General features: G+C 33.8%; 23 protein-coding genes and 1 non-coding gene across 51 annotated transcripts in view; 11 read left to right on the top strand and 13 right to left on the bottom strand.

The window, feature by feature from the left end:
* Positions 1-5578, top strand: part of LOC107430075 (protein HLB1) — a 6253-nt gene extending 675 nt beyond the window's left edge. Inside the window, exons 2-14 of the mRNA XM_016040864.4 lie at positions 563-688; positions 909-978; positions 1417-1530; positions 1936-2019; positions 2366-2416; positions 2671-2700; positions 2895-2957; positions 3097-3162; positions 3291-3419; positions 3733-3768; positions 4584-4703; positions 4853-5038; positions 5300-5578. Coding sequence (XP_015896350.2) covers positions 563-688; positions 909-978; positions 1417-1530; positions 1936-2019; positions 2366-2416; positions 2671-2700; positions 2895-2957; positions 3097-3162; positions 3291-3419; positions 3733-3768; positions 4584-4703; positions 4853-5038; positions 5300-5410 — 1186 coding nt within the window. The 3' untranslated portion in view covers positions 5411-5578. The remainder of the gene's footprint in view (positions 1-562; positions 689-908; positions 979-1416; positions 1531-1935; positions 2020-2365; positions 2417-2670; positions 2701-2894; positions 2958-3096; positions 3163-3290; positions 3420-3732; positions 3769-4583; positions 4704-4852; positions 5039-5299) is intronic.
* LOC107430074 (metal-nicotianamine transporter YSL1) lies at positions 5300-10295 on the bottom strand. 4 transcript variants are annotated; one of them, XM_025078868.3, is made up of 9 exons: positions 10029-10295; positions 9795-9860; positions 9172-9615; positions 8775-8947; positions 8188-8282; positions 7920-8054; positions 7605-7794; positions 7375-7486; positions 5300-7205 (listed from the first exon to the last, which is right to left on the bottom strand). In XM_025078868.3, exons 3-9 carry the CDS (start codon positions 9602-9604, stop codon positions 6283-6285), a joined length of 2061 nt encoding a protein of 686 aa, XP_024934636.2. In that variant the 5' UTR covers positions 9605-9615; positions 9795-9860; positions 10029-10295; the 3' UTR covers positions 5300-6282. The 4 variants fall into 4 exon arrangements, with proteins under 4 accessions (XP_024934636.2, XP_015896349.2, XP_015896347.2 ...); XM_016040863.4 differs by having other exon boundaries at positions 9795-9857; XM_016040861.4 differs by having other exon boundaries at positions 9172-9620; positions 10029-10294.
* A 5861-nt stretch (positions 10296-16156) lies between these two features.
* On the top strand, positions 16157-17221 carry LOC107430055 (uncharacterized). The gene has a single exon (XM_016040836.4). It carries the CDS (start codon positions 16274-16276, stop codon positions 17075-17077), a length of 804 nt encoding a protein of 267 aa, XP_015896322.3. The 5' UTR covers positions 16157-16273; the 3' UTR covers positions 17078-17221.
* Positions 17222-19957: 2736 nt separating this feature from the next.
* On the top strand, positions 19958-28740 carry LOC107430085 (serine/threonine-protein kinase BLUS1). 5 transcript variants are annotated; one of them, XM_048464217.2, is made up of 21 exons: positions 19958-20280; positions 21601-21855; positions 21960-22084; positions 22184-22228; positions 22642-22723; positions 22847-22915; positions 23125-23295; positions 23374-23439; positions 24289-24357; positions 24447-24473; positions 24680-25029; positions 25920-26056; positions 26169-26263; positions 26335-26373; positions 26461-26520; positions 26954-27055; positions 27189-27240; positions 27332-27387; positions 27605-27669; positions 27753-27804; positions 28129-28740. In XM_048464217.2, exons 1-21 carry the CDS (start codon positions 20107-20109, stop codon positions 28195-28197), a joined length of 2160 nt encoding a protein of 719 aa, XP_048320174.2. In that variant the 5' UTR covers positions 19958-20106; the 3' UTR covers positions 28198-28740. The 5 variants fall into 5 exon arrangements, with proteins under 5 accessions (XP_048320174.2, XP_024935030.3, XP_015896363.3 ...); XM_025079262.3 differs by lacking the exon at positions 28129-28740 and adding an exon at positions 27951-28095 and having other exon boundaries at positions 19959-20280; positions 24447-24518; XM_016040876.4 differs by having other exon boundaries at positions 19960-20280; positions 24447-24518.
* A 419-nt stretch (positions 28741-29159) lies between these two features.
* On the top strand, positions 29160-31609 carry LOC107430082 (uncharacterized). 2 transcript variants are annotated; one of them, XM_048464218.2, is made up of 6 exons: positions 29160-29392; positions 29533-29742; positions 29836-29915; positions 30591-30666; positions 31006-31131; positions 31211-31348. In XM_048464218.2, the coding sequence occupies exons 1-6, from the start codon at positions 29234-29236 to the stop codon at positions 31223-31225; spliced, it is 666 nt and encodes a 221-aa protein (XP_048320175.2). In that variant the 5' UTR covers positions 29160-29233; the 3' UTR covers positions 31226-31348. The 2 variants fall into 2 exon arrangements, with proteins under 2 accessions (XP_048320175.2, XP_015896358.3); XM_016040872.4 differs by having other exon boundaries at positions 29161-29392; positions 31236-31609.
* Positions 31610-31831: 222 nt separating this feature from the next.
* On the top strand, positions 31832-33439 carry LOC107430080 (uncharacterized). The gene has a single exon (XM_016040870.4). The coding sequence runs from the start codon at positions 32063-32065 to the stop codon at positions 33140-33142; it is 1080 nt and encodes a 359-aa protein (XP_015896356.1). The 5' UTR covers positions 31832-32062; the 3' UTR covers positions 33143-33439.
* Positions 33214-35197, bottom strand: LOC107430081 (uncharacterized). Its single transcript, XM_016040871.4, has 3 exons — positions 34752-35197; positions 34063-34411; positions 33214-33913 (listed from the first exon to the last, which is right to left on the bottom strand). The coding sequence occupies exons 1-3, from the start codon at positions 35142-35144 to the stop codon at positions 33711-33713; spliced, it is 945 nt and encodes a 314-aa protein (XP_015896357.3). The 5' UTR covers positions 35145-35197; the 3' UTR covers positions 33214-33710.
* Positions 35198-36036: 839 nt separating this feature from the next.
* LOC107430054 (uncharacterized) lies at positions 36037-38981 on the top strand. The gene is made up of 7 exons (XM_016040835.4): positions 36037-36336; positions 36470-36616; positions 36745-36843; positions 37390-37581; positions 37799-37918; positions 38118-38189; positions 38596-38981. The coding sequence occupies exons 1-7, from the start codon at positions 36088-36090 to the stop codon at positions 38818-38820; spliced, it is 1104 nt and encodes a 367-aa protein (XP_015896321.3). The 5' UTR covers positions 36037-36087; the 3' UTR covers positions 38821-38981.
* A 692-nt stretch (positions 38982-39673) lies between these two features.
* Positions 39674-41570, bottom strand: LOC107430064 (uncharacterized). The gene is made up of 6 exons (XM_016040848.4): positions 41271-41570; positions 40956-41027; positions 40772-40850; positions 40585-40670; positions 40021-40240; positions 39674-39914 (listed from the first exon to the last, which is right to left on the bottom strand). The coding sequence occupies exons 1-6, from the start codon at positions 41501-41503 to the stop codon at positions 39888-39890; spliced, it is 717 nt and encodes a 238-aa protein (XP_015896334.3). The 5' UTR covers positions 41504-41570; the 3' UTR covers positions 39674-39887.
* A 7431-nt stretch (positions 41571-49001) lies between these two features.
* Positions 49002-53022, top strand: LOC107430089 (uncharacterized). The gene is made up of 8 exons (XM_016040882.4): positions 49002-49468; positions 50131-50275; positions 50357-50525; positions 50871-51141; positions 51668-51933; positions 52054-52269; positions 52394-52502; positions 52642-53022. Exons 1-8 carry the CDS (start codon positions 49318-49320, stop codon positions 52701-52703), a joined length of 1389 nt encoding a protein of 462 aa, XP_015896368.1. The 5' UTR covers positions 49002-49317; the 3' UTR covers positions 52704-53022.
* Positions 53023-56317: 3295 nt separating this feature from the next.
* LOC107430063 (SNW/SKI-interacting protein A) lies at positions 56318-58429 on the top strand. The gene has a single exon (XM_048464192.2). The coding sequence runs from the start codon at positions 56504-56506 to the stop codon at positions 57893-57895; it is 1392 nt and encodes a 463-aa protein (XP_048320149.2). The 5' UTR covers positions 56318-56503; the 3' UTR covers positions 57896-58429.
* Positions 58430-59424: 995 nt separating this feature from the next.
* On the top strand, positions 59425-60484 carry LOC107430084 (early nodulin-like protein 8). The gene is made up of 2 exons (XM_016040875.4): positions 59425-59808; positions 59890-60484. Exons 1-2 carry the CDS (start codon positions 59604-59606, stop codon positions 60273-60275), a joined length of 591 nt encoding a protein of 196 aa, XP_015896361.3. The 5' UTR covers positions 59425-59603; the 3' UTR covers positions 60276-60484.
* A 525-nt stretch (positions 60485-61009) lies between these two features.
* On the bottom strand, positions 61010-65353 carry LOC107430083 (N6-adenosine-methyltransferase MT-A70-like). Its single transcript, XM_016040874.4, has 7 exons — positions 63935-65353; positions 63307-63405; positions 62738-62821; positions 62288-62640; positions 61926-62142; positions 61654-61733; positions 61010-61501 (listed from the first exon to the last, which is right to left on the bottom strand). Exons 1-7 carry the CDS (start codon positions 65180-65182, stop codon positions 61219-61221), a joined length of 2364 nt encoding a protein of 787 aa, XP_015896360.3. The 5' UTR covers positions 65183-65353; the 3' UTR covers positions 61010-61218.
* Positions 65354-66060: 707 nt separating this feature from the next.
* Positions 66061-67249, bottom strand: LOC107430079 (oligopeptide transporter 7-like). The gene is made up of 2 exons (XM_060818021.1): positions 67031-67249; positions 66061-66904 (listed from the first exon to the last, which is right to left on the bottom strand). The coding sequence occupies exons 1-2, from the start codon at positions 67178-67180 to the stop codon at positions 66407-66409; spliced, it is 648 nt and encodes a 215-aa protein (XP_060674004.1). The 5' UTR covers positions 67181-67249; the 3' UTR covers positions 66061-66406.
* An 865-nt stretch (positions 67250-68114) lies between these two features.
* On the bottom strand, positions 68115-82251 carry LOC107430078 (oligopeptide transporter 7-like). Of its 10 annotated transcripts, none has more exons than XM_060818017.1 (8): positions 74266-74318; positions 74060-74125; positions 73201-73309; positions 72083-72205; positions 71397-71966; positions 70014-70269; positions 69719-69901; positions 68863-69546 (listed from the first exon to the last, which is right to left on the bottom strand). In XM_060818017.1, coding segments are annotated over exons 4-8 (1617 nt in total). In that variant the 5' UTR covers positions 72085-72205; positions 73201-73309; positions 74060-74125; positions 74266-74318; the 3' UTR covers positions 68863-68940. The 10 variants fall into 10 exon arrangements, with proteins under 10 accessions (XP_060673999.1, XP_060674000.1, XP_060674001.1 ...); XM_060818018.1 differs by having other exon boundaries at positions 74060-74157; positions 74266-74294; XM_060818016.1 differs by lacking the exons at positions 68863-69546; positions 72083-72205; positions 73201-73309 and adding exons at positions 68115-68603; positions 74917-75073 and having other exon boundaries at positions 74060-74157; positions 74266-74777.
* A 1360-nt stretch (positions 82252-83611) lies between these two features.
* Positions 83612-88326, bottom strand: LOC107430056 (oligopeptide transporter 7). Of its 2 annotated transcripts, XM_016040837.4 has the most exons (7): positions 88091-88326; positions 87392-87939; positions 87166-87263; positions 85265-85834; positions 84884-85139; positions 84597-84779; positions 83612-84282 (listed from the first exon to the last, which is right to left on the bottom strand). In XM_016040837.4, exons 1-7 carry the CDS (start codon positions 88125-88127, stop codon positions 83677-83679), a joined length of 2298 nt encoding a protein of 765 aa, XP_015896323.3. In that variant the 5' UTR covers positions 88128-88326; the 3' UTR covers positions 83612-83676. The 2 variants fall into 2 exon arrangements, with proteins under 2 accessions (XP_015896323.3, XP_024935015.3); XM_025079247.3 differs by lacking the exon at positions 88091-88326 and having other exon boundaries at positions 87166-87241; positions 87392-87531.
* Positions 88327-93282: 4956 nt separating this feature from the next.
* Positions 93283-95138, top strand: LOC107430059 (protein yippee-like At4g27745). 8 transcript variants are annotated; one of them, XM_048463862.2, is made up of 5 exons: positions 93314-93445; positions 93736-93759; positions 93982-94081; positions 94176-94295; positions 94699-95138. In XM_048463862.2, exons 4-5 carry the CDS (start codon positions 94200-94202, stop codon positions 94924-94926), a joined length of 324 nt encoding a protein of 107 aa, XP_048319819.1. In that variant the 5' UTR covers positions 93314-93445; positions 93736-93759; positions 93982-94081; positions 94176-94199; the 3' UTR covers positions 94927-95138. The 8 variants fall into 8 exon arrangements, with proteins under 8 accessions (XP_048319814.1, XP_048319816.1, XP_048319817.1 ...); XM_048463861.2 differs by having other exon boundaries at positions 93321-93445; positions 93971-94081; XM_048463859.2 differs by lacking the exon at positions 93736-93759 and having other exon boundaries at positions 93289-93445; positions 93971-94081.
* Positions 95139-96983: 1845 nt separating this feature from the next.
* Positions 96984-100579, bottom strand: LOC107430053 (serine/threonine-protein kinase WNK8). The gene is made up of 7 exons (XM_048463856.2): positions 99896-100579; positions 99309-99346; positions 98963-99190; positions 98632-98852; positions 98388-98545; positions 97902-98304; positions 96984-97779 (listed from the first exon to the last, which is right to left on the bottom strand). Exons 1-7 carry the CDS (start codon positions 99983-99985, stop codon positions 96998-97000), a joined length of 1920 nt encoding a protein of 639 aa, XP_048319813.2. The 5' UTR covers positions 99986-100579; the 3' UTR covers positions 96984-96997.
* A 1233-nt stretch (positions 100580-101812) lies between these two features.
* On the bottom strand, positions 101813-107162 carry LOC107430076 (plant UBX domain-containing protein 10). 3 transcript variants are annotated; one of them, XR_007237937.2, is made up of 5 exons: positions 106093-107162; positions 104187-104357; positions 103807-104010; positions 103219-103571; positions 101813-102502 (listed from the first exon to the last, which is right to left on the bottom strand). XR_007237937.2 is itself a non-coding variant. In XM_016040866.4 (4 exons), the coding sequence occupies exons 1-4, from the start codon at positions 106903-106905 to the stop codon at positions 103341-103343; spliced, it is 1419 nt and encodes a 472-aa protein (XP_015896352.1). In that variant the 5' UTR covers positions 106906-107162; the 3' UTR covers positions 103008-103340. The 3 variants fall into 3 exon arrangements, 1 of the variants encoding a protein (XP_015896352.1); XR_007237936.2 differs by lacking the exon at positions 101813-102502 and adding an exon at positions 102563-102780; XM_016040866.4 differs by lacking the exon at positions 101813-102502 and having other exon boundaries at positions 103008-103571.
* Positions 102017-102090, top strand: TRNAV-AAC (transfer RNA valine (anticodon AAC)). The gene has a single exon. It is a non-coding gene; the product is annotated as a tRNA-Val (tRNA).
* A 756-nt stretch (positions 107163-107918) lies between the features above and the next one.
* On the bottom strand, positions 107919-110398 carry LOC107430077 (uncharacterized). Its single transcript, XM_016040868.4, has 5 exons — positions 110153-110398; positions 109896-109968; positions 109437-109593; positions 109240-109281; positions 107919-108985 (listed from the first exon to the last, which is right to left on the bottom strand). The coding sequence occupies exons 1-5, from the start codon at positions 110230-110232 to the stop codon at positions 108108-108110; spliced, it is 1230 nt and encodes a 409-aa protein (XP_015896354.2). The 5' UTR covers positions 110233-110398; the 3' UTR covers positions 107919-108107.
* Positions 110399-112558: 2160 nt separating this feature from the next.
* On the bottom strand, positions 112559-114572 carry LOC107430072 (aluminum-activated malate transporter 10). Its single transcript, XM_060817992.1, has 6 exons — positions 114233-114572; positions 113966-114106; positions 113576-113848; positions 113380-113498; positions 113150-113293; positions 112559-113050 (listed from the first exon to the last, which is right to left on the bottom strand). Exons 1-6 carry the CDS (start codon positions 114570-114572, stop codon positions 112559-112561), a joined length of 1509 nt encoding a protein of 502 aa, XP_060673975.1.
* A 3863-nt stretch (positions 114573-118435) lies between these two features.
* Positions 118436-123529, bottom strand: LOC107430057 (transcription factor bHLH157). Its single transcript, XM_016040838.4, has 10 exons — positions 122931-123529; positions 122341-122430; positions 122093-122201; positions 121874-121915; positions 121630-121689; positions 119804-121486; positions 119522-119623; positions 119259-119420; positions 119000-119125; positions 118436-118899 (listed from the first exon to the last, which is right to left on the bottom strand). Exons 1-10 carry the CDS (start codon positions 123038-123040, stop codon positions 118708-118710), a joined length of 2676 nt encoding a protein of 891 aa, XP_015896324.3. The 5' UTR covers positions 123041-123529; the 3' UTR covers positions 118436-118707.
* Positions 123530-135116: 11587 nt separating this feature from the next.
* Positions 135117-135778, bottom strand: LOC112493303 (defensin-like protein 276). Its single transcript, XM_025078729.3, has 2 exons — positions 135563-135778; positions 135117-135468 (listed from the first exon to the last, which is right to left on the bottom strand). The coding sequence occupies exons 1-2, from the start codon at positions 135639-135641 to the stop codon at positions 135281-135283; spliced, it is 267 nt and encodes an 88-aa protein (XP_024934497.2). The 5' UTR covers positions 135642-135778; the 3' UTR covers positions 135117-135280.
* Between the last annotated feature and the right edge of the window lie 533 nt (positions 135779-136311).

Here is a 136311-nt window from a genome sequence, read left to right as displayed (position 1 = left end):
GTGTGGCATGCCATGTTCAATGCTCTTTTAAGATTTTTAAGAACGAGTTTTTTTTTTTTTTTTTTTTAATTCATTTTTTATTTATTAATTACGTCTTAAGACCATGAATTTATGATCTTTGAAAATTATCAAGAATAATTGACATGGCTGCGGTTTTGTTTCCAATAACACCTTTTCTTGAACTTGTTGCAGATCAGGGAAACTTCTTGTAGTTTAATGCAACTTGTTTTTTGCATCGGGCTTTTTTGATTTGAATGCAGTACTGCTATATTTGTGGTGATTTAAGTGTTAATATCTAGATCTTACTTATATCGCAATTACACAAAATAAGCTAAGAAAATGAGCAAATAGCTGGTCATGCTGATTCTTATCATTTGGTTTCTTTTATTCTGTAAAATGGCTGAAAACGTTGATTTATTTTAAGTCAAGATTCTAAATATTTGATGACCATTCAAGTCGATAGTAGAAGTTTGATAGAAATTGAGCCAAATTGGCTCATAAGAATTGTACAAACGCTTTTTATTTTCTCGTTTGCTGAATATTTACTTTTCCAATTTATCAGTCAAGAAACTCCAGAACAACAACACACCATCCAGAACAATGCTGCGATGGAGTTGATTAACAGTGTCACAGGTGTTGATGATGAAGGTCGATCTCGTCAGCGGGTTCTTACATTTGCCGCTAGAAGGTACAATTTAATTATTCTTCAATTTCTACTTTTCATCTTAGTTGGTAATAGTATGACACTCAAAAGGTTAAATGCTAATATGCAATTAAATTACCGTACAAAGAGCTTAGCCTAACACCTCCATCAAGGTGGGGAGCTCCTTTTACAATCTCAGCGTTTATCTTTGCAACCCTGACTGTTTGAAATTGTAATATGATTAATTCATAGTCAAATTTTGTAGATATGCTAGTGCAATCGAGAGAAACCCTGAAGATTATGATGCACTATACAATTGGGCATTGGTACTTCAGGTTTGGGTATTTCTTGTTGATTTCTCTAATTGAAACATCTGCTGAATTCAGCCATCCATTAACCGTGCTTAATTCAACTAGATTGCTTTGTGTTATAATCTTCTAACATATTGTAATACATTTATAGCCAAGATGTTTCTTTAGATCTTTTAATGCATATGGTAGTAAGAAAATGTATTTTACTTTTATATGCCGGTTGAGAGTTTTCCATTCTCTGTTTATGGCTTCCTGAATAAGATACTTTCACTAAACACAAACAGCAGTTCTCTGCTGATTAACATATTCAGTGTGAAAAGTGGGCTGCAATCAATTTATCTTTAGATGTTTCAGTTTCTTACATAACTAATTTTAATAAAAATAGGCCTATATGAAATTGTAATAAAGAACATTACATTCAAGTAAAGAAAAATTACTCTGGTCTGATCCTCTGGCATACAGGAAAGTGCTGATAATGTTGGTCCAGATTCTACTTCACCTTCTAAAGATGCTTTGCTTGAGGAAGCTTGCAAAAAGTATGATGAAGCTACCCGCCTTTGCCCGACACTTCATGATGTATGTATGCATGTTGTTGTCCGACAGAATTCTCTGAAGTGACTGTTGAATCATAGATTTTAGTAAAATATTTGCAAAGATGGTGGTGTTTACGAATTTTGTGCCCAGAAGATTAAATATATTTATGTGTTGGTATGAATGATCTTTTCCTAATGCCTTATTAACTATCAAACTAAATATGACAGTAATGCATTGACTTACCTGCCAGGCTTTCTATTATTGGCCATAGTAATGCATTGACTGGTGAATCATTGATTTTAGTAAAACATTTGCTAAGATGGTGCTGATTACAAATTTTGCGCCTAGAAGATTAAATATATTTATGTGTTTGTATGATGATCTTTTCCTAATGCCTTATTAACTATTAAACTAAATATGACAGTAATGCATTGACTTACCTGGCAGGCTTTCTATAATTGGGCCATAGCAATCTCTGATAGAGCAAAAATGCGAGGCCGCACAAAAGAGGCTGAAGAACTATGGAAGCAGGTTAGTTTGTAAACTGTCCGTACTTTAATCATGTTATGTGTTGTAAAAACAGCTATTCTTGTTGTTATAAGGTTCAGGATAAAATAGTATTCTGAATGTAGACAAAAGGTGCTTTGTTTTACATTCATTTAACACTGTTTTGAGTTGGTGAATTTATGAGCTTTAGCAGTCAGTGATGCTTAATTTCCAGTTTCTCTGCCTGGTAGACTTTATTGTTTTTACTGCTTAGGACTTTATCATATTTCTCCTCTTCAAAGTTCAAAACGATAGCCACCCTGTATCCTATTCCTTTCTTAAAATTATAGTTTGAGAATATGTACCTTTTTTCCTTTATTTGTTTTTGCAGGCTACCAGAAACTATGAGAAAGCCGTCCAGCTTAACTGGAACAGTCCCCAGGTAAGGCTAAAGAAGAGATGAATTTTGGCTTACACAAACATCTTGATATTTAACATGAAGTCTGTGTGCCAACTTCTTAGATACTGCTGTCTTCTTTTTTCTTTATTTCTTTTACTTTTGCAATTCTGCTATTTCTCTGCATTTTTATTTTATTGATTATTGTGCAGTATCTTAAACATAATAAAAGAAATGAACTTATTTTGTATTCAATTCTTCGGTACCCTAGTAGTAATTCTTTGTAAAATACCTCTCAGGCACTTAACAACTGGGGACTTGCTCTGCAAGTAAGTTAAATTACAATAGTTTTTCCTTTAAATGAACTATTTAATTTTCTTTGAATTATATTGAAGTTTTTGCCTCATTTTGAGAATTCTTTTATTGTACTTTTATTTTGTCAACTTATACAACTTTTTGGTACACGTCATCATATTTTATTTGAGGATTATATTTTAAGTTTGCATCTAATTCTGCAATTCAGGAACTGAGCGCAATTGTGCCTGCACGAGAGAAGCAAACAATTGTACGAACTGCAATTAGTAAGGTACTAAATTTTGTGGATATGTCACAGAGATTGCATGGATGTGTAGAAAAGGCCAAAAAAATTCTCAATAACATATTTTTATTTTTATTTTTTCCATTTTGTCTACATTAAAATATGTTTTTCTTTTCTTCTATTGCAGTTCCGTGCGGCTATCCAATTGCAGTTTGATTTCCATCGAGCAATCTACAACCTTGGAACTGTTCTGGTTAGTTTGTTTTAAATTAAGTATAACACTCTCTTTCCTTTATAGTGTGCAATTACTCCTACAGTAACTTATTGTACTGTGTCACTTATGTGAAGTACAAATTCTAAACGCTTCTGTTCCACTTTCAGTATGGATTAGCAGAGGACACTCTAAGAACCGGAGGATCTGGTGGTCCAAAAGATATTTCCCCTAATGAGTTGTACAGCCAATCTGCTATCTACATTGCTGCTGCTCATGCATTGAAGCCAAACTACAGTGTAAGTACCACATAATTTCTTTCTGTTTCAATTCCATTTCTTATTTTCTAGACCATATAGGTTTTTCATCAACAGTGTAGGTACTTATTTAGTACTACTTTAATGTCAATAATCTTTTGCAATTGGAAGCATAGTTTTACCCAAACTTGGACATGATCCAGTTACATTCTCTCTCTCTTTCTCCCTCTCTCTCTCTCTCTCTCTCTCTCTCTCACAGAGAAAAACCTCAATGGAAAAAGAACTGTGGTATTGTAGTTTTCTTGATTTTCTTCTTCGTTTCATCTTAATGCTTACAAATCCTGATTATTTACAGGTTTATAGCAGTGCCTTGCGGCTGGTTCGTTCCATGGTAAGTGCTTTGCTGGAAGATATTTATTAGTCCTATCGCAAGAACCTTTTTGTTCCATGGATATATATTGTAAAATAAATATATTTATATCCATATGCTTTTTTTTTTTTTTTTTTTTTTGGGTCTTTCATGAGATTGGTATCATCTATGATATATACACAAACACGAATGTTGTGATTCACCCGGACTTCCTAATACTAAACACAGATCTGTTAACATGGCTCATTATGAATATGTGTTTTTTTGGACATTATTCTAAGTCGCAATAAATGAATAAATGACCAGGGATGAATGTCTTGATAAGGGTGCATTATGTTCATGAATGATCTTGTTTTTTGGGGAGGGTGTGAATTGGGAAGTGAAGGGAAAATAAACGTGTCCTGAATACCATTTATGTAATTGCATGTGCCCTGGGAAGTATAAGTCTCTCGCATTCAATTTGTCTTTTCCTTCTTATTGACCATTACTTTTTAAGTTAGATAACTGTAATATTAGGTAAGCTCTGTGAATACAGCAATGTTTGCTGACGAGTGTACTGCTTACTGTGATCCCATCCATCAGCTCTATTAATGTACACTGCCTCGCGATCCAAAGACTTCATTGTTATGATGCTTCAGTTGTACTCTGGTTTCCCCATGAGGAAGCCTATATAAGCTTTAGTTCTTGAGTCTTTTAATCTCTCACTAAAAGAAACCATCTGTTCTTATGTTTCAAAAGTTTCTGCGGTTATGTTACCATGTGTGCTTCTGCTTCACTTTTATTGGTTTCAAACTCTTTTTTGCATTATCTCTCTGACAAAACCATATCATCTACAGCTCCCTTTACCATACCTTAAAGTTGGGTATCTTACTGCACCACCGGTGGGCAATCCAGTTGCACCTCATGGTGATTGGAAACGTTCGCAATTTGTTTTGAATCATGAGGGGCTTCAACAGGTAAAAGCATAGATTTATGCTCCATTTATATCAATCAAAGAAAATTGTCTGCACTAGGAAGCACACCATTACACCTTCTGTAATGAGCAATCATTTTTTTGCTTTTCTTCATTTATTGTGGTTAATCTTCTTTTTCTCCTTCTGACCAGATTAACAAAGTTGAGAAACAATCATTGCAAAGCCTTTCTGGTAGATCAGAAGATGCAATGAAAATTGACAAAAGAGCTGTCAAAGTTGATATCCGAGACATTATTTCTGTTTCACCATGTGCTGATCTGACTTTACCTCCCGGTGCTGGCCTCTGCATTAATACAACCCGTGGACCTGTCTTTTTTGTAAGCATAACATTTTTACATTTTGCAAATTAAGGGATGAAAAGCATTAATAATACAAATGGTGTTCTATGTCTTTAATATATTAACCTTGTATGTATATTTGGGGAATTGAATTTTTGCATCATATACATTAGAATGTTGGTTATGTTATTATTCCTTAAAATTCTATGTTTATTAGAAATGAGAGAATTGTTCTTTAATCCTTGATCTAATGTTCAATATATAAAGGTTTAATGGGAGTATCTGGTCTTTGCGCCTTAGGTTGCTGACTCTTGGGAATCCATGGATGGCTGGCTTGATGGAATCCGTTTAGTCTACACAATCTATGCACGAGGCAAGACTGATGTTCTGGCAGGTATTATAACAGGCTGATTTTGTTTTCACTTTTACCCCAATTGAATGTGTAACAAATGTTATGATTTTATTGGATGGATGTACAATATAGGTATTGAGAATTTGCTTGCGCAAATAAAATTTCTGTAAATTATAAATTTTGAGATAGAATGTTTAAAACGTTTAATATGCTTTTCTCATTATTCAGATGGTTGGTTGGTATTTCATTTCTTCAGATACTATCTATAACAATAAACTTAGGTCTTCTATAAATTCCTTAGCATACTTTTAACTGAACTAAAAGCCATAAAAGAAAATAGTTAAATATTCAAACGAAAAGATGATATTTTCCTTTGTTCTACTATAAGATGAGAACATGTACTAAGTTTATGTAAAATTGTTTATTGAGGGCGAGAAAGCAAGATGGCTTTCCCCGTAACATTTTGCCAAGAATTTCTCTGGTTTATTCTCTTTATTCTTCTTGAACATGGACGGGTTTTGTCTGCTTCAAAATCCTAGCGGTGAATATTCTTTATGATCTCCAAATCCAATGCCGCAATTCTCTTGTCACTCTCCTTGGCATCCCTCTCCTTATGATCATTATCCAGGCATGAATTCGTGTAAACCATTTTCCCAACCAACAAAATAGGAAAGAGAAAAGATAATATAAAATAAAGCAAGGGAGCATCTGGAGGTTGTGCACAAGTTAAAGCTCTTATTGTTTATTTAAATACTGGATGCGATTTCTGAAGATCTTTGTTTCTGCTACTTGTTGCTTTATGTCTCATTCACACAAAGCATGATGCTATTTGAACGTTGTGGAGACTAATTTTTGAACTATATATTACTACTGGCCATCTAGTGCTATGACCCAACCCTAGGACAATATACTTAGGAAGAAACATTTTTTTCTAGGAATCCAAAAATTTCATGCAGATGGGGGGTTTTATTTTGGCCAGAGCAAGAATTGAAGCAGGAAGGATCCATAGCCCTTCTCCACAAATTAACCCAGAAGCCACTGCAGGAACCATTAACTCGGCCTTCTTGGTATTGAGCTTGTGCCCCACAAACACAATTAGACTCCCAATGCACATATCAATTGCAAAGTACGCACCAACTAGAAATGGCGCCGCCATAACCATTGGCAGTGGTATGAATTTCCCAATCTTTGCCGGGGAAAGATCTCTCACCACGTTGGCACCCACTGCAAAACCAAAGAACCCATAACAGAGCTGTAGGCAATGGTGGGGCAGAGCGGAGAAGCCTTGGACACCCAGAATAGCCATGTTTCTATAAATCAATGCATAAGGAGCTTTAAATTCTCCATATGGATTTCCAACATCAAACGCCTTGTAGAACAGAAAGAAGCTAAGAGGAGCTGTCACACAACCTATAGCTGTGCCAATGACTTGGCTTGCAAACATTGCTCTTGGAGATGTGCAAGTGAGATGTGCCGTTTTGAAATCTTGCATCAGAATGCAGGCCACGGAAACAACAGATTTGATGAGACCACACCCTGCAAGCCCTGCCACCACACCGTTCTCTTTTCCGCTCATCGCAGCCAGCACGAAGAGGGCGACTTTTCCATAGTTGTAGGCCATATTTATGTCAGTAAGACCAGCTCCATAAGCGTTGCAGAATGCAAGAGAAGGAGCAAGAATGTAGGCAACGATGACATAATACCATTTAAGTTGAGGGAACATGATTGGGATAGCAATTATGGAAATGATGGAGAAGAAGACGTATCCAGCTATTCCAAGCCACATGGGAATGGTTTCTCTGAGGAAGATTTCATTTTGCCTCTCTTCATTGGGCTTCTCCTGGCTTTCCACAGCTGAGGATGAGGACGATACTTGGATTAGAAGCGTTTCAAAAGCAGTGTATTTTTGGTTCTCCAATTTTTTGGTAGGACTAGCAAAAGCTAATGTAGGTAATACTATATTTAGCCTAATAAGCTTAACAAAGGAAAGTCAGAGAATTAAACACTCAAAAGCTGTAATTACCGGTTTTGAGGTCCTTTTTCATCCTGTAATGGATATTAATGAGTGTGGCAACCATTATCTTGATGAAATTGTAAATACCATCACCTAAAATTAGAGATACGGATAAAAAAACCTGCAAAGAAATTAAAGAGAGTTTTAGAGTGGCCGTGGAAACATATATAAATATAGGAAAAGTGCTTAAAAAAAAATAAAAATAATAAAGAAGTTAAGGAAGAGAATTCAAGAGGGACCTTGTAACCATATAAACTCTTCATATCACTTTCTTCTAAACTCTCAGGGAACCATTCTCCTTTAAGCTGACTAAGAAGTGGCCACATTACTCCATAAGAAAGCACAGCTCCAAGAAGCAACGATACGTTTACAAGGTGCGAACAAATCATCCCTGTTCCCACAAAAACGGCACTGAAATCGAAGTAGAATCTGCAAAAAAAAATATTGCATATATTGGTCAAATTTACGGAGTACATATATAAACATGTATTTGAAAAAAAAAAAAAAATGATGGGCTAGATTTTCTTTAGAAATTGCCAAAGCATTTCAATTACGTGTTCTTCCAAGCTTGCAACCCAAACGTGGGGAACTGGGAGAATCCACATTCTTCTGTTGCACTGTAAAACCACTTGAAAAGTCCCCACAAGAAACTCACTGAAAAATACTTCATGAACCCTTTAACTTGCTTCCTGCATATGCAAATTATCATCCATTTTAAATTCTTTTTCTTCTTAGATTTCGATTCGATTCATCTTTAAATTTTATATATTAGCACAGAAATTAATATGGTCCTTAATTTTGATTTATAATGAAAGTACGTACTTAGCCATCTTGTTACCACGAGTATGGAAACCATTGATGAGAACTGCTGTTGCCAACCCACTTGGATACGTCAATTTCAGGTCTACTATCATGACCTGTACTCAACAAGCACCAAAATTAATTCCACAATTATTTAACAAATAATCCAAGATAAATTAAGGAAATTCTTTTTAAGTGGCTATTGAAATACCTGCTTCACTCATTCTGCCTTTACTCTTTATTGTTACATATATGTAGATATATATATATATATATATATATATATATATAAACTAGGATTTAATAAAAGTCCAATAATTAATACTATATATTAAAATAATTATTCACTAAAAGGAGACAAGAAATGGTCATCATAGAATATAACTAAAATTTGAGATCATTAAAGTAGTTCTTCACAGCAAGGAGAAAAGTATCGATCATCATAAAACATAAACTATAATTTGAGATACGGTGTGGCCTACTTATTTGTAGTACTCCACGTCTAGTGACTGTAGAAAATCTGTTCGGTTGAAAAGAACAGGCAGTTTATATATATTTAAAGAAATTATCAGATTTGAAAACAGAAGAATTAATTAATACAAATATACCTTTCTAAGAGGTATCAAGACAAAAAGACCAACAAAGCAGACTAGGTAAAGGAAGCCGGTCATCCAACCAAACCCAGGTTCCTTGGTACTACGTAGAGAGTTTCCCTCGTTGTGCTCCCCTGATAGCTCATATGTCTTCCTGTTCAATCCCAATAGATAAGACGCAAATCCACCTACAAACAAAAACATTAATCCAAAATATTAAAAAAATACTTTATGAATATATATTACCGCCTATGAAAGATGAAGACAAATGAATATATATGCAGTAAAAAATGTAAAAAAATAAGTTGAAAATAGAGTTTCAGCCTATTTAACATAATTTAAATATATGTTGCTGTTAAGCTCATTTTCAGTGTAGAAGAAGAAGACGAATAAAAAAGCTGAAATAGCAAACCTCCAACAGCAATGCTGTAGCAGGCAACAGAACAGGTCTGAATCATGGTGTTCTCTTGGCGAGTGAAAGGCTTTGCCACATATCCAGCCTTTTGAAGAAGCTGATTCCATGAGCGGATGAACAAAAAAGCCAGAAGAGCAGCAGAGACGTTGAGATTTGGAACAATCCCAGTTGTGAGATTTAGCTTCATGGCTATCACACTGTATATGCTTCCAATTATAATGCTTGCCAGAATTCCCCTTATTGTTATCTGTTTTGTCCATGGTTGAATTCTCTTTGAGCTCTCTGAATAATCATTTAATATGTCACCACCACCTTCTTCTTCTTCTTCTTCTTCTTCTTCTTCTTCTTTTTCTTCCTTTTCTTCCAAGTTGTCTCTCACAATCTCTTTCTTGTGATGATCTGTTGCTCCTTCCATGTTCATGGCTCTCATATTCTACTGCCCTGTACTGCATGATATAGTCCATATTATGAGTTAAAGAAACAAAAATAAAACAAAAAAACCCAATAAGGGGTCTTTGTATGTGTATATATATATATAGTTACAACTATTCATTGTCTTAGCTAACCTTAAAAAAGATAAATTTTCAATGAGATCAAATCCCATGCATGATTAAACTCACCTTGGAGTTTCTTTTTTCCTTCTCTTGAAATATCTTCTTTTGCACTTTTCTCCTCTGGATTGCCTGCTGAATTACGTATAAAAAAATAAATAAACAAAAGTGACAATTACTGCTACTTTGTGCGTTCCCTCTTTATAGTTAGAAGATAAACCAAAAAGGGTATAACTTTCCAATTTAAAGACCAACACTCCCAGAAACAAACAGATTTTGGAATTAAAAAAATTTATCAATTACCTCAATTAATATCAGTCTACTCACGAGCCAAGCAATATACAAGCTAGCTGGTGCATAAGAGTGAGATGCATTTAGACTAAAAATCCCACGTAACAGTTAAAAATATCTCTCAAGCTAATTAATCTATTTTATTTCCTACCCAAAACCCACTTTCCAAACTTACTTATAATTAAATAAGATTTCTCTTGAATGGTGGTTATATAAGAAATAAAAGAAAATTAAAACTTAGGCAAAAAGTAAAAGAAAATTAAAACTTATGCAAAAAGTGCTTGGTTGAGACTTTGAGGTATGACATTGGATTTTCAATATTTATTTTCAATTATTATAAGTTTGTCATAATAATGAAAAGCTATAGTTAAGCAAAATTTGTCTTGACTAGCTGACCTTATCACTGACTCTTTCTCTTTATTTCTCTTCCATAAGCTACAGAGCTAGCTGGTGGTTATGATAACGCTTTGAGTGGGATAGATTCTTTATCTCTCCGTTCGTCAATTTAGTTCAAATTCGAACATTTGAAATTTGTAGGGTTGCAGCATGGGTTTGTGGGTCTATTGGCCCCCATTGAGTGGAAAATGATATATACAGGGGAAAAACCCAAAAATTTAAAATACAAAATACAAGATAATCCGCCTATACTTAAATCACTTAATTGTTAGATATATATGGTTCTGATATGAAAGTAAATAGAACAGTCAAGGAGATTACATACGAGATAATTAGACTCTCTTTCACAATGCTTCAAAAATGATTATCTAAGAAGGCTAGTCCCACTCGTTGCTTAATTAACCCATTTATACGCTTTGACTTTTTTTCCTCAATCATACTCTCACTTCATCACCATTTTGAATCAGTCCTCCAGAAAAGTAAAACTATAAATATTATTTTTCAGATCCACGGTTGCTTTATTAAAACGATTGATTTAGAAACCAGACAACAAATTAATACTACCTCTTGACAAAATGACTCTCAATTAAAGTATTTCTACATAAGCTTCCCATAAATTTTGGAAGTTTATTAATTAATTGCTTAGGATATATATTTATATGTGTGAATGCTTATTTGTATTTATCATCATGACATACGTAACCAAGAAAATTAATGAAACGATAAGCACCAAATTTATGATTGCGCGATCATAAACGACATAAAGTAGTTGGAAGGAAGAAGCAAAAGGAAACAAAACAAGTTACGGATGAATTGCCAACCATATGGGAAGGTAGGGACCCTCCATATGGAAAAGTAATGGTCATCAGTTTGGCACACGCAGAAATTGACAATTCTCTGTTTTAACTTTATTTGGAACGTATATATATACATACTGTCATTTTAATCTAGGAACATTTTGGCTGTAAATCGATAACCAATCCTATAAAATGCTTATTCTCAGCGGATCTACTTGCTTTTACTCTTCATCATCATCATCCTAAACATGGCGTGTTTGACATTGAAACAAAGTTTAACTGGTTGAAAATTCGAATCCTTCTGACTTCTAGGGTTAGGAATTCATAAGTATTTGGCTCTAGCGAGCTATTTCAACATGCTTTACGTATATGTTTTTTTCTTTTCTGCTTTTCCTTCTATATTGTTTTAGGTACTCGTACTACACGATCTGGGGAAGTAGTTGTACAAATTTATACCTCCCACTAAATAAAAGCAAAGGAACTTCTTATGATGAAAAGGAATAAGGAGATAGCATCCACCACACTATCAACTTTTTTCCCATTTTGTTTTATTTTATTATTATTATTTTTTTTTCTGAAAGACTGAAAGGCACTTAAAAATAGTGGAGCCATGTTCAGAATTGGAAGGCCATGAACACCAAATGAAATATGATCATTGAAAAGTTTTTAAGTATAATATTGCCAGATATTAATTTTGTGTCAAAATTTAAAATGATCCTCACTCCACTACTAAACTTTAGTGATGTAAACTCCCAAAAGGAAGATGCAATAATAGTTTATATCTCAGATATTATATAAAAAAACGTTTTTGACTTGTGGTTGGAAATTCCAACCAAGTATATATTTATATATACACATTTTATTTGGGGAAGGCTTTATGTGATGTGAATATATACACAATTTTCACACTTTAAGCTACGAATAATTTTCATTTCTTGCTAATTAACAACTCGTGATCGATCTGATCAATTTTAATATCCATCGGGCACATCCAGTGGAATTATTTCACAAACGGAAAGTCTGAGTTTGAATTCTATGACTGATATTACATTAGTTGAAGGGCGGGCTTTGAAAATAATCATTTGACAGTGACTAGGAGACATCGTATGAAAACTTAATATTCTTTACCAAAGAATTTTTTTTTTTCTCATGCTTGGAAAGAAAAACAAAAAACAAAAAAAACAAAAAAAGAAAATATCATGATGAGAAAGAAGGAAAAACAGGTGGCAATGGGTATGTGAATTGCTCAAAATTCTGTTTAAAATTTGATTAATAATATGACCTTAGAGTTGCTTTTGATGATTAATAATGTTACTTCATCAAACTTCAAAGCTGTTGCCGTGGATAGATATCATATCATATCGGGATAGATCGGACATATAGGATTGCAAAATCAATGAAAATGAAAAATCTTTTTCAACAATCAACGACAAGAATATTTCCATGTGTTGGATTTGAGGCCAAATTTGAAGCCGCATGCCACTAGTAGTAACCTTCAGTAGTACTTCTGACTTGGGTTTTAGTATACTTTTATTTTGTGAAGAATATTTTAGGCTTTGTAACTTTTTGGACGTCTGAAAATGGCCTAGAGATTAATTGGATGCGCTGGCCATTCTGCACCACATTTGTATACTCTTTGTCCTTTTGTTCTTCTCTATTTTCCTTTTTTTTTTTTTTTGGGTGGCCTCAGATTGAAACAAGACGATGTATGTTACTTTTCTTGTCCTTCAGTCTCCCTCCCCAAATAAAACCGAAAAACAAAATAAAATAAAATAAATAAACACCTCATTGTCAACCGGGCCTAGCCTTCCAAAGTTTTGCACTCTTAATTTCTTGCTATAAATCATGATTTTCTACATTAATTAATTATAATACATATATATAGCATTCTTTAATTTTATATATCTTTTCTGCAACCAAAAGCCATAGTTTTGCAAAATACATTATCTTCAAATTAATTAAAGTTATAAAGATATATATTCAACCAGAAGACATGGCTTATGCCTAGATAGCACTTAAGATATTCGTGCCATATTTGCCAGGCCAATCACCTTTTATATTTTTCCAACCAAATTTTCCTTGGTGGAACTCAATCGCTAGCTAGATAGCATATAAACTTTGAACAACTATATTTTGCTTTTATAATTTATTGATATGGGAGTTGATTCCTATCATTTTGGTCATCAAAAGAAACGGGATAGAGCTTTTAATCATGAACATGGCAATATGTGTAAATGTAGTCAAAATGGCCAACATTAATATTCTACCATTTTCAGCTGCTATATTGATAGTTTTAAAACAGATTAATATACCTTCGTAGCTTTGAATTTGCTTGCTATCACCCATTCACCCTGCAATTTGTTATTGAATAAGCATAATAGCAAAAGCCCATTTAGTGGCCAAAACTTAAGAAGCATACATATATATATATATATATATATATATGAAAAGGAATAACTAATAGAACTAGTGCAAGACACTACATCAGACCACTTATGTTCTTAGGACTCATGAGCACTATAAAGATTCCAAGAGAGACATGGAACTTAATGACTACCAGTTGCCTTCTTTTTTGTTTTTAGATACCTCTTTCTGAACTCTACCCGGTTGGCTGGACTATAATCATAGGTCAACAATACTGTAGATTGTTATTACATCCTCACATCTAAATAGCAGGCCATTCTTTTTCAAGCTTTTTTAAATAAAGGCATCCACTTTTCCCTTATCAATTTCAGAATATCATGTGATGTGAAAGGTTTCTATTGGCTAAGAATAAATGTACTTCTTATCTATTGTTACTGAGAAATAAAATATCATCGTACTGGTTAAATTATTTATTTATTTATTCCAATGTTTATAAAAAAAAAAATTTATTTATTTATTCCAATATATATATTTTATATTATGTGAAAGGTTTCTATTGGCTAATAATAAATATGCTTTTCTAAGAAAAAAAAAATAAGTATGCTTCTTATCTATTGTTATTCAGAAATAAAATATCATCACATTGGTTAAATTATTTATTTATTCCAATAAAAATATATATATACATATATATTAGAAGTATGGAAGGAAATTCAAATTTAGAATATTACTTCAGATAACAATAGTTTTGTTAGCAAAATATGCTTTTGAAAAAATTCAGACTTAAAATCATTTTCGAATAAATTGCCACTTTATTTATTAAAATAGTATTTATCATCATTGATAAATAATTAGTTGGATCTATATGTCAACTAACAATTTAAATAGTTATAATTAAAATGTTCATTTTTAAAATTTTAAAATAAAAACTATTAGAACTAAATGTTACAATTAAAATTTATCATGTAAGATAGTGATCATCACCAATGATAAATAGTAAAATTCATTGAAAAATAATAGCTTGACAATATTATGTTTAAATGATAATGTTTATTACTTATTACATCAGGATAACTATAATTGTTAAATAAGAGATCATTACCATTATATCAAAATAAAAATGATTTGAGATGCATTTTGTGAGAGATTTATGGAAATGAACTCATAGTTTATGTCAACTTAAATATTGTTTTTATTTTTTAAAAAAATAAAACTTAGATATGCAAAGAGAATCTCATAAAATATATGTAAGAACCAATCTCACTATTAATGGTTATGAGTAGTTTATTCAACATTTTAAAAGTTAATTGTAAAAAATAAAATCTACATGCGGAAAAAGGAACTCATAAAACCGATCTAGAATCCAATATTTATTGTTATTAGTGCTTTATTCAACTTTTCAAAATTGAATTGAAAGTTTATTTCCCATAAGCCTTTTATGAAATCCTTATCATATCAAAAATTCAAAACTAATCATATACAAATCCAAATCAAGTATGGACACTAACTTATAGATATCATGTGGATTCAAATCCCACTATATGTTAGTACTAGTATTTTTTTTGATAGGAAGAAAACACTTTATACAAAAACGTTACTAATTTTTTTTTATCATATTATAATAATATTAGTTTTTTCCAAATGATATATCTACTATTAATACAATGTGTTAGGCAATATGATATAATGTATCTCTTCCTAATTTTTTATAAAAATTAATAATATATGAAAAGTGTATAACTTTGTTGTGAAAATCATTTATTCTACATTTATCAAAATTTTGATAAATAATGATGTAGCACTATATAATTAATTTTTTCTTCTATAATTATAAGATATAAAAAAAATATTAACAATTAACGTATCACCACGTCATTGTTTAGTAAAACAAGTATGGAGTTACCGTATGAAAATATATGTTAAAATTGATTTAATTAGAACCAGATGTGACCCAGGAGCCCAAATGTAAAAAGGGCGGCCCACCCACTTGTGTGTGATCTTTCGGCTTTGCCGTCATTCTCAGGTCTCCGTATTCATTCATGAATCATGAGGAAGAGTAACCTTTACTTATCATCATCATCATCATCATTATCATCACCACCATCCATTCATCCTCACCACCAACATTGCGTCTCATTGGCCATTTTCACAACTTTACACTCCATGAAAACAACATTTTTTTATTTTTATTTTTTTTAATATTTTTGATCACCATGAAAAAAACATCAATATCCAAATTAAATATTTTTTCATCTTTGTTTTTTTTTTTTTCCCAACCAAATTACTAATAAAAAAAGCTTGTCCTTATATTATTAATAATCACAAATAATTAATTCCCCAACTTTTAGTTCATGCACCTTCCAAATCCAACGAATTAGATTCTTCGCCAAACTCACACCGCGAACCACACGATAACTTGCAATTTGAGAGCCTGCCAGGTCAACCGAGTCCCCGGGCACGCGGCAAACATGCACCACTTGTTTGTTGGCGGCTTTTTTTGTCTTTTTGTCCACGTCATCCACAAAAACCGTGTGCTCTCCACCCGCTGAATCCGAATCAAAACCGAAGGCCGAGGCGCCCTCAATTTTTAGATTCATTTTTTTAAAATTTTATTATATTAAATAGAAATATCTTAACCTATTCACTCGTCTTCAGTACAAAGCTAGAAATCGTAGAGCACTAAGAAATTCCGTCAACGATATGTGTAGGTCGACGGACTATCACGGAGTTCACTTCAACTACCGTGACCGCTTAAAGATCCTATCTTTCTTTGTACGGTTCTCGGGTTTGCGCTCCAGGAAGCCCTTACCCGAATCCTTAACCCTCCTCTACCTCCCTCGCATCAATGAGAACGCCCTCGAGGTCGACGGCTCCAAGATCCGACCCGATTCGCAGGCCTTCGTTTCGCTCTACCGCTCCGTCAATGCGGAGACGAATGGCGTCGAGGAGGTTGTCTTCGGGAGCAGAGAGAGGGTCCGGGCCAGCGAAGGTATACGGTTCGAGGTGTATTTTAAGGAGGAGAAGGTGCTCAAGGGAATTTTCAGGAAAGATGAGGACGGCGAGTGGAAATTGGATTGTAAATGCGCGCTCGAGAGTGACATGGTCGGTGGTATGAGGGTTTCGGAGGCGGAGGTTTGCGTGGAGGTGGAGGGTGACGTGGCGATGAGAGAGAATGTGGCTATGGTTGTCAAGAGGAAACGGAATGGGAGGAGAGGTTTTAGTGGGCTGGAGGAGATTCCAGAGGAGAGAGAGATAGGTTATGATGATGATGATGATGAATCGGACGGATGCGATTGCTCTTATGGTTGTGGGGAGACGGAGATTGGATTTGACGGTGGGGATTTACACAAGTCCGGCTCTGACGGTGAGTTGGTAGAGCTAGAGATGGATATGGAAGGTGTAAGATGGGCCGTGGATGTGGGTATTTGGGTCATGTGTTTAGGTGTGGGCTTTTTGGTTTCCAAAGCTTCTGCCAAGACCTTGAGGCGTAAAAGATTATTGTGACGAGGGTGTTTATTTATTTATTTGATAATTGTATAAATTTCTTCGACTTTTTAAAATTTCCTTTGTAAAGACTAGACCCAATTTTGGATTTAACTCTCAAATCAAAGTTGTGTGATATTAATAGAAGCCCTAAGTTTTTGTGTACATCCATTTAGTTGCAAACTATATAAGCTGAACGCTTTTTATGTTTCTGGTGAATCTGGAGACTTTTTATTCACCCTTTAATTTTTAGGGGAAAAATAGATTTTGAAGATCAACGGACAATATGATATATATAAATTCACGCATGGTTAGCAACTTTGTATTTGTGGTTAGAAGCTCGGCATCTTTATCTTTCAACATATTATAATTTCATAAAAAAATCTGTATTTTTTCGTCAAAAAAATAAAAATAAAAATGAAAAGCTATCAATCTTCAACTTGTATGCATTTGTACCAAAAATTTCACTCTCTTTTTTATGTCAAGCTCATAAATATCTGTCTTTTCTTCCCACCTTCTAACTGTAAGTCCAGAAGATTGATTTAATTTAATATTACAATTACACCAACTTATATCAAGATTAAATATTTAATTAGCATATGCTTTACATAAATAAAATGATCGCATAAAATTGACTTAATTTATCTGATGATGATTAAAATTTTTATAAATAATCTGATTTTTGTGCCATAATTATCTCGCTTTTTTATTTTTATTTTTTTATTATTTATTATTTATTTTTATTTTTTCAATGTCATTTAGTTTTGATATTGAGGTGAGAAATGAAAAAAGATGGGGTCAACTCAATCTAGTCTAGCCTTATCCCAGTATTCATGTACATTATACTTTAGAAAATACCCAAATGTCACTTTATTTAGATGCCTGTGGAAAGTGCTTGCTTTCGTCAATCTGACCTTTCCAACTAAAATTTTTCTCTTGTATTTATCATATTTTTGCTTTAGCATATAAAACTGCATTTTATTTTATTTTATTTATATAAAAAGAACATAAATTTTCATTGACGATTGCTTTCTGCCGCTCACCTTTTATAGATTCTCTTGAATACGGCCAAAGATCACATGTTATGTTGCATGTACAAAACCAATAACTCAAAATATGCATCCACCGGGAAAAAAGATAAAAGAAATGTCATAGGCCATTTTTGTGTTACATAGGGAGGGTTTCATAGCAAAATGCTTCGAGTACGAATTGAACATTGATAACAGAATTGTACATTGATAACAGTTTCATTCTTAGTGAATAATTGATGTTTATTTTTTGAATTGTACATTGATAACAATTTAATTCTTAATGAATAATCGATATTTATTTTTTAAATAGTAAAAAGTGAAAATTTGAATATGCATATTTTGTCTAAAAAATAAAAACTTTATCATTAGATTATTTTATGGAAATATAATAAAAGTTATTGATATCAAATAAATTTATATTTATGGTTGGATAGTAAATCCTATGAATCTATCTTATCCTCAATGTATGTGAATTGGACTGGTGTAATCAAAATAATGAATTGGGGCAACTTGAACAGAAGACTCAAAGGACGCGTGCCCCTTGTCATGACAAAGGAGTTCCATCTTGGTAGACAAAAGGGACAACGAGAATCCCACATGAACATTGCTCCACAGCTGAAGGACTTGACAATTCCATACCACATTAGACAATGCAAACTGTACAAAGTTCCCATTATATGTTCCATTGGAATGGTTATAATTGCTTTTGGTAGCATAACCCAATGAAAAAATTCATCTTTCCTTGAAAGAGGCTTTTGTAAAGATACGACAGATTATTGTTGATTTTCAAACAATGTTTACATCTTCAAACAAATAGATTTTTGTTTTTGTTTGCCCAAAACTGATAGATATATCGTAATTGTGATTTCTTTTTTCCTTTATTCTTTTTTTTGGGGGGAAGAAAATACTTGTGATTGGAGCTATCCCTTGAAAACAAATAATCAATACGTACATAATTTGTCATTGTCGTAATATATATTAATGCTTTATGATATTTAGATCAGAATTGGAAATGGTTTAGTTGATGAATGAGTACCGAATAGATCTTGCTAGACTACTGCCTCATCTGTTTTTGACAAAGAAGGAGCTTCATTTTGTGGGTGAACATTTTCTATCCCGTCGTGGTGGACCAATCAATTTTTCTTCTAAGGTCAACACCTTTTTTGCGTAAAAACTTTGCTCCATGTTTAGATCTCTAACTTTTGTTAAAGTTGATATACGCTATTATTCGTCAAAGTGTTTGCGTATTATGGAGTATGATCTGCTTAACAAGGCTCTATATTTAGAGCTTGTAATTGTTTGTGTTTGGTTTTTTTAAATACTCTTTCATAATTCATTGTCAAGCTTCTAAAATATATGTAGTTTTACTTTTATCAACTGGCTTAAAATTTACCAATTGCATGAAAAAACGAATAATTTACAAATATTTAATCAGAATTAAATTCAAAAAATTAAAAGAAGTGGTATTGTTAAATTACAAAAAATGGATGTAAAATATATTTTTGAGAAGAAAAATACAAATTAGAAAATTAACAAAACAGTAATTCCCAGGGTGTTCCATTATCTGAAATTGGCAACGATTAATATTTAACGGGTAGGACAGGTAAGACAGTTCAAAATTCCAAACCCAAAAGGGTAAAATAAATATTTGACTTATTAAAAAGAAAAAAAAGAAAAAAAAGAAAATTACCGAATCCACTCCCTAGTTCCCTACTAAAAATCAAATAGCAACCAAAAGAAGTGAGGGCGGGTCCCAGCCGTACCTTATGATGGCCATCCACGTGTCAACATCCCAATACCCAAGCAGCACTCCTACACGTCAGCACCCTTCTCTCCTTGTCGCTCTCATCCCAAGCCAGAGTCCTCTTCTCTCATGGCGGTCAACGGCTCCATATAATATCATCAAAAACGCTCCGTGAAAAGGTTAACCCCCCAAACCCAACCCCAAACCCACGAACACTGTCTTGTACGGACACAACGAGAGGCTCGAGGTCTCGGTTTGGTTTGGCCGAGAGCCGTATGGGAAGGATGGGAGGCAATTCCAGGGCTTATACTGTGAACCCCAGCGACTACAAACTTCTTGAAGAGGTTGGATATGGTGCCAGCGCTACGGTTTTCAGAGCGATCTATCTTCCTTCCAATGAAGTCGTCGCTGTCAAGTGCTTGGATCTCGATCGCTGCAATAGCAATCTGGTTAGCTGCTTTCTTTTAGTATTATTATTATTATTATTATTTTGTATTTGTTTTTTCTATCTATATATATATATGTATTTTTTTTTTTTTGGGTTCATTTTTTTTAATTAGAGTTTTTTAGTTTGATTTAAAACTTTGACTTTGGCTGGATCTTGTTTTGTTTTGGAATTGTATTTTCTGGAATTCGATTCGCTTTCATTTCTTGGTGCCATTTTTGAGGTTAGAGCATGGGAAAGATCTTATGTTATTTAATTTCTGTAATGAAATTACGGAGCAATTGAGATCGCGAGGTTGAAAAAATTGTCATTTTGTTCATTGAATTGAGTAAGAGTTCACTTTGCTGATTTTGCATAGGGGCAGAGGCTCATTTATTTTGGTGTGTTTATGTCTCAGATCCTTGATTGTGTTTGTTGGTGGTGCTAGTGATTATTCAGTGAGCAAGTGTTTTTTTTTTTCCTCGGTTTCTTTCTTTATTTTATTTAATTTTTAAAGTTTTGCGCATATAAAATTAAGTTCATTTCCTCAAAATGATTAAGCTTTAGAAAGAGAACATACCGAGTTTGGAGCAAATAATCTGGATTGCTTGTTGAGATCAATTATTCTATTTGGTAATCTGTAGCACTAGGACTGCAAAGTGTTACATGGTGTTGGGATAATAACTGCAGTTTTGTACATGTTATCCGCCACATATTTATAAAATGACAAGAAGATCCTGATCAGTAGGTTTTTTCTATTTAGCTTTTTAGTTATCTTGCAGCCAATGACTAGTCATAGTCTATTGTTATTGTTGAGTAATTGTTTTCTTGTTGGATTGAACTTATGAGAATTAAGCTTGAGAACTTTTTCTGACTTTACGTTGCATTTCAAGTTTGCAATTTTCTTGTTGTAAATTTCAACTTTAACGTCCTCTAGAATGGTGAATTTGAGTTGTTCAAGTTTTCTATAATTTGCTAAAATGAGGTGTAGTTTGGGAACTTGTCATGAGGAAAATTTGATGCCTTAGTTTGTCAAGATATATAAAATATAGCTCCACAGGAGATTATGGTTCAGTAGAGCAACAGAGAGGTGATTGCTTTAATGCTCATGCTGTCAGAAAATTTCGAATAAGGATCAGTAGACACGCTTGGTCAAACTCTTTTAAGAATATTCCTAAATTGAGTGACTTACAACTGTTAGAAAGTTACTTTCTTGGTTGGTTAAGTAACTTTTTAGAAGAAACATAAGAGAAAACAAAATGTAAAATTTTATAAACAACAGCTACATGCCTACCTCAGCAATTCTTTTTTCAGCTGTGGTTCATATATTTATGCTCTTATACAGGATGACATACGAAGGGAGGCTCAAACAATGAGCTTGATTGATCATCCAAATGTCATAAGGGCATATTGTTCCTTTGTTGTTGAACGGAATCTTTGGGTGGTCATGCCATTCATGGCAGAAGGTTCTTGTTTGCACCTTATGAAGATTGCATATCCAGATGGCTTTGAGGAGGCTGCTATTGGTTCTATTCTTAAAGAAACCCTTAAGGCTTTGGATTACCTCCATCAACAAGGGCACATTCATCGGGATGTAAAGGTCAGTAGAGGAGTCTGGAATTCTCATTATTTTTGTTTTGAAACCTACACTTTTTTGGAGTTGATTTTTATTTTTATTTTTTTGATTAAACATTTGAGCTGCAGGCTGGAAACATTCTACTAGATAGTAATGGGATTGTAAAGCTTGCCGACTTCGGTGTTTCTGCTTGCATGTTTGATGCAGGTGACAGGCAGCGGTCAAGAAATACATTTGTGGGAACTCCATGCTGGTAAAATTTAACATCAAGGAATTTAAAATCGAATTTGTGTGATATGCTTATTTTTTTTTATCCATATGTTTAAGATTTCAACTTGTCTTTGCTTTTCAGGATGGCACCAGAGGTACTGCAACCAGGAAGTGGATATAATTCCAAGTGAGTTTTGTTCTAGTTATCTTCATTTTCAAACTTAAAAATAAAATATTCAATAGTTCAGGACATCTTCCCCAGTTGTATTCTATTGCAACAGCAGCACCACATGTACCATTTTGTTCGCTTAACAATAACTAACCAACACGTTCTTTGCCCATGCCATCTCGTCACTAAGGTGCTATTAAATTTGGTTCTGAGGGCAACCTGCAGAGCATATAAGTTTGTTACCCAGGTCTTCATTAGCGTCAAAGCTCTTTGTTAGTATTCATGGGCCCTCTAGTTGTTGGGTATATTATTTCCATAAATAGCCAACTTCGTGCTTTGATTTGTTGAGAAAATGTTTTTTTCTGTGATGTACATGAGTTAAAGAAAAAGGATCATCCAGTAATATTGTCTATTGCATTGTACTTGTACAGGGCTGATATATGGTCATTCGGTATTACGGCACTGGAGTTGGCTCATGGTCATGCACCTTTTTCTAAATATCCTCCAATGAAGGTATTTGCTTCTAGTATGGGTGTTCCACAAGAAGGAATATGCAAATTTGTCATGAGCTAAATAAGGCTTCATGGAAGTGCTTTATGGAAACCTCACACAGCATTCTTTTTCTTGTGCTCATAGGTTCTCCTGATGACCATACAGAATGCCCCTCCAGGACTTGATTATGATCGTGATAAAAAGTTCTCTAAGGTATTGAAATTCTTTCTTGCTAGAATGTGACATTGAGACCCTATGTGATTTGTGTAGGTATGACACAAAGAAGTCACTAAGTAGGTGCTCTAACCGTACTTAAAATGCTTAATGGCTTCAAGTATTACTTCAAGTATTACTTACTGTCTTGCTATGTACTTTCTCTGGGAGAATAATATTCTAATTAGAGGATTTCCAGTTGTGAGCAGTCTTTTAAAGAAATGGTGGCTATGTGCCTGGTGAAAGATCAAACAAAGAGGCCAACAGCAGAAAAACTATTAAAACACTCCTTTTTCAAGCATGCAAAACCTCCAGAGCTTTCTGTGAAGAAATTGTTTGCCGACTTGCCACCGCTTTGGAATCGTGTGAAAGCCCTTCAGGTTGGCTGTCATACTGTTGTGAATGGATTTGTTGTTATGTAGCTCTCTTTCTAAACTAGTTTGGATTAAACCTTGCAGATTAAAGATGCGGCACAACTAGCTCTGAAGAAAATGCCTTCTGCAGAACAAGAGGCATTGTCACAGGTCTAACACCTTTCTTGAGGCCGTTAATTGGCTGAAATTTTATCTTCCATCAACAGTCGTATCTTTTGATTCTTTTCATCATTTTGTATTTCTTAGGGAACCTTTTCAGTGGAATCATTGTTTTAGTTACTGAACAGATGCATAAAGCTTCTAAATAAGCTACTAGGTAGGGACAACTTGGATTTACCCTTTTGAGGCTTGCATATTACCCCTCTTGCTTGTTTTGTATCGTAATCATTTATTAGAACTCCAACAAATTTGCAGTTTAGTGACATTGCCTTCATTAAAGAACCATTTACCCTGCCCTCTTTCAGATGGTTGATTCCTGACAGTAACTTAATGATAGTTCCTTTCTCAAAGTTGGTCCATACAATGTTATCCACTCAAAATTTTAAGACATAAGAAAGAGTCTAATTTTCACCCATATATTATAAGACAGGTCAATTGTAGAGAATTATCGGAAAAACTACACTAATAAAGTTGATCAATTCAAGACCATATTAGGGTCTGCTTTTATGGAATGATCTACCATGGTTGCTGTCAGAAACATGTTCCTGTCTGTTGCACTCTTGAGCATTAAGTAAATCTAGCATCGAGTTGCTAGTTAATCTAACTGGACAAAGCAACTTCACTGGGAACAATTATCTGATTATTTTGTGAAATTGCTTGGTTCTGATTCTTTAAAAAGACATGAGTTTAATAATTTATTGAATTACTTTCTTTTAAAGAAAAAATAATAAATAACTTGAAAACAAGTTACATTTGGAGATCAGGAACACATTAGCTTTGTTTTCCTTTTAGGCGCCATAATTATTTTTTCATTTACGGTTGTTCTGTTGCCCTGGTCAGAGTGAATACCAGCGAGGAGTTAGTGCCTGGAACTTTGACGTTGAGGATTTGAAAGCTCAAGCATCACTGGTATGCTACATCTTATTGTTTGTGAATCATCAATATATTTCATTCAGAGGTTGTGATTTTAGTAACAAACTTCTTTCATTTAATGGTAGGTGCGAGACGACGATGATTTGTCAGAGGTGAGGGAAGAAGATGAAAAATTAAAATCATTTGTGATTGATAAGGTTATTATCTTGATTTTAACTAATGATATTTCTATATTTTCAAGCTCAGTACAAGTAAACTAATTTTCTTTTGTTTATTGCCATTCCTTTTTTGTGATTCCTTTTGGAATTCTAATCCTTGATGATCTGGCAACTAATGATGGTTTATTTATCACTGGCAGTACCCATCTCATGGTCAATCCAATTTGGAGAAATTCAACTCAAACAGTGAACCACCTTTGGATGATGGCGGAGGGAAAATAAGTAGTGATATAGTACAGCCAGCTGAATACTTGAACAAAAAGGGGAAGGGTCTGGGATGTGATATACCAGAATCTGCTTGCCAAGAGAGAACTGGCTGGAAGAAAAATGGATCAGCCACTGAGGCAACAGCATCTACATCTGAAAAGGATGTGGTATTGCCCAAGGCCAGAACTCAAAGTGTGAAAAGTCGCCAAGCTGTGAGTGGCCCACTCATGCCTGGTGCTGTGCTTAGTCATTCATTGTCCGAAAGGGCACGAATCTCTGAAAGGTCTGTTATGGGTTGTTATTTATTTTGTCTTATAAGCAATAGTTTATACTTGCTCTAAGGGGGATGCAGTGCATTTTCTAATCAAAAGTGCTTTTTCTTCACAATTTCATTGCATAAATATGTGTGGTATTCCATCACAAAAAAAAGAAAAAAAGAGAAGTATGGTGGGACAGATTATAGTTCTGTAACGTAATTAAATTTCCCAATTTAGGAGACAAATTATGCTGATGGATTGATATCATGTTCTTTAATTACTACTATAGTGGCAAGATTTGAATTTAGTTCTCAAAAAACAAATTTTAACTATTTCTTACGAAAAAGGATAGTAATATTATTTAGTTTAAGCATCATCACATTTTGGGGCTATCGAATCTATATGTCCTTGTCTTTCACCAAGTTAGTTAAGAGCTTTGTTAAGCATTGTTTTAAGCATACTTTTTGTTATGTAGTTTGTCCATGCAATATTGTTTATGGTTTTCTTTGATTCTTTTGGTTCTGGTTTTGGTTGTGGATTTATGGTTTATTCTATATCTTCCATAAGGTTTTATTGTTTTCTTTTTTTGTTTTTGTTTTGTTTTGTTTTATTGTTCCCTTCCCCACCCCGCAAAAACCCAAAAATTAAAATGTTATCTACTGTATGGTATTATTTTTTACACTGTAAAGTTTGTTATACTTGATGCAAATTTTTACCTCTTTGTTGATGAAGTTAGAGGTGATAAAGTTCTGGTTATTTTTTCTCTATGAAAATAGATGGTAAATCTATTCTGTTGAATTTTGGATGCTATCAAGTCACAAATGAAACCAAATCAATAGCCTGTGGGCCATAAGCAAGCTATTGAGCCTCTTTCTTTCTATCTGGTAATGGCTGATGATTGTTTGCTGATTGTTAGGAAAGAGAATGATAATCAACCTAAGAATGAGATTGCTCATCGTGAGGTACGGCGAACACCGAGCTTTAGTGGTCCTCTGATGCTTCCAACACGAGCTTCAGCAAACAGTTTATCAGCTCCAATAAAGTCTTCTGGAGGTAATGAAGATATTCAATTTGCTTTAAAGATCATATCCAATGTTACTTCGTGACCATGTCTCTAAGGAGTGGGTTTTAAAGATTGTATTACTAAGTACTCCTCCTCTAATAGGATTTAGAGATTCTTTGGATGACAAGTCAAAGTCCAATCTTGTGCAAATTAAAGGAAGATTCTCTGTAACATCGGAAAATTTGGATCTTGTAAAGGTAAGTCTTTAGTTTTGATGGTGTGTTTATTTATTATATCACTGTCACTAACTTAAAAAAAATTGCCTTAGGATATTCCATTAAGTACCGTTCCACGTCGATCTTCACAGGTAGGTGGGCACATTTGATTAGATGTTTTATGAGTGGCTATGTGTTGCTATTCGGTTCTCACTTGATTTTCTGTTTATTAAATTTAGGGATCACCTCTGAGAAAGTCTGCTAGTGTTGGTGAATGGATATTTGACTCCAAGCAAGCGGTTTGTATGCAAACCTCTTGCTCTCAATATTTTGATAAGATATTATAATTTCACCTTTAAAATATTTTGATAAGAGTACTCAAATTGCAACCATGAAAATTCCAAATTGCTGCATTGACATGCAACACTAGCGTGCAAATATACACACACACAGTATTGCGTGCAACACTAGTATTGCAACACTAGCGTGCAAATATGCAAACCTCTTGCTCTCAATATTTTGATAAGATATTATAATTTCACCTTTAAAATATTTTGATAAGAGTACTCAAATTGCAACCATGAAAATTCCAAATTGCTGCATTGACATGCAACACTAGCGTGCAAATATACACACACACAGTATTGGATGCACGATATTCCACAATAGCTAAGTGTAACTTTATGATCTTTTCGAAGGCCATATACATCTAACAATATTCTAATTTTTCAGCCTCTCAATCAGCCACCCAAGGAGTTTAATAACAGCACAGTACCTGCATCGGTTCTCATGCCTCACCTTCAGAATCTTTTTCAGCAGACTTCAATTCAACAGGTATGTGGAAACATAGGGCAACCAGGATGATGTTTTCTTTTAACCTTTAGAAGGTTAGTTAATCCTCAAGAACTTAAAGTCATAGAACTGGAGTGGAGAATGTCATTTGACAATGTTTTTCATGTAATTCCAGGATCTCATTATGAATATGTTAAGCAGTTTGCAACTGGCTGAGGTTGCAGATGGTGAGTGGAAGATCTTTCATTTAATGATACTTCAGATAATTGTTTTTAAAGGATTTATTACACAAATGAAACATGTTCAATTCTGTTTCAGCTTCTCAAAATGGGAAGTTGCCTCCACTACCTCGCAGTCCAGAGAACAATGGAAGTGTAAGCATTTTGTATTTTTGTGCTGAAATACTTTATATTTTGATAAAAATCTTTAAACTCCTTCCTTTTGATGCCATATTTTTTCTATCCGATTTCCTGAGATTTTTTTTTTCATTCATACTCACTTCTATGATTACCACACCCAATTGGACTGAATAATGAAAAATAATTAGTTCAATATTCTTCACCCATGTTCTTTAATAAGTTCAATCAACAGGTCGAAACAGCAGCTTCTGAGAGGGAGCGCCTACTGCTCATCAAGATCTCAGAGCTTCAGGCTAGGTCGGTTATCAATAATCTAACATGAATATACCTATGATGCCTCTCTTTTGTGCATATGAAAGTCTGATTTTGTCTCTCTGCAGGATGAACAATTTGACTGATGAACTGACTGCTGAAAAGTTGAAATTCATACAAGTGAGTAACTCTTAAAGACAGTTTTCATTATGTGCTAGTTTTTATCTACATTATTTCTCCTTTTTAGTTATGCCTAATATTGTATATTTCTAAAAGATAGACAACTAAATTTTGTTTTGATTGGTCCAAATGTATTGTTGACCTAGTGTTTCTGACTGGTACACATTAGAGCTGAAGTGGAAGGCTTTTGCCACCTTGGCATTCTCCATTTGTTATCTTTTAGCTTGTCAAGAAAGGGAAAGGGAGATGGGTTGTATTTCATACGTCTCATTGATTATTTCATTCTTTTGCGTTTTTCTTACTAAGTTGATCATTTCAATACAGTTGCAGCAGCAGCTGATTTCGTTATCAAGTCGGGAAGAAAACGGGGATAGAGGAGAAGGGGATGCCTGAAAACTGAAATATGTGTAGTCAGTGTAAAGTGAAATTGCCATGTACGTCTGGAGAGAGCTGTAAATCATGCAGAAAGTATTTTCCAACATTCTTTATCATCGGTGCTGAAAATGCAGACTCTGTATGGCTGTTGGCCGAAGTGAACGTACAAGAAAGTGTGGGAATAATGTTTCTGGGGGCTCTTCCGCCAATATGCTTAATAAATTTCCTACAAGAGCGGAGCTACTTCAGATGGGGAATAAGCAGAAATTTACAAGTCCATCAGTATATTATTTTTTCTCTCCATTTATCTCTCATTGAAATCCAAGTTAGTTTCTTGTTTTTTTTTGGGTTTTTCCTTCTGGTAGTGTTGTAACACCAAAGCTGGCGGTTAGAAGTTGTTTGTTGTAGTAGTAGCCATGAGAAGGGGAAAAAAGAAAAGAAAGGGGCTAGTTATAGGTGGTATTTGTTTAATCATTTAGTTTCATATTAATTTATAATGTTCGAACGCAGACTTCCAACTTTTATTTTTGTCAGAAAGGAAATTTCTCTGAGCTTTGTATATTTTGGCGGTAGAGTGTAGTGCTATTTCTTATTTATTTTAAAAATTTGGTGTTTTTCACGTCTATAATTCTCCAAATTATATGTATCGTTCTTTTATTTTATTTTTTTAGAAATGTAAATTTACGTTGCCCAATTTTTTTTACGTTGTACATATTCTTAATAATTATTATCCTCAATTCATGCATGATCCTAGTTATTATAAAATTTGAACCGAGATTTGTTAGAATAATGTATATAAATATTGCTAAAACAATATTTACTGAGACAAATTATCTCATTAATCGTTGCATAATTTAAACGAAATTGTATAAACGCTTCAGTAAGTTCATGCTACATTTATCCAAAAAACGTAAACGATAAAGTCAAAATAATCTTCATAGGATTCGAGAGTGTATATATATATATATATGTAATATCATCAAAATATAAATAGCGATCACCTCCCAAATTGTAAGCCGCAGTGGGCAGTGGGCGGTGCCCATACTTTGAAGCGATGATCAGGTTGACAACTCTATCCTGCACCTCAATCCGATCATCTTCGGCTCTCAGACCACCTTCACCTTCATCTACATCTACTCATGCTCTGTTCGGCAACCATAGGTACAGGCTCAAGCCCTCATTTCTCCAAAACCTCGAACCATACCACTACCAGGTTTATACTCCATAACATACCATATTCCCCCAACTCCTCTATATTCCAAATTGGCTGGTTTATCCATGTCTTTGATTTGAAAGCCTGAACTCCTTCTCCCCTATATGCTGCTTTTTTTTTTTTTTTTTTTTTTTTTGTAGAGAAAAATCAGGGATGTGACTTTTAGAGTAGCAGGACTGTCTGATGACGCGCCTTTCGCCGTTGCGATCGGCGCTTCCATGCTCACTTCGTTGCTGTTTCCCGTCACCGGTGCTCCCGACGATGATTCCGGTGATTCTGCTATTGATTCTACCGATTCCAGGTTTGCGGTTATGGGCATCATCAGCTTCATTCCTTACTTCAATTGGCTGGTACTAAACAATAACAATAACAAATTGTTTTTCCAAAATTTCCTTACTTTTTAGTCGCTGTGGAAAAACTATTGACTTTTTGTTTGTAAATAGAGTTGGGTTTTTGCGTGGCTTGATACTGGGAAGAGGCGTTATGCAGTTTATTCCCTCGTTTACTTGGCTCCCTACCTCAGGTTTCTTTCTCATTTCCCATTCGACGACGAAAATTCAGAACTGACTCTTTCTTTTCTTCTTCTTCTTCTTGAAGTTGCAATTATTGTTTTGGATTTCTAGATTGGGGTTTGTTGCGCATTTCGTTTAAGTGTCCATGATCGTTGAGCAATTGTTGATTGGTGGTCCTGCTGAATACTTGCTCGTTTTCGTACTGTAATCTTCATTTGGTCAAAAATTATTCTTAATTTCACAGCTCAACTCTTGCTTTAGCTTTGTCATGCTCTACAATTTGCTTGCCTGTGTTTTGGTCATACTGTTATTTTATGATGGTTTTCTCGTCATTCTCCTTTACTCTTTATTCTCTGCGCCTTTGTGCAGCTTTCTTCAATTGCTCACTTTACTTCCTACCTGGTTACCAATTAATGTGAAAAGTTCTTTGAATATTTTTCTTTCTAATTGCTTGAGCTCTCTTCTTTAAAACTTACATATTTAGTCTCAAGTTTGGAACTAGTTTTTAGGAAAATGAGCGATGGGATGCTTCCTTGGTTTTTTCCCCCTTTATGCCGATTTTGCGCACTTTGTAGAAAACAAACATATAGTACAGCTTCGGTGGCATTTGCTGTTAATGTAAGAATGTTGTTTGAGTGTATTTGAGTATACAAAAGTAGTTACACGGCTTTCCTATGATTGGATAGGTCAAATTTGTCATTGTCACCTGAGGAGAGCTGGTTGCCTATTGCTAGCATTCTATTCTGCATTATTCATGTTCAGGTACAAATGTTTTCCATTATAATTCTTTCCACCTTCAAGCCTGTGAAGTTTTTTGTAATATTCTATGGTTTCACTGATAAAACGACTTCAAGCGAAGCAAATGTGTTTATAAACAGACTATTAAGTAGAGGTAATGGCAAACTTAACATGTAAGGATATGCTACTATAGGTATATGGAGAAACCAAAAGTCAATGAACAATGGTTTTTGGCTAGCTGTTATTTTTTATGGCAAACTCCAGACCATGGATTTTGGAGTCATGCTATAGAAGTTTGGACCATTTAATGATTAGTCTATGCATGTAATCTTATAGTTATGGCCAAATCTTTCTTATCTGCAGCTGGAAGCAAGCATCAAGAATGGAGATCTTCAGGGATTTCAATTGTTTAGCGAGGCCTTAAAACGGGACTTACCAAAGCGCAGAAAGAAAGACCGCTTCAATGTTCACCAAGGAAAATCTGAGAAGGTAATATTGCTTGATGTTCATGTTAAGTTTTTAAAGCACTTTTTAAGTTCAGTATCCTTGCTTGACGAAACTTTCTTAGCTTGTTTCATTTTAATATCTACTAGGAGACCAAAAGCGATGACTTGAATCTGCCATCTGGTGATGACCAATCAAGGAACAAAATTCGAGGTTGGGAAGTTCCCAAAAAGTCTCATGACAATGAACGCTTGGACGACGAACGAAATGAAGACGAGAGAAGGAAACACTAAAAAGCATAGATTTTCCATGGCAGGAATATTTAAGTCCACACCTGAGCTCTTGTATTCCGAGTTAAGTATAACATCTTTTACTTCGTAGTCTTCTATTATCAAGAAGACCATGAGAGAGAGATGGTTGCCGTGCAACAAATGTATATTGATATGATGATGGTGCAGCACATGTTCAGAAGCAGATTTCATATTTTTCGAATGAATTTAATACAAACTAGTCTTTGTAGCAATGATGATTTTCTCTTTTGTATGGATAAGTTTATCCCGTTTGGCAAAGATGATTGACTGCAGCAAAATCATTAACTTGGACAAAGTCATGCTCATATAAGTTATAATTTTTCTCATTTCATGATAACTTTGGTCGAGACAAAATACCAATTTATAAAATGGATAATAATATAAATTCAATAAGAAATTTTTGTTTTCAAATTTTCTTTTATTCTTTTAGCATGAATACACTTATTTAGTAGTAGAAAGAAAACCCAGGGGACTGGTTTCTAGGCCATCAGATGAGCCAAATGGAGTATGAATTTGAATTTGGGCCTTAGCGCTTGCTTCAGGAGTTCACAACGCACGTGCACACGTGGCAATGAGAGACTCTTGGCAGCTTTTGACATGGTTCTTTAAATGCCCACCCATTTTCTTTTCTTTTCTACTGTAACAGAGTCAGAGAGCTTACTGTCATGGCCGCTCTTACTCTCGCCAATATAACCTTCACAGCCACAAAACCCTCTTCTCTCATTTCCTTCAAACCCACAAAACCCTCTTCACCATTCCTCATACCCTCCAAATCTTCACCTTTTCTCATCCCCAAACCCTTCTCTTTCAAACCTACCAAGCCTTCCATCAAAGCCTCCAACAACCCGTCCGATCTCTTACCCTTTGACAACAATACCAACCCTCTCTCCATCTTTACGTCTTCCACGGAAACCCTGAAGTCCCGCCTCCGAAATGGCCAAACCCTTTACGGCCTCTTCCTCCTCAGCTTCTCTCCAACACTCGCGGAGATCGCCGGTCTCGCCGGCTACGATTTCGTTGTTGTCGACATGGAACACGGTCCCGGCGGAATCACCGACGCTCTCCACTGCATTCGCGCTCTCGCCGCTACCCAAACTCCGGCGATCCTCCGTTTGCCGGAGACTTGCCCTACTTGGGCCAAGAAAGCCCTCGATCTCGGCCCCGATGGAATCATGTTCCCGATGATCGAATCCCCCAAAATGGCGAAAAAGGCGGTGTCGTATTGCCGTTTTCCGCCGGCCGGAGTGCGTGGATCGGCGCACACAGTGGTTAGGGCTTCGAATTATGGAATCGATGAAGGGTATTTGAGTAATTACGAGGACGAGTTGGTGATTATGTGTCAGGTGGAGTCGGAGGAAGGGGTTGAGAAGGCTGAAGAGATAGCGGCCGTCGATGGGGTTGACTGTATTCAAATGGGGCCGTTGGATCTGAGCGCCAGTTTGGGTTACCTGTGGGACCCTGGGAACAAGAAGGTGAGGGAGATGATGAGGGTGGCCGAGAAAGCAGTTTTGGGAAGCAAGCCTGGGGACGGTGGGGCCTACTTGGCTGGTTTCGCAATGCCGCACGATGGGCCGGAGAATCTGAAGGCGCGTGGATATCACATGGTTTCCGGTGCCGTTGATGTTGGGCTGTTTAGAAGTGCGGCTGTGGAGGATGTGAAGAGGTTCAAGATGAGTCTGATTGACGACTCTGATGATGAGCAACAGCACGACAAAGATGCTGACGAGAAATACTGGAGCGAATGAGGGCCATTGAATTTTGTCTATGTTAGTTTTGATTTTTGGGTTCTGTAAATGAAAATGTGGTGGTTTTGCAATTTCTTTTTTTTTTTTTTTTTTTTTTTTTTTTGGGTCAATTTCTTAGAATCTGAGTAAAGTTCACTTTGATTAGGCGCATAGGCTCATTTGTTTTTGGTGTTTTTTATGTGTCTCAGATCCTCCATTGTTGTTGGTAGTATAAGAGAATTATCAAAAACAACATAGTAATAATGCTTTTGGACATTAAATAAAACATTCTGAGAGATGACTTTAGTCTGTTTTCAAGTAATTGTCTACCATGGTTGCTGTGTCAACAACGTGTTTTATTCTATCCGAGACCCCCCAAAAGCAGTAACTTCTCTCCAATTTTCAGGAGTCTTCACCCAATTACCAACAGGGGAAGGGAAGATCAAAAGTCATTGTTCAGTTTTCACTAGCTGAAAATCTTCATACTAAAAAGAATACTGGTATAATCTACTCAAAAAAATGCCAAACTAAGACAGCACCATTGTATTCGGTATAAATGTACCATTCAATTCAGTATAAATATAACATTTTACCTGGTTTTGGAACTTGAAATTGATCTTTTGATAGGAAAAGGACTTAAAAACCCCATCTTAAAACAATAATCCAGACCAACAGCAGCAGAAACAAAAACAAAGAGACTCTGAGATACAGAAATTGCACCATCAAAAGCATGTGATAACAAGCTTTCCGCATTTAGTTCCAAAGGTTGTCCACCACCCAACATGCCAAGACCTGCATTACCATTTCATCTTTCGTATCAAGCCTAAAACATCCAATAATTATCCACAACCACAAACTATTTTTCCATTTGAATTTCTTATTGTTAAAGATATGTGCTTGAAAATGTTCTATCATGTATATATATATATATATATGCATACCTTTGACAAAGCCAAAAGCTGCAGATGTCCCAGTCTTAAGCTGAACATTGTCCAAGTCTCTCCGAATTGCGTATCGAAAGGTAACTCCAAATAATGCACAGCTTGCAAAGGTAATTGCTACAGGGAGTAATAGCTCTGAAATGGTAGACACCTGGGAGAAGGAAATAGGTAATCCTGCTAGAGTTCCAACAATGGCAGAGACAGAAGCTGCTTTTATTGATTCCCATCTCTCTTCTTCCTTGTTAACCTCATCCTCATTTTTAATTCCATCCTCATTCTGTGAGAGGAAGCTTTCAGCTTCTTCAACCATGACTCTTGCCTCTAAGATCTCCTTCTGGCATTTTTCAATCTAAAATGTCCACAATTTTCAATTTACACCTTCAGCAATTAAGAATGCATAAAATAGTCATTCAGAATACAGCAACATGTAATTTGTTCCAGCACAACCATTTGCCCAAGTTTCCGTTTCTGAATAAGGGAGTGAAACAGCAATCCTTTCCAATCTTCTAAATTTCCATTACCACATTTAACACAAAAACATATAAATTGACCAAATTCTTATCACTCCACAATCCTAAAATTCGCCTATATTAAGTTAATTTCCCAGATAAACCTAAATTAAGTTCATATCCCAGATAAATAAAACCATCAAAATCATGCAAAATAGCAGAAAATAATCAGTAAGAGACCTCGGAAGCTCTACTTTCAAGCTGGGTGATGTATTCCCTCATTTGCTTTGCCTCAAATTCTTGTTTTTCAATCTCGGCGAGCTCTGTTTTAGCAATCTCTACCCTCTTTGTCGCCTTCTCCAACCCATCAAGCAAGACCTTGTTCTCTTCTCTATTCAGTAGCTCTTCTACTTGTCCATCCACATAACCAGACAGTAGATCCTTCAAATTATTACTGCTCTGCTCTGAGCCTCCATTGCTGCTGCATTTCACCGTGAGAATTCGAGGAGATGAGGAACAAGGTCGGTGGAATATTGTATAGCGTGTTGTTGATGTGAAGAACTTCCTTGGGATTAGATTGTTGGAGTCCGGAGTGGGAAGCAAAGTGGGTTTGATTGTGGTACTGAGAGGCATGGCTTTGTATGGAGCTCTGGTTTTGGTGGGAGGGGGGGGGGGGGGAAAGAGGGGGGTGGTTTGGTTTCTTATGCTCTTCCTGCAAAATATTATTTCAACTTTGGATTTGGATAATAACGAAATGCATGGTTCAGAAGCTGATAAAAGCATCTGGTAAAGTTTTACGCTTTGAGCATTTTTTTATGCAGCTATTTTTATTTTTCTCTTAAAAGAAAATTATATTATTAGAAAATTTTATTTTACTCTTTTATTCTTCTTTATATTTATAAAATTTATGCAATTTAAAATTTATATATTTTATTTGTATTTCAATTATATTATACACAATCTTAAAAGTTTTAGATATTTATTATTTTTTGACCATTTAAAAAACATCCATAGTTCATTTATTTAGTTAAGATTGTCTTTTACACTTCAACAATGTAGAAAAATATTCCTCGAACTCGAAAAGGAGCAAAGAAACCATATAAAATAAGTTTGATATATATATATATATAAATAGGAAATAGTGAGAGATTTCAATTGCTTAAATTGCCTCAAAGTTAATCTCCACAAGCTTTTTAAACTTTATATTATTTCCATTAATATGTAGTTAAACAAAAAGGATGTTAAAATATATGAGCTACTCATCAAAATTTAATTGCTAATAGTCTCAAAATGGTTATGGGGTAAAAATTGTTTTTATTAAATAGTCCTTTTATTTTCACAATAAAGGTATAAAATCAGAATTAAAAACAAAAATTATGAAAAAAAAAATGGTATATATTTTCTTTTGGCCCCAAAAAAAGGAGAAAATAATATTGTATATATATATATATATATATATATTTTTTTTTTTTTAGTAAATAAACATCTAAATTGTTTTTGTAAAACCCAAGCAACTTTCCAACCAAAAGCGAATAAATAAGAGAGGAAGGTAAAGGGCTTTAGAGTCCAGCTAGGCATGCTCGCATTGCTAAGCACCAGAGGGTTTGGATTTGGGTTTAAGAAGACTTTCCAGTCCCATCTCCGCCTCTCTCTCTATTGGCCTTCCATGGCTTTCTCTGCTTCCTCTCCAGCTTCTCCTCAACCACCAAAGCGCGTGGGAACACATAACGGAAGCTTCCACTGTGATGAAGCTCTTGGGTGCTTCATGATTCGTCTAACTGACAAGTTTTCCAACGCCGAGATTGTTCGGACCCGTGACCCCCAGGTTTGAAACCAGCACTAAATATAGTGAAAGATCAGATTTTGAAAGCTCTTTCGTTGTTAATTTGTTTTTTTGTTTTTCTTTTTTTTGGGGAAGAAACATAAAAAAGGTTTGAAATTTTGTTAATTGGTTCTAGGTTTTGGAGGGTCTTGATGCTGTTCTTGATGTTGGGGGTGTTTATGATCCAAGCAGAGACCGGTATGATCATCACCAAAAAGGTTTTGATGAGGTTTTTGGTCATGGTTTTTCCACCAAACTAAGTAGTGCTGGTCTTGTTTACAAGGTGAATTTATATTCAAAATATCCCGGCTTTGCGATTAAATTTGCTTCCTTAATTGTTTTTTAATTTTAAATAGTGTGCTCTGGACTTTGGAAATGCCTGATTTTCCTTGCACTATTTCTACTTACTAGCATTTTGGAAAGGAGATAATAGCTAAGGAGCTTCAAGTTGATGAAGGGCACCCCGACGTGCATCGATTATATTTGGCTGTCTACAAGAGCTTTATGGAGGTTACTAAATTCTCTTTATTTTCCCAATTATTCTCTTTTTTCTTTTTTTTTTTTTAAAAGAAAAAAAAAAAAGAATTTTCGTTTCAGAAATGAACTTTTACATTATTATATCCTTCTATTGTTAAGAATGGGTGGATCATAGTCATATTATAGCACCAAATCAAATCCATTGATGATAAATAGAAAAAAGGAAAAGGATCGGAAACTAGTTCTTCAAAATGTAGAATTAGGAGGGTATAGGATGAGTATGTGGTTTAGAATATCCTTTTCTTTCCAAAATTTAACCCAGGTTATCAATTCCAAATAGGTGAAATTAGGATGTAAAGTCTCATGTTCTTTCTTCTACTTCATCCAACACTTAGTTCGCATTCTAAACATAGAGTAGTTTGTTTTAAATGCGTATAACTTTGTGCCTGTCCTTGTAGGATATCGAGTCCTCTTCTTTCTATAAACAGGCATTATGTTCTACCACTTATTAATGTTGGAAAAATGAATGGTATCTTCATTAAGTGAGAAATTTATATAATGCTGTTTTACATGTACCAGGCAATTGATGCAATTGATAATGGAATCAATCAGTATGATACAGATCAGCCTCCAAGATATGTCAATAATACACATTTATCATCAAGAGTTGGAAGACTAAACTTAGACTGGATAGATCCTGACCAGTCACCTGAAAAGGAGAATGAGGCTTTTCAACAAGCAATGGCATTGGCCGGTAGTGAGTTTTTAAATGTGAGGTTTTGTTGTGACAAAGAAATATCCTTGAAAATTATATTTTACTTGTGTTAACTAATTGATAAAGCTGTATCATAGATTAGCCTAAAATAGTTTTACTTTATATCTGAACATATAACATTTATCATACAGGTTGAAGGTTGAGATGGATGTGATTGGTTATGCTTATTTATTTATTTTGTGACATACTAATGATAATGATATCAATTTTCAGAGTCTTCGATTTCATTCAAAATCATGGTTACCAGCATGGTCTATTGTATTGGAGTGTCTATCAGCAAGATGGGATATTGATCCTAGTGGTGAAATCATGGTCTTGACTAAATTTTGCCCAGTAAGTATCTAATGCCCGTATCTCTCTCATCAATGGGTTTTATTTTCTGCTCTGCATCTGAATTTTTCTTTCCATTGTGGTTTACATTTAAGGGTCTAAAACTTTCCTAACTAATGCTTGATAATTTTCTATTGATATTTTTCCATTATACATGGCAATGGGAAACAAATGAATGATAATGTGATTTGATGTTTTTCAGTGGAAGCTTCACCTATTTGAGCTTGAGGAGGAGATGAAAATTGACCCTTTAATCAAATATGTTCTTTATCAGGTACTTTTATCTAATCTCTTCTGTTTTACCATGTATATATAGATTCTTTGACTTTCTACATATGTAAATATATATATATATATATTGAACTTAAGTTCTCTGTGTTGTGGAAAGTATTTGTTAAAAGAAATAATAAATAGAACTTCAGTTCCGTTACATGAAGGGAAAAACTTGTGGCCGTCGAGTTGAGTAATAACCAGGAAGCAATAATTTTGTAAGACTTTAGATACCTTATTAATAATAATTTTGAGATATTAGCTACCTTGGTAATATATTGTATTTTGCTGTTGACAAGTGCCTAGTTTTCAATTTCTGTTTTGCTTATTTTAGTACTAATGCCTTAGCCATATTTCATCCTATATATATTTTACACCTATAATACCCTATAACCATACTCCAACATCAGGATGAGAGGAGCAAACAATGGCGAGTGCAGGCAGTTGCAGTATCTCCTGATCGATTCGAGAATCGAAAATCTCTACCATCTCAATGGAGAGGACTTAGAGATGAACAACTCTCGAAAGAGGCAGGAATCCCTGGCTGTGTTTTTGTCCACAGTAGTGGGTTCATCGGTGGAAATCAAAGTCACGAGGGGGCTCTGGCCATGGCAAGAGCTAGCTTGAAGTTTTGAGGAAGAAGATTTATTCAGACAGTTTAAATTTTGAAGAATTTATTCAGACGGTTTAAATTTTTAAGAATTCTTTATTTCTCTTTCATCCCATTTTCTGTGTCTTGATAGCAATTTGACATTCATAGTGTACTTTTATTTAGCAATTTGACATTCAAAGTGTACTTTATTTGTTGTCACGGCTTAAGACAAACTAGTTTTATTACAACCAAATGTAACACTTGAGTCGATCTGGACTTGATCTAATTGAAGGTAAATAACCAGGAACAGAACCAGCATCAATTTATTTCCATGGCTTTCCTACCCCTTCAATGTGACCTCTGCCAATAACCCATTTGCTCCTAATGAATCACCTTCTTCATTTTCTTGGGCATGCTACTACTGTCTCTGGCTTACCAGCAACAACCTATATCCTCTAATTAGAAGGAAAAACAAATACTCATCCATGTTCAATTATCTATTCCCTTCGCCACTTTAAGAAGATCAAAAATTTTCATTTGCAATTAGAGATAGAAGTTGACTAACAAGTTGCTAGCTATATAACATCAACATGGGATGTATTCAGCACTTTTTACTTTGACTATAAATAAATACAAATACATTCCCCGTGAACTTCCAAAATATTTGGATTGAGAGAATTTTCTGGTTCTTTAATTAATTATGCATGCTCATCATCCAACGTTCCATGTAATTTGAAGGATTTCCCACATACAAACTAATAAAAAAAACAGCATTCTATTTTCTCTTGTTACTGATCTGGACCATTTGGTCAATGAATGCAGCTGAGATGTCATTGTGGATGAGTGTTACGACATTTTAAGGTTTGCAATCTAGTTTAGATTGGCCAAGTGTCCGATTCAATTTAATCTCACATATTTGAAAGGGCCTAAAAATCCGTACAGAAAAGAGAAAACTTCACAAACTTGAACCTAAATGTCTGAGGAGAATGAGAGGCATTATTTACAAATATCCAACAGCAAGTCAAAAGCCAGCAGCTTGACAAGGATGCTTCAAAACCCTTCTACCGTATCTGGCTGCTGCTTCTGTGTACAATTTCACCAGTGCCTCAATTAAGAACCTCTATCTTGGTTATTGTCCTATATTAGAAATCCAAAATCAGCAATAAATTACAATAATTATGCAACCTCCTTTACGAAGGACTAAAATGCACCCTACCCGTGTCTATAATTTAAGATTACTTACCCCATAACAATGATCATTTGAATCTGCATGTGGAAGAGGATCCTCAGGCTTGGACTGTGTTTCGGGATCATTGTTTAATAGTTTCGATATCAGATCTTCGTTGATTCTAATGCTCGCCATTTTCGTATCAGGGAAGACATAAGGTTTGTATGTCAACTTTGGTCCACGTTTCAGATACCTTTCCATGCAAGAGTTTGAACCATGTGTCATTGCTCCACAGCTGTAGAAGAGGTCAAAAGTTGTGTAACTATTCTGTAATGGATGCAATTAACAATGTAGGAAAAGAAAATATAGCCTTTATTTGGTTAGGATGTTGGTAAATGCTACTCAATCCAACAGGAAGCTAAATTACAACTTATCGTTGTTACCAGGATTTTACATTACCATTTTAAACAAAATGAGAAATCCAAGATCAGTAATGATGCACTAACAAAAATCGAACTCTAACCAATTTTTTGTGCACTTATGTTGTGCAAAACGCCAATAGATTTGATATATTAGCTTGAATCCTTGAAGCAAATGAACTTTACTAAAAGGTTCGGTAATTAGAGAGCATCTACTTACTTTTCACAAGCACCTTTCCTGTATTTTATTGATGATACTGCAAAATTTGGATTTCCCTCCCACCACTTCCGTTGATGTTGTGAAGTCTGATATGCAAAATGTGAACAAAATGTGGGTCAGTATTCATAAGCTTTAATAGTGCATCTCCACCCAGTCTCAACAACCAAATTAAAGGAAATCAACTTACCGGTCTCAAAGGACGCAGATACCAAGGTACAACTGATGGAGGAGGATAATCTTCTCCATGGGAAAACCTGCAGGGCAATCTGACACCCAGCAGAAAAATCATAAAAAGACCTTCCCATAAACCTCAAAAAATAGTGAGCCAATAATATGAACCGAATGATGGTGTGAGGTAAGTGAGCTATTACCTCAGCTTAACATCTGCAAAGTCCATTTGCTTGCTCTCATGAAGCTTGGCATCACCTACCCTCAAACCATGACTGAAATGATGGTAATGTAAATAAGCACACATAATTTCCTTTTTTTTAATTCAAAATAGCACATGAACTAATGAAGTAGAAAAATCACCCAGCCGGTAGTATCCATGCACTTAGAAATTGAGATCTAACACAGAAAATCAATTGCACAATCATTAAAGCATTTGGGAACTTCATTCTAAGCAGTTAAAAGGGGCAATTTGGCAGAGTACACTATTACAATTAACCTCAAAACCAAGAACATACATGCAGGCTTCTTCTTCTCTGAACTTGACGAGCAACGCCTCTAAAAATGTCCAATCTACTGTATATGTGTCAGGTTTATCTTGTTTGGCAGAATTCAAAATCTTCTCCAATATATCATATACATTATCATCATGAGGAGTTGAGACTGGTCCTCCACTATCTCTCAAGTTTCTACGTTTTCTAAGTATCTCCATTAGTTCCGTCACCATTCTTTCCTGCGCTTCTGAATGCATCTTCTTCTTCTTCTTCTTCTTTGTCACCTATACTCGAAACCCTAAACGAAATTTCAACTACAGCAGCATATATATATATATATATATAAGTCCTAATAATAATTTGAGCATTCCATTTCAACTCTATACGGTTTCATTATTAATTTATATTTTTATCTCTATTTAAAATTATTATTAAGTATATTTATAAACTTAATCTATTTAAGTAATCTCTTTATACAGTCTCATTCTTCCTCTAAGATAATACATTATATCTCCATTTAAATTATATTTAATTATAAACTAAAATTGCAAATATAACAATTATTCACAAATTAGTTCAAAGTAAGATGTATTTAATTTTTTTTTTAATTTTTTTATTTTATGATGATTACTTTAGTTTGGATTTTTTTTTTCCTATCACTTACCAACAGCCAAATGGGAAAACACTCTTATATTTGATCATGATATATTAAAATTCATTTTTTATTTGATAGTTTATGTCATGACCCGTTCAAAATTCCTCTCCGGAACCCTAGACAAGCCCTGATCCCAGGGAAATACCACCGAACCTTCCAACGGAAAATCCGGCAGCACTTCCCCTAAGGATAGGACTTACCAAAAATTATCTGCACTGAAAATACACTTCTATACTCATCCCCTTATTCCTCCCGCAAAACTACAAATTGATTCCACAATTCACAGCACTTCACAACAATAGCGGTAAACCAGTGCATAAATAAAACATAAGTGTCCAAACAGTATACAGAGCTTTATGAAGTGCTAATCAACAGAAATACAACAAAGATGAAAGAAATAATACAACTGAAATGAATGAGTACAAAGGTACTTCTCGAAACACGATAGCAGTGGAAAACTGGTTCGCTCCGGAAGAACGTCTACCACCCCTTGCACCTAAGGGAACGAAACTTAAAAACGTGAGATGCTAATCATCTCAATGAGTGACCCTAACTACTGAACACTTTTAATAATAATACTATAACGAATAAGGAAATTGAATTAATATCAACAATTAATAAATAAATAATAACAGTTGGAAATGATAATTTTTCCTCAAAACTCTCACCAATCACTCCGTTGGAAATGTTCCCTTTTTAAAACGATTTCACAAAACCCGATATTCGTACTTCCCGAAAACCAAGGGATCAAACATTTGATAATCAATAAATAAATAAATAAATACCCCAATATATAATTAAAATGTAATAAATTATAATAAATAATTTTTGAACACCTTTGGGGTTTGAAACTTTATTTGAAAATTACACTTGACGCACCACACCATATACCGGTGATGCCCTCCGATACTCAGCGTCTTGAGCACCGACTGGCGGGGAGATTAAAGAGAGAAACTTGCAAACGGCATTTCGGCATCCCGACAGTACCGCTGTTGAAACCATCATCCCGGCCAAGGAGGGGGGCGGCTGTGGCCAATAACAAACTTGCCTGCCCACGGTCCAATGGCAACTCACGGGAGAAATAATAATACTTGCGCGCTGAACCACATATACATATACCAGAACACCAATACTGTATGAATGCGTCTAAAATAATTATTAAACCAACTGTACCGTTTTCCAAAATTACCGTGGGAAATATACCAAAATTTCTTACTTACCATCCCACATATTTTTATTTAACAAATCGGTACGAAAACATCGATAACAAATAAACCATAATTTTCTCATAATACGAGGTTCAACAATTAAAATACCGCGGGCATATTTATACAATTTAAACAAATATTTTTATAAAATATTTAACCCAATTATGCCCGAAAATAATACTTAAAACCTCGTATGATTATTACCGAAATATACTTTGCTCATGCATAATAAATAAATTAAATCACAATAAAACCATAATTAAATCGCACCACATGAGCATAATTTAAATACCAATTAAACATAATTAATTGCCCAAAATATTTTTGAAGGTGGGTCACTCATCTTAAGCGCGTAAATCAGCTAAGATCCTCCGCAGGATCAACTCCACTACTCGTACGCGCACCTAAAACATCTACAGTATACCAACCAAATATATTAATATTTTAATCGAATAATTCCCAAATGGGTACTCGGGGAGCGAACACAACGAAAACTAAAAGTTACGAGTTATATACCGAATCGAAGCTTGAGTGATGAGGGTCACGGATTCGGTCTTACTTTCTGGTGATCGGACCCGAGGTGGCTGCAATCTCGCCGGAAAGCTTTCGGGTTTTGACTCCTTAATTCTCCCAAACCGTCGTGAATTGGCGGAAAAGGATGCCGGATTCGGGTTCAGGAAGTAGAACACAGTGGACAAGGACCGGCGGTGCGACTGGGTACTCGCCGGAACAGTAACTTCCGGCGAGCCGCCGCGGTCACCGGCGGTGGCGCATACGGTGGCCGTTGGCTGAGATTTTTTGCAGATTTGTAGATCGAGGGGAGAGGAATCCAACGGGACCGGCGGTGAGGCAAAAGGAGGCAGGACGGCGGAGAAATCGGGGTTTGAAGAATTTCGGCCCCTCGCAGAAAAAGCTCCGATCCCGGCGCGTCGGAGGTCCGGTGGCCGTGAAATTTGGTGGGTAGGCCGGAATTGAGGAGGTGGTGAGGGGTCGCTGGCGCGTGTGGCCTAAAAATGGCCCGAAACAGGGCAAACGGCGGTGGAGGGAAAAATCGCCTCCTCGATCCGGGCGCGTCCGGGGACCAACGACCATGAAATTTCAGGGTTTGGCCAGAAATGGGGAGAGGCGTCCGTCTGGCTGGTGCGTGTAACGTGAATCGGCCGAAAAATTTGAAGATTCTGGCGGCCGGTTGGTTTCTCTCTCTCTCCTCTCTCTCTTTCTCTCTCTTCCCCGAGATTTTTGTCAAATAAAAGCCACCGTTGTGATACTGTTCATTCAACGTGGACCAATCAGGTGCTGACATGTGGCGTTACTGTGCACTTAAGCCAGATATAATAAATATTACGGTATCCGGCGAACTTCAAACGTCCATAACTTTTTAACTAAATGTCCGATTTAAGCGTGCCGCTAGTCTATGAACTCGTATCGACGAGTACTTTACAACCATACAAGAGTCAAAACAAAATTACACCACAACAAAAAGTCAACTCCCGGCACCTTTTGGACTGTTTGCACCTCAACTTGTTTTGCCCGTAACTTTCATACCATAGCTCCGTTTTCGACGTGCTACTAGTCTATGAACTTGGGGCATCATGCACTTCGCCATGGTATCCTGGTCAACTAGAAATTCCAACTGGGACAAAAAGTCAACTTTTGACCCGCTCGATCAACGGTCAACCTCAGTCAATGTGCACGGATTCCGGTGCGATTTGGGACGGGGTGTTACAGTTTAAAACTGAACATTTTTTTAATTGTTAAGAAGCATTCATATGACCCTTCTTAATATGTTTGGCATTTATCTATCGAACATTATATGTATACATATATTAAGTACCGTACAATATGAAATATACCAATTTTTTTTTTTTTAATCATTAATGGTTTATATCTAATTGAATGTAAACTATATACAAGATGGAAAAAGATATAGAAGATGGAAGTGTTGGATTAGAATGTGTTGTTGAAAATTTGAAGAGAAGTTTATAACCGAATAATAATAAGTTATAATTTTAAAGATGTTCAAAAGTACACAGCTAAACAACTTTAACATGTTAAGAAGCTTATAACTGAATATCTTTAGTTGTATAAATTTTACTATTGAACCATTGAAAAATATATTCTTAAAAGAGTTTGGAATTGTTGGATTGAACAAATTTAATATGTTTAGAAATATACAAATAAACACACTTTATACCCATTAAAAAATGACAAAAACCCAATCGCTAGCTAAATAACACTTTATACCATTAAAAAATGACAAAAAATAAAAAAAATAAAGAGGATGAAAGCCAACCCTAATTCAAAATAAGAAAGGAAAAAAGAAGAGTAACCTAATAAAATTAATTTTTATAGGACTGTATATAGTCAATTTAGAACTGTAAAAATAATTTTTATTTATAAAAAATATATAATTTTGAGATGGTATGAATTATGGATATTTTAGGTATTAATAATATTGTATTAGGGATTTTTATATTTTTTATATATTTAAATAGTAGTGTATAAATGGAACTATATAGACTCATTTTGGAATTGTGAAAAGAACACTTTTTATAATTTCTAACAATCAAAATTCATGACCTATAACCAAAAAAAACACAAATGGCCAACCTGTTACAACCTAATAATATAAAATTAAGATTACACGAATATCCCCTCCAGTTTTACTTAGGGGTGTATTTAATTTAGATTTTAATATATTTAAAATGAATTATAGACTTTGAAAGATTTGATAGATTATTATAGAATTTCATAGATTTCATAAAAAATTAATAAGAATATAATGAAATTTTTGAGATCAAGGTTGAATTTCATATTGATAATTTTTTTCATAATTTTACTTTTAAAATCCTTTCAAATCCATTATTTTTTAAAATATTTTAAAATCAATTACTTTTTGAATACTTATATGTTTTAAAAGAATTCTACAAAACTCTAATTAAATATACCTAAATTTTAATAGATTTTTATTTAAATTGAATATCATTGGATATGTATGAACTCTTTTAAATTCTAAATCGTATACCTTTAAACTTTTAAATATTTTTAAAATTTTTCAAATTCTAAATTGAATACACTCCTTTAATTTTGTCCGGTATCACTTATTTATATCCATAGACTACAACATTTTTATTGATTATAAAAAAAATATCAACAATAATAATAATAATAATAATAATAAATATGCTTACCAAAAAACCAACAAAAAAAAAAAAGGGAATTGAGTTTTGTATTTTCAGTTGCAGTTAAGTTTTGTGTTCTTTCGTTTATAAATTTGATGGATTTGTTTTTTTTTTATTTTTTGCAATTTTCTTTTAGTTTCTTCGTGAAGACAAAAAGTGCTTAACAAGGTTAAAAAAAAAAAAAAAGATAATATTAAAAAAAAAATTAATAAGACAAAAAATGAATTGGTGTTCAACAAAATGTTATAATAAAATCTTCTGGAAGTCATAATCTGATGGGCTTTTATACGTTAATTGCCACTAGCCTACCAATTCCATTTTCATGCATGCAATTTTTCATACAATGTTTTTTTTTTTTTTTTTGTTAATAACATGTGAAGTTGGTCAAATTTCATGTCATACATCAGTTTATAACATGTTGAGGTGGTCAAATTTAGGCCCTCTACATCTTTTGATAATGATACCCTTAATGACAATTTCTGCTACCATTGCGTGGAGACAATCATTACACTGAGATTATTCATCGAAAACAAAAAGAAAAAAAATCATTACACGGGGATTAATGTCCAATTACCTATAATTTTGTGATAAATACATGTAAATTCCCCTATATATTATATGTAATCAATGGTGAGGCCGGCATCCATCATAGCGAAGTTGCTCTTATGACCATGATTTCTCAAAACATTCTTTTCACATTTATCTTTTTCATTATCAAATAAATTAGTGTCTATCTTACCAAAAAAAAACACAAAATAGATTAGTTTCTATGATGGTCTCAATGCAAGTAAAATTTCCTAATCCTGGGTTACAATTTTTGGACCATTTTCGACTTTACTCAGAAGAAGGGGAATGATAGGGAAATGGATGATTCCATTCCTTTGGTGCATATGCAAATTAAACTTGCGTACCAACTTTATTCCACTTGCAATTTATTTGACTTCATTTGACATATCTCAAATTTACAAATTAAATTCTTACTAAAAACAAAAATTTATAAATTAAGAGACGGCTTCTTTTCTTCTTCTTTAATTTATAGATTACATCAAATTTAGAACCTCAAATTGCAATTGAAGTTGACCGTTTGTATGTGCGGTTAGGAAAGCATTTCTCGCATTATTTGAAAATTTTCAACTAGAACTCAAACGTTCAACAAATGCCTTTCATTCATAAAACGTACAAAACAAGAAATTTTATTTGAAAACGAAATTACACGCTCAGTTTGAATCAACTAAAGGAGTAGAGAATTTGAGGTAAAGTATTATCCCACCCTCCCATTAGCTGTTTTGGCAACCCAATCAACTGCTTTATTCTTCTCTCTTGAAACATAGTTTACCTCCTAGTAATATAGTTCATTTAAAAGATCGCGAGTATCCTCATCAAATTTATTTATTAGTAATACCATATTATTTGGTATTCGATTTCCCAAAAAACACAAAAAAAAAGAAAAAGAAAAAGAAAAAATGATAAACATTAGTGAATATAATAACATTATTATTAGTGCTTAAACTTTATCCCATATTTGATCATGGAAATTTAAAAGCTAGTTGAATATGGGAAAAAATAATTGAGTATTTAAGTGTCATCTACAGGGATGACAATCCGTGTCGACATGTCATGTTCATATCAACTTGTTTATTAATCATGTTGAAATTATTCAATCCAAACATAACTTGTGTTAGAAATCTTCAACTTAAACATAACCTGTAACCTAACTCGATCTGTGTAACTCATTTAGTAATTGGTCAATTTGGATCAATACGCCATATTTATATGAAATTGATCAATTTATATGAAATTGATCCCTTTATATGAAATTAACCCATTTATACAAAATTTATCCAATTAAATAAATTAAATTATTTATATTAATTATTTCATATAAAATAAAAATAATTTAATCATTAATTAATTTTAAATTAAAATTATATGTAAAATCATATAATTATAGTTATAAGGTTACGCTATATAATATATGATATAATAATATAACAATCTCATATAATAGTTAAATATATATATATACATAATAAATTTAATACTATTTTTTTAAAAATAATATAAAATACTATATTAATAATTATGTTTTTAATTTTCTACATTTTTAATACTTTTATCATATTAATTTTTTTTTATGTCCATAAATCTATATATATTGAACATATTATATTTAAGTAAAAAAATATTATTTTGATATTTATTATTATTTATTTATTTAATTAAAAAATTAAAATATAACTTTAAATAAGTTTGTAATTTAGTAATAAAAAAGTATTAATTAAAATTTTATTAATGATAAATTTAATATATTAAAGTTATAATTTAAATGAAATATAATCGTATCAGATTAGATTGATATATTTAGTTAAACGGATTAATTTAAATCAATTTCGAATTAAACAGATCAATTCAAAATTAATACATTTAATAAATAGATTAATTTGAATTAATTTTAAATTAAACGAATTCAATCAAAATTGATACGTTTAATAATCATATTAAATATATTAATCCAAATTTATTTCAAATATAATTATAATAAATCTAAATTCATCAATTTCATGATGTTTTTAAATTGTCTTTTATAACTTAAATGGTCACTTTAGTTAAGAGGAAATAGAAAAGTAAAAAAAATAATAATAGAAGGAAAATATATATTTTTTGGATTTAAGCAAAATGGAAAATTACCAAATCGGACCAAAAAGAGAGTCAGGAAAGAATGAGATTCACCCGAGAGTGTGAGACCAAACCCACTCGTAAGATATTGATGAGTGAAAGCATGGAAATTGGAATCCCCGGGAAACGATGAACCAAACGCCTCAAAAGAGTCTTGGTATTTCCTGTCCTTTTTGATTCACAAATCCCACCACCCCACTGACTTCATGACCAACCAGATAATGATCAAAATTCCTATTTAACACCCCACACGCTTTAGCCTTTTATCTTCACCTTCCTCTTCTTCTTCTCCTCGCATTCTCTCTCTCTCTGTTTTTCTCTCTGGGTCTGTCTGTTCTTGCAGATCGAGAATGGAGGTCCTCTACTTTCTCATTTTCGGGGCTTTATCCGTGGTGGTGGCAGCGTTGGAGCTCAGCAAAACGAGCAAAGATCGTATTAACACCACCTCTGCTTTCAATGCCTTCAAGAACAACTATCTCCTTGTTTACTCTCTCATGATGGGTAGGCTTAGATCTGACCATTTTTCATCTTTTTCTCATCTGGGTTTTCATTGTTTTTGGTAGATTTGTTGTAATGTGGGTGTTCATGTTTTTCTAATTGTTGTGGGTTTGATTCAATGTTATTACTGTTCTTATATGCTTAATACATTAGTTGACGATAAATGCTGTTTATCTAATTGGATCTTCCGTTAAATTCTTTTGCAATTGTCTTTGCTCTTCTCCTTTTTTCTGTGATTGCATTCCGCAGCCTAGAAATGGAAGGAATTGAATAGAAAAAGAAAGGAGTCTAAAGCTTGAGCTGGTTTGATGTTAATCAAGTTGTTCAAACCTAGTTAAACCTGATAATTCTCTTTGACTCGGCTAAGACTTTGTCTTATCTATGTCTGGCAATTCTAAACAAATTTGAAGCTACTGGATGGGGGGGTTAAACCATTTCTAATTGCTTTATTACTGATTCTGCTATTTGGATTCTCTAGAGAATGTTTTTACTTCTGCTTTTTGTTTTATTGAACTTTGATGTATATATTCTGCTATAAAGTGTTGTAATGCAACAATCTAATAATAAACATCATGCTAGGAGAACGAGATGGCTATGATGCCATCATGATGTAATATGAAATATGTCATCTTTCTGGGATCTGATTGAATTGATTGCGGCAATAGCCGGGGATTGGTTGCAGGGTCCATATGTTTACTACCTATACAGTACATATGGCTATAGTAAAGGGGAGATTGGACAGCTCTTTATTGCTGGGTTTGGATCATCTATGCTTTTCGGAACGATTGTTGGATCTTTAGCTGACAAACAGTAAGGTCTTGTGCTGATTTGTTTTAGTTCCTTTCAATTGATTAAATTACTGATTCTTGGTGGATCACATATAAATTTCAGGGGTCGGAAGAGGGCATGTGTTACTTACTGCATTACTTATATTTTAAGCTGCATCACTAAACATTCCCCACAATACAAAGTTTTAATGTTGGGACGTGTTTTGGGAGGCATTGCCACCTCTCTTCTCTTTTCAGCCTTTGAGTCCTGGCTTGTTGCAGAACACAATAAGGTGCATTACTGCTTTGTAATGAACTACAATTCTGAGAAACACAATTGTCATATTGTTAACATTTTAATCAATTTCTCTTCTCAATTCTGGTATGTCATGAAGATCTGAACAGTTTGCAAGTCTTGACTATTATGCATTCTATACATTTTAGTTTTAGGCCATTGATGTGTCAATGAGTCGAAGTCCTACATATATGTCACTTTCTAATTATTTTGTTAAAAAACAATTTCATTCCATTAGATTGCTTTTTCAATGTTCTCTTGGATGGGTTTCTAAAGGTTTTGATCAAATTTCTCTTTCATATGGTGTTGGATTTTTAACCTTTTGATGACCTTAATTTTGTAGAGGGGTTTTGATCAACAATGGCTTTCAATAACATTCTCTAAGGCCATATTTCTTGGCAATGGCCTAATTGCCATTGTATCTGGGTTGTTTGGGAATCTACTGGTAGATACATTGGGATTTGGTCCGGTGGCTCCATTTGATGCTGCAGCATGCTTTTTGGCAATTGGCATGGCTATAATATTGGGGTCATGGGGTGAAAATTATGGAGATCCATCCGATAACAAGAGCCTGCTTATGCAGTTCAAAGGTGCTGCTGTGGCTATTGCTTCTGGTAAATCCGTAATCTTATTCTTTCTTGATTCTTACTTGATTTCATTAAAGGTTAAGTTCACTAAGAAAATATTGGTAGAAATTCATTCTATATGTATCAAATTGCAGTGCAGATCTTGCAAAAGAGTAGACTTAATATGTGAGATAACTGTAAACAGAGATATGTGGGGATGATGCCACAGCCCTAAAATGTGCAAAAACCTTATTCTTGGGTCCTTTCTCTGTATGCATAGAGATTTGAATTCACTTTTCTTGGACATGTTGTTGGGGTTTGCTCCATGCGTTTCTCATGCTCAAAGTTGTTTTGTTTCTTTCAAATAAATAGATCACCGAACGATAGAAATATAGAGGATAAATACTAGCAACAGGCTGACTCTCTTCCATATGAACCATTGTGTGTGTATATGTGTATAATTTTTTTTTTCTTTTTCTTTTTCCCTTTATGTTCTTTTCTACTTTTCTTCTTTTGTCTTTTGTTGCTGATATTCACCAAAAGCTCTTGAACATATTGTTCCATGTGTGTGCAGATGAGAAAATTGCATTACTGGGTGCAATACAATCTCTATTTGAGGGTTCGATGTACACTTTTGTTTTCCTGTGGACTCCTGCTCTGAGCCCAAATGATGAGGAAATTCCACATGGTTTCATTTTTGCGACATTCATGTTGGCCTCAATGCTGGGAAGCTCTATCGCATCTCGATTGTTGGCCCACTCATCCCCAAGAGTTGAGAGCTACATGCAGATTGTATTTATGATCTCTGCGGCGACCCTCCTGCTCCCAATTATAACAAATGTATGTCTTAGATTTTAATCCACAAATCTTCTTCACATACATGTGTTTGCATCTTTCTTGTAAGGGCTGTTTACCTTGAAGATGTTACTAAGTTTTATTAATGCCTACAAAATTTTGCAGTTCTTGATACCACCTTCCAATGTGAAAGGTGGGAGCATCTCATTTTCAGGGACCATTCAGCTTGCTGGATTCTGCACTTTTGAGGCATGTGTGGGAATATTCTGGCCTTCTATCATGAAGATGAGGTCCCAATACATTCCTGAAGAGGCTAGAAGCACCATAATGAACTTCTTTCGTATTCCTCTCAACATCTTTGTTTGTGTTGTGCTGTACAATGTGAGTAAACACCACTATATTGTGTATTAATTAGGACATTTTATCATTCCAGCCTGTAATGCAATTGTGGGAACTCCTATTTATGGCTTTAAAAAGTTGGCTTTCTTCTGTTCCTCCTTTGAAGGTTAATGCATTTCCCATCACGGTCATGTTTGGTATGTGCTCGATTTTCCTCTTTATGGCTGCTGTGTTGCAGAGGCGTCTCATGGTGATTTCAGAGAACCAAAAACCAAGTAAGTTACTGCAATATCAGTGCTAAATGTTACAAAAGAAAAAAGAAGATGAATAGAATTCCTTTCTCGCCACTCTAATATGTACTTTTTGGGTTTGAAGCTGTGATCATTGGTTATTAATACATATAATTCATCGCAGAACAACAAGACTGGACAGCATTGGATACAGACCAAGAAGCCCAGCCACTAAATGACAGTTGATGTGAAGAAGGAGAAGAAGCTTCAGAATTTTTGAAATTTTAAATCGGAAACAACCTAGTCATTATTGATTGCCAAAGCTGCATTCTGTTTGCTGTTTGCCAATTGTGGATGGATATGCCAAGGGATTTTAAAGGGAAATCAGTTTGTGGCCATAGCATAAAGAAATACTAAAAGTAGGAAATGATATATTTTGTTTAGGCAATGGCTTGTGCAATCTCTGATGTCTGAGTATATCTTGTCATATGGATTATGTTTAGCGAATTTGTTTCAACCTTCTATATATAAAAAGCATGATATAAGATAGTCTTTTGATATTTCATTCCCTGTCTTTTTCCCTTCCAAATTTTCCTTCCTTCTAGTGTTCTAATTCCAGAACCGTGTTAGCAAATGCGAATGTTCCTCACCTTCTTTCTATTTATTTTCTTTGTTAGGCTATTGGAAAATGATTAGACGGTGGCATTGGATGGAAGTCTTGGGAGCTCAAATTAGGGCTTCGAAATTTATCTATGACCTAATCCAGATTTGCAATTATTATTTTTTGATAAATAGATTTGTTATTATTATTATTTATTTTTTTATTTTTAAGGCATCTACCTAAAGAAGAATAAGATATGGGAAAATTTATAGTAACTTGTTCTGTAAAATGTGAACCGAAATGTCACGGGCACTTGAAGACGTGGCAATCTAAAATATTAAAATAAAAAGAAAAAGCAGTAAACTTAAAGCAATTCTCCCCAAAAAAAAAAAAAAAAAAAAAAAAAAAAAAACATAATTAAAGATTTTTTAGGACGTGGCATTGGCAATCTAAAATATCAAAACAGAATCTAAGGTCCTGTGGTAATAAAATTTTAAAAAAAAAAAAAAATGGGGAATTTTTGCAAGTGTGCTTCTCAAATTTTCAGATTTTTTATAAATTGCATCCTAAATTTCATATTTATGATTTATGCTTTTCAAATTTACAGCTTTTTTGGACCAATATCTCTTAAGCATAGTTTCATCCATTTTATAGCATTAAATGTCACGTGAATGATACATGCCCCATAAAGATAAAGGTATTTTTGAAAGATCAAATCACTTGGTTTTGTTGCAGTGCTCAAGAAGGTATTACCGTAATAATTTCAAAATTTGGAGGGTATCAGTGCAAAATTATTTAAATCTAAGGATATTAATGAAAAAATAATGAAAATCCAGGAGGGCATTAGTGCATTTCTACTGCTGTTATGGTAACAAGTGACTTAATCTTCTATAAATACCCTTGTTCTGATGGAGCATATGTCTTTTACATGCTATTTAATGACACAAAATGGATAAAATCAAGCTTGGAGGCATTTGTGTAAAAAACTATGAATTTAGAAGCATAGATGGTGAATATGAAATTCAGAATGTAATTTGCAAAAAATTTAAAAATTTGAAGGTACCACTGCAAAAAATCTAAATTAAAAAATTAAAAAAAAATTTAAGATCCTATTCTTTCCTCTCAATAATAATATTTTTTTTTTTGTAAAATTTATAATTGAATAATATAATAAGAATTTACCCAAACATTTAAAAAATTTCCAAAAAGTTACTCAATATATTATATATTTATTTTTGTCATGTCTTTGTGAATTTTTTTTTTCTTACAAGGTAATCAATTAGCAATTATATTTTGGATTACCTATTACATTAATTTACTTTTAATTATAAATTATATAAAGAAATATTATTTGTTATCATTAATAAATAATTGTTAGTAAAATTTATATTACCATTAAAAAATTTATTCTTAAAGCTTTAATATAAAAAAACAAAATTAAATAGTTCCAATTAAAATTTACTGTCTAAACTAATAATAATCATAATTAACGACAAATATAACTCTATAAAAAATTTAGCATTAATTAATACGGAATGAGAAAACTTTTAAGTTAATAGTGATGAAGTTGCATGACTTCAATTTAAAAAGTTTTTTTTTTCTAAATAATATTAAAAATATCAAATAAATCTACTAAAATATATATAAATATAGTATATCAATATTTAATTTATTTATATTTATTTCTTTAAAAATTCATTTATCTAAAATTTAATTATATTTATTTACTAATCAACAAAATATAAACATATATCACTTGGTATAATTTTGATATCGGTTTAATTGGTATCTTTAATATTACCCTTATTGTTTTCCGAAACTTTTCTTATTTTCTTGCCGAGTGTATTATCGAATTTTTTTCTATTTAAAAACCGCAGGATAATCCTTTTCTTTGTGACTACAATGTCGAAGCGCAGGTTAATGATTTTATTAATGCTGATGTGACACAACTTTCTCTCCTCTATTTAAAGAGGGCTTATTGGTTTTGTTGGTTCTCCAATTTGCATTTTAATTTTTGATATATTTTTTTTTTATCATTTTGGTTTATATATATATATATATTATGTACTTTAGTTTTTAAATTATTTTACAATATAAATTTTTAGCAATTTTAAGGAATAAAGACTAATGATTGTTGCACCAAATATAGTATACATCTCATAATTGTTAAACGTGCATATAAAATAATTTAAAAATTAAAGTGCATTAAAATTGAAATTTAAATATAAAAAAATGCTAAAAAAAAAAGAAAGAAGAAGTTTAAAGACTAAAATGCAATTATAAGTATAAAGGGGGAAAAAAATTGAAATAAAAGGGACTGGGATTTGAACTCGGAATAGTGTTTTCCAAGACATCTAATTCATCCTCTGAATGGTATGTAACTACAACTTTTCGCCTAAATTTGGTTGCTTTCTTAATTGAATTTGTGTTTCATGTTAAGGGATAGATGTAATTTTCTTCTCTGGACTTTCTGCAACAACAACTTTTAGCCTAAATCTGGCTGCTTTATTTTATTTATTTGATTTGGAAAAAAAAAATTGTGTTTCTTGTTACGCAAGTTATATAATATTTTGTGGTTGGTTGGATGGATTTTGCAGTGGCGCCGTTCAAGTCTAGGCAAGGACCTCAGACATATCCCCCACTATTTGTCAATTGTACCTTTTTTTAATATTGGATAAAATTCTCAAGACTCAACCTGTAAGCTAGTTTATTTGTTTTCTACTTCAAAACCTCATACTAGGGGGACATAAGAGGAAGCTCTCACAGGAGAGGAGTGGTTATAAGGTAGCTGAAATTGGAGTTTGATCTTGATTGTATTTATGAGTTTTTTTTTTTTTTTTTTTTTTTTTTGTTTCCTCCCCCCAAACCAATTTCAAAATTCAAAAAAAAAAAAAAAAACAAAACAAAACAAAACAAAACAAATTTTAGTGTCACCTGAGTTGCACGTGACCTATATATGATTATATATTTAACAGCATCTGTTACATGTTAACTGATTTTTTGGCAAATTATAGATTTTTTAAAGTATCGGATATTAAAAATAATAGTAATAAAAAATAAAAATTCAACATACCCTAAACGAGAAAAAGTAAATATAGAAAGCGCTAAGATGTAATGTACCTAGGAAATTATATCCTAATATAAATGGGTAAATAAAACAAGGAAGACTGAATTCGTTTTCGTATCAAACAAGGAAACCAGCGCGTTGTTTATATATATATATATATATATATAATTATAATTTGCTGAGCCTTGTGTTTGTGTGTCGTCTCTTTCACTCTCGAGCAACATCTTCCGTTCCTTCTATCTACGGTTAGTATACTTTGTGTTTCTTAATTTTCGTTAAGATATTAGGATTTGGGTGTGTTGGGTTTGGTTTTGTTTTCTTTGATTTCATTTTTCCTGTTTTTCTGCTAATTAAATAGTATCGTATAAATATATATTCATGGAGATGCGTTTGAAAGATTGTAGAGACAGGTTTTCTATCCCTCCCTACCGAAGGCGTTGGGGCTTTGTTCCTCGGACAATACAAGATTTTGGCGATGGGGGTTCGTTTCCCGAGATTCTCATATTGCAATACCCTCTTGATATGGGCAGGGAGCTTAGACAACAACAATGCTCCAACGTTGTTAAGCATCCAAACAACAATAATATTGTCAATTCCCAATATGCAGATATTGTGCCCAAAATTTTGAAAGTTGATAATCACAACCATGTTGTTTATGATGGTGATTTTGAACAAGAAGATTATGAAATCCAAATCCAAGAAACAACAAAGGAAACAAAAGTTGCTCTTGAAAGGACTATGAGTATGAGATCCAATATTCTGAATTATCCGAAATACCCATCGAACTCCAAGTTCATCAAGTATAAACCATCATCATCATCATCATCATCAGGTGCCATTAATGCCAAAGAGAGGATTGTCGAGGTGGTAGATGTGTCTGTAGCAGACCCTGTTGAGCCTCCTAAATTCAAGCACAAGAAACTTCCATACCCTTCTTCCTCTGCCTCATCACCACCTGTTCCTGTTCTTCATTCCCCTCCTAGGACTCTGACTGTAGAAGATCAAGAGAATTGGAAAATTCCACCATGTATTTCCAACTGGAAGAACCCAAAGGGCTACGCTATTCCACTCCACAAACGCTGTCTTGTGGCTAATTATGATGATGTTCAGATTAATGATAATTTCGCAAAACTTTCGGAGGCTCTGTATGTCTCTGAGCACAAAGCCAGAGAGGCAGTTGCCTTGAGGTCTAAACTTGACGAGGAAATAAGTATGAAAGAGAAGGAGAGAAAAGAGCAGGAGCTAAGGCTGTTAGCTATGAAAGCCAGAAGTAGTAGTAATGGCTACCACTCCCAAAGTCAGGGAAGGGAAGAAGAGAAATTGCAGCGTGATAAAATCCGCGAGGAGCGAAGACAAGAGAGGAAAAGGGAGAGGAGATTGGAGGCCAAAGATGTAGCAATGAGAAAGAGAAGTAAAAATACAAAGGAAAGTGATAGGGATATGAATGAAAAGGTTGCTCTCGGTATGGCTTATAGTGGAGAAGGAAGAGGAGGGGAGATTATGTATGACCAAAGACTGTTCAACCAAGAAAAAGGAATTGAGTCTGGTTTTGCAAATGATGATGATATCTATAATTTGTATGAAAGGGGATTGTTTGGTGCTCAGCCTACAATGTCTTCCCTCTACAGGCCAAAGAAGAAGGGATTATTTGAAGATGCTGTTGGTCCAAGAGATGGACCAGTTAAGTTTCAGAAAGCTGATGATCTATTTGGACTAGATCAGTTCATGAAAGAAGTCGACAAGGGTATGAAAGGAGCAGCTGATTTTTAACTTCTTGTTGCTGAACATTAATTACAAGTTTTTTTATTAGGCTACCATTTTTTTTTTTTTTTTCGGGTAATGTTGAACACAGTGATGCATGTAAAATCTGCATTAGATTCATATTTTTCTAGTCTCTAAATAGAGTTGCTTCCATTTTAGTGCGAATAAGAAATTTATAGTTTTTACTATCACATTGTCAGTAGAGTTTGCAGAAACCAAAAAACATGTAAGCTGGCATTAAAGGGATGTTTTGTTTGTTAATTTGTTTTTGATCTTTCCCCACATTCTGGTTTTATTCTCACTGTTTCTATTAGCCTTGCAATTCTTCAGTAACTCAGATGATTAGATCAAATGCTTATGAAAGGATAAAGCAAGCTCTAGATAGCTATCTCTTCCTACACTATATAGACAAATCATAAATCTTAGTCATCCATGTCCCGAGTAACAGATTGCTCAGAATTTTTACTTTTTCTATTTTTTTTTTTTTTCCTCGTCCTGTTGAGAGGGGATTCACCTTTTAATACCTAGCTTTTGATTTGATTGAATTTACAGTTTTTGTAATTTTCAACTCTGAACCAATTATAATGTTCAAGGCCTTCATTTTGGAAATATTAAGGGCATGTTATGTTAAACTTCCACATTATTTTATTTAGTCACCTCAAGAAGACTACAAAGGGATAAATAAACAAATCATTTTTTTTTTTTTTGGCTGAAATAAACAAATCAAACTTATGATAGAGAAAAAAGAGAGTAAATTTTACTGAAAATTGCATTTTGACTAAATTTAAGCTAGAAAATTTAACAAAACTGATAATAAGGTATCATAATATACAATTCAGAATTGCATGTTGTTTTCAAACTTTTAATATAAAATAAAATAATAATAATAATAAAGGGGGGTTGATAGAAATAATAAAGCGGCTTCCTTAACATCCAAATACCCGAGAACCTTGAATTAAATTTTATTGTGTATTCGTTTTCAACCAATCAACACCTTTAAAGACTCTTCATCATTCAAGTTTCCAGCATTATTTATTTATTTATTTATTTTTGCTTGAAAAGTTTCCAGCATTATTTTTGTCTGCAAGAACCATATTAATTAGATACACCGTGACAATTAACTAAAAAAATTCAAAAAGAAAAAAAATGAAAATCTCACTTGTAGAAAGTTGCTAAATTTTTCTATAGAAATATTATAAAGCTGAGTGGCCATGTGCAAGGAAACAAGCTCCACATGGTGATGAGACTTCATAAAATTTAAATTTATCTGCTAATTATATTTGATAGATCAAAGGAAGAAAATCCCCATTCTCTTCTTTCTACTTTATTCCAAGGTTCCAACCTTGCATTACCCAACTGGCCCATGTGCCATTGTTAGCCATATGATTGATTTATCTTGCAATCCTAAACCCATCTAAAATAAGTTAATACCCATAAGAGATCTCTACCATCCACTTTGTTAGATATTTGGACTTTTCACTGAACATGGTTCGACTTTGACTGTCTTTAAGGATTTATCAATCTTACATTTGTTTCATAACTGGTCAATCCCTCACTCCAAAAGAGGGGTATTCAGGTAAATTAGCCATCATATTGTACCTTTTTCTTCCACCAATCAGTCTGAAGATCCTCAACCCCCCATAAGATTTGTCTCAATAGTGTTCCCAAGTCTCTTGAACAAAAACTCCTGAATTTGAGAAAGAAAAAAGAGTGAAAAATGAAGTTAAAGATGGCCAGTCTTAGAAGTCCTAAAAACAGCTTCTGTTTGGCTTTTCTGTTCCTTGCCTTTGTTCAAACTCAAGTCCTCTGCTACCAATACAAAGTTGGAGATTTAGATTCTTGGGGAATACCCAGTTCTGCCAATCCTCAAGTGTACGCCAAGTGGTCTAAATACCACACTTTCAGGATCGGAGATTCTCTCTGTAAGCATTTTCTGTCTTCTTTTTCTTTTTGCTTCTTCATCTGGCTTTTGTACTTCGCTTATTTTGTTTTTTCCTGTGTAGTGTTCTTATACCCACCAAGCCAAGATTCAGTGATTCAAGTCACAGCACAATCCTATAACAGCTGCAACCTCAAAGATCCAATCTTGTACATGAACAATGGAAACTCTCTGTTTAATATAACTTCAGAGGGCCAATTTTTCTTCACCAGTGGAGAGTCAGGCCATTGCGAAAAGAAGCAGAAGTTATACATTACTGTTGGGAATGCTAGCGCTGCATATTCTCCTTCATATGGTCCCAGTGCAATGCCAGAAACCTCACCTTCTTATCCAACTGTTTTCGGCACAATCCCAGCACCACCTTCCTATTCACCATCACTCAATTTCCCAGTTTTCATGGCTTCTGCTATTGGATTTATGGTATGTGCATTACTTGGCGGCATCATGTAAAAAAGAACATAAATATTCAGAACCCAATTGAGAAATTATTTTTTTTCCTTTCCTCATTTTGAATATTGATTTTTTCCCCTTCCATTCTTGAATTCTAAAAAGTATAATTGGTTTACATGGAGATTTCTGGATTTGTATTATTTTTCAGCAATTATATGTAACAAAGTGTTCAATATCTTAATCAATATTGTCAAGTTTTTGGTTTTGCATATCTTTTTCATCCCGCAAGTTTTCTACTGAAGCATCTAGAATTTCAAAGAAAGAAACCAAAAACTGTAAATCGAAAAATAAAGTCCCTCCTTTTTTGCTCTTTTTTAAGAAAAGAAAACACCATTTTCCAAGTAAAAGAACAACGACAGCTAAAACAAAGCACGCCCGAGAATTATGGCAATTTGACTAGCTCTTTCACTGGTATTAAATTATGAATCCTGCTGTCCGTTATGTGTGACTTGGCAGACTCTGGTTGGACAGCTGCCTCATCTCACTGTAACTGAGTTGGGAAAAGGAAGATTTCCCTTAAAATATTCGTATGCCAGTTGGATATGCAAGTTGCTCCCGACACTGCAGTCCCTGTGGGGCACTTATTTTTGCTTATCGCCATCACAGATTCAAAATAAAATGCCCAAAATCAAGTCGGCAAAAGTTCAGATCAGAACATGCTAAAATGGATAAAGAGAATTATATAGAAAAGCGGGAACTGAAATAGCTAAAGCGACAAGTGACACAAATCAACAGCAGCAAAAGAACCAGCTAGCATCTTAAACATGGCAAAAGATAAAATTTTACATGCTTAATCAATACTCATGTATAATACACAGATAGCCCGACTTTGGCCCCTTGAAACTGTACCCCTTTTTTCTTTTTTTCTTTTTTTTTAGTTCCATTGAAATTAAATACACAAATGGGACAAAAATGATGATGATAGAACCTCTTTCAAACTAAATTAGTTAACCATATCAACATCTGAAGGCATCGGCTTGTCTTCAGAGGCAGCATAGGCTGCACCTAGAGCTGCCGAATCTGTGAATTGGGTAGCCGAGGATTTTGGTTCTGTTACTGAAAATGGACTCCTGATCGGAGCAGCACCGGCGTCTACTTCCATAGCAGAAGCCCTGGGAGGGGATGCAGGCTGCACCTCCACATCTGGGTAAGCAGCCTTGAACCTTGCCCTCAGGCCTTCGTCAACCAGTCGTACTCCTTGCAATTGGTTCCCCAGTGACATCCACCTGATGATAGACAGTCGACAAGCAATCATGAATGCCATGCTCAATATAGGAACCTCAAGTGATGCCCAATTTGAGACATTAGAAAGGTGAACAAGAAAAACAATGTAAAGATATTTGATATAAGAATAATAACCATGGGTTAAGAAGATTACCCTGCATGAGTGTTGTGCATTCGAGCAAACAATTCCAGCTTCCTTGTCCGGGGACTAATTCTCTCTAGCATAGGATACATCTGTAGGAATACATGCATCAATTCAAACTGTGTCTGGTAAACCAGAATTGACATTCTTTTTACACATAATTAGATAACCATCGAGCAGAATTGAAAAATTCTTTCGTGAGCTCCTCATACATGAAAAGGGAAAGTTTACACCTATCATTTTGCTTTAGAAATTATAGATTATATGATGTATATTCCGCTAACCTCATCTGGCTTACGACTTGTCTCTCTGACCTCAGCAACTATGACATCAGTATCAATATTCCTGTTTACTTCTGGATTCCCCTTTATTCCAACGAGGCAATGCTCCTTACTATGATTCAGCCAATGGCCTGTCCTCCCTGTTCTGATTATCCGCTGAAGTTGATTAGTTTTCACCCATATAATCTCTTCAACACGCTTGTACCCCCAAAGTTCTAAACTGCAAGAAGCACAGTGATACTTAAGCTAAAACTAAAGAAGACTCACATGAAGTATTGTTAAAGCATCTTGAAGTGACTTATAGTGAAGAATACAATATAGTTTATGATTATTATATTCAACAAATGACCAAGAACAGTACATACCATTCACGTCCAAGCTCCATTGCTCGTCCAGTGACCCAAAGAAAAATCAGACCATCAGTCTGCAGTGCAGGTACATTAAGATTGCGCATTTCATCATCAGCCATTGTCCCATATGGCAATTCCATATGAATATCCCATGGTGGATCTGCCATTATGACTCCAAACTGCCCTAAAATGTCCATTCTAAATGTACGGATATCACAATTAATCCATTGTGGTTCACCAAGTTCCACTTCTGAACAATATTCAGCACGCTGAGGCTTCAGTGATTTGGGAGGTCCAAGAGCTGCAGCCCCCATCATGGGTGATACATCTGGTGTTGGATCGAGCTCATAATGAACATACTTGCAAGTCTATAAAAAGAGACAAGCTTAGTACCCCATGTTAAAATGGTAATTTGACATGTCACTCATAAAGCCAAATAAAATAACCATAAAGTGAAAAACACACCTTCATATGACGGCATGTATCCAGAAAAGAACAATCCCCTAAATTGATATCAGTATGCGGAGCAACGATTCGCCGAAAATGAACCTGAAACGAAGTTCTAATCAGAAAGTTTGTGATTCAGATTACATACTCATATCAAGAGGCGACCAAATAGGAAAATTATGAAAAGATAGATGGGAAACAGCTCAAAACAACATTAAAAGACATAATTAAACTTGAAGATTAAATTACCATTTCTCAAAAAGTAAAGACAAATTCATGATAGCATTATTGTGAGCGAGGCTGCTATCCCAATAAAAAAAATAAAATAGAATAATCCCAAGATGTCTTCAAATCAAGAATTTTTTTCAAATCCACATTGTTTCATAAGCATGTAATGAATCTCAATGAATATAACATTTATATGTGATGCCTCTTCTAATTTAAATACATAGACAAATAGATATAATAAATATGAGCAGGTGTAATCATGATCACAACATAATTCAGAAAATAAGAATTCCAAATGCATATATCTTTCGAACTTCTAAACAAAGCTAGTAGCCAGACGTAATGTATTTATTACTGACCTTCTCACACGCCATAAACGAACCAGATTGTCGTCGGCAATCTTCTTTCGTTAGGGACGAGCAGTAGTGTTTCAATTGGGAACCACCTTTAGTTTTAAACTGAAACCAAAAATAAAACCAAAGCAATAGCATTATCATTATAGTTGGTTATTAACATTAAATGGGAGCTGATGCAAGAGAGGGCCAAAGATATTGTATAGACATTAAAGCATACGAATACCAATACATGTAAAAGCAAACGCAACAGAAAAGCAAATCCCAACACCCTTTGAATTGGAAAAAAACTGAAAGCTTCATAACTTTTTACTTCCAATACATGGAGATCAAGGGATAACCGGTTTCTATACAAAAACTCAAAATACAAAACGGTAGACAAAAACTCTATATTTTCAAATTTTCAAACAAAACTCTGAAGTACTAATGTTTTCTTGATTATAAAGGAGAGAAGACTATATTCAATACTATAATTACTTGGATAAGGCAGCTTATAAACTGTAAAATTTTCACATAGCATTTTTCAATTTACCTGGACGATCAAAAGCAGCAAGAACCAGTTCAACCAATTATTAAGATAGCAATACAAATTAATACATCTATAACTAAACTGAAAGGCCTTATAATCACAAACCTTTGCAGCCACAGCAGTTTCCTTTGCAGTGGGCCGGTGGATGAGGTCCAACAGCTCCTCACCAGTTTTTGATTTTTGCATTTCTCTAAAAGACTTCTTATTCAACAATGCCTCAAGATCCTTCATATCATCCTCCTCAGTGCTCATTTTCATTGCATTGCCTCCTATTCCCGAATTTGGTCCCATTGGAGGTCTATGCAATGGAGGAACACCTATCCCCCTAGGCATCCCCATCATGCTCATAGCTCCTCCTCTAGGCCCACCCCTCGGACCCATCAACGCACCTGGCGGCGGTCCACTCCCTGGAAACATCGGCGGCAACCCGGACATGTGGGGGTCGTTAGGTCCCATCCATATGTCCGGCATTGCCCTTGGAACTGGCACTGACATTCCAAACACTCCACCATTGATATCAACTCCACTAGTTACTACTTGCTGCTGATTCTGATTTTGATTCTGATTGGCATTCCAATCAGCAAAACTTATACTTGAATCCTGCTGCTGAAACTGCGCGCTGCTTTCAGGCAATTCCTTTAGCAGCTGAGTCCTATCAATTGCCAAAACCATAACCCGAGACTTTCCACTCACCACAAACTCCTCCAATTCCACGCCACGGTTATCCTCCGCCATTGACCTCAGCGCCATCTCCACCGCCAATATAGCCCCCGACTCGCCTCCTACCTCACGCAAAGCCGCCTTCTCAGCCGGCGTTGCGGTCTGGTCGTTCTCGAGCTTCCTCAACACCGTCGATGAATCAATTGGCGAAAATGGTACCCTTTCCAGCAGGCAAACCGCCACCATTGACCGAACCACCGATAACGGGCTTCCACTCTCATCAATGGGGCTGAATTGTTCGGCATCCGGTTGACGAACTGGGTTGTTTGAATCAGAAATCGGTTTTGCATTCTGGGCCTTGGGATCGGTGGGTCTGGGTTCAGCAAAAGGTTGTTGCTTGGTTGTTTGGGTTTCAGGGGTTAAAGCGCGGCTTGGTTCAAGGGTTTTTCTAGGGTTGGGTTTAGGCTGAGGAAGAGGAGGAGTGGGAGCGAAAGGCCGGTTGTTGAAGGAAGAGACAACTTGGAGGGAGAGATCGATGGAGGAGACTATGTTGGGGACCAGCTGGGCTTGGAGAGATGCGAGGAGCTCAAGCTGAGCGGTTCGCTGAGACTGAGCGCGAGATTGGAGTTGTTGACGCAAATCCTTGATCGTAGATATCGCCGTTTCTTTGTTACCGTCCGATTGGGTTTCCATTACTGGGTTTTCCTCTGTTTTTTTTCCCAAGATTTCTCTTTCTCACTTCTTCTTCTTCTTCTTCTTCTTCTTTTCTAATGGTTTTTTTTTTTAGTTTCAGTTGCATTGGAGGCTGAAAGGAAAGAAACGCACCGTTTGGACCTAAACCCTCCCTCTGCGAGCCTCTGTCTATGATAAAAGAGGGAATTTCTAATTTTGTATTGTTATCGAGTAAACGTGTACTTTTATTTTTATTTTATTTTTTTTCTTGGGTAGAAAGCATACGTTGGTAATACTATTTTGTTTGAGTTTTATTGAATTAAAAATTTTGGTAGGAATCAGTATTTTAATTTTAAAGCATTATTTTGTTAGGAATTTGTTTTGTTAATTTGGAAAATAATTAAAATTGTTTTCTTCTTTTTAGAATAAATTATTTTCTATTGATATGTGTATTTCTTCTTTCTAGAACTTATTCAAAAGTTTTAATTTTTTTTTTCCACATCACAAAATCTCATAATATTCTAGTTAAAAATTACATAAATTAAACTCTTTTTTATTGGAAAAACCCGTTCGGACTGAAAATTTGCTTCCCTTGTAGGTGCCCAAATGAAACATTGACATATAAATTTTTTTCTTAAAAACATTGCCCACTTCTTCTTTATTTATTTAAACCATATATTTTCAATCAATATCATATTTTTTATATACACATGCCCAAAAAAAAAGAAAAAAAAGAAAAAAAAACACTTTTAGAAAATAAAATTTTGATTACTATATGATAAATAATAATAACCGAGTAGAAACAAAGCATTTGACACTACTTCTATTAGCTAAACTGCAAAACCTTTTCATTCAAAGCCAAAAAAAAAAAAAAAAAAATGCTATAACATGAGAACCGCATTTACAAGTAATACTCTTTCGAAGCCAAAAGTTCTGTCATTAATGTTTTTCGATTTGTAAGGCATACATTTTTCTTGAGTTTACACAAAAATTGATTAATATTAATTTGGTCCATCGCCAATGTTTTGAATATTCTCGCAATTAATACAAAAAGGAAAAAGTATATATATGTTGTCTGTATGTATGTATATATACAAACCGTCAAAACTACCATATTTCTGATCCAATATACATATCTTCAATGGTGAACAGGGCAACCTTCAACTGCAGCCCCTTTGGCAGTGGGACGAGAAGCTAAGGGACACCCATCAAGCTCATTTCCCCACCAATGGAGACCAACACCTTCTAAGCCCAAACCAAAATACAATAGCACCGCCATGAAGGCAAGGCCAGCATCAAGAGCACCAGAAAGTACATAATTATGTCGCCCCACCAATCCGGCCAATACCTATAAACCACAAATCCTGACAGGAATCCCACAATGATCCAAGTGGATATGTTAACCGCAGTGGCCGGAGGCATTGCTGCTATGGTTGCAATCAGCACCGGCATGTTAACAAGTCTAATCCAATCTTGTTTTGGGAATGCCTTGGAGGCTACCCATACGAGGACCGGAGCTATAGCTCCCATTAAGAAGAACCAATTGATGGCGGAATAAGTCCCCGAGTCCCCGAAGATCCTTCGAGGACCCATCAAACCCCATATGACCGATCCATTATAAAACACAGTGTCAGTGGGACATGTCCATATGGATGATGGATCCTCACATAAGTCAGGAATGGTTTCCATCAGCCACCATGCAGTTCCCAAGTAGACAATGGTAGCTATGAGAGTTCCAAAAATCTAATTAATCACAAAAAAATTAGTTAATTAATTATAAGCTCATCAAATTAAGCTTAATTTGCTGAACGATATCTCTATGATATATATAAATGTAGAGGAACGTCCTTATGGAATTGAGATTAATACCTGTGCCATGAACATCGTTGTGGGAGGGATTTTCATATAGTGACCGAGCTTGAAGTCGTGCAAGAAAGTGATGGCCTGTACCGTGCTAATAGATCCATAAACCCTGAACAACATATTGGCAACAGGATATCCTGGGTATATATATCCCATAATGTACTGGGTTATGATGGTTTAGTGTGGTGCCTGTCCATTAATGCATTACAAAATGATTAAACAGAATCAAAGTCTAGTTAAACAATGGAGAGTACACACACACACACACACACATATATATATAATAATAATATGATTTTGTGAAATATTGAATGAAAAAAATGAGAAGAAACTCTTTTACTTGATTCGTAATGGCATTGATGATTCCTATTGGAAGTGTGAAGAAAAAACCAATAGCACAGGCTAATAGAATACCCCACCAAGGCAACTGAAGCTGATCATTGAATTTCTGACAAGCAAATATGGAAGCTGCAATGCTAGGCACAAGAATGACCATAAACCACCAGTCAGGCACTTGTTTGTACCCTCTCATTAGTTTTGTGTGTATGTCTATTGTTTTCTCCTGAAAAGTTGATCTGCTTTGCTCCCATACTTCTCTGTATTTAATTTGCAACCAAAAAAAAAATAAAAAAATCTTCATGGTCATCCTTATATGATAATATGTATATTTATTCAAGAATTCTCAAGAATTCTCTAATAAGGAATCTCTTAATACATTAATGAGACATATTTAAGTACTAAGCTCCTATTACAAATAACAATTATTAATACAACTAGAAGATAAACACTTGTTATATAAATATGTTAAATTTAATTAAATTACGATCTTTCATAAAAAAAAACTAACTACAGATGTAAATATATATATAAACATTTGTCACATAAACATACCATATTTAGTTGAATCAGAATCCCTCGTAAAAAAACCGATTACATGTGAATGCATATAACTAGTTTTTTTTTTTTTTTTGTCAAAGCTTGGTAGTTGATAATAAAGTTATAAGATGGTACCTTCCATGGAAGAGAGCAACGTGTACAACTAGGGCAGCAAGAGAAGCAAATCCAGCACCATTAGTAATTGCATAGAATACGCCGAGATAAAGTGGCCATTCTTTCTCGTAGGCAACCATGTCAATGTGGAAATTGGAATCAATGATGACTGGAATGTTATACTTCTGGCCGTTTGATTTGAATAGATTGCGGGAAAATATTGGAAAGGTTTTGGCTTTGTAGATGTTCAACCAAAAAAATATGGGTGTTGTAACAAACATGAAAAAGAAATATCCCGGCAACATTGGCAGTGGCAGACCATGGACTCACAAGTGGGCTTCCGAGGTAGGAGGAGATTGTGGACCAGTCGAGCCCAATAGTACCAATTCCAAGTCCATATAGACCCGACCCAAGTTGTTGGGCCAGAATTGATTTGGGGAATATCCAGCATATCCAAGGGAGGGAGGTTAGCATTTGGAAGAGATAGCCAGGGAATGCATAGTAAGCAAAGCTGCAGATGAAGGCAATCAGAAAGAACTGAGTGCGTGTCAACTCTCCTCTTTGCCTTTTTTCCTTCTCGTGAAGAGCCCTGTTAATTGCAAATTAATTATTTCTCTCATTCAAAACTTCTTCTGAAATAAAATACTGAAAAATTTCTTAGTTTTTATTTATTTATTTATTTTATTTTATGGAACTTTCATCTTAATATGGATTTGGTCAGTTTAGGAGCGAAAACTTTGTTTCTCTTGAAATCAAAATGAAATTTGGTGGAGTTTGAGATGTTTTGTATTGGCGTTTGTGCATTTGAATGCATCTCAAGCTTTGTTACGTACATGTGATGCCTAGTGTTATAGCAAGTATCGTCGCCTTTATAGTAGTCAGTTTTTGAGTTCCATAAGAGCTGGTTAGTAGCATTATTTACATCTTCAGTGGTGAACAGGGCAACCTTCAACCACAACCCCTTTGGCAGTGGGACAAGAAGCCAAGGGACACCCGTCAAGCTCATTTCCCCACCAATGGAGACCAACACCTTCCAAGCCCAAACCAAAATACAATAGCACCGCCATGAAGGCAAGGCCAGCATCAAGAGCACCAGAAAGTACATAATTATGTCGCCGCCACCAATCCGGCTTATACCTATACACCACAAACCCTGACAGGAATCCCACAATGATCCAAGTGGACATGTTAACCGCGGTGGCCGGAGGCATTGCTGCCATGGTTGCGATCAGCACCGGCATGTTGACAAGTCTAATCCAATCTTGTTTTGGGAATACCTTGGATGCTAACCATACAGGGACGGGAGCTATAGCGCCTATTAAGAAGAACCAATTGATGGCAGAATAAGTCCCCAAGTCCCCGAAGATCCTTTGAGGACCGATTAAACCCCATATGACTGATCCATTATAAAACACAGTGTCAGTGGGACATGTCCATATGGATGATGGATCCTCACATAAGTCAGGAATGGTTTCCATCAGCCACCATGCAGTTCCCAAGTAGACAATGGTAGCTATGAGAGTTCCAAACATCTAATTAATCACAAAAAAATTAGTTAATTAATTATAAGCTCATCAAATTAAGCTTAATTTGCTGAACGATATCTCTATGATATATGTATATATATATATATATATATGTATATGTATGTACGTATGTATATAATGTAGAGGAATATTCTTGTGCGAATTGAGATCAATATACCTGTGCCATGAACATGGTTCTGGGAGGGATTTTCATATAATGACCGAGCTTGAAGTCGTGCAAGAAAGTGATGGCTTGTACAGTGCTAATAGATCCATAAACCCTGAACAACATATTGGCAACAGGATATCCTGGGTATATATACCCTATGATGTACTGGGTTATGGTGGTTAAGGGTGGTGCCTGTACATCAATGCAATACAAAATGATAAAACAGAAACAAAGTCTATTTAACATATAAAATAACATGATTTTGTACAATATTGAATGCAAAAATGAGAAGAAACTGTTTTACTTGATTTGTAATGGCAGTAATGATTCCCATTGGAAGGGTGAAGAAAAAGCCAATAGCACAGGCTAATAGAAGACCCCACCAAGGCAACTGAAGCTGATCATTGAATTTCTGACAAGCAAATAAGGAAGCTGCAATGCTGGGCAAAAGAATGACCAAAAACCACCACTCAGGCACTTGTTTGTACCTTCTCATTAGTTTTGTGTGTATGTCTATTGTTTTCTCCTGAAAACTTGATCTGCTTTGCTCCCTTAATTCTCTGTATTTATTTTGTACAAAAAAGAAAAAAAAAAATCTTCACCATCATCCTTATGTAATAATAGGGGAGGGTTCCCATACAAGAATTTTTAATAAATGATCCCCACCTTTTAATTTATCTAATCTAATGGTATTGATTTGTTCTTCTTAAAACCCTTCAAAATTCTATGCTCGTAACCTAACATTTGTTTTTTTAAGTGAAGCAAATGATATTTATTTGCCATGCACTAATCACATTTCTCTCTCCTCATTTATTTATTTATTTATTTTCTATTCAAAGAAAACATAATCTACTTGGTCAATGGGTGAGTGTTTGTTTTCTTTTTTAAATGCTAAATGGACTGTATTAATCTCTATAATTTAATTTTGCAAGTAAATTGTCATAAATTTACATTTTAAAATATTATACGTATAGACAGAGAGAACCAAACCCAAAACAAAAAATAAAATAAAATGCAGATAAATGATCAATATATGGAGCTAGTACTCTTAATTCAAGGTGATATTTCCTAACAATATCTAATTGAAAAAAATTGAAATTGTTTAAGATTTGAGGAAGTTTACCAAGAAAGATTTTTTTTAAGAAAGAGGGGTTAAACGAGCCAGAAAGCATTCATAGATTTGTTTTGCATATGGAAAAAAAAAAAAAAAAAAACGAGGAGAGAGAAATGTGTTTTAAAGAATTAATTTGTGCATAGTGAATAAGTGTCATTTATGTTTACTTAGAATAAAAAATGTTTGGATATAAGTATAAGAATTTTCAGGGCTTTATGGAGAATAAATCTACTCTCTATTAGATCAAATAAATTTAAAAGTGAAGATCTTTTGTTAAAAAGATTTATTAAAAACTTTTTATATAAGAAACGCACCCTATATATATATACATATATATTCAAGAATTATCTAATAACCTATTTTTTACTATATTAATGAAGTATATTTAAGAGGTAAATCCTTATTATAAGTAACAACTGTTGATGTATCCAATAGATAAACATTTGTCATATAAACATACTATATATAAAAGAATCAAGATTTCAAAAAAAAAAAAAAAAACTAGGTGAATACACACAGATAGTTTTTTTATGTCAAAGCTTGGTGGTTGATAATAAAGTGATAAGATAGTACCTTCCATGGAAGAGAGCAACATGTACAATTAGGGCAGCAAGAGAAGCAAATCCAGCACCATTAGTAATTACATAGGATACACTGAGATAAAGTGGCCCTTCTTTCTCGTAGGCAACCATGTCAATGTGGAAATTGGAATCAATGATGGCTGGAATATTATACGTTTGGCCGTTTGACTTGAATAGATTGCGGGAAAATATTGGAAAGGTTTTGGCTTTGTAGATGTTCAACCAATAAAATATGGGTGTCAGAATAAACATGAAAATGAAATATCCAGCGGCAATGTTGGCGGTGGCAAACCATGGACTAACAAGTGGGCTTCCAATGTATGAAGAGACGGTGGACCAGTCGAGACCAATAGCACCAATTCCAAGCCCATATAAACCCGACCCAAGTTGTTGGGCCAGTATGGATTTGGGGAATATCCAGCATATCCAAGAGAAGGAGGTTAGCACTTGGAAGAGATAACCAGGGAATACATAGTAAGCAAAGCTGCAGATGAAGGCAATCAGAAAGAACTGAGTGCGTGTCAACCCTCCTCTGCGCCTTTTTTCCTTCTCATGAAGAGCCCTGTTGATTGCAAATTAAATTACTTCTCTCATTTAAATTTCTTCTGAAATTAAATACTGAAAAATTTCATAGTTTTTTTTTTTTATTTTTTGTTTATTTTATTTTATGGAACTTACATCTTAATATGGATTTGGTCAGTGTAGGAGCCAAAACTTAGTTCCTCTTGAAAACAAAATGAAATTTGGTGAAGTTGTGAGATGTTTGTATTGGCTTTTGTGCATTTGAATGCATTTTAAGCTCTGTTATAGGTGAAGCCTACCGTTAGAAAAGTGTCGTCACCTTTATGAGGATCAATATTAATATTAAACATAAAGTGGATGAATTATACTTTATAGTCATTTATAATATAAAAATAAAATATGTAGGATCATTAGATTTCCCATGCTTTACCAATAAGGATAATGCAAACAAAAATATTACAGTTTCTAAAAAATAAAAACAAAAACAAAAACATTAAAACTGGTCAATATAATAATATGCAAGTTTTAAAAAGAAGATGAAAGACAGTTGAGATGCTGCATGAATAATAAAATCAACTAATTTATTGGCCTTTTTGTCAGCCATTTGCTTCTTATTTAATTTAATTTAATTTTTTGTTTTCATTATTTGATTTTATGTCTAACCAATAAAGACAGCAACATTTGATCCATTTGATTGCGTTTTGGTAGCAACAGCATCTATAAAATCATAATTCATATGTGGGATATGTATTTATTTATTTATTTATTTATTTCTGTTTTTGGCTTTAAATGTGGAAAATATCTACTCAATTTTTATAAGAAGGTCTGAAAGTGCTAGATGTCACGGCTCGTGCTTTCAGGGATTGGGATTTTCTTTCCCTTTACTCTGTCCACAACCAATAAAAATTGGACACTTATTACTTTAAAAAAATAAAAATAAAAAGGGGGAAATGGACACCTCTTAGAAAATTCCAGTTATTCTATCTGCTACCTATCTCTCTCATTTTCCAGACAGCGCCACTTTGTCCATGCCATCCACTACAAGCAACAAGCTTTGATTCTTCTAAACAAAGATTTTTTTTTCATTTGACTTTTTTTCCTATGCCCCTATTTTCTCCCTAGAACTGATTAATTGCTACTTCTTTTTCCTTCTTTTCGCTAAGTCAGAGATATTTTATTTGAAGGATTTTTTTTTTTTCTAATATTAAAGACTTAAAATGCCTCCAACATTACAAATATACAAAACAGTATTTTAGCGAGAAATTGATGTCTACCTCTTCCTCCACCATGTTATCGAAGGTATTCAAAAAAGATGGAATTAACCAGCTCTTATGGAACTCAAAAACTGATTAAATGCATGACCCAACGAGGATGTTCAAGATACTACATCATAGATGAAAGATGGTAGGTTAGAAATCTAAAGCAGTGGTAATTATATTTTTTCAGTCACGTTTAAAAAAAAAAAATATCTTAGCAGATTAAAAAAAAAAAATGGAAGAAGTTTTAATGACTGTCTAAGAGAACAATGTATAAAATTTACTCAAAAAATAAATAAAAAAAATTAAAAAGAGAGAGAACAATAGAAGAAAAAAAAGCATTGGATCCGTACAAAAATTGAGAAGAGTCAAGAACCTTGCTGTATATATGACTTGGACAATAAAATATCTACCTTACTTCTTGGGGTAGAACTCTTGTCTCTCACAAATCTATGGAATCCATATAGGATCCGCATACGTGGATTTCATCCATTTGCGAGAGAAAAAGAGTTGAACTAGTATCCGAAATTTGCTGTTCGAGTGCTGGAATTTTAAATTACGTTTTTATTTTTTATTGGGACAGATTCTGGTCTGTATTTCAGGACTCATTTTTAAATGCAACCTCAAAAGTACTCTTCTTCTTCCACTAAATCTTATCTTTTTTAGCAGTAACATTTATCAGGTTTAAATTTGTGAAGCCGAAAACATTTATACCAACCAGCCAAATACTGTTTGTCAGGTTTTCAACGGTCCAAACCTAATTCTTAGAAACTCACTTCACTCACTCTGAATCACTTGCTAAAAAGTTGAAATTATAAATATATATATATATATATAAAATATAAATCGTGTGTATATATATATAACATAAATATACCTGAACAATGAAACCTGAACCAAATTAGATGGCCACCACATTGCCGCTGGTTCCACCAAGAACCTCCTGAAAAAACCAGCCCATCCAAAACCCATCACCTAAAAATTTAACCATTTAATCAATCCAAACCCATCAACCAAAACAAATAAAAAAAATATTATACATATATTTTTAAGTTGAAACAATTTAAAAGAAGCAAACCTAACCTGGGTTGTTACGATAACAACCAAGGACACGAAAAAACCGATGTTGTTCTTGTAGAAAACCTTAACCACGGTCACAAGATGAATAGCGTAGACCATGCCAGCTCCGGAGTTTGCAAAGATGGTGATCAGAACGTGTTCTTTTACATTGAAAGGACCGGGATTCATGGTAAATTCCAATCTTGTCCCTTGGAAAAACACTCGGTCTGTGAGTTTGGAAGCCATGAGCTGGCCGAGTGGAACCACTGCTATCTGGGCCGAGATGGCCGTGATTAAGAGTGGCTCAGTTCGGTACCAGAAGAACTGATTGAGGAAGGAGAGGAGGGTGCACGATAAGATTCCGAGGACCCACATTCGAAAGGTTAAGACTGGGAGGGAGGGATCGTCTGTGGTGGGTACAGTAAGAGCCACTTGTTCCACCGGCGACTGAGATACTGATTCAGATTTTGATGGTGGTGATGAAGTTGATGACCGATAGGTACAATAGTCTTCATCTTTCTTACAATCCTTAGATACTGAACCCAGAAAAACAAAAAATAAAACACATATACCAAAATGGAGATTCATGTAAACATACATACATACATATATATATATATATATATATAAAGAAAGAAAATCCAACTAATTATTATAGGGAAGAAGAAGCTTTACAGAGAGGGATTCTGATTTGATGGTTAGGCTCTTCTTCCATGGTAGCTCTTTCTCTCTCCTCTACCTTTTTTATTTTTATTTTTATGTTTTGGTGAAAACTGTCTCCTCTACTACTACTTTTTCTGTGTGGGATTTTTTGTTTGTGTGGTGTATATATGGAGATCACTAGTCGCTTTCAATATGATTATACCGTCGCACTATTACTCGAGGCGAATTATTCAAAATTTTACATAGATGATGGTATTTCTTTGTATTTGTCGTATAAAGGGGGTGGGGTAGGGGTGGCCCGGGTGGGGAAACTATATTTTTGGAAATTATTGAAGAATCCTTCTTTATTTTATTTTTGTTGCAGTACTACCCCTTTTTATTTTGAATTTGTACAATCAACTGAAATGTAATTGACTAGCTAGGATAATAATATCAGATTCGCATTATCACTTTTTGGTTTTTTTATTTTTATTTTTTTTTTGGTTGTTTTGATTTTAACAAATGAAATCCAATTGAAGAATGGATATGACAAAACCCATTCCATTTGTCGCTTTTGGTTAAAAAATAATGATAACACAAAACTAGATGACCCAAAGGAAAAAATAATTATTGACCAAATTAATTTAATTTGGATTAGAACTATTAGTAAACATAAATAAATAAATAAATAAAATAAAAGAAACTAAAAACAAAAAAACAAACTATAACATGAGGACTACTCTTACAAGTATAAAATTTTTGTCATCGATGTTTTTCCATTTGTAAGACATACATTTTTTTTGTTGAGTTTCCACAAAAATTGGTTAATATCAATTTGATTCATCACCAATTTTTGGACAATTCCCGCAAGCAACTGAAAAAGGAGGAGAAGGGATCCAATACAGAGATCTTCAGTGATGAACAGGGCAACGTTCAACTGCAACCCCTTTGGCAGTGGGACAGGAAGCCAAGGGACACCCATCAAGCTCATTTCCCCACCATTTGAGACCAACACCTTCTAAGCCCAAACCAAAATACAATAGCACCGCCATGAAGGCAAGGCCAGCATCAAGAGCACCAGAAAGTACATAATTATGCCGCCGCCACAACTCCGGCTTATACCTATAAACCACAAATCCTGACAGGAATCCCACAATGATCCAAGTGGACACGTTAACCGCAGTGGCCGGAGGCATTGGTGTTGTGGCTGCGAGCAGCAGCGGCATGTTGACAAGTCTAATCCAATCTTGTCTTGGAAATGCCTTGCAGGCTACCCATACAAGAACTGTAGCTATAGCACCTCCTAAGAAGAACCAATTGATGGCAGAATAAGTCCCCAAGTCCCCAAAGATCCTTCGAGGACCTATCAAACCCCATATGACTGATCCATTATAAAACACACTGTCAGTGGGACATGTCCATATGGATGATGGATCCTCACATAAGTCAGGAATGGTTTCCATCAGCCACCATGCAGTTCCCAAGTAGACAATGGTAGCTATGAATGTTCCTACAATCTATTTCAATAATAAACAAATTAATTAATTAATTAATTATAAACTCATCAAATTCAGCTTAATTTGCCGAACAATATGTCTATGATATATGTATATATATAAATGTAGAGGAATATTCTAATGGGAATTGAGATCAATATACCTGTGCCATGAACATGGTTCTGGGAGGGATTTTCATATAGTGACCAAGCTTTAAGTCTTGCAGGAAAGTGATGGCCTGTAATGTGCTAATAGATCCATAAACCTTGAACATCATATTGGCGACAGGATATCCTGGGTATATATACCCTATAATGTACTGGGTTACGAAGGTTAAGCCTGGTGACTGTCCATTAATGCAACACAAAATGATGAAACAGAATCAAGGTCTAGTTTAGCGAAAGTGAATATACATATAATAACATGATTTTGTAAAATATTGAACGAGAAAATGACAAGAAACTCCTTTACTTGATTTGTAATGGCAGTGATGATTCCCATTGGAAGTGTGAAGAAAAAGCCAACGGCACAGGCTAATAGAAGACCCCACCAAGGCAACTGAAGCTGATCATTGAATTTCTGACAAGCAAATATGGTTGCTGCAATGCTAGACACAAGAATGACCAAAAACCACCACTCAGGCACTTGTTTGTACCTTCTCATTAGTTTTGTGTGTATGTCCATTGTTTTCTCCTGAAAACTTGATCTGCTTTGCTCCCGTATTTCTCTGTTTTTAATTTGCACCAAAAACATCTTCTGGGTCATCCCTATATGATAATATACATATAGCTAATCTCTACTATATTAATGAGGCATATTTAAGTGGTAAGTCTCTATTATAAATAAGAATTGTTAATGTATCCAACAAATAAACATTTACCACATAAAGATATCCGATTTAACTGAACGAGGATCTCTCATAAAAAATTTATATAAATAAATAAATATATATATATATATATATATTTTTTTTGGTGTCAAATCTTGGTAGTTGATAATAAAGTTATAAGATAGTACCTTCCATGGAAGAGAGCAACATGTACAATTAGGGCAGCAAGAGAAGCAAATCCAACACCATTAGTAATTACATAGAATACGCTGAGATAAAGTGGCCCTTCTTTCTCGTAGGCAACCATGTCAATGTGGAAATTGGAATCAACGATGGCCTGAATGTTATACTTCTGGCCGTTTGATTTGAACAGATCGCGGGAAAATATCGGGAAACTTTTGGCTTTGTAGATGTTCAACCAATAAAATATGGGTGTTACAACAAACATGAAAATGAAATATCCAGCGGCAACGTTGGCAGTCGCAAACCATGGACTCACAAGTGGGCTTCCATAGTAGGAAGAGATGGTGGACCAGTCGAGCCCAATACTACCAATTCCAAGCCCATGTAAACCCGACCCGAGTTGTTGGGCCAGTATGGATTTGGGGAAAATCCAGCATATCCAAGAGAGGGAGGTTAGCATTTGGAAGAGATAGCCAGGGAATACATAATAGGCAAAGCTGCAGATGAAAGCAATCAGAAAGAACTGGGTGCGTGTCAATCCCCCTTTGGGCCTTTTTTCCTTCTCATGAAGAGCCCTGTTAATGGAAAATTAAATTATTTCTCTCATGTAAATTTCTTCTGAAATTAAATACTGAAAAATTATATATATATATATATATATATTTTTGTTTATTTTATTTTATGGAACTTACATCATAGTATGGGTTTGGTGAGTGGAGGAGCCAAAACTTCGTTCCTTTTGAAAACAAAATGAAATTTGGCGAAGTTTGAGATGTTTTGTATTGGCTTTTGTGCATTTTGAATGCATCTTAAGCTTTGTTACAGTTGAAGCCTACGGTTACAGCAAGTGTGGTCACCTTTACAATGGTCAATAATAACTTTGAACATAAACCTTATGATTTTATAATCATGTGCAATATTAAAATAAAATATGTAGCGTTATAAAATAATTATTAAATATCTAATTATTAGTGGCTTATTGTACTACATCATTTATCTTTACTGTTATTTATATTAAGTAAAAGAGTTTTTTATCGAGCTTCACCATTAAGAACAATGCGAACAAAAACATTGGGTTTCGAGAAAAACATTAACATTAACATTAACTTTTCGTTTTTTTTCTTTGACAATACACAAATATTAACATTGGTTAATATAATAATATGCAAGTAGCAAAGTGGGTCATAATATTTTTACGGCATTTAAAAAGAAAATATAAGATAGACGAGATGCTGTATGAATAATAAAATCAATTAATTTTATTCCCCAAAAAAAAAAAAATCAAATCAAATAATATGCCCCTTGAGGGAAGTTGCGTTGGCAAATGCCATTCCCACATACTGCCTTACTGCCTTGGCCCAGCTGTTGGCATGCTCACCAATAAAAAAATAATAATAATAAAATAAAATCAATTAATTTATTGGCATTTTTGACAGCACGTTCGATCTCATTGTTCACGTTTTGGCAGGCAACAGTTTCTACGTACCAAATTATAATTCATATGTGGTTCTATAATCTCGAACACATATTCTCTTAAATCTATAATCTCTTATTTATAGATTTAAAATTTAAATGGCTTGTTAACTAAGCCAGGCTTTGAATGTTAAATATCCACTCAAGTTTTATAAAGAACGTGCTCTATGTCACACACATGATTGGGTGGATTTAAAATAAAATCAATCTCATGCCCTATTTCAGTATATATATATATATATATATATATTTTAAAAGCTGTATTTCAGCACTCATTTTTAAATACAACCACAAAGTATACCTACCAGTCAAAACAAAAGTGTGTTTACTTATGTTTTCTAAGTGTTTTTCTTTTTTTTTTGAGGATTTGGTTATTTATTATTGTTGATGATAATTATTATTTTATAAATAAATTTTTAATTAGAATATTTTTTTTTCTTTTAAAATTTTTAAAATAATTTTTTTAATAATAATTATCAATGATAACAAATAATATTTTTTATATTTTAATGGTCCAAAATTAATTTTTAAAACTCCTTCACTCACTAAGAGAGTGTGTTTGTCGGTGTTTCTATGTTAATGGTCCAAAACTTATTTTTTATCTCTACCTTAGCAGATAAAATAAAGAAAATAAACAATGGAAGAAGTTCAATGAAAAGAACATCGCATTATGTATTCAAGCTATGTAATTCTAGGAGAAAAGAGGACATCATTTGACAGAGTAAAAAAAAAAAAAAAAAAAAACTTCTAGCAAAAAAAGAAACACACACACGCAAAACAAAATTTTTCACATTTATGAGACAGGGCCCAACAAAAATTGTCATTAATGAGACAGGGCCCAACAAAAATTGTCATTTAAAAAATAAAAAGAAAAGTTTTAGTTGAAACATCAAAATATATTAAAATATTTTCATCCTCCTTTAAAACTTCAATCATTAAGTTCAGCGACCGCCAGTGACCCACTGTGTATGGCTACCCAGGGGCCAGGGAAGTACAGTAGACCTACCGCACTGCTGCCACTTTGTCTTTTTCTTTTTGGTTTTTGATAAAATAAATTTTATATTCTTTTACTTTTAATTAATTAATTCATTTTTTTACTTGAAAGATCTTTTTTTTTGGGTAGTTTTTGCAGCATTTGCTGCGGGGCAGGGAAGGGGCAGAAGCATGGACTTGGCCAAAACGGCTACAACTGCACCCCTACTTGAAAGATCGCTCACCATCTAAAAGGGATATCAACAGTATCAGAAAGTTGGATTTGGATTCTAAAGGACATATACCGAATATATATACCAATTAGAAAACATCAACTATTGATTTTTATATATATATATATATATAGAAGCAACGTTTAATTTTTCTTTTTCAAAGTAAAAACCAACATAATGGGAAAGTCGAAGGTACGGCAGACCCTATTGCATCATGCCATCAATTTATTTTAATGGTTGCCGCAGAAACAAAAAAAAAAGATTACATATATATAAAATTTAAAAAAGCAAAAGAAAAAATATATTTTAAATAATTAAAACATATAAAACTATGTAAAATTTAAATGGAACTGTAAAAATCATCTCTCAAGTAAATATCAGATCTGGACTAAGTGGACTAAGTTATCAAGTGAAGTTGGCTTTGGTACGCTGCTCGTACCCATAACAAAAGGATGGTGAGTTTAAGATCAAAGTATAAAAAGAAAATTGTTGCTAAGAAAAAATAAAAATAAATAAATAAACTGGACAAGAGTAGGTTGTTTGGAAACGAAGTGAGTTAAGGTCACGGGAAGGAGTGCTGGAATTTTAAATAATGTATTAATGTGTTCGTTTTTTATTGGTAGGAGTAGATTGAGTTGAATTATTATTTATTTTAAAATTTTAAATTTATTAAAAATGAATTTTTATTTTATTTATATTTTTCTGTAATATTTCCTTTTTACATGTAGAGCGAATTTTTTTTTGGATTTATATATCTATATATATATATATATATATATTTTTTATTTTTTATTTTTTGAAAATAGAGTTATTTAGTTTGAACTAAAAACTTTTTAAATTTCTAATTCTGAATTCCCACTTGTTTCGAATTTTTCTTTTAACAGACTGAAAGGAGACCTAAGATTCTGGTCCGTTCCTCTTCCCTATATCTTATCTTCTATAGGACCATTTTTGTTTTTTTCAATAAATGGCAGCACCATTTTTTTTTTTTTTAAATTTTTGAAGCTAAAACCATTTATAACAATCAAGTTACCAACCAGTCAAAACACCACGAGTGTGCATTGTCAATGTTTTTTTTTTTTTTTAATGGTCCAAAACTAAATTTTAGTAGCTCCTCCACTCACTCTGAATCACTTGCTAAAAACTTGAAATCGTATATATATAAATACCTGAACAGTGAAACCTGAACCAAATTAGACGGCCACCACATTGCCGCTGGTTCCACCAAGAACCTCCTGAAAATCCCAGCCCACCCAAAACCAATCACCTAAAAAATTAACCATTAATTTAAGTCCAAACCCATCGAAATAAAAATTTAAATTATATATTGTTCTTTCAAACGAAAAGAACCAAAAGAAAAGCAAATAAATTACCGAATTAACTAACCTGGGTTGTTATAATAACAATAAAGGAGACCAAAAGACCAATGTTTTTCTTGTAAAAAACCTTAACCACCGTCACAATATGAATGGCATAGACCATGCCAGCTCCGGAGTTTGCAAAGATGGTGATGAGGACATGCTCTTTTACATTGAAAGGACCAGGATTCATCGTAAATTCCAACCTTGTCCCTTTGAAAAACATTCGGTCTGTAAGTTTGGAAGCCATGAGCTGGCCCAGTGGAACCACCGCTATCTGGGCCGAGATGGCCGTGATTAAGAGTGGCTCAGTTCGGTACCAGAAGAACTGGTTGAGGAAGGAGAGGAGGGTGCACGATAAAATTCCAAGGACCCACATTCGAAAGGTTAAGACTGGGAGGGAGGGATCGTCTGTGGTGGGAACAGTAAGAGCCACTTGTTCCACCGGAGACTGATCTTCCGAGTCGGATTTTGATGGTGGTGATGAAGTTGACTGCTTGGTAAAGTAGTCTTCATCTTTCTTATCCTTAGATACTGAACCCATAAAACCAAAAAGTAAAACACAGAAACCAAAATGGAGATTCATGTAAACATACACACATATATATATATATACATAAAGAAAGAAAATCCAACTAATTAATATAGGGAATAAGAAGCTTACAGAGAGGGATTCTGATTTGGTGGTTAGGTTCTTCTTCCATGGTATCGCTCTATCTCTCTCTCTCTCTCTCTCTCCCCCCTACTTTTTTTCTTTCTTTGTTTTTTTTGGGTAAAAATTCTCTCCACCACTACAACTTTTTGTGCGTGGGATTTTTGTAGTGTATACGGTGGTCGCTTTAAATATGATATGATTATAATTTTGCATATACTTTTTGTGCTTGGGATTTTTGTAGTGTATACGGTGGTCGCTTTCAATATGAATATAATTTTACATATAGATGATAATTCTACTTTGTATTGAAAAAATCAAAAAATAAAAAATAACACTATATTTTTGGAAATTATAGAAGAATCCTTCTCTATTTTATTTTTGTTGCAATATTATCCCTTTCTATTTTAAATTTGTACAATCAACTAAAATGTAATTGACTAGCTAGGACAATTATATTAGGTTCTCATTAAGAATACGTACTAAAGAAAAAAGAAAATTACTTTTTAGTTTTTATTTTTTGGTTGTTTTGATTTTTTAACAATGAAATCAAACCGGAAGATTGGATATGATAAAAAGCCATTCCAATGGTCCCTTTTGCTTAAAAAATACAGGTAACATAAAACTTTATGACCAAAACAAAAAATTTGTTAACCAAATTATTTAATTTTGATTAGAATTATTCTTTCTTTTGTTTTTTTTTTTTAAATATATTTGAACTATTCTTTCTTTGCCACAGATCCTGTGCTTGTTTATTTGTTTTGCACCAATTATTGTCCACCAACGATATTATAACTTATGATTCTTTATAAATTATATTTTTTATATTAAAAAAAAGAGATATTTTGTATGACATAATACTTTAACATTACAAACAAAAAAATAATAATAATAAAAAGAAGAAGAAAAGAAATATAATATCATGATTTACCAAAAATCTGACACGGGGTTTAAACTTTTTCACTCATGGCCAAAACGATAACATCAAATAATATATATATATGTTTCCTCATGAATGAGCTTTATAAGCCGAAAAGGTAAGGAACAGCTTATGAAAAAATCAAAGAGCTGGCCACACAGCCTGTCTCAAGATTTACAATGTCAGCAAAATCAGAAGGAAGAAGCTCAGGCCCAAGGACCCCATATACAGAGCTAAAAGAGCTCCAATTACACAAGATATGGAGCAGAATTAGCAGACTCAGATTATCTACTAGATGCTGAAAGGAACAGTTCATAAAAATTTGCTTGAATTGCATACCAGTGCTGAATAAAATAAAATTCAAACCGAATAATTTCCTATAAATTGCAAGTCATACATTAATTTCCTTGACATCATACCCAAATTCCAGTTAACATAATCTTGATGTCCACCAATTTTTACGGATTGATAAATGTTAAAGTTATCAGAATATTCACCAAATGTATTAATCAAATAATATGATAAAATCTAATTGATTTATTTTTTTAATTTATTTATCAGTTTTTTTTTATTATAAATTATATAAATATATTAATTAATAATATTTTTAATATAAATTATTTTAATAAAAAAATTTGATAAAAAATATTTTGGTAAATATAGACAAATCCATATGTGTCAATTGTAAACAGGGCAACCTTCAATGACAACACCTTTGGCAGTGGGACAAGAAGCCAAAGGACATCCATCAAGGTTATTACCCCACCAATTAAGACTAACATCTTCCAAACCCAATGCAAAATACAATAACACCCCCATGAAAGCAAGTCCAGCATCAAGAGCACCAGATAGTAAATAATTATGTCTCCTCCACCAATCTGGCCTATATCTATAAGCCACAAATCCAGACAGAAATCCAACAATGATCCAAGTCGTGTAGTTTACAGCGGTGGCAGGGGGCATCATTCCAGTGGCTCCTATCAAAACCGGCATGTTGATGAGCCTAATCCACTCTTGCTCTGGGAATGCCTTGGCTGCTAACCATACTAGCACTGGAGCAATTGCTCCTCCTAGGAAGAACCAGTTGATGGCTTCATATGTCCCCAAGTCTCCGAAGATTCTTCGAGGTCCAATTAAACCCCATATTACTGATGCATCATAGAATACTGTATCACCTGGACATGTCCATACTGATGATAAATCTTCACATATGTCTGGGATGGTTTCTATCAGCCACCATGCGGTTCCCAAGTACACAATCGCAGCTATGAAGGTTCCCACAATCTAAGTTTAACCAAAATAAAATAAAAAAAAATTAATTAACCTCAAAGTAAGCTTTTGTTCAATTAATTAATTTGTTGTTTTGCCCCATTTGTAAACTTTTTTAATTAATGTTTTTGAAGTTGATAAAAGAAAAAGAGATCCAAAATACACAAGTTGTGTCATCTTTCAATTTTTATCCCTTTTAATCCAGAAAAAAAAAAAAAAAATTGTAGAGGGCTTTGATGCACAGGTGAAAGTTTCGAAAGGGTTGTTTTGTAATTTTCCCTTATTAGAATGGTTAACCAGAGGAAATACATACTGGAATGAAAACCGACCTGTGCCATGAACATTGTCCTGGGAGGGATTTTCATGTAGTGACCAAGCTTGAAGTCTTGCAAGAAAGTAACGGCTTGGTTCATGCTAATATAACCATACACTTTGAAGCACATGTTGGCAACTGGATATCCTGGGTATATATACCCTATTATATACTCTGTGATTATGTTTAGCCCTGGTGTCTGTGATTCATCAATTATAATGGAATAGGTATAGTCATCAATTATGCAGCATCACAGAAATTAAGCTTGAAACAATACTGAAGGCACAGAGAGAAGGAGCTCACCTGGTTTGTAATGGCGGTGATGATTCCAATGGGAAGAGTGAAGAAAATGGCAATTCCACAAGCCAATAAAACACCCCACCAAGGCAATTGAAGCTGATCATTGTAATACTGGCAAGCAAAGATAGTTGCTGCAATGTTGGCTATAAGAATTACTATAAACCACCATTCCGGTACCTGTTTGTACCTCCTCATTAGTCTTGTGTGTATATCCATTGTTTTCTCTTGAAAACTCAATCTGCTTTGATCCCATATTTCTCTGCATTTTTTCACCAAAATCAACATTAGAGCTACAATTAGCTGGTTAATGCATCTTCTTTAGGTCAACAACATATTTTTTGGGGGGACATATTTTGGTTGCTATATATATATATATATATATACCTTCCATGGAAGAGTGCAACATGTACAATTGTGGCAGTGAGTGCTGCAAAGCCAACACCATAAGTCAGTGCAAAGAAAACGCTGAGGTAAAGTGGTCCTTCTTTCTCATAGGCAGAAATGTCCAGATGGAAATTGGAATCAATGATGGCAGTGATATTGTATTCTTGGCCGTTGGATTTGAAAAGTTCGTCGGAATATATTGGGAAGGTTCTGGCTTTGTAGACGTTGAACCAATAAAACAAGGGTGTTAAAATATACATGACGATAAAAAATCCCGCAGCAACGTTGGCTGTGGCAAACCATGGGCTTGCAAGTGGGCTTCCAAGGTAGGAAGAGATGGTGGACCAGTCAAGCCCTAAAGCACCAATCCCAAGCCCATACAGACCCGACCCTAGTTGTTGGGCCAGGACAGATTTGGGAAAGATCCAGCATATCCAAGAGAGAGAGGTTAGCATTTGACAGAGATAGCCAGGGAAGACATAGTAAGCAAAGCTGCATATGAAGGCAATCAGGAAGAACTGGGTACGTGTCAAACCCCCTTTGGGCCGTTTTTCTTTCTCGTGGAGAGCCCTGTTAATTGCAAATATATAAACATTTTCATTAAAAAAAATATTGATTTTGGATGCGATCCAGTAAAATTTTTCTATATATATATATATAACAGTTTAATATTAAATAATATATTAACATATCAAATAACTATGTTGTTTGAGATTCAACATTTAAATTATGATGCATATTTTATTCATATATATTTTGAACTTGAAAACATAATTATATATCTATGTATGTATATATAAACGAGCATGAATCATCAAATGAAATTGATTATTGCAACCAATTTATTTGGTTATTTATTTCATGTATATATATATATATATATATATATGTAATTTTATTACTTAAATTATACCATTCTAGTTGACATTCCAACAATTATTAAATTTTACTATTACAGTCTAGGCATGTTAATAAATATACAAAGACATTAATTAGTACGCACGTTGAAAGCTTCGTTGGGATTATATTATGAGCTGTTTGCACCAATGAATAATTTATTTATTTATTTTATTTTTTCCAATCCACCATTGACTTATAAGGCTTTATAACTTCGCAAATTTAGTCTTAATTTTTTTTATTCATAATAATTCCTTATAAGTTTCACAAAAGGTTAAATACAGTTAGATATCATTTAGTTTCAAAACGTAGCAATTTGAACCTTAATTTTAAAATACACCAAATTAAGCTCTCTATTTTTTATTTAATAGACGTTGATTCAATTATCATCAAATTCTTCAATAACAACCAACAAAATATTATGTTTAAGATGCTTCACATAACTAAATAAAGTATAAAACATTCAATTCAATTTGTAAAATTCGCACCTCATACTCCATAATTGCATTAATGATTAAAAAAACCATAACTAAGAGACTCGATGTGCACTAAATCAAAAATAAATGACTCAATAGAAAGGGTTTAAAACCAAGATCTAAATTGCAATATTTTAAAACTATAACTTACTAAAATTTTTCGTTTTTTCTCACTAGTAGCTCTAACTAATTTTTTTAAATCAGTCTTTTACATTCAAAAAAAAAAAGCGGAACAGTTGTATTTAAGGTTGCGTTATTATTTATAAAGTTTGGCCCAAAAAAACAAACCCATGAGGCATTAGTCCAAAAAAGAACATGAATCATAGTTTGTATTTTTCCTATGAGCCAATAAATATTAGAACGTGTCATATCGATAACAATATTATTGCAATGACCTAAAGCTATGGAAAACCGTACCTCTCTTTAACTTTCATACACAACCACCAAACCTCAACTCACCTAGCATTTTTAGCATCAATTATTTTCTTATACGCATTATCGTACCAACCAGTCAAACACATTAATTACCTGAACAATGAAACCTGAACCAAATTTGCCGGCCACCACATCGCCGCCGGTTCGACCAAGTACCTTCGGAAAATCCCTGCCCATCCAAAGCCCAAAACCTACATTAAAACAAATCGAGCCCCATCCATCAATAACATGTCCTTAATTCTTTAATTAACGAAAAGTATTTGATAGAAATTAAAAACATAAAAGAAAAAGAAAAAGAAATAAAGCAGCAATTGATTACCTGAGTTGTAATAACAACAAGGAAGGAGACAAAAAAGGTGAGATGTTGCTTATAAAAAACCTTAACCACCGTCACAATATGAATGGCATACACCGTCCCTGCTCCGGAGTTGGCAAAAATGGTGATGAGCACGTGCTCTTTGACGTTGAATGGACCTGGGTTTAAACAGAATTCCCACCTTGTCCCTTTGAAGAAGGCTCTGTTTGTGATCTTGGAAGCCATAAGCTGCCCCAGTGGAACCACGGCTATCTGGGCCGAGATGGATGTGATGGAGAGCGGCTCTTTGCGGTACCAGAAGAACTGGTTCAGGAACGAGAGGAGGACGCACGATAAGATACCTAGAACCCACATTCGGAACGTTAAGACAGGGAGGGTGGGATCGTCTGTGGTTGGTACCGTCAGAGCTACTTGTTCCACCGGCGAGTTCTCTTCCGGGTCAACCTCCTCAACCTCTGGTTTATTAGATTTTGATAATAGCTTGGCTTCCTGTGATGAAGATGAAGATGGTTTGCTGCTGATGTCTCTACCTCTCGCATCATCCTTGGATACTGAATTATTACCCACAACAACACAGAAATTAATCAAAAAATTAAAAAGGACATTTATATATCATGTGTGTTTATATGCATAAAACAGAGAAAAAACAGAACATATTTTGATCAAGTTTCTTCAAAAGTATATAGTAAGAGGCTTCATTACATAGAGGGGATGTGATTTCATGAGTGGATTCTTCCATTGGAGTAATAAGCTCCCACTAAATTAATTTTTGGTGGGGTTTGAATTTAAAAGATAAATATGGCAACAAGATATATTAGTTTTGCATGGAGTATATATATGTATATATACATATACGCCGGGGAATTACTTAGAATTAGAATGTGGGTAGATAGGGAAGGCTTCGTTGTGGAATGATAGGTAAAATTAGATCTTAAAAAATTTGGTTGGATGTAGGGGATATTAATTGTTGACAAAATTATTAGGTGGAGTAGTGTTGCTGCTGAAATTGGGATGGAGGAAAAATTAAAGGTGGTGAGTACGATTGCCATTTACCGTTCAATTTCAATTTTACCTCTGTCTTCCTCTACTGTGTTTTAACTCTAGCCTTTTGGCGACAAGATCTTCAAAGTTAATTTGCTCTTTTTCTTTTTTTTTTTCCGAATTTTTTTTTCTTTTTTTTTAAAGAACCATTCTTGCAAAAATTATCTTTCAGTTTGTAGTGGACAATACATGAAAAATATAGTGTAGATGATATTTTAATTTAATAAATATAAAATTAAAAATCTAATTGAGAATGTAAAAATTTTAAATTCTTAATATATTTCTCGTCATAAATTGAGAGATAATTTTAAAAGATTAAAATGTATATTTATATAATTTTTTATTCTTTTTTTTAGAAGAAAATATTATATTTAACTGTTATGTTAGGTTAGTTATGTTATTTTCAATTATCATGTGCAATATAAATTCTATGACTTATATAATCTTGTTCATGCACAATGTTATACACAATAACTGAAAGTATATGAGTTTTATATAAAATATTTTTACATATTTAACAAATGAGTGATTTGTTACATCATATCATCCATATAATATTTGCATGTAAAAGTTTTTCTTAAGTTTTTCTTGTAGTAGGGTCCAATCACATTCAAACATACATGTCCCTTTACCTTGTTGAATCTATTATTTTACTACTTTAGTACTCCTAGATCGATTCTGTCTTTTTATAATTCAATTGTGACATTTTTTTTTAATCATTTTGCTTTTGTCTGTTTGGTAATTAAAATCTAGAATTAGCATTATTGCTGCTTGTTTAAGGTACAAAGGTTTTCTTTTTGATTGTAAAACTAGTTAAAAGATTATTTCATTCTCAAATACAATAAACAAGATGAAGTACATTTATTTAAAAAATTAGAATATCAGAAATGTTGATTAAAAGATAAACTATGTTAGTTACAAAATAACTAACTTCCGAAAATGATCACCAAAACTAAGCTATATATCACCCAAAAAAAAAAAAAAAAAAGGAAGAAGAAGAAAAAAACTAGTTTAGAAATCCTTAAAAAAAGAATTTCAAAGAGGTTCACCCACTTGCCCTCCATATTCCAATATTTTGGTAGCGGATGAGTTGGAGCCACGTTGCATACCCCATTGCCAGGTTTGTCTTCCGTATGAACCTAGGGTTTCCCATGTACTTGGGCAGGTATGCATATCAAATTCGAATCCATGCATATGTACAAAATTATCAGAAAATTTACCTCAAGGCAACACTGCATTAAATGTCATCCATTTGTAAACTTTTCTACATTTCACACACAAACACTTTTCAGCCTGTCCTTATGGGACATATAACAAAATCACTATTTTCTTAACCAAAAATTCATAATATTTTATCCATAATTATTGTTAGTTGAATGCCAGGAAAACAAAACTACGTAAATAATATGAATATGCATAAATCATTTTTATTTATTTAAAAATATAGAAAAAAAATTATAAATTCAATATGTACATGTATAATACGTTTTAAATTTAAAAATATGGGACATAAAATATGAGTATAAATTACATATCAAAATTAGTTTTATATATATATATATATGCGATTGAAGAAGTTTTTGAATAAGAAAATAGAAAAGATAAGAATGAGAAATGCAAATACTTTTATTATTGATCTGAGGTTCTCAATGGATTTAGTACAAGTTCATTCGCTCTATTTTTAGAGCTTGATAAAAGCTAAATAAATCTAATTCTAGAAACAACTATATAAAAATTGTATTAGTTGACTCTATTATTCTTAAAAAGTTACAGTGCTACCTTTATGATAGTAGGCATTTACTCCTCCTTTTTTGCTTGACTTTGTAGCTTGATTATTGGCATTAATCTTTTGATTTGTTTCCCTTAACATGCCCCCTCAACTGGAGTGGAAATGAAAGGAACACCCAACTTGCTTTTGAGAAAGAAATAAAGGAAATACATAGTCATCATAAACATATTTTGCCAAATTGCTTGCTTTTTTTTGTTCGGCGTCTAAAACTCTCTTTTAAGGAGTTAGAATTTGCAACCTTGTAGAAAATCCAACAAAAATCAATTAGCACACTGGTATAGGTTATAAATTCTTGATGATTTTTAGGATTAAAATAACATTCTTGAAACGTATTTCGAGTTAATAATTACTTTTTTTTTTTTTTTTGTGGCTTGAACAAAAACACATGGCCACAATTTTTCTTTCTTTCTTTTTTTTTAGTGGATGACTGTCTTCTTTTATAATTCTTCCTTCTTTCTTTCTTTTTTAATTACCAATAAGATAGCAAGAACTAAGCACTGTTCTCAAATAAGACAAACCACATCTCAAAAGAATGAAATAAAATAGACAACATTGTGGGGCATCCTTATTTGATCTTAGTTACTAAGTTTTCATAATGTATCTTGCTATATATATATATATATATAGCATTAGTTTTTATGATCAATGATCATATAGAGGATCAATAGAGGTCGTAAATCATCTAGAAACTTATCAAAATACTTAAGAGCAACAATGTACTAAAACAAACAAATAAGCATAAAAAAAAAAATATATATATATATATAACCAAATTAATAAAAAATTGTGCAAAAATAAGATTATTTTATAAAGAAACTAATCAAAGCTAAAGCAATGGATTGAACCAGCTTCGGTACCATAAAGAAGTTTTAGAATAGGAAAATAGAAGAGACAAGAATGAGAAATGCGAACACTTCTATCGTTGATTTAAGATTCTCAATATATTCAGTACAAGTTCATATGCTATATTTATAGAGTTTGACAAAAGATAAATAAATTTAATCATAGAAAAAATTATAGGAATGACCATATAAAATTGTATTAATTGACTCTGCTATTCTTGGAAACTTACACTGATAACTCTATGATAGCAGGTATTTACTCCTCCTTTCTTTCTTGAATTTGTAGCTTGATTATTGGCATTAATTTCCTACTTATTTCCTTAACAATAATAAAAATATAACTATCAGTAACATAATAATAATGCAATATACTAAAAACATTAAAAAAAATAGTTAAAAGAATAAAAGAATCAAATTAAAAAATCATTTTCATACACATTTTTTTAATGCTTCTGTAAAAGAGAAAAAATAAATAATTTTTTTTCCCAAAAATATGTATTTTGTCACTTATATAAACACAACAATATATCTAATGCATTTAAAATTTTTCCTTTCAAAAAAAATGTATTTTTCCATACATTTAAAATTGATATTTTTTTTTAAATATGTACGTACACATATTATACATGTATTATTTGTAAATTTACCAATTAGGTCCCCGATACCCCCCCCCCCCCCCCCCCCAAAAAAAAAAAAAAAAAATACTTCAGGTGCTTTACATAAGTTTCGAATGGTGATGACTGAAAATTTTTCTATAGAATATTCCCGCCTATTTATTTTTTTTTTTAAAAGTCAATTCACAAACATGAAAGCATGTAAATTACCAAATCCCTTTAACGTCTATTTATGATCTTTAATAACTAAAAATCTAAAGTTGATTTATGGCCAAAAAAAAGAAAAAAAGAAAAGAAAAATCTAAAGTTGATTGGTGGGTGTATTAGGATTGCTACCTAAAGTAAGAAAAACAATAATAATAATAATATGCAAGCGACAAAGCTTTTAGGGGCCAACTGCCTTTCTTCTTATGGGGACATAAATATAATCATCAATGCCAAATCAATTATATGTTATAGCAGAAAAAAAACAAAAAAGAAAAAAAAAAAAAAAGCAATTATGTATTAATATTTAATTTTATAAAAGCTGACCGAATGCGACCTGAGAAAAAGGCAACAGGACAACAGCAATGATATCCATGGACCCCCATGATCTGTTGGCTCGGTCACATAAAAAAAAGCCCACTTTATATATTCAGCCCAAAATTGCTGGAATTTGGGCTGTGGACGTCATTGACTAACAACAAAAAAGCAGCATTTTTATTTTGGATATTCATAGTATTGTGGCCTTGAAATATGAAATAAAATTAAAAAACATAAAATAATCAAAAAAATAAATTTATCCTTTTTTTTTTCTTTTTTTTTGTTTTGTCTGAGGACTTAAATACACTTAACTACTTATTGTAATATATATACCAATATCCTCATGATTCAATAGAATACAATGCAAATAAGTTTGAATGGAATATAAACAAGCAATATATCCTAACTAATTTATATTATATCTTTATTTTATACACTGTGTTGCGATAAAAAAAACTGATTGTACATGTATATTATTATATTATTTAAGAAGATTCATTTACTAAAAAAAATATTTAAATTATCATAAAAATCACAATGAAAATGTTTCTCAAAATACATGAATTTGGATTTTGTGGGGCAAAAACAAATAAAATTGAAGTGAAGGAGGAGGTGTATCCGAATCAGAATTCAATAAATTGTATTTTGATTTTTGGATAAATTTGATATTGGAAGCTCATGACATGTGCGGAAGATGACAGGGAAAACCACGTAATATGCAAAAGAAGCTTTCTCTGTAATTTAGGGCTCTCTCTCTCTCTCTCTCTCTCTCAATGACTCTTATCTATCTATATGTGACTGTGTCCTGAAGATAGTGGTGGGCTTCACTTCCTTCTTCTTCCTTTTGACCGACTTCTATTTTGGCAGCTTTGCATTCCGCCGTTTAGTACTACTTTTTTTTTTTAACAAAAATAAAAGAAATCTTTTTTATTTCTTTTATATTAAAATATAATATATGAAAGAAATTTTTTTTTTTTTAAAAGAAAGATGAAAAAAATGGTAAACTTTGTAATTTAAGCAGCCATGTGATGTCAATTTTCCTGACACCTTCAAGGCAACTTGTCGTCATCTTTTTCCCATTCATTGCAGAAAAAAAAAAAAAAAAAAAAAACCATCAAACTCCGACACAAACTTAAACCCTCTTGGTCCACTTCATACAACCCTACAACTCTCTCTCTCTCTCTCTCTCTCTCTCTCTCTCTTCTTCGAAGCCTTCTTCTTTATGAACCCACCATGCCGCACTCTCCAGGTATATATATATATTTATTCATCTAAAATACATATATATATTTACCAAAAAAAAAAAAAATATATATATATATATATATGCATCTATATCTATGTGCTTGTGTTCAATTCTTGGTAAATTGTTGAGATAAATTACATTTTCTGCAATTACTGATCTGGGCAGATGTCGGTTCACTGTATAATTCACAATTATGGAGAAAAAATTTCATCTTTTTTATTATTATTATTATTATTTTTTTGGGTTTCTAAATATGGGATTTTGATAGTGTTTGCTAATGTTGAATTTGACAGCTGGATCATCAAGTGTTTCCTTGGGTAAAACCGTTTTCAATTACTTGATTTTGCTTATTTTGTTGTCTCTGATATTTTTCTGAGTCTTCTTCCATTAGGATGTTTCTGGTTCATCGCCACATTTTTTTTTTTTTTTGGATAGCAATAATGTCCTTTTCAGTTTGCCTTTAATATATCTGTTTCATTGTAATTAGTCTTAATTTGCTGGCATTATTAGTCTAACCGACAATCTTAGTGCTTGCATAGTCTGATCCTTCACGTTATCGCTGCCTAGTTCCCCAACAGATATTGGATATAAGATAGTTGATTGTCAATATCTTTTCTTTGCAGTCTGTTGGTGAAGAAGGTGAGCTTCTTATTGATCCTACTCTTGAATATAAGTTGTATTACTTTTCTATTTTCTCAATTCTGGCAAATATTGAATTAGTTTTTTGCAAAAGGGTCTCGATTTTGGATATTCATCGATGGCGGATTTGGTAATTGGGCCGAGATTGTACAGTTGCTGTAATTGCCGGAACCATGTCGCCCTTCACGACGATGTCATCTCTAAAGCTTTTCAGGTGTGGAACTTGATGATGATTTTCCTTTTGAGTAAAGCTTTTGTGATGAATTATGCTGTAAAAATTTGATTATTAGGATATCATGCGGAGCTCAATGTTTAGACTATAAACTACAAGAATATAAGAGGAATCTGTCATTTAGTAATGAAGAGAAGTGAGAATTTCTGACCACTTAACATTGGAAAGGAGGAATGAAATGTTAAATAATGCTGCACTTTATAATTTGTAATGTATTTGTATTGATTAATATGCTGTTGGTGTTGAGACCGAATTGAGCCATATTTATTTGATTATTGTGCATTTTGGATGATCTTGCTTTGGCGAATATTAATGACCAGACTTGAAAGCATTATTACAAGATCCTTTATTTGATAGTGATTTTATTGTTTACTTGAATCTGTAGGGAAGAAATGGCAGAGCCTTTCTTTTCTCTCATGCAATGAACGTTATGGTGGGGCCGAAAGAGGACAGGCACCTCATGACTGGTCTCCACACTGTTGCTGATGTCTACTGTTCTGACTGCCATGAAGTTCTTGGTTGGAAGTATGAACGAGCCTATGAGGAAACGCAGAAGTACAAGGAAGGGAAGTTCATACTTGAGAAGTCAAAAATAGTCAAGGAAGACTGGTAGCACAAATGGAGGTTCCTAGTTTATCTATCCAGTTGTCAGTGAAAGTGTAAGGATGCTTCAATGAGTTCATCTCTTGTCCAGAAAATTTCATCAATTGAAAATATCCAAAATTTTATTGTTTCTCATTGTGCATTCTTCTTGTGTATTTTGTGTTGATATCATATTTGGGATTGTTTGTTCTGTTCTGTTAATAAAATTGTGAATTTCTTACATTAAGTTTTTGTTCAAAGCGTGATTGGAACTTCAAACCTCTTTGTGCAAATATAGACCCTGAAACTGTTTTGCTTATAAGAATGTGCTTGCAACTGAGTAGGGTAATCAGGTACTTATGACTGTTGTACTCAATGATCAAATCCATAACCATGGCAATTCTCTTTAGTTTGTGCCTCTGTACAAGGTGGATTTACTTTAAAATGCTAAGGACTTGTCTCATGATAAATGTGATTATCCAAATCGAATGTTCAATGATCATGTCATTAGCCAAGCAGCAGAGCTGCAATACATGTAAAATTGTGCATAATTGGCAACACAGCAGATTCTAGAAGATTTTACTATTAAAACGACTAAGAAGTTAGCTGCGTATGAATTTGTAGTAAACTATAGTTGAAACATGCTGAATATCCCATTCTGTTGCTAAGTGTGTCACTAGCTACTGACAGTGCGGTAAGTGTTGTGCTGAGTAACTTGAGAAATCAACTTTGTTCCATTCGGAAGGTTAGTCTAGGAATATCCTACAGAAGTTTACAAGGTAATGAAGAATGTGCGAGTGAAATGTTATTCATGCAACCAAAGAGGTTATGCTGTGACTCTAAAAGACTAGCAGGATCTGAAGATTCCACCATGTATTTCAAACTAGAAGAACTCACTGAACGAACTTCTAGGGGTAGATGGGAGGGCCTTTTGAGATGTTTAGATCAATGTTAATTCTGCGAAGCTTTCTGAGGATTTTTATGTTGTAGAGAAGAAGTTGTTGTGCTGTGAGATCCATAGTTCAGGAGATGCTTGCGAAAGAAAAGAGCAGGAACTATGCATTTTTACATAGAACTGGGGCAGCAACTTCAGCTGCTGTTCCAATACCTTATGAGGAAAGCAAATGGATCTCATAAGGTACATTGGATGCTACTTGTATGACGGGGTACATGAAAAAGGGTTGACCTGAAAGAGAAGAGGAAGCAGTTGCAGCAGGAGAAAGTCCGTTAGGAGCGAGACCAATACATGGAAAAGGAGAGGAGTGTCGGAAGCCAAAGATGGGAAAATGAGAGAGAGATATAACTAACAGAAGAAAGGAAATGGTTGTATATAACTAACAGAAGAAAGGAAATGGTTGTTCTTGTTATCGCAGAGTTCAACCAGGAGAAAGTGCATGAGCACTGGTTTTGCAGCTGATGATGCATAAAATGTGTATGAAATATATATATATTTTGAACTCTCTAACTAGAGTTAAAATTTTAAGATACATTTTGCCAGTAAACCGACATTACCTTTTCATTAGAGAAGGAATTATGCAAGCTTACAGCTGATTAATACTGTCTTAATTGTGATTTACAGCTATGGCAAAGTCCAGTTCTAGATATCAAAGAGCAATAAACCCTGATCCGCCCTTCTGTTGGATTGGCTAATTGGAGTAGAACATACTATGGAAAACACTCAAATAGTATTCTTAAGCTCGTTATCCTGCAGCTCATATGGAAATAAGGCAGAAATAAAACTGATTTTATAGCAAAAATAAATTATAACAAGGTTCGCATACTATTATAATCGCATCAAAAAATAACAAGAGAATGTAAGTTTTGCTGAAATTTTAAGGATGCATTGCCAGCCCACACTGGAAGCACAAATTACAGCTTAAAAATCATTGCTTATGCAACTTGAAAAACCAAATACATTCAACAATGTAAAGAAATTGTGTTTCCCTTGACCAAAGTCAGCTCAAATATCACTACCTATGCAATTGTAAAACTAACTACTTTCATCAATTAATTTCAAGAAAATGTTGTATCCATTGAAAAGGCAAATTCAATCATCAAAGCCAAATGTATTTCTTTTTTTAAAAAAAAAAAAAAAAAGGTAATCAAACAACAGCTATTTTCTTCCTTGTTATCCACTTCTTCTTCACGCTTTCTATTGCTTCTTCCCTCATCCTCAAGAGTTCGCAAAAGCACCGGTGATACTGCAAATCAATTGCATCAAGTTCCAGCTTTAGCTCATCAATCTCATTTTTGGCTGCTAAAGATAAGGAACAGATACTAGGCAAGCTAATCTCTTTTGGTATACCACAATTCAAATATGCAAGGGCAGATTTCTCTTGGGATTCACTCATCATGATAGACTCACCAAAATCAGCTTCATAAGTTTTCCCCTTAAATTCCGAGTCACAACTGTACCCATCTGAGCCCTTATCACATTCATACAAAATATAATCATCAGAGTTAGCCTTGACATCACTAGCATCTGAGGTGACTATGATGACACCAAACTCAGCTGATATATCTGAACTTACTGAACCATGGTTCTCTTGATCTTCAATATCCAAGTGTGCATGAACAGAAGGATGTACATCAATGGCTTTAGAAGAAGCCTGAACTGTTCTTGAATTCCAAGAACACTTTAATGAAGATTCATCATTTAGAGATACAAGAGAATCCCCGCAAGAATTCATTACTTCATTTGAAGAAGTAGTTTCAAAAGAAGGTTTCCAGCTTGGCACAAGCTTCATAATCAAGTTATCAATCAACTCAGCTATGACAGTCACATCTTCATTTGAAAGATCAAGTTGCTCAACCATCTCTCCAGCAATTGAGATGGTCGTATCAGAATCCAGATAGAAAGCAAAATGGATATTCCTTACCCGACCTGTTAAAAAAACACAACACAGGAATAATATATATTTGGTTTGATATCAGAGAGAGAGAGAGAGAGAGAGAGAGAGAGAGAGAGAGAGAGAGAGAGGTCCTTCACATTACAAATTTACTTACCAACAGAATCGGCAATTCGCAAAGTTAATGAAATAGTATTATCCCCATTTTTCTGTCCTCGTAACCTGAATTCATTATTTTCAGTGAATTTTTGGAGCTCTAGACTTGAAGGAGTAGAAATTTCATTGACGCTTTTACTACTAGAGCCAGCAGAAAGCTTTCTGCAGTTAGAGTCAATGTCCATTGGTCGACATTCAGGCTGATGAGAGTTAACTAACTTGGGCATAAAATTCAGTTTGTGTGAAGGGTCACCATTACGTTCCTTCAGATTTTCAGTTGCAAGGAATGGATCTTTCAAGAGCTCCACAGCATGTAATCTCATAGGAGCTGGAACTAGACACTTCTCTATGAACTGCTTTACTTGGGGATCATCCACTTTGTTGAGTGAACATGGTTTTATACCCTGTAATATTATTAGTTAGAATCTGCAATGACAATTAAGAACTGAGGATGGCAAGATTCAAAACTTGGTAACTAGTAACTTACAGAGGTAACCTTCTTGTATATTTGTGCAGGATTTCTGCATTCACTATAGGGGTATTCACAAGTGACCATTTCTAAAATGCACATACCAAAAGAATATATATCTACAAGTTCATTGTATTCCTCATCATAAAGCTCTGGAGCCATGAATTCAGGAGTGCCTGTGCAAAACAAAGAAGGATTACAAATGCTAATTAAAATGAGTAAAACAAAAAATTAACACCTTCAGGAGAATGAAAAGTATTACCAATGACACTTCGAGCTGTTGGCTGCTGCATAACTATTGCCAGTCCAAGATCCCCAATTTTAACTTCTCCATTATTTCCATTGACAAATATATTGTCACATTTCAGATCTCTATGAATGATAGGAGGATCATGACAGTGCAGATACTGTAATCCACGAAGAATCTGCCTTGCCCAGTTCTTGATGGCCTTCATATCAACATTCTTATGCTTCTTACGGTACCTACATCACAATGTAACAATAGATATGAATGAAAAAGGAAGACAAGGTAGATAAGGACAATAAGAAGAAGAAGAAGAAGAAGAAGAAGAAGAAAGGTCACAGAAACTCACTGCCTCAAACTCCCAGAGGTGAATAACTCTGTTATCATGTTAATGTTCTTGTTTTTATCATCCACCCATGAGTTATAGAACTTTATTATATTTTCATGTTTCAATGACTTCAGCAGATGAACCTCAGAATACAATCTTTCCAGCTGTTCCGGTGATTGCAACACATCCTCAATGCTCACCTGATTCCAAGCTACTTCTATTCCATCTACTTCATCAAAAGCCTTATATCTACAGATGGTAATAACAAACGAAAACTAAGATAACGAATTGCAGTGAAGATTGTTTGGAAGCAGACAAAGCAGTCTATAATTTAAAATTCATGAAAATCAAGGTCTAAGATCCATACACAGTCTTGAATGCTCCCCTCCCCATGACTTCGTCATACTAAAATCACAAACACAAAAGTAATAAGAATGACACCAATAAAATAGTAAAGCAATCAACTCAATAGCAAATATAATAGAGAACATATTTTCAATGGCATAAATCAGGAAAATTAAAATCAAAATAATGAATCTGTGGAAGTTCAATTCGATACAATTATCTGAAGGAAAAAGAAAGTAACTTTCCAACAAAGATAAACATAATCTCGTTAAAAATATTTTATCAAAAGCTCAACTTTACTTTTATTCATAAATAGCCATTCTTGTATAATTTACAAGAAATACCCCAAAGAAAATAATAATAATAATAATAATAATAATAAAAACCAGAAACTTGGCTCAGGCTCAGCAAAGTCTTAATGGTGGCAATTGGGTAGCCAACCAGCCACATTCTCTCATTCATTATTTCAAAACAAAAACGATTTATACCACAAGCAATTGAAAGTAATTTATTTCGCTTGGCAAATGATATCTCCACAACCAGACAAAAAATAATATATAATTGAAATTCAAAAAATGGGGAAAACTACACGCAATTCAGAATTCATACCCGCAAATATCGTCCCGTTGGATCTTTCTCCACAACTAGACCATCCTCAGAATCAGATTTCCCACGCATTAAACCTGTACAGGAATTCATAGCGAAATCGACGCGAAAATCCCCCACCAGAAACGACAATTTTTCCGACGGAGAGAAAAAATTAACCCAAAAAAATTAAAAAAATTAAAAAAAATTACGGGAAACCGCTATTAAAGGAGTTTGATTCTGGCACCAACAGGGAAAAGAAAACGACGGGAAAGAAGCTGTTCGGAAAATGCCTCACAAGCCACTGAATAGGAATCGAATGCCGATCGAAATCGGAACCGGCACCCGATAAGCAACATCTCGGCCGACTCAAGTTCGATGTCGGAATTTCGAGATGCAACAAGATTCAACATTCTAAAACCTATCCCAGACTCAGCCATGGCTCAATCCGCATCTTTTTAAAAGCTAATCGAAAAACAAACCCTATATCAACGGCGCAATTAGGGGCTCATGAACAGACAAAAACAAAGGAAAATATAAACCCTAATAAAAACACGCACACACACACAGATATAGAGATAGAGAAAGAGAGGGAGGTTGATTATAAGAATGAGGAAAGGGGTTTAATTTTCGATTTGGAGGCTAAATTGGATTCGGTTTCGGAGCCCAAAAAAAAAAAAAAAATAGAGAGAGAGAGAGAGACCGAATAGGAATCAACAACTCATCTTCATTATCATCTTCAACGGCATTACACCTCTTCCCGCCCGCTCACACATTAGCGCGTGTCCTTCACGTCACACGTGCCACTTGCAATTACAGTATTAATTTTGCGCCTGCATTTCGTCGCAGGCTTTGTATTATTATTATTATTTTTCTTTTTCTATCGGCAAAGTTTTGATTTTCATTTTTATTAATTTCAATGTGGATCTAACAATTTTTTTTATTTTTTACTAGTTTCATACTGGATTTTCTATTTTTTTTTAATATGGATTAAAATAAATAAATAAAAACTTATAGTCAGCGTAAAAGACTTACAAAAAAAAAAAAAGTCTAATAAAAGCAATTAACTATACTATAAAGATTAACAATGCAGGACTGAGATTGAAATTAAAGATTTTAATTGAAAATTTTAAAATAATTGAAATTGAAAGTATAACCGAAGACTTCAATTTTAATTTTTTAATTTTTGGACACAAAATTGCAATGGCATAAAAAAGTGAATTAAGTGATATTATAAAGTGAAGAGTCGAATTAAAAATCCATTTATGATGTAAGCGCCTTGAGGCAGACAAACCAATAAAGCCTCCTGTTTAGGCGCTAATCCAATCATATTAATTAATTATTATATAGCAAATTAAAAAAATAAAAATATTCGTTCAAAAGGAAATAATTAATAATGGAGTGCAAATGATGCGCGTGAAAGATGTTCGGTTGATCACGCGGTGCCCGTTTATTGGGTCCCACGTTCATTCATTCCCCACACTTGACTTTTGTGGGGGCGAAGAGCGATCATCAGATCATTTGAGCCCTCAACTCTACCTGAGCTCCATTGCTTTTTTGGGTCTTATGTTTATTCTTTATTTTCGAAAAAAATGACATCCATCCTTTCATAATTCATTCACCAAAGATTTTATTTTCATAATTCATATCTTTCTCTTTGGCCTTTTTGGTTTATAAAAACCCCAAATTTCAGCCCAAAAAAAAAAATAATAATAATAATAATGTGTCCACGAATGTGGCATATATCAGGCAGAAATTTGTGGTTGCCCAGTTAAAAGAATAAGATCGGGAGAGGAAGAAAGAGAGAGTAATTTTATCTTTTTTGTCCTTTTATTTTCCAAAGATCAATTTTATTATTATTTTTTTTTAAAACCACATTTCCACATTATATTTTTTTAATGGTGAAAAAAAGAAATCACATGGATTTACAAAATTTAGAAATGGAAGTTGCCAACCAAAGGGATATTATTCATTATTATAATAAAGTAGATACAAAAGAACAAGGAACTTCAGTACAAAGACAAATAACAAAGTCAACAAACAAACACAAAACCAGAATCAATGGAGAGCTTTGCTAAACATAGGGTTTAGTTGTTATTCAGTTCAAATTGAGAAATAAGGACCAATAGAAAACACATCCACCATGGTGTCGTGGTGTAGTTGGTTATCACGTCAGTCTAACACACTGAAGGCCTCCGAATCGAGTCCGGGCGACGCCATATATTTCAATGTTCTTTTTTAATTTCTAATTTTTTTATTTTTTCCAACTAGCGCTCATCCATAAAACTTCATTTTCTATGTAATTATCTGAGGCAATGATTCTTAATTCACCACAACCAAATCAAGAGGACGTACGTGGGGGGTTTTGCTTCATTTTAGGTAGTGATAAAGATTTATTTTAACGAATTACAAAGAAGTAACTGAGGACGTGATAGGATTAGAGATCCACAAGTTATGCAATATATGAAAAGAAAGTACTTGGAATTACTAGTATGCCACCTTGTTCGTCAATTCGAAGGGGCAATGACGAATAACTTTCATATCTAGCAAACAACCAATTTCGAAAAAGTAAAATGCCGCTCTTGGGTATCCAAGCTTCCCACATGGTTAGCATTTTCTAATATATAAATACTGGGGAACAAAAATAAAAATAATAATAAATAAAATAAAAAATAAAAATAAAAAGAGAGAAAAAGGGGAAAAAGAAAGTCATCTATATATATATATATATTGATATGCACAGCACAGCTAAGAATAATTACTAATATGTGCATATGTACATAAACAAAGATCCGAAGGTTCTTAAGGTCCCGCTTATTAGGTGGAATTTCACATACGCCAGGGCCTTAGATAGCAAGTTCGGTTCCTTTTCTCTGTTTCAATTCTTTTCTAATAATAGATAAACCACCCTATATGATAGCCAGTAGCCACTTCAATTATCATGCTTTATTCAAAATAATAATAATGATGATGATGATGATGCTAACAATAATAAAAAGCAAGCTCATCTTTTTTTATGCTTCTAATCATAGGCAGAGCTTTTATCAATGGTGAACATGATTTCAGTTAGAAATCACTCTCCCTATTTTCTTATTAATGAAAAATCCATAAACGAATCAAAATAGGAAGAAAAATCTGAAGAGGAAGCAATTTCTGGTAGTTCTTTAAGATAATCAAGAATCAATGACAAATTGTAATATCTTCATAGAACTATTAGTCTACATATTTGCAAAATCAGTATTATTATTCCAGTGCCATTTTCCACTCTAGGGGCCCACTCTTTTCAAAGAATTCGCACAAAGGGAAACTAAAGCATCCAAATAAAAGTGACAGGGAAATTATATTACCTCATCATATTGCCCTAATTGAGTCAAAATAGGAAAGATATGCGACAGAGAATATCCCTACCTGGAGGTCTCATCATCATCTTAACTATTTTCAATGGCAGTACTCTCTGCAATAAAAGATCTCAAGAGTTCAGCTCCACAAAAAGACTGGCTTGAGGATGCAATCCTGCTTCTTTCAAGGATAAAGAAACCTTTTCAGGCCCATAAACTGTCCGAGGGAAGTTAGAGACAAGGCTGTAATTCTCCGCATTTAAGCACCCCAAAGAATCAACGTAATCATAGAGTGACTGGATTGTTGCTGTACTGTAAAATCTCCTTTCCTTGCGTTCTCCAGTTGGAAACCTTACCAAAACCTGTTTTTGAATATAAATTCACAGATTCAGATTAGATTTCACCTTATAAAAAGGAACTAACTTATGCAAACCAATTATAGAAGCAGCAGAGAGTAATCAAGCTTTGGTAGTTAAACTAGTTCAATTTCCAGGATATGAAAAAAGGTGACCATGCTCCAGTAGAACATTTAATTAGATATTGCATTACATTATCAGAACATCTGAAAGTTCCAGATATATGAGAAAAAGGGCTTACTTGCGTAACGTTAGGTCCTTTTTCAGGTTCGGCACCAAGTGAAAGGGCTTTTTCTTGGCGTATCCTAGCTAGTGCAGCCTCCTTCTCTGCAGCTTCACGTGCTGCTCTTTCACGAGCCTCTTCTTCCTCCTTGCGCTTCCTCGCTGCTTCAGCAGCTTCTCTTTCCAGGCGTTCTTGCTCTTCTTTCCTTTGGCGTTCCCTAGCCTGAGCAACAAATAAAACTTTTAGGCAACGGGAATATAACAGCAACAAATATATTTCTGGAATACAGGGCTTCATCAGTCACAAGAAAAGGGCAGGCAGCACCCAAACTGACACTTCGCAATGAGAAATTACATAAACCCAAGAAAAAAACAATAATGTTAAGAAAAGCAGCATACTTGATCAGCTTCAAGCGCAGCTCTGTAAGCAGCATCCTGCTCCTCCCTTAACAGCATATTGTTTCTCCTTTCTTCTGCATCAAGCCTAGCAGCAACAAGAACAGGAGCACTTTCTTCAAGCACTCTCTGCAGTACTGTAAGCATTTCTTCAGGAGATTTTGGTCCTTCAACCTGCAAAGCATGTGAAAGATACATACGTAAGTAGAAATTATATCAAAAAGTCAACATACACTTACTAGTTAACAAAAAGTACTAGAAAGATACAAGAAATGGATCAAAAGAATTCCATATTAACTGTATCACTTTTAAATATGACTTCTTATTGCTAAGGAGTAAAACTAAAATGCTCATAAAAGCTATGAGCATGTATGATTCAACTCATTAAGTAATTCACTCAAATTGAAATAGCCCAATTAGAATCAACTTAAAATAAAAAATCTAACCCTAGCACCTCTTACTTAATAGGATCCAGCCAAAGGCAATTCATTGTCAGCTCTACACTAAAACACCATTCAGTGACAGTTGTCCAAGGAGTGAATAATTTTCACAAAAAGCAGCAATACTGTGCAAGAGAACTCCAACATGCAGAGGCCACCACAGGTAGATAGAACTATACTATCAACCGCAAAAAGAAATCCTTCATTTTATATTCTGCATCAACATTACATAGGTACCAAAAAATAGTTCACTTGTTTTAATTAATAAAGTCAAGCCGTATCAATTTATCTTTTGAGAGATTATTGCTTGCCAAGCAAGTTAAATTGAATCTGGAAATGGGTTTGAAGGCAAGACGTTGACAATGGAATAATGAGATTTTTTACTGGAGTTAAGGTCAACTAGTTTCTCCATCTGTTTCTTCCATCTTTTATCTTGTTCTCTCTTCAATTTAAGTGTGCTCTACTGGCATCCCACAACATAGGACAACAGCTTCTACAACCCTATTCTACCAATTTCTCATCACGCAAACAACATTACCACTACCAACTCGGTATGAGTGGGTTCCTCATACTAATTCCAAGGATCTGGACTGTACCATTGAACTTACACATTATGCAATGCATGTGTGACATCTAAATCATATAATTCTACAAAAAAGTTCAATTTTAACATAACTTTTTTATAGTGACTAGTGTTCATACTTGCCCAATGAGTCTATAATTCCTTCAAAAGTGGCACCATATAAAGTTTTTACTAAACTTGACAGATGAGGTTCAAAAGCCATTTGGAGAGATAAAGATTTGAAAAAAAAAAAAATACAGAGAATGGTAATATTTGAAGAAAAAGAATAAAATGGTGGGACAAAACATGGAAAAACTAGAAATGCAAAGAACAGAATGAGCAGCAATACATTGTATGTGAATTTTCAGAATCCACAGCATAGTCTTATGAAAGAGAACGAAACAAACTCCAAAATCAGAACATAAAAATACTAGGACTCTATCAAACTTCTGAAATCTCATAAATTCATCAATTCAGGACATAAACAGCTGGTTCTAAAAATAGCTGACCCACCCCAATTCAACAATTCTAACAAATATGTTTAGCATACAATATCCAAATATTGTAAATATACTCCGCCCCAACATAAATGGGAGTGCAAAGTAGACAAACTGCAGGTGACATTGATCTTACAACTAACAATACAAAGTGACATACTGAAAAACAATTAAAGAGAAGCACTGTGCATTTTGTTCCTCGTATCAGACCAGGAGAACCAAAAGAGTTAAACAATTCCATATATAAATATAACCTCCCTAAAGAGAAAAATAAATAAATAAATAAAGGAAAAAGTTGCACCAAACTTTAAATTCATGGCATTAGAATTTAATACAAGTCCCAACATTGATGTGAGAAAAATTCTGTACAAGTACAAGCACCAGATATTATATGAACGCTGAATCGATACCTGCTGAAGCAACGCAATCCTCTGATTCGTGGCTGCCATAACCACAGCGCAGAAAGGAAACCGCGAAGCCTTCAAGCTATTACTCATCTTGAATCCCTCACTAGCCCTAATACTCCCTCCCCAAGAAACAAAATTCTCATTCACAAACTCCGCCAAAGCCTCCGTACACAAAGTCCTCTCGCAGAACAAAGGCGTGTCGGGATGATCCGGCGAGTGCAAGTAAACAAACAACAGCTTAAACGTATTCCTCGACCTTTGCAAAGCATCCATAAACCCTTCGCTCACAAAATTCGGCCTCGTAGTTCCGTAATCTCTCTCAAACCTCGACACAAACTCCATAGCCTCCGATGCCGCTGCCGACACCGACACCAACATCGGGGTCGACGACTCGCCGTCCCGACCCAATCCCGAGCCCAATCCAAACATCCCTAGCGAGTACGAAAGCACACCACCAGCGGCCCACAAACCGAGTCCAATTGCGCCAGAGATTAACCCTAAACTACCAGAAATAACCGAAACTGGCAAAGTGACGAGTTTCCAGGCCAAACCAGGACTAGCAGGAGGGTTATAAACCGGTTCCATTTGCTGCGAGACTTGCGATCCTAACACGGACCGTCCGGCAGCGCCACCTTCGCCGGTAGATGAAGTTCCGGCAACGGTGTTATCCGGCGGATTGGAATTAGAGCCTGTGAAGGAGGAGATCGCGAGCTCAAGGTCCCAGCCATGGGCGGCGAGGATCTCGGTGCACAAGTCGGGATCTTCTAAGCCGGTGATCGCTTGGAAATACGCTAACTTGTCGGCAACATCAACCATATCTGTACGGAAATGGTTGCCAAGAATAGCGGTTTCCTTAAGATTAGGTTTTTGTTCGAATCAAGAACCAAGGGAAAAAAAAAAAAAACCGAAAGCGAAACAAAGGAAAATGAGAACGAAACGAAACGAGAGACAAAGAAGACAAAAATAAAACGACGCAATTAAACAGAAAGGTTCTTGAATATTCCTTCTCTCTCTCTCTCTCTCCCTCTCCCTCTCCCTCTCTCTCTCTGTGGAACGACTGGGGTTTATGGCACCGGAAGGTTGGGGAGATGACCATATAAATGTTTTTATGGGGTGGGATACCGGAAAAAGCCCAGATTATTTAGGAAATTAACGAGAATGCCATTGAAATATCAAGAAACACGCCCTCGAAAATGATTAATTATGTCCTTATCTATACAAATATCCACCTGACGCGGCCACGTCACCAAACAAAACAGCCTAACCGTCTAAATAACCACTCAAATTCCACAACGCGCAGAGAAAACTACGACAAGTCGTCTTTTGTTGGTGAACGAAAACGATAGCCTGTTGTTTTATTTATTAACAGAGGCAAATCGATAAGTTTATCCATCTTATCATTTGGAAATTTTCCTTCTGCGGTTTTCTTGTAAGCAAACTAATGATTTCTCAATTCTGAATTTTTGATAACCTGATGGAATTGAAGAAAGAAATGGGCATCCAAGTGGGCATTCGGAAATGGGAAATTGCCCACTTTGAATTTGATTCTTCTATATCCAATTCCAATAATAGTGGCTTGTACAAAACAAACTCAAAACCATGGCATTTTGGACTAATGCTGTTTCAAAAATTCATCATTTATACTCGGTAGTCAATAAACAAGCACTTTCATCTTTTCTTTCCTTTATGTTGTCTTTCTAGAGATTTCTGAGGATGATCTTAGTTTTATAAAACACCAGTAAAACTGCAAGAATTTTATATCCCTTAACAAAGTGACAGACTTCATTAGTGGTTCTGAAACATCCCTTGTGAAATTGTGAGGGTTTGGATGATGGATAAAATGGCTTGTATATTGGTATCTCAACAGATACGAATGATCATGATTGGTGAGAAAAAAAGATTTACAAGCATATTCACGAGTCCTGTTCATTCCACAACCTTGACTCTTTTGCTCTGCCTTTCCAAAACAAAGAAGCATAGTATCATTCATTTTCAAACAAAAGATGATTATCGTTCAGTTACATCTCCTCAATCAAAACGTTTCCCTTCATTTCGGCTTTTCTCTTCACTTTCCCACACCTTGAAATGCTTTCAAAATCCATACCCGAACTTTTCTCTGCCCTTATAATGGCTGCTAGAGAAGACCAAGCTTCACCAGGTTGCTCATGGACCCAACACATAATGAAGTAAATCTTCCTCTCTGCATGTTTTAGCTTACTTTTAATTTCCTTCCTTCTTGGTTTTACCGATTTCTCCGATTTCAAGTCCCTCTCACCAGCTTGAACCAGCCTCTGCAAATCGGAAAGCAAGCACAATAAAGCAGGACTTCCTAGTGTAAGTATGCTTACAACATCGTCGACAAGACCCAATCCAAATTGCAAACCGCCCATATGTCTGTAAGCTGGAGAGCAGGTTTGCTCCAAGCAGTAAGAAAGAGCTTCTAAAACTGTCTCTGGCTGCCCACCTTGACCCAACACAGAGGAAACACCTAAGACTACCATGGCTGATCCTAAAGCATCCGATTGCCAATCGCCATTGTAGAGACGAAGTGTGAAACAATAGCTATATACAATATCAACCAGATGAACAGCTAAAAATGGTGATGGCTCTGTGGAGATTAGCTTGCTAACAGGAGGCAGTGGGGATTCGGGGCCAGGAGGAATCTCACTTGCTTGGTTGCTTTCTCTATCATTTTGCGGTAATATTGATGCTTCCTGTTCAGCTAGTGGTTGAACAAGTTGAGTTCCTTCCTTGCTGAGAGATATTGTTTTGGCAGCAGGCCTCAACCACCATGCATCCCAAGGCTCAATCATTTTGCTTAGTTCTCCAGATGCAACAGCTCTTTTGAATCGTTTCCTTTCTTCAACGGATAAATCATCAAAACTGACTTGAACTCCTGCAGGGATGAACCAAAAAAAAAAAAAAAAAAATCATATGAAATCAAAGCACTAGCATATAATCCACAGAATACTAGATTCATATTAAGTAGCAGTTAAAATCCAAAACTCAATAAATTTCAATCCAAGGTGTCAAAATCAGATTGCTTCGACATAGATTGTAGGAAAAGAAAGATGGGAAAGCAATCAAAGTTAGAAAGTGGATATATATATATATATATATATATATATGAAAGAATAGGCAGCAAAATACCAGACAAAACCTTCTGAATGGTCTCCTCAGACAGAGTTGAATCTGCCAAAACATAAAAGAAGATATCATTTTCAAAATTACACAAGCATGAAACTGTCCCATGTTATAATGCATAACAAGTACAATCTCAAGGAATCCTCAAAGACAGGTTCTTGATTGAAAGAATTCCTCCATGACAACATCAAAAGTTAATATACCTTCCTCCTCGTCCATATCATCTGTTTCTTCTTCTGAATGAAATCTTCTTAGAATATCCAACATTTTTTGTTTAGTCTCATCCTTAGGCTCCAACTGCTGAAGCTCCTCAACAACATTGTCCCTCATAAAAGATTCAGTGCAGCGAATACTATGAGACTGTCACGATAATACAAACATGTAATGATCATATATAAAAGCGTTGCAATAACAATTCTTGATACTCCAAAAAAAAAAATTAAAATAAAAATAAATAAAAAAAGGGAAAATGATAAACCTAACAACGGTGGCTAGTAACCAGATATAAAGCATTGCTATTAGTTTCTCACATGAACATTGAAAATGACAAACCTAAAAATGGTGGCTAATCAACATCTTTAAATAGAAATAAAACGGATTGAAATTGAAACCAAAGAACAATTTCAAACTGACGTACATGTGAATATTACTTTTTTGCTTACCTTGTAGCAGTGCAGGGAACAGTACCGTGAATTGCACCGAGGGCAAGTATATTGCGAAAATTGCTTTTGACAACTGAATTTCCACCGAAAAAAAAAATTGCCATTGATCAGAATCTAAACAAATTATTAAATTATGAGAAGAAAAAAAATTACAAATTTCCCGCAAGTTTACATTTTTAAAATAGAATTAGCAAAAAGAGAGAGAGAGAGAGAGAGAGAGAGAGAGAGAGAGATAACGATTTGGGGGAAGAGCATACACATGGCAGATAATCCGGGAAGGAGGGTTGAATTGGGAGGAAGAAGAAGGCTGTTGAGAGGTAACAATATCATCCGCCATATCCAAAAGATAGAACGGGTATGAAAAGCCCTAGCTATCAACTTTAATGGGGTTTTGTTTCGGGAGTTAACTGTAACAGTGAACATAACCAGAGCCTTCCGAAGAACAATGGCGGCGTAGTGGGATTATTTTTCTCCACCTATCAAACGACGCCGTTTACATAGAGCAGGGCTTTATACACATATATATATATATATATATATATAATATATGTATGTATATATACTTATGTATTTTAAAAAAAAAGGCTGAATCTCTCAAGTTTGACTCCTCTGCGATGTTTGACTCGGGTCCCAAAACTAAAGCAATTTTTTCACAAATGCTGATGCGAGCAAAGGTACTCGAAAACTTTAAGTATGATTAATTATTACACATTACCTTAAAGATTGAAATTGAATATATATATTTTTGGCCATTCAAAAATGGCTTGGAATTTGCCTCCTCTTGATCAACACTGGAGGATATGAACTATTCCTGTGATGGTTGTTTCTTGCTTTTCTTGTAGAATCAAAGTGTTTATCATAAAAAACAAAAACAAAAACAAAAATAAAAAAAGAAAAAAAAATGATGATGACGATGATTCTATTAGATTGTTCCATATCACTATATATCTCATAATTATTATAGCAAATAGAATAAAAGATTCATTATAATAAATAGTGATTTGGCAATGAATCTAATTATGGTTGCAAACGTCATGGATTTTGATAAAGACAAAAAATGTTAATTTAGGTTTTAGGCATACATAAAAATCATGATGATCAGGAGCTGTTAGTGCATTATTTTTCATTTTGTAGATGTAATCAGGCACATTTCCATCATAGGATTTACATATGAATGATGGCAGCAACACTAGATCTAGATTTCATGCAAAGATCCTTTTAATCTTCTTCCACCAAGTTATATTCATGTATGGTTTAGACCGTTATAATTTTTGCAAGTAGTGAGCAATCTTGGAGTATCTAAATAATTTGAGATTTTCGGAAAGTAGAAATACAAAATTTATAAATTTTTTTTAAAATGATTTAAACGTTAATATGAATTATTCTGTAGATTCATTCTATATAGATCTTTTCACAAATATATATGGATTCACATGTGAGAGATAAAAAATAAGTCTATTGAATAATTTCTCCCATAAAACACAGTTTTTTTTAGTCTTCCAATTCTTTCTCATGTCCGTGCAATATAAAGTAGACCTTAAAAACCAAATTAATTTGCGTTTCTCTTGCCAACCAATGGATGATAGAGGTAGTGCCCAAATACAATACGCAGTTTTAATATTTGATCATTCATATAGTGGTTCTATAGTATTAGGAAATTGGTCATTGAAGCACTCAGGTTTCCTAGGGACAATTTCTACCCCACAAAAACAAAGATAATCCTTTTGTTTGCACCTAAAAATTAGACCATCTATGGGAATGAACAATCACCTAAATATCCTAACTTGTTCAAAATCATCATTTTTTTCCTAGTGGGTCTTTGATCATCATCCTTTATATCTCTCATTTTTTCTTTCTAGGATAAGAAAATTAGGATGAATGGCTTTCTAGATTCATGATTCTGTGCTCTGCCATTTAGATACTTCAATGATTTCAATACCCCATTATTTACCCAAAAAACCAAAAAAATAAAATTTGATTTCAATACCCCATTGCCCTCCTCCTCATCAAAGCTAATAGTTATTCCACCAATAAACTTGATTGTCATATATCAAAATTAAAAGTGATATGTGAGACTTTTGAGCTTGATAGAAAACTTGTTTCATTATCATAAATCAAAATTAAAAGTAATATGTGAAAGACGCTTGAAATTGATAGAAATTTATTTCAGACAATTAACGTTGCTAATTATTTCATTTAAATTCCATTAAATATTTAAGTTCAAGTCTTGTTTGTATAACATAACAGATTGAATTTCACCATTTATCAGCCTTGGAAAATTATGTTTTGCACATGAATGGCTTGAGATATTCGTTCATTTCAAGAGTGTAAAACGTAAGAAGCTTGAAAAATCCACTAAACATTTTTTGATACAAGAGAGATGGGAAAAGGTTTCATATATTGCCTGAAGCAATATGCTAGCACATTGGAATTGATTGATGATACAGAGCAAAATGCAAAAAGATTAAGGCTCTGATCAAACTCAGAAGTATAAGAGCTTTTAAGTAACTGTGCCTGTAATCCTGGCAATTGTAATGTTCATGGGTTTTCTACAAATTTTTACAGCAATTTCATGCTTTGTTTTTACCCCTCCTTTGACAGTGAGACACTGACAAGAAAGTAAATTATATAGTTCTAAAACGTTTTTGAAGGGTCCTCATGGTTTAAACTTTTTGAAGGGTCTTCAATGTTTCCTCTTCTTTATGTTGATCTGGTACAATTTTGTTAGTATGCTGGTTTTCTTCTGTCTTATCAGTAGCCACAGGCTTGAATGCAGCTAAATCTGCTAGCTCTTCAACCGCCTCAACAACCCCTTCAATCCGCGAAGCAATTTCAATTAGTAAAGAAGCTAAAGTTACTATTGGAACTATGTCCATGAGAGAGACTGAGTCTGCTCTTGTGGAGGTTGGCTCTGTGTTCTTATTTTGGGTATTTCCAGCTTCTGGCAATGACTGTGGAAAGGACGAAGTAGGAAAAGATTTTAAGTCATTTCGGAACTCTTGTACTGCACTGTTCATTTCTCCAACTAGAAGATCAATGGTGGATGATTTCTTCATTGTCTTGACAACATTTGCAAGCTCTTTCATAACACTTGAACAATTGGAGCTTAGTTTCAAAGAATTGTTGCTGATACGCTTCTTCAGGTGCTCAGGAGCCTGTAGTTCGTTTGGAAGCTTCCATTAGTATTGCATTTCGACGTAGATAACAATTGATTAGTGAGTAACAAGAACATAAGGTTAAGATTTTTTGGTCACCTGATTTTCAGAATCTAAGCAACTATTGAGAGCCTCAATGCAATAAGCACAACTGCGCAATGACGTGCCAATTTTGAGGTATTGCCTCCATGGATGTCTAAAGTTGAAGCGGCCATGAGGAGGCTCCCACCTAGCGAAATTGGCCTACATGGAACAATGCCAAGAATGAATCTAATTTACAGATTTGGAACCATTCTGGGGAACCATAGTAACTTAGTCCTGTTACATACCATAGATTCTTCTGATGCCTTTGAACTTAGCACGCATTTATATCCTAACACATCTTTATTGGATTCTTTGTTGCCATCTGTAGAGCCTCCATTGCTGTTAAAGTACTGAGCCACGCAACCTAAAACAGTACATAATCAGTTTACAAGATTGTCACAGACTTAGACTTTATATTTGTATTTTTAGAAAAGTATTTACCATCTAATGAAGTGGCAAGTTTGTCCATGTTACGAGTCATCATTGTGTAAAGCTCTTGGCCTGCCCAAATGGGGCAAATAATCATGCTTATGAGAATGCACAAAGAAGTCCCAATGATGATGGTGGATAATCTTTGATGTGCCATATCAAATAACTTATCAACCCGGTAACCCGATACTGAAACCAAGCTGAATGTGAGGATGAAGATCATAGTACCATAATCGAACCGGGATTTTATGGACGGAATAAATCTAGAGAATGTTGCTGCAGAACCTGGACGGGCAAAAAAATAACTATCACTGAGTTTCAGTTTATCCAGGCTAAAGGTATATAACAAAAAAAAAAAAAAAAAAAACAAAAAAAACCATTGCCAGGACAAATTTTACGTACCTAAAACAAATACTGAAACTCCAACAACGTAGGGCCCAATTTGTTCTCCTGATTCATTAGCAACCCAATGGACACCAATAGCAAGAAAACCAGCAAGAAAAGTTCCACACACTCTGTTCAAACATTTATAAAGTGTTGCACCTGCAATATTACATAAGATGGAATTTTAAGCGTCAAACCACTTTTACATTGTGATAAACTAGATTATATTTACACAAGCAAGAAACACTGTAGGCAAATCGCCAACACGATTCTCAATATACTCACCAACATTATTTTCGAACACTACCACAACTGTCATGACTGCCCACATGGCGTTTCCTCCAACACCTTCATAGAGAGGGTTCATATAATAAACGAGTGAGACAACAGTGAGTGCTGCCCCAACCTTCAAACAATGGATAACTTTTCTGGGGTCACTGTGGCCTAAGTCCCAACTCTTCTTCAAAAACTTCCAGATTTTCAGAACCAGCCCAGCAATCAGACCCTTTAGACCACGCAAAACTCTCCTGGAAAACCCTGCCTCAGGAGCCAAAGCATTGGATGAACCATCTTCTACCTTTATCCTCCACTCCAATCCCCTGGCTACTTCCTTCTCATGAACCATTTTATCAATGATAAAAAGTGATTGCCAAGTTTGAAAGGAATACAGTAAACAGTTATTAGACTCGTTGGAAAAAAAAAAAAAAGAAGTTTCCAAGGAGCCAAAGATGTCATCCAAAGTGGGAATGGTTAAGCTTGGGTGACAATGCTGAGTGACTTTTGAAGTATATATAAAAAATGGGAATTTGATACCTCATAGTGGTTCAAATAAATAAATGTTTTGTTAGGTTATGCATGTAGAGACACTTCCACCTTTTACTTAGTAGACTAGAAGGAGAGAAAATTTCTTATTCATTTAGTTATTTTTTTAATTTTAGTTAGGTAAGATTGGGAGTGTAGGTCAGAAATGTGTTTATAAATGTGTTTTCCATCCAGTAATCAACATTATATTTAGTCCTACAATATTTCCTTCCAGAAAAAATTTGCCATCATTATCAAATTTATTAAAAATTCTGGAGTATAAGGTCAATCTTTTAAAGCTGATTTTGGCAATGCAAATCAAAGGGAACTTGATGCTTGCCATGTATAAGACACCTAAACATGTCAAATAAATATAAGGCTCTAAAGCCTTATTTCTTTTTGTCATTGCTTATTGACCACCTTTACAATCACCTTTGCCATGCCCATTTGATTTTCAAACAGCAAACTTGGCTTGAATATTTACAAATTATCTATTTTGTGGACAACAGATGTCAACATTTCAACTTTCATTTATTGACAAATCTGCAACAGGAAGAGAGAGAGAGAGAGAATTCCTACTTTCTACTAACGACCCAAAACCAAACTTTGAGGAACAGCTGACATAATGCTTCCCAAAATCTTTTTTCTTTTTTTTTTCTTTTTTTTTTTTTTTAAAAAAAAAGTGTGAAAAAAGTGAAGCATGGGCGCACTATAACTCAAGGCTCTCACTAACATGCATTTTGCCAATTTCCAAGTGTAAAAATGATTATATCTTTTTAATTGTAAGTGGAACTTTGATCACAATCCTCTCTAATCTGTTTCCCCATGGATAAGATAATTAGGAAATAGCACCAATAGAACATAGCAAACTGGTTTTTGAGCCACTGTTTCAAATTTATCTGTGCATGGACTTTCAAATTCACTACTGAATAGTTGTCTCATTTTTTATTTTAAAAACCGCCTCCCATATATATTATTCTCCATCTTCCAAAGTTAAGTGCCGAATGCTCCCTCAATGAAATCCAAAGCTGTAAAGAAATTCTGTATTTTAGTGATATGCTTTGATGATTCCAATTGCTTACTTAGTTCATTAATCACCAATACAAGTTGCTACTAAAGAAAGAGAAACAGAATAGCTAATCTCAAGCCCTTTTAGAGAGGCAATATTAAACCTTAAAAACCAAACTCTAGTGGGTTTTGAAACTTTCAACCAAAAGTGGAGAACCCAATACGGGGTTTTAGAAATTTTAATATATCATTTTGCAAAAAAGTAAAACAGGACCAATTAGGTAATGAATAGGACCATCTAAATGTTTATTTGCTAATATCATTTGAATGGGAAGACCACTTATCTCCTTAATTTGCAAAACTTTACACAGCTGCATGCACTGATTTGAAAGGCAGATTCAACTATCAAAAAGCAGTCTCTACAGTGTACACCACATTCCTTAATAAATTTCATTTTGTCCTTTTTATGGAGCTATGTTCTTCGTCTCAAAAAGGTTTGACGTTCTCTATGGCCCTTCATCTTACCATCAGATAGACCCAATAGCATGTCATGTTGAATTGTTTTATATCATATTTTTGTGAAATTTAATCCTTCTTAAATGATTTATCAAGAAATCATGGTGAGATAAATGAATTAAAACTTATTCGTTAAATTTTCATGTAATTTATTATCCAACTTATTAATATATTGAAAACATATACAAATTTAAAAATTTAAATTTAATTTAGTTTAATTTAGTTTTAAAATGATAAAATAATTTTTTTAAAGAAATTTTACAAAATAAACCTATTTGTTTCATATTTAAAAAAAAAAAACAAATTAAGAAAAAATAAATCGATACATATTTAAATAATAAACTAAATAATTTTTAAAATTATTGTATTTCCATAATTATAAATACCATTTTTAAAAGGTCTAATGAATTTATTATGTTTTATTGTAAACATCTGTTAATTTATTTATCTAATTAAATTTTATTAATGTAATAAAAATCAATCTAAAACCATAAATTACCATAAGATTTAGTGTAGTATGTGAGATGCATGTTATGCAAATACGATGGATTTCAAAAATTTATACTACAAGAACTATGTTTATTAACATACAAGATAATTTTAAAAGTTACATGCCCTTTTGCTGTTGTTTTACTAACTAGAATATTGTCCCTTACATGGTTCTCTAAATTTTGAATAGCCTGCTGCTAAAATTAGTTTTCATGAGAGAACAAATTAAAAAGAATAATTTCAAGTAGGAGTTTTGAATAGTTATCTATATATAAAAAGTATTAATAAAAATTTCTATTACACTTTCTTACAACAGAAAGTTTCTTTTTATATTATATTAATAATTTGCTAGCATCTTAAATTATTCTTTCTGCATTCCTTTCTGAATGGAAAATTCAGAGGTTTAGCGATGTTGTATGTATATATTTCTCCTTCATTTTTTTAATATTGTTTTTATTCTGTCTTGTGCCAGAAATATATAAATATATATATATATATATATATATATATATATATTAAACTTTTAATCTGGGACTAGATCACAAATCTTTCAATCCCTTGTATATAGAACCCCAAAATAAAAAAAATAAAAAAAATAGATAAATGACCTTGCATGCGCTTCAATTTGTTTAATTTTGAAAATAAAGTTTGTACCTAAATCACTAATGTGTCAAAACGATTTTAGTGCATGATGACCAATATACGTTTGGTATTAGATATTACACCATGAAGCTTTCTGTTTATAACGTACAACAATTTTTTTAACGAAAAGATAATATACTTATGTTAATATCAATTTTTTTATACCACACCACAAAGTTTCTTTCTACGTCCAATACGAAATGAGCAACGGATATGATGTGTGAAAACGATCGTAGTGCATGATGACCAAAATATGTTTGGTATTGATATTACACACCATGAAGCTTAATTTCTGTCTATAACTTAACACAGTTTTTTAACGAACGAACAAATAATATACTTATGTTAATATCAATTTTTTATACTAAACTACAAAGTTTATTTATTTTTTTTATACATCCAGTACGCAATGAGCAACGGAATCTGAAAGCGATACATACATTTACAAATACAATACAAACAAAAGAAAATTATATATTCATATAACCAAAGTTTACTTATAAAAAGGCTATAATAGTATCTAACTGCAGTGCTAATGACGACGGTTGTGATACGGTGATTAATAATTCGATGGGAAACAAAAAAGAAAAGATTGTTATCCATCCCAAATGACGAATCATTGTAGAGAGCTGTTTATCTATCCAACTCAGTCGTAAATTTTTTCAGCTGGAGTTTAATAACAAAGTTTTATTATTTAAATTATTTTCTTAATGAGTATTAACATTGTTTTTATATGGTTTCTCTTCTAGTATGTGTAAGTTTGTTTGTGTGAGCAAGAGAGGGAGAGAGAGGCAAAAATTCGATCATCATGAGTTATTCTATCAATATATAAAACAACAACATATGTAGAAAAACCCATGAAACAAATCAGATGTTAGCCTATTACTTACTGGTTTTTATCACAATCAGAATATTAACAAGTTATGGCAGGAGCAACCAATAGGGGGAACAAAAAGGAGTAATACAAACATAGAGGAAGAAAAAAAAAAAAAAAAAACAAAAAAGACCCCAAAAAGAAACAAAAAACCAAAAGATAAAAAGTAGTTCGCATCCTATTGAGAAGAAACTAAAAGAGGATCAAAATGACCACCTGCCTTGTTTTTTGAAAGTATGTCCTACACTACAAGCAGTATGCACAATTTCATTCTTCACTTTCCAAAAGTTAGTAAATATGGTAATGGAGAACTATTTTTCTTCCCTCTTTGTTTCTAGTTCTTCCATCTCAAAATACCCATCATGGCAGGCACTCCAAGGTGAATGCTCAAGGTATATTATCCCCTCGAACCCTCCTCGTTCATGCACTGTCAGCGGAGTGTTCCTGTCAAGCTGATAGGAGGTGGTAAGGCTGGTTTCTGGTAACTATCCATTAAATGGAGTCCACCATCTATAGCATTACTTGGCTGATTATTAGTTGAATCAATACCACTGGTTGTTGTTTGCTGTAGAAGCCGGACAAGTGACCAAAATATATCTATCCTCGTTACATGTCTGTTTGCCTGTAACAACAATAAGAAACCAATTATGCTTGTTCTTTTACAAAGGAAAAAGTGCGATTATGAATCAATCTAAATGTACATATCTTAATTCGAGGCTTACCTCGACAATAAAGCGTGCCCATATCTTATTCTCTCTAACTTCCATCCTTCCCTTCAAGATATTTAGGCCAAAGCCCCTGATTATGTCTGCTATCTCAAGAAAGAAGCCCTGTTCCTCACAAAGCATCTGTAACATTAAATTACAATGGATTAAGGGAGACATTCAAAAAATTAGCCAGGCAGCAGAATTGTAGGAAAACATTTTTTTTATTTTTTTATTTTTTTATTTTTGGTCTTTTCACTTTTGGCCTTTCACATACCTCAATAAGCATTTGGCCTGGGGGGTTGAGGTCCTCAACTATAATTGGACAAACCATTGTTTGACCACCAACTTCAAATGCCCACGTGACTCCGCCACCACCACCACTACCACAGGCAGTGCCTTGATCTTTGAGAACCACACCGTTCTCCTGGCTAATCAGCTACAAGTTTCATGCAAGTTTATTGTTGCATTAGTGAAAAATTGAAAATATAAAATGGTTTACTAAAAGTCTGCAAACAATTAACCAGAGAAAATCAATACCTTTGGTTCATCGGCTTGTTTAAGCTTATCTGCATTTTTGGTGACACTTTGCAAGAAAAGCATGTATTTGATGGTGCGATCCAACAGAGAATCGATGCTACACTGTTTCACCAACAAACCATAGAGATGTCAGAATTTTATCAAGTAAGGGATGTTAGTATCAATCACAAGCATCAAATGTTGCAATTAGTATTAAAATATAGCAAAAGGTTTTACATGGGAAATGGTTTCAGAACTCCAACGTTATTTGCTTCTCTTAATGCAAAAACTAAAAGAAAGTACCTTGCCCCCGTTAGGGATGATCCCTCTCAACTCTTTGATGCGGTCTTGGATCTGCTGACGATCCTTGGGCCTTGGTCGAGTACTCTCACCAGGCCTTGCCCTTTTCCTGGTGGTCTTTGTCTGTTCCTCAGGCTTCTGTGTTTTTGATAGAACAGCACTTCCTGCAGTGATGCTGTAGCTATCATCAATCCACAAACCAACCTGTGATTTCGGGATAACTTCTTTCTTGGCAACAAGATTGTTCAACTTGTCCAGGTTATAATTCATCGAACTAATGCTCCCGCTAGAGCCAGTAAACCTTGCCAACTGAGCTTCATTGCAGTTCAGAGTTGAACTTTCTATTCTTCGTCTTTTAGTGGAGGATGATTGATCCTCCAGGTTGGAATTAGTTGCAGAACAAGAAGTACTTGCAGCAGCCAATAGTTTTTCAAGTTCTAATTCTGAGAATAGTCCTTTTTTGGAGCTGGACATAGATCTAGCATCCAACTCTGAGATGCATTTGGACAGAGTGGAACTAGATGAGTTACCACCGCTCGATATTGGCATCATAGTATCTTCCCAACACTTCCCAACTTGACCACACCCAATACCTGGTCTCAAACTATCAAAAAGATCTCTTTCAACACACTGAACAATACCAGATTTCTCTTGTCCTCCAGCATTGAAAGTATTGGCGATGGAACCATGCACAAAATTAGCTGGATGTTCAATTGGAACATCAGCGAAAACATCACCTCCAACAAGACTACATGATGCTGAAGTAGTTTCAATAAGTTGTGAGAAATCATCACTCAATGCTTTTGCCATTGCATTGATACTTTGATCTGGTAAGGAAGTAAACAACTGGGAAAGATCATCAGTCAGGTAAAAATTAAAAAGATCTGTTGTTAAATCAGTGGGCTTAAATTCTTCAGCCAACTCTTTGGGAAACCTGTGTAGACTACTTTCTTTTTCCGGAATCTCACCTCCAGCTGCATAAATTGAGGACATAGGTTGTTGGTTGTCCATCAGGTTTCCAGAGTTGCCATTAAAATGCTTTTCTAAGTCAGTCAATTCTCCTGCACCGTATAAAGAAGCAAAGGTTGGGTTGCTCTGAATATTATGTCCTTTATTTCTGCAAGATTCAAGGGAATTTCCCCTTGAAAGAACTGCATCTGCAGAACCTTGACCCCTCGATTCAGATGCAAACTGGGGGTTGATTGAAGTCAAAACAGAATGCTCACATGACAATGCACTAATGCAAGGGGCTTTATCTGCAAAGTCATTTTTCACAGGAGTGGTAGATCGTTGAAACACCTGGTCGAACCGAGTAGAAGGCTTATCAGATAACAAGATATGACTTCCCATTCCAGCATTTTGCAAATGGCCATCAACATTAGACGCATCTGTGTGTGAAAATGGCATGCTTCCATTGTGAATATCAGATATGCAAGGGGAGAACTGACTAAACTTCATTGCAGTAAAATTGTTTTCGCTCGGCTCTTTGGAGTTGTCAATAGAGACGGGAGTGACATCCTCACTATTCAAGTTCCCAGAAATTAAGGATGCAAATAACCCATTTAGATCGTAACTTTCGCTTTTTTCTGATGAATGCACATTCTCTGATGGGATAAGCACATCAGGATTTTGCATATCCTGAAATAACCTTTTTGTTTGATCCAAAATTTCCGACCTCTCCAATATCTGCAGCAGCAATAACAATAATAGTGAACATAAATGTTGGAAATTTAGAATGATATACGTTACATATTTATTTTCACAATGTTAAATATCATATGCGGAACATGATCTGCTTTGAAAATAAGAATATTAGGCTATTTCCGTACCTTCTCGGTGGATCCAAACTCTACGACTCCATAAGGTTCAACAGGGATTACTGCAATTGTCTGCAAATTCAATTTAACTGTTAGTAAGTATGGTTTGTGATGGTTTATGACTATATTAAGAAAATTACTATACAGATTTAGAAGAGTTAAAACTTATGAAAAGATGTATCACAAAATAATAAAGTGAAAAGTCCATGTTGATACAAATTATGGTAGTCATTGCTTCTTTAAGAAAAAGTAGTACCTTTATCCCAGAGGAAAATTGACAGTGAAACTCTGGATCACCCTGTAGAAGGAAGATAAAATTTTCAAATAAGTGAACACAACTAAGATTCCTCTTTAAAGTGAAGCAATTTAGTACTAAAAAAGAATTTTGTGGGAAAAAAAACTTAAAGCAATTCAACAAGAACTACGTGATTTCAACAAATTAAGGTAATAAAAAACCCTGAAGAAAAGAATTTACCTGGAATACATCTTGACTTGCAATAGATCTGAAGGAATTCCATTCTCCATCACTATCATCCGAACACATCCACTGGTGCTTCCCATTGAAAGCAGTTTGGCCAACAATTCTATACCAGAAGTTAAAAAAAAGATCAGCCCCATCATATTTATTATCATACCTGACTTTCGAATTAAAGTATTCAGTTTATATGACACAGTGAGAAAAAGCAATTCATGAAAGAAAAACCAATGCAATGGTAGGCATACCCTTCTCCAAGAATGTGGACTTGTAAAAGCATACTGTCAATCACTGCCTTCACTTGCTCCTCATAGTAGGCATCTTCCATGGTCAACAACCTAATAGCCAAAACCTTTCTATTAGACCCAATTAATTTCCAACAAGAAACCATTATGAACTAACTTATTTCCAAATGCTCAATTAAACTTTAACAAAAAGCTCGATCCCCATGTAGGAAAAATAAAATTTTTAAAAAAAGTAAAATTTACCAGGCACTTCAGGTGGTTGATATATAAGACTTGAAAAACAGAGAAATAGAGGTTTTTTTTTTCCAAATGTTAATCACAAAATCATCATTAGAATGCTTAAAGTGCCAATAGGAAGAGTCACTTTTAGCCATTTTGAAGCATTTTTAGTCACTCAGATTTTTTGGAAGGAAAAAAATTTGAAGACGAATACAATTTTTAGTCTCAAAGACGAACAAGATTCAGAAGAAGACCTGGAAATGGTTGCTTGGGGGAAAAAACACAAGTTAGAGAGGAACCAAAAACCAACAAAGCAAATAAACAAATACAAAGCGCGTGCAAAGAGGAAATGATAAAATAACGGAAAAACTTACATGGAATTTCTTTGATCAAAGCGCCAGAGAACCCCATAAGACCAACCATTACTGACACAGAGACTCTTTAGCATTTTCTTGAGCACCGAACTTTTCTCTGTTTCACCCATTTTCACCAACCAAATCCAACGCCAACTCCAACTCAAACTATCCCAAAAAATAATAATAATAAACAAAAAACAAAAAGAAAAAACTCACTGCTCCAACTCCATTAAAAATGATTCTTGCCTGAGTCAACCAGCTTAACAAAACTCGGTCACCAAAATGCCTAAACCAAAAGAACCCAACTCTCTTTTTCTGTAATTTTTCTATTCCCAAAAAGAAAACCACAACCACCAGAAGAAGAAGAAGCAGTTTCTTTTTAAGCTTTAAAGCTTTTTATGAACAACACAGAAGGTGACGGTTGGAAGACTCTGAACAACAACAAAAGCTGGGTTTTTATAAAACAGAGTGTTATGGTTGTAAGAAATTAGAAACAGAAAGTGGTCGGTGAGAGAGAGAGAGAGTGAGTGAGTGTAAGGATTAAAAGTAAGGTTTTATATATACATGTATATATAAAAATACAAAGTGGTTTGAGCTTTGTCTCTGCTACCGTTTTCTCTTCACTTCCTTCCATAGATATAGATCATATTATTGTCTTATAAGAAAATTTTCAATTCTTGCCCCCCACTTTTACATAAATACAATTAGTACCCACTTTGGAGAACAAAGGAAAAAAAAAAAAAACTTAAAATCTTTAGTTGAAAAATCATTGCTCATCACCTTTTAAGTCGAATATAATATTTTTATATTCATTAAAAAAAAAAAGTTTGTTATTTTAGTATTATTCATTTTTATATAACAATTTTATTTAAATTACTAGATTTGGTTAACTTCAAAAAGTGTAAAAATGTTTGAATTTCTAAATCTAGAAAGATGAAATTTTATTTTTTTTAAAACTAAAACGATTATTAGTTGAAATATTGGTCAAATTTTATATGGACATAAAAAATGAAAATTTTATTGTTATGAAATCTTAAAAAAAAAAAAAAAAAAAGAATGTACTGTAAATAAAAAATAATAATAATAATAATAAAAATGTGATAATGATAGATTAGACTTCGAAGTTGGAGGGGAACACTGAGATCTTAAGCATTCACTGTGTTAATATCTTTGTCTTGGACTTCCTTGCGACTGTCTGGACCCATTTGGCTTTGTTTGCTTACTTCTTTTTTATCTCCCACCAATTTTCAGTTTATTTACCGCCTATACCCGGTCATCATAATATAGTTGATTTTCTCGTTACCTGTTAACCATAATATCGTCACACATTAAAATCTCGGGGAATCAAAATGCTGCAAGAAGAGAATGACACATATATGGTTTTAAATTGCACAATTATTGTGGTTGTAATTGGAACTTAATTATGGAATATATGTTGTGATTTTATGATGATAGAATATGTAAATTAAAACAAAAAAATGATGATAGATTATGGGTTCGTTTTAAAATTATGTATAGTGAATCTAATAGTACAAATTACTAGAAAAAAACAAAGAGTATTTTATGTGCTTCATTCAATTTTTACGTAAAGTTTATCAAAATTTGTATGTTTATGTTTTTGGCTTTTGTTTTTCTTAAATAGTTTAGCAAATCCAATTGCAATGTTAATTTATTTTTCTCTCCCAAAAATTTCAAGTGAAGATTTAAAGTTTGAATCCCTCTCTCAAGATGTATATAATCCAATTAAAATGTATATATGCTAGCTAGTTCAAGCATAAACTTTAGGAATTTTAACATTTTTATAATATTATGTATTTAATAAACTATTTAAATAATTAAATTATTATATTTTGTGTATAAAACAATGGAATTGGATTTAGATTTTCCGCAATTGATTATTTCATATATATCTAGTATAATTAATTCATTATAATAATACATTTACAACCCTTGAATGTTACACGAAGTTTTTTAGTCTAAGCAAACCAATCATCTCACAACAAAATAATAAAGATTAAATTGATAAATGCATAAATATCTACATATTTAATAAGAGAAACAAAAAGATTTTGTCCGTGGTGTTAATTGCGAATCCTATATCCAGATACTCACTCATCATGGAATATAAATGACAATGATTGTGACTTTATTAATTATACAACGGAATATCTTACGTAAATTAATATTAATTAATATATAAATTTGTAAATACAAATTGCAACCCCAAAAAAAAAAAAAAAAATAGCATACAACAACAGAACCATTGAAAACATATTATAACTAACGTTTTCATTAGCTATAAGAAGAAATGGTAATTTAACCAAATTAAGTTACAGAACACATGGAAAAACAAAAGCAACACACAATTCAAGAAATTTTATGTCAATTTTATATATTTATATATATATATATATATATATAATGTAAAAACTTTAGGGAAGCAAAAATAATGAAGAAAACAAAATTTTCATTAAAAAAAAAAAAAAAAGGAAAGACATGCAAAATCTCACGAGAAGGTCAGCATCAAAGGATGGAAAAAAGCACAAAAGCTCATGTCCCTTTCAGAACATTAAGCAGCCCGCCCACATTATATATCATGCAATATCACCTTCCTCATTATTACTATACACATACACACACACACACACACACACACACATATATATATATATATATATATATGTATGTATGTATGTATGTATGTATGTATATATAATTAGTAAATTTCAATGCTAATTTGCGCTGCAGTCCATGGTTTAAGCCTAGCCAACCTCAATCAACCACAAAGCTCGAGTCTTTTGGATTACTAGGCTAAGCGCAAGTTAGCAACTTTGCTTAATATATAGTATATTTATATTTTATATTTTGTATAAACTATGTAACGGGCGGTGAGACTTTTTGGTCAAAATTTCTATTTCATATTTCAAATTCCCTTTTCCTTTTCGGCTTTGCAATACTGAATAAAAACTACAACTTCTCTTTATATTCTCAACTCTCTAAGTTATTATAATTATGTCCTCTAAAACAAACAAAAAAAATAATGTATATGTTGAATAAAATTTATTTTTTTGAACCTCAGATATGTTTAATAAAATTGAAAAATCCAAACAAACAAAATAAGATACTAAGATTTATGCCGTGTTAGTTAATTATTTAACTATTATTGTTATTAAATCAGGGTGTTTGTTTTATATTAATGAATGATTAGCATTTTTAGGAAAGAGTGGTGCGCGGGGGCTTAAGAAAGAATGTTCGCCGGCCGGGACCCAAAAAGATTTCGAGCAGAGAATATTCCGGGGGAAGAGGAGTGTGGTGGGGGACTGAGATGTCTATTGTGGGTCCCACTCCTCGGGAACTGAAAACATAATAATATAAGAAAGAAAAAAAAAAAAAAAGCCTAAGCTTTGGTGGTGCGGTCCCCACCTTGGAGTTTGTGGGACCCTTGTGGGGTTCACAGGGATCATTTTCTGGTCCCACCTCCTCCTGCCGAAGAATATATAAAATTGGATTTTGCCATTCTTTCTTCTTCGTTCCGACCAAGACAAAAAATTATGTTTAAAGATTTTTAATTGGCTGCTTAATATTATCCTTTAAACTCCCAAAAAATTAAATTGGGATTTCTTAATTATCATCGACACGGCATTCGATCGGACGGTTGATGTTCTATTTTTATCATCAGAAGAAGTTAAAAGTGGGTGAGGCCCACTATTTATTTCGTGGGGCGTATTTGGGATTATATGTTTTCTGATCTCACCGATGACGAAACCTTGATAGTTTGATAGTTTCTATTTACGTACCGGACAGTCTTGTCACCCTATGATAATAATAAACACCATATTTATATCCTTCCAATATTACGTAAGTCTATATATACAAATACTCAAACATGCAATTTCATGGCATCATCAATGGCAGCTTGTATATATATATATATATATATATATGCTCCAAGAACTCCACCCTCAAATTCATAAACATGCATATATATATATATATATGAATGGATATGATAATATTTTGTTGGTTCATTTATTAATGTATTTTAGGCTAATTAAATTTGTTAATTGTTAATATATATACTGATAATGTGATGTTATATCAATTAGTAATTTTATTTAGTACATTAAGTACTTGGTGATACTAACTAGTACTTATTCTACAGTTGTGTTTGTTTTTTATCTTCATTGAATTAATTATAAACACAGTATTTCATGCAACATAATTTTGTGCTAAACTATGGACAACATAAGTTGTCACATTGGTAGTGCGATTATAGACAATTTATGTGAAAATTATGTAGCAAAATAAAGTTATATACACTGCTGGTGAACATTTGAACAGGACTACACTTGACCTTTTCTTACTTACATACACGCCATTTTTAATGTGATATATATAAGCACCTGGACATTTATATAATTATTATTATTTATTTTTTTCAGCTCCCCCAATCCTTCAAGCTAGCTGATATATAGCTAAAGCAAGTGCTGCATTCTCTCTCTCTCTCTCTCTCTCTCTCTTTTGTTGTTTATTGTGTAGTGTTCGATATATGTAGGGACAGTAGGGTATCCAAGGCCCAAGCTCTAAAAGCTGAGGAGACATGCATTATTCTTCATGATACAATGAAAGGAATGTTGTAGTGCATATCATATATCATATATGTTTTACCCAAAAAAAATAAAAAAAATCATATATCATGTATGGATCCCCATATCTCTTTCTTCCTATAGTATGAGAATCTTGACCTTTGCTGTACCACATAACAACATCCAAATCCCCCTCCTTTTTCCTTTTTTCATTTTAATTTTGTTTCTTCTCCTTTCCGTAAAATTTGGATTTTCTACACAAACACAGCTTACTGTTCTACTTCAAAATTGCATGACGTGCATTTTCACGCTCCATTTTCCATATAGCCTCCCACCCAATCCCTACCTTCCATTTGAAACCCTGCCTTCAATGAAATCAAAATAGCTAGCCAAGGACCACTTTTTCCTTTTCTTTTTTTTTTTTTCATATAAAGAAAATTTTGATGGGTAATTATTAAGTTGAATTTATTTTTTATTTTTATTTTTATCTCAGCAAAACAAAGAGGGCATGCACGATTGAGGGTCCATCCCAAATGGTTTTTTCTTTTTTTATTAGAAAAAAAAATGAATTGATGGGATAATTAATTATTAAATTATTTTTTTATTTTTTTTAAAAGCCCCAAAACAAAGAAGGCATGCATGATTGAGGGGTCCTATCAAATGGGTATGTTTTTTCCTTGAACATATTCATTTTGTTGTTCATTTGGTAGTCAGCATTGTTAATTATAAGGTCTCTCTGCCTTTAAAACTATCCTTAAGAGCAGCAAATTTTGGGACTCTTTTTTTTTTGTGGGTGGGTTTGTCAGAGGAAGAGGGTGAAAAACAGTCCCACATCTGATTGTAAAGACGCAAAGTTACTCCATTTTTTCTTACCATCAGATCCATTCATCTTTAGCTAATAAAGGCCATGATTTTGTCTCCTTTAGACAGCACACGCTTCATCATAGCCGTTGAGAAATAAGTCAACGGCATCAAAAACTTTTGCTTATACACTTTTTTTTTTTTTTTTTTTTGCCCTTTTAGGAATTAAGACTTATTAATTATCTTTGTTTTCATTGTCCTTATTATTTTTCTTTATCCTTTTCAAATGCCTACTTTTTTGTCATTTGAAAGAATTACAGATAAAGCTCTAGCCGCTTAACTAAGAATCAAGAGTTGAATTTGGTGGGAATGTGAATATATTGAGTACCGAAAAAGGGTCCCTACAAAATGATGATTGAATGACCAATTGATATCTTACTTATAAGTGTTTAATTATTATGTCATTTTCGAATTTAACATTAAATAAGCCTTTACTTTTTTGTCAAAACATGCTTTGCCGTATGAAAAAAATAAATAAAATGAAGGAGTGCCAATTTAAGGGTACAGGACAAAAACTATGATTTCTAGTTAATTATATTATGTTCTCTTACAACAAAACAGTGGCACATGTTTTTCAATTCATAACTTTGTATGTTTTGACTTCCATCAATAAAGTATAAGGCCAATTCAATTCATAAATTTGGACCTTATTAACTAGTTTTGACATTAATAATAATATTAAAGCATTAACTTCATAATTAAGTCTAATCACTTTTATTTGTTCAAAAAGAAAATAAACTTTTAAAATACCTTCTTTTGAACTTTAAAACTCAAGAAAATTTGATAAAAATGACTTACAACAAAGATTTTGGAAAATTACTAAGATTTTAAGAAATTATAAATATTTTAGAAAATTCGGAACTCAAACTTTTTTAAGTATTTTTTATTGAGCTTTAAACCAGTTTCAAAAATATTTTATAAAAATAATTTAAAACAAAGATTTAGGAAAATTATAAGCATTTTGGGAAAGTTTTGACAATACTAAAAGTCATTAACTTCAAAAGTCTAATTCCCTTTATTTGTTCAATAAAACTTTTAAAATACTTATACTTTATTCTAAACTTTAAATTTCTCCATTTCAAGAATATTTGATAAAAGTAGTTTGGAACAAAAATTTTGGGAAAGTTCTTTTGGTCCGAATTAATTAAGCATTTAAGCTTTAAACCAAGGTAGGAAGTAATTTTCGGTATAAGATATTGAGGAATTTGGATTTAGCTACACAATCAAACTAAGCTCTACACATGAAAAATTACGAACTGTCCTAGAAGGTTAAAGTAGTATGATTATTAATTATATATATGTTACTTTGTTTATATATGTATATGTTACTTTGTTTATACTATACAAGTTTCTTATTCGATGAGAAAAAAAAATGTTGTGCATTATAAATTCTATATGGTGGATTTCATTTATATAATTTTGGATTTTTTAGTTTGATAAAGCATAGATTTTTTGCCACCCTAAATGGTAGCAAAAAGTTGTTAATACCATGTTAGAAAAAGTGATGGACAAAACCTCCTTGCATGCTACATTTTTCTAAGCTCAAATTTTCCTTTGATGCAGAGAATAAAGTATAATTTGAAAATTGTAAGTTTGACCACTGCATATTTAAAAGCAGCACCTAGTAAAAGAATGTTTAATTTACACAAGCTATCATTTTATGTTTGTATCATTAATTTAGTCATGCCAGATTCGGTTCTATAAAAATGCTTAACCTTTTCAATATTTAATGCGATTCTTTTGAACAGTCATCATTGAAAATAATCCCATGTTTCTTTAATTAGATTTTCTCGAAAGATTTGTATAAGTATAATTGAGAAAAAGAACAACCAAATTAAGAATTTCTTGTGGAAATTCGGTTCCAATGGCAAAACATTTGAGTTTTCAAAGATTACAAATGATAGATTTTGTATTTATATAATATTTAAACTTCTTAGTGGGATAAGAATTGCATTTCGTCATATCTAATTTCCAAGCAATTTTGATAGTGCTTTGTCACTTTCAAAGTTACCATATGAAAATGACTCTCAAAAAAAATAAAGTAGAAAAAGAAAAATTAAAATCTTGCCTCTCTAGGTTGTTCAACCTTGTTTCTGGTTCGAAAGTGTCATTTTGGTCCAAGGAAAAGGAAATAGGGTTTTGTCGTGGTTGAATTAAATTTTGTCTCTGGATTTCTCTCTTGAGAGCAAAGCTAGCTTATAATAAAGGAATCTCACTCTTCTAGAAAGCTGACAAAGCAATATAGAGCTCCCACATAAGCTTTATACTGTCCAATAAAGTTCAGCATGAATGCTAAATAAAATTGACCTCTCTAGCTAGAGCTAGCTCCCAAATTACCATAAGAATGTGAGCAAGATGATTACACATGGACTTGGGTTTCTCGGAATAGCGAAGGCTTTTTTTACATTCCCTTTTATACTGTTTGTACTGTTACCTATGTTATATGGAAATTTTGAAAATCAACCTTTTTCGGTGTTTTAATTATAACATATTATTGATGTAAAAACAAAATATAAATTTCATAGAGTGGGGATAGATCAAAAACCTTATAATTTAAGTTTTCTAGTCAACTTAGTTTCATAAAATCCTATCTCATAAAATCCTATCTTCTTCAATCATAACATTATTAGGATGTATTTTGTATTGGAATTCATAAATGACAATGCATATATATATATATATATATATTTGAAACTTATTATTGTCATGCAAATTTATGAGAAAAGCCAGTAAATGGTACCAGCTAGTGAGACCAAAAAGAAATGCAATATGATTTTTCTGTTCTGGTAGGAAGAATGCATTATGATTACTATATGTGGCTAATGTGTTCACATAACTTCCAACCAACCACCAAGAACCACATTAATTCAAAGGCAATAAAACTACACATATTGATGGGCATTGAGTGCCCCATATGTACTGCCATTTGAAACCCATCAACTTTTGTGATCACCAAAAATCGGCTTTTACCAAATCTCTCAACCTGTTCATATTTGCTTGGAATATTTATTATGGGGTAGTCAGATTCGAACTGAAAATTTTATGAGTTTTTAAATTCTAATATCATGTTGAACTATCAATGTAAGTACCAAAATGTTTGATCCATTAGTAAATTGTCCATATATAAAGCTTTGTTTGGGGTTTAACTTTTGATATTGCTTAATTTCTACTTCTGCAAAAAAAGATTTTTGAAAAAAGAAATTTCACTGTCTTATTTAGTTTAAAAATCTTTGAAGGTCTAAAGTTCTTTACAGAAAATAATTCTAACGTTTTTAGGAAACGTTTTTAAATCTCATAAGCCAAAAGCAACATTTCAGAATTCATACCAAGCATAATCTAAAATTTTTTTATTTGAAATTTTACCAAATCTCAAAACCTGCATTCATACTTGTGCTCTGCATAAATCGTTGACACTTTAGAGCAGATTAGCTAAAATAAGGTAGACAAGAGCTAGTGAATTAGGAGGCCATGACATGACAGCTCACTCATTAGGGCTAAGAACTCAGTCACAATTTCTCATAACATACCCAAAAACAAAGAACACAAACTGACCATTTTTTCCTTTTCCCTTTTTCTTTTTTCACTTATTAGGCACTATGCTTTGTTTTCCATTATCAATTATCTTTTTGTTCCTAATGAAGTTTAAAAAAAAAATGATTTCCTATAAAAATCATGAAAAACTATATTATGATCTAATCCGTTGATGTTGTTTTCTAAAAAGTGAATTAGACTATATACTTACTCAATTAGAACAATTTTTTTAATATAATTAATCTTGTATAATATTTCTTCTTATACATTATTTCATCTACTATTTTTTGGTCAATAACATTTTGTGTACAATGGATTGACAAAGACAAGTGGAACATTTCAGAATATGGGTCAATTTTTTATTTTTTGGGTTATATATATATTTCATGGTGTGCAAAAATAATCATGTTACCAAAAAGAAGAAAAGCAAAAGTAAAAAAGAAACGAAATAGGAAAAAGCTGAGCAAAATGCACAGTAATAGAGCAGCATGTATGTTAGTAAAAACCCCAAGGATGAAGAGAAAGAAAAGAAGTAGAAGAGGCACATAGGCATTTATTAAGAAAAGCAAGAGTTTAAAAGAATCAATGAAGCACTAATGATGTAATCATGAAATTGGTGATGTATGGTGATGAAGAGGGAGGTGGTGGCGGTGGTGGTGGTGGTGGTGGTCTCCTCTGCGATCAGGCCCACCTACGACGTACAGGTTGTCTAAGCATATGGACCCCACAAACCCCACTTTTGGATTGGAAACAAACAAAAACCTCCATATAAGAGCCCCTCTTTCTCCTGGTTTAATCTTTCTCTTCCTTTTTCCATACCCAAACCAAACACGATGCATCCCACAATCATTTTCACTCTTCCCCCCAAAGCCTTTATTTTCTCACCAGAGAATGTCTACTCTCTCTCCTACATCCACCTGTCCTAGTTCTACCTACCTACTCAACTCTCTTCCCCTCCCTATAAATTCTCTCCCCAAAACCAACAAGTTTTTTCTCTTTTTTTTTTTTTTTTAAAATAAAAACGAGTTTTTATTTCTTTGGTGTCTTGATAGTAATAATAATCATTGTTTTCTCCAACAATTACTTGGACTGATGTTATTTAAAAAAATAAAATAAAATACTCAAAGTAAGTTTATGTTTTAAGTACATCAGTTTGGGATAATATTATGGGATTTTGATTCTATTTGGTTGGTTCAAATCCTCCATTCTCAAAACAAAAACACATAAAAAAAAAATTGAATTGTTTATAACTCAATTATTTAAAAAAAAAAAAATTACTTAGTTGAGGGTTTTCTTGCAACATAAGGAAAAAAAAAATCATTGTAAAATGAAACATATTACTAAATATCATGGGGCGATGCTACGTATATTAAATTTAGTAATTGAAATTTTGATAGCTAGTAATATGGCAATTTCGTAGTTAATGTTTATTAAATTAATAATACCCTATTTATAATCATAGAAGGCAAAATCAATAAAATAATGCCCTTTTTTTTTTTTTAATCCAAAACAATATTGAATTATTAGATATCAACATTTCATCAAAAAATTACTTTTATTTTACTGTTTTCATTGGGTCAATTATCCTTTTACAATTTGTGAGGTTTGGAAAAAAATTTAGAAAAAAATAATAAGAAGAACATGATGAAAGAAAGAGAATTACAGGTGTAAAATGGACATTGGAGGTGAGGAGGATACATTCATTTTCACTTTGCACTTGGCAAAACAACTGGATACTAAAATTTTGATTAAAAAAATATGGTAATTCTGAAATTATTTATATATTTTAATGTTTGGAGGGAGTTTAATAAATGTTCGTGGATAATTTCTGAAACTTAGAAAAAAATTTAAAAAATAAAATAAAATAAAAAAAGAAAGAGAAATTACAGGTGGGCATTGGAAGTGTAGAGAGGAGAGTGGGGAGGCAAGCCTGGAGGTGGCATAGAAGTGAGAAAGAAACGAGGAAGGTTGCGTCAGTTTCAATTAATTTGTCGACAGGACCATAAATGGACCATTTCATTTTCAATTTTGGTTCGTAAACTTTAGCGGACGGGAATTATACCAAAAAACCCCCGCGATATTTTTTCTGGTTAGGGCCGACACGTGGCAGAGCAGTGATATAGAAGGACGTGTCGATCAGACGGCGGTTATTTTATATGGGTTTTGTGCCGGTGATAAGGGGGGCAAATTCGCGGACGGTTCAGATGCTTTTTGGGGTATTCAGTCAGTCTCAGAGTGTCTGAGTTTGAGTTGGGTTTTGATTTGGGAATGGCGAGGGGCTCGACTCCACCCACACCCTCGACTCTTGTGTAAACTGTGTTTTTCTGGTTGTGGGGACCATCATTGAGTGTTGGTGGTCCCACTCTCGTCTCGGCATCTCGGCATGTAACTGACTGCCACGTCATTCATAATGCTGGGTGGAATGATGACCGTGTCAGGTATGATGATGGTTTCTCACGTCATCACTCTTCAGCTTTCACCCCCTCTCTCTCTCTCTCTCTCTCTATATTTTTGTCCTTTTATTGGGTCTTACACGTTTCTCTGTTTGGAACGTGTGAATCTGCCCTATCGTGATTTCTGATTGGGCTTAAGCAATTTGGGATCCGAGACTTCATCCATCAAGCGTCCATAGTTAAGTATTTGGGCTTTAAAGCCCAACCAGAAGAATTAACATTGTTGGGCTTAAAGGCTTCGGCATGATACACCCCTTTTCACTTTGCCCTTGGCATAAAAAGTTTGTGCGTGTATATATGTATATATTTTGGTAGCTCATTTCACTTTGCACTTATAATGATAATTAGGTTTCTGATTTGACAAAATTCCCCCCAAAAAAAAAAAAAAAAAAAAAAAAAAAACAAAACAAAACTATAATACCAAATGAAAACCATTTCATATGGTTTATAAAATTCAGCCCATTTAAATGAACATTCTTTTCCTTCTTCTGTCATTAGAAATGACTTTTGTCATTCATATATGCAACATAAAACATAAATCTGAAAAAGCTTACTATTTAGTAACAGTGCTTTTAAAGGTAGTGCAACTAAATAGATGGAACCATGTTCAAATTCTTAACATTTATCCATCAGGCAGGCTCACCCATTTTATTTTAATCCATAGTTTTGAACAGAATTGCACAAGCATGTATGAATGGTTCCCAAAAAAATTAAAAAAAAAAAAGAAAAAAAAAGGAGAAGATAAACTTAAAAAATTTACGACTAATAATCGATGCATGTATACAGCAATAAACGATGGAGAATCTAAATAAAGATTGAACGGCCAACTTTCTTATTTGCCTGAAAAGATAACTTTGTTTGTATTAAACAAGGTCATTTTTAAGGCATTTAACTTTATTACAAAGTAAATATATGTAGCTAATTGGATTTAGCAGAACTAAATACAACAGCAACGATTCCCAATACATTTCGCAGCATTAGGATCCAGCCCCAGGGCTGCACAAGGATGGCTACAATCCTCTGCTGTTTTGCATTCACAGGAAAAATGGCAGCCATCCATCACATTCTTTGTGGATACGTTGTTATCCAAATCTGAGTCATCCTCAAAGTTGCACAGATCGGTTTCTGCGTCAAACAACAACAGTGAAAATACCCATTTACATCTCTAATTTTTTGTATTTTGCTTATGGAAAAAGAGAGAGAGAGAGAGAGAGAATACCAGAGGGGTCTCCATTGGCATAATGGAAAACGAGCAGAACCAAAAGGGCCGCAAATAAAAGAGGCTTAGAGGATGACATTGTTTGGTATATCTTGTAGCTTCCAAGACCAGTGGTTTGTGGTAAATTAAGCAGAGTTTGCTGTTAAGTTATATGGAGATTGACAAAGCCAAAATCTGTGTGCTTGTGCTGTGTACTTTTTTGCTGTTGTGTAATTGTTTTCTACCATTTGGATGCAGCCTGATAGATGCTTTTACCTTGATATCATAACTGAAAATTACTTAGCATCAAATTTGGTAAAATCTTTAATGAAATATGAGAAAGTTATTTTCAGAAAAAAAAAAAAAAAAGAGTCATGATGTGGGCCTTATGTGGATAGTTCATTAACATGCAATTCATGACCACTTAGAGCGTGGGATCGTGGTAGAAGGAGATTATAGGAGGAAGTTACTGCCAGTTATTTATTTATGTGTTTATTGAAGTTATCTGTTAGTAGAAACTGAATCTTATCTATGTATTATATATATATATATATATATATTTAGAAGTAAGGTTGTAGGGAGGTATTATGAATGAATGAAATTGACTTCCAACCTATCTTGTTCTTGTTGGGAAAATATCATGGATGAATATATGTAAATACATGTGGACAATTTAATACAAAATAAATAAAAATAAATAAAAAATCAATAAAGCATTTTAGAACCTATAGGTCTTTGAAATTGATCTACTTTCTACAAAGGTTGACCGA

Source organism: Ziziphus jujuba, chromosome 6 (genome assembly GCF_031755915.1).
Source record: "Ziziphus jujuba cultivar Dongzao chromosome 6, ASM3175591v1".
Lineage (NCBI taxonomy): Eukaryota > Viridiplantae > Streptophyta > Magnoliopsida > Rosales > Rhamnaceae > Ziziphus > Ziziphus jujuba.
This window is presented reverse-complemented; position numbering and strand designations above follow the sequence as displayed.

Coding starts and splice junctions, on each gene's coding strand:
- LOC107430064 (XM_016040848.4), bottom strand. CDS start 41,503: ATGCATTCAGAAGCGCAGGAAAGAATGGTGACGGAACTAATGGAGATA. Junction 40,671..40,771: donor ATCTGCGTCCTTTGAGACCG/GTAAGTTGATTT, acceptor TTTGCATATCAG/ACTTCACAACATCAACGGAA. Junction 40,241..40,584: donor AGGAAAGGTGCTTGTGAAAA/GTAAGTAGATGC, acceptor CCTCTTCTACAG/CTGTGGAGCAATGACACATG.
- LOC107430074 (XM_025078868.3), bottom strand. CDS start 9,604: ATGAGAGCCATGAACATGGAAGGAGCAACAGATCATCACAAGAAAGAG. Junction 8,055..8,187: donor CGTGGTAACAAGATGGCTAA/GTACGTACTTTC, acceptor TTGCATATGCAG/GAAGCAAGTTAAAGGGTTCA. Junction 7,795..7,919: donor TTGCAAGCTTGGAAGAACAC/GTAATTGAAATG, acceptor TTTTTTTTGCAG/ATTCTACTTCGATTTCAGTG.
- LOC107430054 (XM_016040835.4), top strand. CDS start 36,088: ATGCTCGCATTGCTAAGCACCAGAGGGTTTGGATTTGGGTTTAAGAAG. Junction 36,337..36,469: donor TTCGGACCCGTGACCCCCAG/GTTTGAAACCAG, acceptor AATTGGTTCTAG/GTTTTGGAGGGTCTTGATGC. Junction 36,844..37,389: donor TCTACAAGAGCTTTATGGAG/GTTACTAAATTC, acceptor TACATGTACCAG/GCAATTGATGCAATTGATAA.
- LOC107430055 (XM_016040836.4), top strand. CDS start 16,274: ATGTGTAGGTCGACGGACTATCACGGAGTTCACTTCAACTACCGTGAC.
- LOC107430082 (XM_016040872.4), top strand. CDS start 29,234: ATGATCAGGTTGACAACTCTATCCTGCACCTCAATCCGATCATCTTCG. Junction 29,916..30,590: donor TACTTGGCTCCCTACCTCAG/GTTTCTTTCTCA, acceptor ATGATTGGATAG/GTCAAATTTGTCATTGTCAC. Junction 31,132..31,235: donor ACCAAGGAAAATCTGAGAAG/GTAATATTGCTT, acceptor AATATCTACTAG/GAGACCAAAAGCGATGACTT.
- LOC107430077 (XM_016040868.4), bottom strand. CDS start 110,232: ATGGCGGATGATATTGTTACCTCTCAACAGCCTTCTTCTTCCTCCCAA. Junction 109,969..110,152: donor TCCCGGATTATCTGCCATGT/GTATGCTCTTCC, acceptor GTGGAAATTCAG/TTGTCAAAAGCAATTTTCGC. Junction 109,594..109,895: donor GTTCCCTGCACTGCTACAAG/GTAAGCAAAAAA, acceptor TTATCGTGACAG/TCTCATAGTATTCGCTGCAC.
- LOC107430081 (XM_016040871.4), bottom strand. CDS start 35,144: ATGCCTCTCAGTACCACAATCAAACCCACTTTGCTTCCCACTCCGGAC. Junction 34,412..34,751: donor TTGAAAGTAGAGCTTCCGAG/GTCTCTTACTGA, acceptor TGGACATTTTAG/ATTGAAAAATGCCAGAAGGA. Junction 33,914..34,062: donor AGCTTTTGGCTTTGTCAAAG/GTATGCATATAT, acceptor ATGGTAATGCAG/GTCTTGGCATGTTGGGTGGT.
- LOC107430072 (XM_060817992.1), bottom strand. CDS start 114,572: ATGGTTCATGAGAAGGAAGTAGCCAGGGGATTGGAGTGGAGGATAAAG. Junction 113,499..113,575: donor ACTTGCCACTTCATTAGATG/GTAAATACTTTT, acceptor GTACTGTTTTAG/GTTGCGTGGCTCAGTACTTT. Junction 113,294..113,379: donor AGGCATCAGAAGAATCTATG/GTATGTAACAGG, acceptor TGTTCCATGTAG/GCCAATTTCGCTAGGTGGGA.
- LOC107430078 (XM_048463852.2), bottom strand. CDS start 82,131: ATGGAAGAAGAACCTAACCACCAAATCAGAATCCCTCTCT. Junction 74,778..82,091: donor CCAAATCAGAATCCCTCTCT/GTAAGCTTCTTA, acceptor TTCTGGGTTCAG/TATCTAAGGATTGTAAGAAA. Junction 69,547..69,718: donor GAACCATGTTCATGGCACAG/GTATATTGATCT, acceptor GTGATTAATTAG/ATGTTTGGAACTCTCATAGC.
- LOC107430059 (XM_048463857.2), top strand. CDS start 93,419: ATGAACCCACCATGCCGCACTCTCCAG. Junction 93,446..94,175: donor CACCATGCCGCACTCTCCAG/GTATATATATAT, acceptor TTTTTGCAAAAG/GGTCTCGATTTTGGATATTC. Junction 94,296..94,698: donor TCATCTCTAAAGCTTTTCAG/GTGTGGAACTTG, acceptor TTGAATCTGTAG/GGAAGAAATGGCAGAGCCTT.
- LOC107430057 (XM_016040838.4), bottom strand. CDS start 123,040: ATGGGTGAAACAGAGAAAAGTTCGGTGCTCAAGAAAATGCTAAAGAGT. Junction 122,202..122,340: donor GTCCACATTCTTGGAGAAGG/GTATGCCTACCA, acceptor CTTCTGGTATAG/AATTGTTGGCCAAACTGCTT. Junction 121,916..122,092: donor CAAGTCAAGATGTATTCCAG/GTAAATTCTTTT, acceptor TTCCTTCTACAG/GGTGATCCAGAGTTTCACTG.
- LOC107430080 (XM_016040870.4), top strand. CDS start 32,063: ATGGCCGCTCTTACTCTCGCCAATATAACCTTCACAGCCACAAAACCC.
- LOC107430084 (XM_016040875.4), top strand. CDS start 59,604: ATGAAGTTAAAGATGGCCAGTCTTAGAAGTCCTAAAAACAGCTTCTGT. Junction 59,809..59,889: donor CAGGATCGGAGATTCTCTCT/GTAAGCATTTTC, acceptor TTTCCTGTGTAG/TGTTCTTATACCCACCAAGC.
- LOC107430083 (XM_016040874.4), bottom strand. CDS start 65,182: ATGGAAACCCAATCGGACGGTAACAAAGAAACGGCGATATCTACGATC. Junction 62,143..62,287: donor ATGGAGCTTGGACGTGAATG/GTATGTACTGTT, acceptor TGCTTCTTGCAG/TTTAGAACTTTGGGGGTACA. Junction 61,734..61,925: donor CAAGTCGTAAGCCAGATGAG/GTTAGCGGAATA, acceptor GTATTCCTACAG/ATGTATCCTATGCTAGAGAG.
- LOC107430076 (XM_016040866.4), bottom strand. CDS start 106,905: ATGGTTGATGTTGCCGACAAGTTAGCGTATTTCCAAGCGATCACCGGC. Junction 104,358..106,092: donor GGATTGCGTTGCTTCAGCAG/GTATCGATTCAG, acceptor CATGCTTTGCAG/GTTGAAGGACCAAAATCTCC. Junction 103,572..103,806: donor AAGGACCTAACGTTACGCAA/GTAAGCCCTTTT, acceptor ATTCAAAAACAG/GTTTTGGTAAGGTTTCCAAC.
- LOC112493303 (XM_025078729.3), bottom strand. CDS start 135,641: ATGTCATCCTCTAAGCCTCTTTTATTTGCGGCCCTTTTGGTTCTGCTC. Junction 135,469..135,562: donor TGCCAATGGAGACCCCTCTG/GTATTCTCTCTC, acceptor TGTTTGACGCAG/AAACCGATCTGTGCAACTTT.
- LOC107430053 (XM_048463856.2), bottom strand. CDS start 99,985: ATGAATTCCTGTACAGGTTTAATGCGTGGGAAATCTGATTCTGAGGAT. Junction 99,347..99,895: donor CAACGGGACGATATTTGCGG/GTATGAATTCTG, acceptor TTGTGATTTTAG/TATGACGAAGTCATGGGGAG. Junction 97,780..97,901: donor GCGAATTGCCGATTCTGTTG/GTAAGTAAATTT, acceptor TTTTTTTAACAG/GTCGGGTAAGGAATATCCAT.
- LOC107430056 (XM_016040837.4), bottom strand. CDS start 88,127: ATGGAAGAATCCACTCATGAAATCACATCCCCTCTAT. Junction 87,940..88,090: donor TGAAATCACATCCCCTCTAT/GTAATGAAGCCT, acceptor GTAATAATTCAG/TATCCAAGGATGATGCGAGA. Junction 85,835..87,165: donor GTTCAGGTTTCATTGTTCAG/GTAATTAATGTG, acceptor TGCAATTAACAG/GGCTCTCCACGAGAAAGAAA.
- LOC107430085 (XM_016040876.4), top strand. CDS start 20,107: ATGGGAAGGATGGGAGGCAATTCCAGGGCTTATACTGTGAACCCCAGC. Junction 22,229..22,641: donor GGAAGTGGATATAATTCCAA/GTGAGTTTTGTT, acceptor GTACTTGTACAG/GGCTGATATATGGTCATTCG. Junction 27,388..27,604: donor GTCCAGAGAACAATGGAAGT/GTAAGCATTTTG, acceptor TTCAATCAACAG/GTCGAAACAGCAGCTTCTGA.
- LOC107430089 (XM_016040882.4), top strand. CDS start 49,318: ATGGAGGTCCTCTACTTTCTCATTTTCGGGGCTTTATCCGTGGTGGTG. Junction 52,270..52,393: donor TTTGTGTTGTGCTGTACAAT/GTGAGTAAACAC, acceptor CCTCCTTTGAAG/GTTAATGCATTTCCCATCAC. Junction 52,503..52,641: donor TTCAGAGAACCAAAAACCAA/GTAAGTTACTGC, acceptor AATTCATCGCAG/AACAACAAGACTGGACAGCA.
- LOC107430079 (XM_060818021.1), bottom strand. CDS start 67,180: ATGGGATATATATACCCAGGATATCCTGTTGCCAATATGTTGTTCAGG. Junction 66,905..67,030: donor CAACGATGTTCATGGCACAG/GTATTAATCTCA, acceptor GTGATTAATTAG/ATTTTTGGAACTCTCATAGC.
- LOC107430063 (XM_048464192.2), top strand. CDS start 56,504: ATGGAGATGCGTTTGAAAGATTGTAGAGACAGGTTTTCTATCCCTCCC.